Source organism: Peromyscus leucopus, chromosome 5 (assembly GCF_004664715.2).
Source record: "Peromyscus leucopus breed LL Stock chromosome 5, UCI_PerLeu_2.1, whole genome shotgun sequence".
Classification (NCBI taxonomy): Eukaryota; Metazoa; Chordata; class Mammalia; order Rodentia; family Cricetidae; genus Peromyscus; species Peromyscus leucopus.
Genome location: NC_051067.1, coordinates 71,810,111 through 71,954,289, shown reverse-complemented (window position 1 = coordinate 71,954,289; position 144,179 = coordinate 71,810,111). Strand labels below are relative to the sequence as shown.

The following is a 144,179-nucleotide window of genomic DNA, read 5'->3' as shown; positions in this document are numbered from 1 at the left end:
ACATGTTAAGAGGACATGGCTCTTTCCAGGGTACCCCGGCTTGACTGTTGATCTCCGGGGTCACGTCGTATCTCCCCCGCTGAACTTCACGACTTGGTCTTCTTTCATTGAGCAATGAAGCTATTCATTTGACTTCTGCTTTCTGAAGTTAACCTCAATTTCCTTCTTTTCTTTTTTTCCTTTTAGGTGGGTTGTAGGGCTATAGCCCAGGCAGACTTTGAGCTTGGATCCTCCTGCCTTAGCCTATAAAGTGCTCTAGTTTTTTTGTTTTGTTTTCTTTTTTCTTTATTCTTCAAAGAAGCCAGCACTCCAGAATAGATCTGCAAAGCTGAATCCCAACTCATTAGTGTCCATATTAGCCTCTGCCTATTTGCAACCTCACCAACCTTTCTGTTAATGTTTATAGCGCAGCTCCAGTCTCTCTCAGTGGTTCTTTGTCTCTAAAAGAACTTTCAAGGTGGTCTTTGAGACCGTCATGTGGCCCAGGAGAACTTCAGCACACAGGGAGGCTAGAATCCACTCTAGTAGCATTTTGTTTTCACCAGGTTAACTGAAATGTCTTTCAAAGAACACATCATTTGTAGCTTGGAGTGCCTTCAGCAACTTCACAAGCATCGTGCAAATCTCTGAGCATATTTATAGGAGTAGTGGGCCTTCCTGCTCCAGATGGCTCACCACGACAAGTTAATCCCACTTCGTGTTACTGGTAATTGAATTCTCCCCTGAGAAGGAAAGTGTATGAGATCCATGAACATTTGATGTATGGGTATTTCTAAACAGCCTGACTTGGAAAAGATTAAAACAGCCCTGTATTCCCAATCCCTGGACCACTTTACCAGCAGGACAAAGGTTTTAATCTGCTCCAGGTGGCTAAACTCAGAAAAGCTTCTATTCCTCGGCATCTTCAATTAATACTAAGTGCAATCAGAGTTGGCAGGGTTCAGGGGGTTCTGGCACATTCAAAGGACAGGCAGAGAATCTCCCTGCCAAGTCCTGGAACTGCACTTTTCATAATCAAAAGCTACTGTGATTAATGAGCTACAGGCAAGGGGGAATCCCCATGTCTTTAAAAATCAGAACCGTGGTGGAAAACCTAAGAGCAAATTATTCCATAGCCTTGGGTTTCTTGACCTCAAACGCTTTGTACATCTCTTTCTACGAGGGCCACTGCCACGTAGTCAGCTACGGTCTGATTGCTCTGTGTGGCTTGTGAGTGGAGCCCTAGGATTGCTGCTGACCTGCATCAGTGGGTGTGTTTGTTTTAGTGTTGCTTGGAGGCATTGGGAGCTGGCCACATTTCAAAGTAAGACATAGCTCTCCAACACTAGGCTCAGGAAATAATCAAGTAACTGACTTCTCCATCGCCGGCTTGATTGGCTTCTGCTCTGAAGCCAACAGGAAGAGGGGAGAGTGGACATTGGGACCCTCCTGCCACGTGGACACTGCCTTCAGCAAGTCACAAAACTGTCACTTACACCTCAGGGGGGTAAAATGAGAACTGAGAGGTTTTTTTGTTTTGTTTTGTTTTGATTTTTTCTGTCATCTATTGGTTATGGTCAGAATTCCACTGGAAAAGAAGAAAACTGAGATTGCAAACAGATGGACGAGAGTCTATCCTTTGAATTTAATGTCTCTTCGGAAATATTACCAACATGGGAGATTTTAAAAAATCACCTCTGAGAACCATAATAGACTTACATTTTTGATGTAGGTATGTATATCTTGGCTTTTGTGACTATCGGAAGGTCATTAGAGGACAAGAAAACAGGTTGTATTTGTTTTCAGTTATGTCAAAGAGGGTAAGTCCTGGATATTTTCTTTTTCTTTTCAATTTTACAAGTGATTAAAGTTGGTATTTAAATTAGGTTTCGTTTGTCATTGTAAAATGGCACATTGACTTCATTGTGCGTTGTTTTAAAGGCTGGAGAAATGGAGCCCATTTTATTTTATCACACACATAACATAAAAGTCTTTGTAATTACTTTATTTTATGAGACTCCCCATCAGCTGGGCATATTGTAAATATCACGTTCCGCAGTTTATAGACAGAGAAAAACAACCACATAGAGGCTGAGTTGTCTGTGTTCTTGTTACAACACCAGCAACAGAAGCACACTTGAGACGGTATTTCTAAAGACAGTCTCCATCTCCACACAAGGAGACTCTGAGCCCACCGACTATGTTCTTCAGGTAACAGCTCTAAAACTGATGCCCCAGAACTGGAGAAGGTATCCACACCAGCTCTCCAATCTGCCCCATGGGATGCCGCCATTCTCTTTGGAGGAACTGGTGACAAGAGTCTTGTTCTGTTGTCCAGAACATACTAACTTAGTGTGTTCCACAAGAGAATGGATAATTCCTAAAGACTGTGAGAAAACGCAAACGCAAAATCCAGGTGAACAGAATCAACCCTCCTCCTCCACCAGTGTCTAACCCGGCATAGCTCCCATTGCTCTCTTCCGTAGGATTCTTCCTAGGGTGTCTCCCAGGATTCCATTGGATCACAGACAAAACTCTGCTTTGAGGATGAGGTTACTTGTGTCTGCAGCAACCATGACAATTTCTCAGTCCTGCCGCCTGCCACCCTTCAGACTGCTTTCCCACACTCATTGAGGAATTTGCACCTGACTTTCAGTTGTGATTTTTTTTGGATGACCTCAGAGTTCAAGTAAAGGATCTGTAGCTCTGTCTGGTGTTTAAGCTCTCCCACTGCCCATCGGGAGACAAGGGCATCCATAGTCAGAAGCCATGCACAAGAGAGTATAAACAAGTGACAAACCCAGAGCTTCCCATCTCAAGCAAAGTAAAACTCCACCCACAGAATCGGAATCACTTCAGTGATTTGGGAAAAAATGCCTAGGCTTAAAGGTGTTTTATCTGTGGAGAGGCAGAACCTCCAGGCCTCTTGCTGAAACTGCTGGGCAAAAACGCCAAAAGTTTCCTCTTGAGTACAAGATGGTAGATGGAAATTATTAATAACCCATTCAGACTAATTTAATCTGTATGCATTATCATATATATGACTATTGAGTCTGTGTGGAGCTGTGACAATGTAATTTAGTGAATTTAACAGTATTTGTTAGGACTTTTCCTGCAGGAAGCCAATCCCCTCAGGAACCATGACACTTGGCTCAGGAGATTATTTTCTATTTCACTTCCGTTTGTCCTGTCTGGTTTTCGTTTCTCATTCTTTTATTTATTTTTTTTTTAATTTGGATTAAATTTTGGTGGCTCTAGTATTCCGTTTTCTCCCTCTATTGACTTTTTAAATTTTCATTTTTAACAGTCGCCTTCGTGATTACCACAACATCCATAACTGATCACAGCCTGTTACCCTCTCCCCACAGGAAGTCCTCAGCGAGGCCCTTCTGCTGGGCAGATTCCTGTCTTTGAGCTGCCGGTGCTGCACGCCTTACCTCAGCGTGGACGGCAACCCCAAAATGCAGTTTCATTTGTGCTCCCAGCTGTCAATTATCCTGCAAGGAGGCATGATCAACAACAACAAACACACGTACACGTGCTCAAGTCTTGATTCTACATATGTGAGAAAACATGTCATGTCTGGCTTATTGCACTTAACATGATGATCCCCATTCCCCTGATAACATTCCACTCTTCTTTACAGCTGAAGAAAACCCCATCGAATATATCACCATGCTTTGTTTATCTATTTATCTGCTGCTGGGCATCTAGGAGGGTTCCCCATCTTCTCTATTTTATCCTTCATTTTTGACGGGTATTTCTACCAGTTAGAGAATTCTAGGTCAACCTCCTTTTCCCCTTGCTCAGTCACACTTAAAACATATCCTTCCATTGATTTCTGGCTTGTACTGTATTTTATGAGAAATGAACAGTAATCATCACACTAATGTTTGGTTCTCAACATTTTAACCACGATGTGCCCTGACATGGCTGTTATTCTATTTATCTTGCTTGAAATTTGTTCTAACTTCTGAATCTATGGGTTGAAATGTTTTTACAAGTTTGAAATTTTCAGTCATTTTTTTCCCTGCCTATTCCCCCTTTTCTGTGACTTGAATTATATTTGTTCATTCACTTTTCTAAGGTGAGAGTGAAAGTATTTTCCATCTTTTAGTCCCACCTCAGCCTCTTGGATATTGAGCTCATCTTTGTAACTTCCTTATTAGGCTGACTCTGTACTTGCTTGCATGCAGATCAGAATTTTGACAACCACAGAAAGGTTTTTTTTATATCACAGTGGCTCTGCAGATAGTAACATTTAACTCATGAGGAGGCAAAGAGGGATTTACGTCTAGGAAGCATGCTACCATCTAGGTCATAAAGCCTCACTAAACACAGTTGGCATACAACACGCCTATCTTTCTTCCATCTCTGTGCTTTTGCTCCAGTACTTCATTCAAAAGTGTTCTCGGAAGCCTGCCTCTTTCCCAGACAAGACCAAGAAATTCCTACTCAAGCTCTCTGGCTTCCCCAAAGCTTTGGATGCCTTCTCTAAATCAGACTATCCTGTTCTCCAATGCATAGCAGGATGGTTACAGTCTATAAAAAGCAACTTTAGGAGTGATTAAAATGAAACTCGACTCTCAACCACACCTACACCCACCAAGACAGGCATCAGTCAATCCATCATTCCACAGGCATGTGCAATGACTACCTTGTAAGGACTCTGTAATAACATCCCAATCAAGAACCGATCAGACACAGTGACAGGACTTCCCCCCTCCTAGTCTGTACAAGCCAGAGAAGAAAACACTCCAACAGCCATCAGATTCAACCTCCTCATTTGAAATTTAGTCAAGTGAAGGTTATAAAGGCTAATACTGTCCCTATGTTCCCCTACAGCCTCAGTACACAAGAGTCATCCCCTCATCCCCCAGTACATGTTCATAAGGCTTCACCAAGCAAAAGAGAGACCCGCCTCAGACTGCAGACACGACTCATTGGGTAAAGACGCTAATTGTGCAAGCCTGAAGATCCAAGCTCAATCTCAGGAACTCACATAGACCCCAGAGAGAGCGACATGAATCTGCAATCCCAGCACTCCTATAGTAAAAGGGGCGGCAGACAGGAGCGTGAAAGCTCACAGGCCACCTAACAGGCAGTGCAGGGAGCAGCCGCAGAAACAAGAGAGACCCTGTGTCAGCAAGGGAAGAGGAGAGGCCGACTAGTGAAAGGTGTCTGTTGACTGTCTCCGCATGTGCTCTGTGGCATAACGTGTGTGTGTGTGTGTGTGTGTGTGTGTGTGTGTGCTATCACTGGCCATAATTGAAAGCATAACATTCTATTGTTATAAATAAGTCACACATACTAAATAAATAATAATTGGGGGGAAAATGACTCACTTCTAGTTTCCCGGCTTGATAAGAGATGGCCCTGTGTAAAAAGCATTGTGAGCCACAGAGCACTGTAGGAGGGCAGAAGAGAACTAGGGATGACTAAAAGGATCGTATCCATTTTGTCTCAATTATATCTATACATTCCATTTGTTAATGTGCAGTACATTGCTTTAAAAGCCTGTTTTAATTAACAATATTCCTTTTATGTTATAATGGATGCGTGCATTTTATTTAAAAGTATCCATTTCACTGTTGGTCTCAACAGCTGACTAAGCAGGGCATGACGGGCTGCCTTGATTACATTTTAGCTTCTTTTCCTTACCTAGATCCGCCTCGGCTTCTAGATGCCTGACTCATAAACTGAAAAGCTGAATCCCACACACCCTTTCTCTCCAGGCTGAGTTCATGTGGATCCTGCAATTAGCAACTCAGTGCCTCATCCACTTTCTTGCATTTGTAAATAAGTATTCATCACTCGGATACCAACACTTGTTACTTGATTCTTAATGAGTTATAATTTTATAGAACTTTACTCTGTCTGCTAGTGAGGCAGCTGAGCACGTACAGCGCTTGTCATACAAGCCTGATGACCCGAGTTCAATCCCTGGAGCTCAGGCTCAGGTAAGGGCAGAGAAATGGATTCCACAGGGTTCTCTGATCTCCCCTCATGTACCATAACACACATGGCCCTCCCACAACAGCACACACACACACACACACACACACACACACACACACACACACCACACCACACACACTCACATACACCATCGTCATATTCACAATTTTTAAAAAGAAAAAAATATGAATTAATGTGTCTCCCTTCTGTAAATCCAACACTGTAACTTCTAAGTCTTCAGTGGCTTGAGATAATAAATACTACATTTATTAATATTAAATTAGTTTTGAAAGATCATAAAGCAAGACCATGGCATGACTTCGGTCTTCATGATGGGTCTAACCAACTTAGGTAGTCAAAATGTAACTCCACATGAAGAAAATCTAAGTTGGGGAAATCAGATGGTTTTATACAAATAATGAGCATGAGGGAGGCATAGAAAGAGCTAGATACACTGTGAAGCTGGGGGAAGCATTCAAAGACGAAGCAGCAAAGCAAACTGAAGAGTGAAGGGGGGTTCAGCTCGAGAAGGCACTAAGTAAGACCAGGCATCCAACATTCCTGGAATTCTGTGCCCTCTCCTGACCCCTCTATATCCTAGATCTTATTTAAGCTCCTAAGCATGCAGCAGGGGTTGAAATTTATCTTCAGTTGAAAATAGACATTAGTGTCTGCAAATAGATTGGATTCTGGAGTGTCTCCCACAGGCCCATGTGCTGAAAGTTGCATCCTAGGTTTGGTGTTTTGGGAGGTGGCAGAACATTTTTTCTTTTTTTTTCATTTTTCTTTATTAAGAAATTTTCTACTTACTCTACATACCACCCCCAGATTCCACCTCCTCCCTCCTCCCATCCCCCAGCCCTCCCTCCCACGTCACCCCACATCCCCACAAACCCCAAATCAAGGTCTCACATGGGGAATCAGCAGAGCCCGGCACACTGAGCCTAGGCAGGTCCAAGCCCCTCCCCACTGCACCAAGGCTACACAAGGCGTCACACCACTGGCACCGGGCTCCCAAAAGCCTGCCCATGCACCAGGGTCAGATCCTGATCCCCCTGCCTGGATGCCCCCCAAACAGTTCTAGCCAAACAACCATCTTCCATATCCAGAGGGCCTAGTCCAGTCCCATGGGGGCTCCACAGCCACTAGTCTATACAGTTCATGGGCTTCCACTAGTGTGGCTGGTCATCTCTGCACGTCTTCCCATCATGATCTCCATGTCCCCCGCCTGCAAAATCCCTCCTCTTTCTCATCGACTGGATCCCGAGGGCTCATCCTGGTGCCTGGCCTTGGACCTCTGCGTCTGGGTGGCAGAACTTTTAAGAACTAGAACCTACTGAGAGGTCTCCTAGTCATTGGGGACAGGTCCTGAGACCCTGGCCTCTTCCTCTTTGGTTCTTTTGCAAGCTGAGCATGAAATGAATGGTTTTGCTATGCCTGATGCTTTTGTCATACCACATACCTAAACCCATAGGGCGAATAACACATAGACAGGGGACCCTTGAAACCGTGAGCCTAAATATCTTTTCTCTTTATGAGCTGGATATTTCAGGTTTCTAATGTAGTGACAGAAAATTAGTAAATATAGTGCCCTTCTTTCCGTGATGGAATTTGACAGTCAGAGAGCCAAATGACCTGTCTTGCATTCTACAGCTAGTTGTGGAAAGATTCAAAATTTTGTAGTCCAATAGGCTCCACATCCTATATCCTTTGCTTATAACATGATGCTTTTATTACTTCTTTGAGAATTTTATACAATATACTCTGATCATATTCACCCCGTTCCTCCACCCAACTGTTCCCAGATCCACCCTTCACTTCTCCAGCCTTCCCACTTTCATCTCTTTTTTTTTTCTTTTGTTTTATTTTTAATAACCAACCAAATCCAGCTTGTGCTGCTCACATACTCACGGGAACTGATGAACTCATGAACCCGCAGCAACTGTGGTTGCTTGCACAAGACCTGTGTAAGACCAAGCCAGTCGGCCATTCCAGTGCTGAGCACTTACTCTCACTTAGTAGACTGCTCAGTCAGTTTTCACTCAGAGTGGAGTTCCTTAAATCCAGTCCACTTCAGGTCTTCACCTCAGCCCTACCCTCTGACCTATATTATTCTGAGGTTACTGTTCAGTTGTGAATAATTTTTTTTGTCATCACTGTGATTATTATAGCTTCTAATTCTGAACTTTTTGTTTGGTTTGGTTTGGTTTTGGTTTTGGTTTTTCAAGACAGGGTTTCTCTGTGTAGCTTTGCGCCTTTCCGGGAACTCGCTTTGTAGACCAGGCTGGCCTCGAACTCACAGAGATCCGCCTGCCTCTGCCTCCCGAGTGCTGGGATTAAAGGCATGCACCACCACTGCCCAGCCTAATTCTGAACTTTTAGCTCTGGTTTGAAAGAGAAGTTTGAAAAAGGTCTTGGAAAAGTTAAGTTATGGAAGACAGTAGGGGGCTGGGCGGTGGTGGCGCACGCCTTTAATCCCAGCACTCGGGAGGCAGAGCCAGGAGGATCTCTGTGAGTTCGAGGCCAGCCTGGGCTACCAAGTGAGTTCCAGGAAAGGCGCAAAGCTACACAGAGAAACCCTGTCTCCAAAAACCAAAAAAAAAAAAAAAAAAAAGACAGACAGCAGGGAAAACCTCACGAAATCCCAGAGGTGTGGATATTAGTCAGGGTTCTTTGGAAGAACAGAACCCATGGACTGAATATGTATTAAAAGGGGATTTATTAGTGCTGGTCTTTCAGTCCACGTTGGGAGCTAAACTTCAAAATCAATGAAGGATGGCTGGAGCAGCATCAGGGTGGATGCAGTCAGAAGTAAGGAGCAAAGGCCGGTAGGCGAAAGCAGCATTAGCTTTTACCTCATGCCTCTTTATATCTAAGCTGCTATTGGAAGATGCTGCCTACTTTGGGGAAAACCTTCTTCCTTCGGTTAATCCTTTGGAAACACCAAATAGATAGATCCACCTGGACAAGTCCCTCGGTTGATCCCAGATCTAACCAAGCTGACAGCCAAGATTAGCCATCGCAGCATGGAAACTATTTTTATTGTCATTTAGATAAAACCGCATCATTAAAAATGTCCAGTTTATTGTACAAGTTCACATCTGGGTGGACGTGTGCTGGAAGCTGCTTCCGTGAATCAGAATTTCTTGCTGCCAAGTTCAGTGTAGTTTTGGCAGAATTCAACCATTGTACTTTAATCTAGTATGACAATAAAACAAGAAGCCACGCATGGTGGCTTACCACTTAATGCCAGCTGCTCAGGAAACTGAGAGGGGAGACTCATGAGTTCAAGGTCAGCCTGGGCTATATAGGAAGATTCAATCTAACTATCAGATGAAAAAGGCTGGGGTGTAAGTCAGCAGCACACCACGCATCTAGTGTCCATGGGACCTGGCCCCTCTCCTCAGCAACCCAACAAAACGAGAGAGAAAAAGATATGAAATGTGGTCATATCTAAGTTTCAATCCATTTTTTTGCAGGTTTGTCACATTAAATATTAACAAAGGATTTGGGTCCTTCAGATGGATATCTGAGGAGAATTATTTTCAAAAGCAGTCACACATACAAATGCCATAGACATTAGTGTTTGATCACTGTCTAAATGGCAGTATACTGATTAGTACTTTGATTCACTAAAATTGTGGCTAACGTTTAGTCTCCAGTATTTTTTCACAAGTTTTATTTGCTTGTGCATGCATATATGTGGATGCTTATATACATACCACGTTCATGTATGGAGCTCAAGGACCACTGGCAAGAGTTGGTTCTCTCCTCCCACCGTGTAGGTCATGGACTCAAACTTATTTGTCAGGCTTATGGGAATGCTTCTCTACCAGCTATCTCCCTGACCCTCAGCACTTTTTATATTCAGGAATAAGAAGTCTGCATCTGTAAGAATATGGATGTGGGTCAATGACATCAGCAGGGTTATTGACTCGTACTGGATAAGTACCAAGGGATTTTCAATATATTTTATTTTAATCGTTCAAGACAGAGTCTCTCTGTCTTTGCTGCACAGGCTGCTCCACCTGCCTCAGCCTTCCAAGTAGCTGGGATTACAGGCATGCACCACCATGCTGGGTATGCTATGCTGTATTCAATAGTTGACGCCAGTGCATTATGCCGCATTGACTGGAGTTTGTTAGGGCATCTCTTCAGGGAAAGGTCCCGTGGTTTCCTTCCTCACTAGACCTGTGTCATTGAGCAAACTAAATTAGTAAAACAATTCACCCCTACATAAGCCATTAATGAAGTGTCTCCATTATGCATGCATATTCATTAGCTTGCCCCTGAGGAATTCTCCATCAATCCTAACACACAAAGCCCTGACAAGTCAAGACAGATGAAGTTTCTCTTTGGTCCAGGAGGTGTTAGCTTCCTGTATTGTGCCACATGATGTCTGAGGAGCTTTCTTTTGTAAAGCTGAGAGGTACTGTGGCTTCCCAGACGACGGGAGACAAAGTCGCAGAGCTCACATGACGCCCAGTGGAAGTCTGGTAGGGCACACAGAACAGCGCTTCTTTCTCATCTTCCTGTCAACTTTCTGAGAGCTCCACTGAAAAGAAAATAAGTATCTAACCTTCCTTTTGGTCCATATTCTAGGTGAAGTTTGAGGCATGAAACATGTTCCAGAAAAATGAAACAATATTCAGGTTCACTTCCTGCAGACTTCCTCCTAATCAGGTGGAAGGTGTGTCAGAAAGGACTTTAGTTAACTCTGCCTCCCTTATCTACATGTTCATTGATTAACTCGGTTATACAAAATGACGGGTTTTGTTGTCATGTTTTTACACATGCATCTCACATATTTTGAACTTTATTTCCTCCTTTTCTCAAAGAAAATTATGATATAGAGTTTGGATGTGCCTGCAAAAAGGCATGTGTATGATGTCTTTGTTAGAAGTGTAACAAGACAGACTAAAATGTGGTGAGAGAACTGTCTAGAACAACTAATTTGAATTCTCTAGAGTTAGGGGTACTAAGCATGTGGAGGCCATCGCTTCTCTTTGGTCTAGAGCATTCTGAAGAAGGAGGGTCCAGTGCAATCCTATGATCAAGGGAGTCTTGAACAGTGAGCCAGTAAGTAACATGAGCAAGAAAGATATACCTCTGCCCCAACCAACTTTTGTGTGTTCTTCGGAGAGGAGGAAGGCATATCTTATTATTTCCATGGGCCCACATGAGGGAATGTGGATCTGAGAGGAAGGTAGGAGCTCTGAGGTTACCCACGGGCCATCAAGCAAATGAGATGTGCTGTTTGTTGTAAGAAACAGTCAGCAGTGTGGGGTTGTTGGTCTAGGAGTCATCTCTGCCGACAGACTGGCATAATGCTAAATGACATGCAGGAAAAGATACAGTGTACCAGGTCAAGTCTAAAATGTCAGACTAGGTCCCCAGTGCTAGAGCAAGCCAAGGCATGCAGGAGGGTCTCATGCTGATCTCTAAAGCAAAGGTCAGCTCCACCCATCCCAACAATAGGCAGTTAGATTTGTTCCCTTTCCATAGCTTTAACAAAATGCCTGAGGTTGGGTACCTCCTAAAGAGGAGTTCTATGTAATTCACAGTTTGGAAGGTTGAAAGTCCAAGCAGTATGGCATTGGCAAGGACCCCTTCCAATCCTCAAGTCATGGGGATGGCTTCACCGTGGGACAGTGTGTGAAAAGAGAAATCTTGAGAGAGAGAGAGAGAGAGAGAGAGAGAGAGAGAGAGAGAGAGAGAGAGAGAGAGAGGGAGAGAGGGAGGGAGAGAGGGAGGGAGGACAAAGAGAGAGAGAGAGAAAGGAGGGAGGGAGGGAGGGAGGGGCTATCTTAGATTTTCATAACAACCTCAGGAGACCTGATCAGGGCTCCATGGTAACTACTTAGTCCCTTCTGAGGACAATCTTCCCAAAGACCGAACCGCCTCTCACACCTTAAAGGACCCACTGCGGTTCAGTCTACAACCCTCAGAGGACAAAGTACATCCAAACCAGAGGACAGTATTACACAGCATGGGGCGGCTGCTTCTCTGTCCCTTCCCCACTCTCTCCTGGGCCCATGAGCTGGGGCAGTGATTGTGCTTCAACCTTCTAACCAAACCCAGCACACTAGGGTGAAACAAAGAACGAAAATCAAAACACCCTGTCCCACGTCCCACAAACCAAGTCCCTCCTGCAGGCTTCCTGTACATTGGGGAGAAGAGCTTGGCATTTTGTAAAAGACTGAAGGTGACCGGAAGTGGTGGCTTCTGACTGAGATATCACTAGGAGAGGAGGGATGCTCCTTAGCCTCACACTCCTGGAAGGTGCAGTTACAGGAAGAGTGATGTTTTTGGGTGTCCAGGAATTTCAACACACTAATGACAAGTGCATTATTTTTTAAAGATTGTCATCCGAGGAGGCCGACTTTCCTCCCCAAATTTGGAGTTTTAAGAAGCAAATTAGGATCGAGGATGCTGCACTGATTGTTTCCGGGTTCTCGGCAACAGAGCATTTAACTATAAAATAATTTGATACGAGTTTTTAACAGGCACCGGAAATTAATCTACAGCTGAATTTAACTATGTCCATCCTACCATTTAAAAGAAATAAGAAAGAAAGACAAACCAGTCACTAAGAGCCATGGGATGGCTCCTGGCTTTTCATTGCCATCCTTAACTATGACAATGGGGAAGAATCGCTGACCAAGCGTGGATTGAGAGTGAGCACTTTGCCGAGCAGGCTCAACCTACAAAACCCTCTGGCTGTAGGGCTGACAGCTGAGGGCATTTTCTTGAAAGAAAGGACACACAAAGGCTCACCTGAGCACATGCCCAGAATGACCCATTAGCTCATTTCTACCTCCAATCTGCAGATCTGGAGAGCTGGAGGGCAGTGAGAACCATTTTGATACAGACAGAGGCAGAATTTGCTCTATTCCAATTTTAGAATCTGGGCTAAAATGGGCAATTTAGAATAATAAAGCTATCATGTGCTTCTCGGTCTCTCTCCTGGCTTTTGAATTGTTGCATTTAGATCTTAACTCTTTGCTAGGGATGCTGTGCCTCGAATATCTTACAGATCTGCTGACTTTGAATATATTCAGTTTACCGAGCGAGAGGGAATAATAGCAGAATGTCCTTTCATGTGGCTGCACTGCCGTCAGTGTGGTAGCAGCTGCTGTGGGAAGGTGATCCATTTTGCCACTTAGTGTTTGCCTCATTTCTGCCGATAATCTCTCTAGAATATTAAGAAGGCTCAAATGGACATCCCATTGGCTAACAATGAAGAGACTAACAAGCACTCTCTACCTCACATTTTCCTTCGTGATAAGGCCGTGGACAGCTTTACAGGACTGAGCAGCCCTGGCAACATCTGGCGCACGGACACTGGGGAAGAAAGCGCCAGCCTGGCCTAAGTGGCAGATGTTTATGGATGCTAGGTCAACGGCCAGCAAAGCAGAGCCCTTGCCACCCAGGCACCTGCCACCAGTGCAGAATACTGGGTGTCACTCCACACCTACGAGATGGGTAACCTTGGGAACAGGACCCCGTTATCACCAGAATCCAGATAGTTCTCATGGCCAGTGAAACTCGGGAACTGCTTCTCCAGAGTAAGTGTCTAGACTATTAGTCATCATGTTAGGAAAGAGCTGAACAGACTTTAGCATGGTGTATTAGAGGATATCTAGATTAAGCTAGTGCAAGCTACAGTTACTGGATGGAACACTGAGGACCACTCTTGTTATTTTCAGACCGTGTACACACACACACACACACACACACACACACACACACACGCACACACACGCACACACACGCACGCACGGGCACACACGATATATGGATGGATGGATGGATACAATTAAATGTATGTATACATTTAATAGCTTGTATTCAAAGGAAAAGGAAAAACAATTCCACTGAAATTGAACAAAGGAAATAAATGAATGATTTACTGAAAAAAATCAAACGTCTAATACACACAAGAATTAACAGCTGCATGAAACCTGGAAAATGTTCATTAAACAACCTGTTTTCCTCTAATTGGATTAGGATAAATTAATATGCATAGTATGTGCTTTGTCTCAGATGTCATAGAGATTCTGCTGAGTTTGAATATATTCAGCTTACAGAGTAAGAGGGAAAATAGTTGAGTATTTTTTAATCTGGCTGCTATTCATTGACCTGGTAAAAAGTGGACCCCTTATAATGTTGGACTAACTCTGTTCTGAGGAACGAACTTATGGAATTTTACTTTTACTAATTAAAAGCATACCTACATCTATAAATCAAAATTGTCTCATATTTGTAATTTATATATACTTACATTTGTTACAGCAATTAAAATTATGTTTAATTATGCTTTTGTAGTAACATATTGGCAACAGGTTAAATGTGCATGGGTGGGTAAGCAAAGGGTTACTCATAACTTGTCAAGGTTCTGAGAAGTGATTGGTAAGCACTCAGCTCAAAATGGGATGCCTAGATGATTCCCCTCCAAGTCTCAGAGAACATCGTGGAAGGGGTGGGCACAAAGAATGTAAGGGCCTGAAGAAGGAACAGAATATCGTGGGATACTTCTGAGCATGATTGGCCATTACATTCCTGAGCTCACAGCAGCTGCAATTCTGTGTAGAAGACATGCACAAGATTGGGCCCATCAACATCCTGTCATGGAAGGAGGAAGCTTACAAGACCCCACACCTCCCTGACAGTCTACAGGCAGCTGACGGTTTCTAGGCAAAGGAGACATATTTCTTTAATGTCATAAGGCACCCATGTTCCTATAAATAACCCTTCATTCATGTTCCTGTAAACAACCATATTGAAACTCACTAGTAACCCCCCACACACCCCAAGATAACTAGTTGGGAAGGGGATCATTAGGAGCATGAGGAGGAAAAGAAGGGGTTATGGGAATGAATATTATCAATTTGAATTATACTCACATATAAAGACGCCACAATGAAGCCCATTTTTAAATACAGTTAATATATGCTAATAAAAACTTTAAAAAGAGAAATATTAAATAAAATATGTTACTTTTTGCACAGTTGAAAATGGTGGCAGATATATATGTCCTGATATGAAAAGCTCTCTAAAACATAGTAATAAATAATAGAAAAATTTACAGCAAATATATAAAAAAATTTTCTCATTTATGTAAGACAAAAATATATAATGTCTGCATACAAGTAGTACATAGTTTATTATGACACAATACAATTTTTTATACAATATGTGTTTGGCAAATACCTAGCAAAGTGATACATTTTAAAATTTTACAACTTTTATACTCTGTTGGCTTTTTGTTTTCTTTCAGTGCTGGGGATAAGTCACATGGCTCCAGGCTTTTTGAGACAGGGTGTGTGTGGTGCCTGGGTGGGAGGCCATGGCCTTGCACATGCTAGTCAGCGCTCTGCTACGGAAGTATATCCTTGGGAGGGTAACAGTTTTGTTGTTTGTTTGGTTTTTGCAGTGGCTTGTTTGGGGGACACACCTCATTGGCCATAGTGAATGATCTCAGCAATTACTTGATGAATTACGATTATATAACGGTGCCAATAAATTGGATGGTTGGTTGGTGGCCAATTTTCCAGAGAGATGCCCAGTTAGGGGCTCTCTCCACAGCTCATTGCTGCCTTGACAAAAGGGCACATCGGAGACGAACAAGTAGTCATCGAAAGCCACCTTGCCTCTTACCCACAAGCTTGGTGCTCCAGGTAGAAGCATCAGTGTTTCGGACGCTCAGCCTGGCTCTGCTTCTGTGACTTCTGTTACTGTCTCTGGGCCCCTCTTTTCCATACATGCCCATGTCTGTGTTTCACAATGGTCCCTGGAAAATTGTGCCAGGAGTCCTGAAGCTAAATGTGCAATTGAAAGGTAAATGTTGGCATCGGCAGCCTTAATTGATCTTTCTGGGCTTTAACTTCAAGGATTAGCTCTCTGTACCCAGAAAGGGTTCTCCCTGGTTTTACACTTTCTTCTATTAATGAGACATACAACTTCCAAGAGAAAATTTGGTACCCGGAGGCTGCAGCCCCTGATCACTTAACCTGGGCTCTACCCTGTGTCTGGAGCAGTCTCTGCTGACCTTTCCATGGTGGTTCAGTTCCCTTCTGGACAAACATGGGAAAGTGTCCTTTCCTGAGACATGCCACAATTCCCCCGGTCCCTCCGCTGTCACCGGAAAACCCAAGCTCCTCAGATCAAATCAATGTGAGCAAGTTAAGAATCAGTATGGATCAAATAAGACCAAGGCATACCTACTGCCTACATGAACCTATTGAAAGCAAAGTGGCCACATATTTATGACCTGCCATTCATCAGAAACCCTAAGCCCCTACTATTGTTACCTTAAAAGTGTCTAAGTGGAAATATTATTCCTGCCTAGCCCTGAACTTGAGCCTGAAGCCCAGTCATAACAAGCTGACAGTTATTAATGGGGATGTTCTACTAGCCCATGGATGTACTCACATCTGTTAAACCTGCTCTCGAAGGGTCGCATGAATTATTGATGCCAGGACATGCTGCTTTAACCCAGCACACATTTTTGTGACGTCACAATGTTTTCCAGAGTTCTAGGTCACGGCCACCTGACTTTCAAAGTCACAAGTTAAAGCCTGTGTTCATCCTGAGCAGACTGTACAGAAGAGGTTTCTGCCACAACAACCTGCCATTTAGAGAGAATGGAGCAGGCAGGGCATTGTAGTACGTAGTTGAGATTTCACTAATCAAAGGTAGCAGCAGGAGGATTGTGAGTTTGAGGCCAGCCTGGGCTATATAGTGAGACCTTGTCTAGGTAGATGGGGAAAGAAGAAGGGAGGGAGAGAGGAAGGGAGGGAGAGAGAGGAAAAGAGAGGAGAAGGGAAAGGAGGGGGAGGGGAAGGAGGAGGAAGAAGGGGAGGAGGGGGAAGAGTAATCAAAGGAGCCAGGATTTGCTTCTCTTCATTCCAGGACTGCCTGAGACAGCCCAGCAGTCTGGCCAGGTGTGGCTCTTTGAGGGTAAAGACGGTTGTGCTCAGAAGAGAGAAACCTGCTCCTGAGTGTTCTGACCCGCGCTCAAGTGTGAAGCGGCAGGTGTAAGGGGCCGGAGATGCCAAGCCTCACCTAAGGCAGGACCCATTTCTCTCCTGAGCTTTACCTCCCCGCCGCCCCCCACCGCCCACCGCGCCACAGACACCCTGTTATGCCACTACCCCTCCGCATCTGTTGCACCCTGTTTTTGCTGCCCTGGTTTTGTGTCGGGGGATCTTCCTGGGCCGGGTGAACATCGCCGTGAAGCTCAGTGGCTCTGTGCTTAACGACTTCATTTTTCACCGCCACCCTTCTAATAAAAGCTGTTTGAAGAAGGAGGGATTTGAAGGCTTCTGTGGTTGGGGGCAGGTTGTCATCTAAGTCGGGCTTCCTTTCTGGACAAAGCGCCCATTGTCTGCGGAAGCTGGCATGACAGAGGAACCACAAGAGGGCGCGCCAAGCCTCGGAATAAACAGCTCGTCTGTCCTAGCCGCTAAGGCGGTGGAACTGCCAGCGCATGTTGGGAGGACTCCTAATCCACCAGACACACGAATGTTCTAGAAGCCCTTCAGGGACGTTCTCATGGTCGGACAAAGAAGAGCTCTGCAGGTGCACAGAGGAGAGATGGAGGAGGAGTGTTGAGAGGAAGGGAAGCGATGGGCAGGGGAGGAGGCGGGTAAGACAAGAAGAGAGACCCTAGGCAGAGGAGAAAGGAGAGGCAGGGGTGGGTGGAAGGGGCGGGTGGAGGGAAGACAGGAAAAGGAATGTTGCTTTTTATAGGGCCGAGAGACAGGGAAGTCTGGTGTTTCTGTGGACCAGATGGTGTGGCAGGGGAAGGGACCAGGCTGCGGCTGCTCTGGGGGAAGCTGAATGTCTCCCGGGTCTATGGAGTCTCAAGCATGGCGTGAGCCCGGCTGAGTCTCTCCAGGACTTTCCCAGCCGGTTCCTCGTTGCTTTAAAGGCACACCTTGCCTTGACCATGTGCATCCTCCCGGCAAACAAGGACTTGTTTGGAAGTCAGGGTCTCCCCAAGCCTCTCCAGGCCATGGGGCAAGGGAAAGTGGTCATGGTAATATTAGCTTCCAGCTGCTTCAGAATCAGATTTTATTACTGATAATTTTAAACCTTGAGATAGTGGAAAAGGAAGTAAGTTGGCGGGGGTGGGGGGAGTAGGGGGTGGTTTTTTGTTGTTATTTTGTCTTTTTTTTTTTCCATTTAAAAATGTGTCCACCTAACAAGAGTGGGTAAGGTTTTGCAAACTCTTCCTGTATTTTGAGGTAACCTGAATCTGTGTTCCCAGGCCATGGTTACTCATATTTATCTTCACAATAAACTAGCTCCTCTCTTGGAGATACGGCTGTTTTCTACTTGACAGCACGTATGCAAGTGTGTGTGGGGTGGTGTGTGTGGGGTGGTGTGTGTGTGTGTGTGTGTGTGTGTGTGTGTGTGTGTGTGTGGCAGAGATCTACATAAAGTGTCTACAATTGCTCTCCACCTTATACTTCCAGTCAGGGTCTCTCACCTGGAGCATACAGACTGACTTGACCAGCTGGCCAAGAAGGTTCCAGAGACTCTCTTGTCTCCAAGCCTTCTGGCAGACACTCCTCCACACACGGCTTGTTAAGGGAGTTCTAGGGATGCAAACCGCAGCCCCTCTGCCTGTTACAGCATTTTCCTGCTGTGTCTCCAGCCCTGAAGAACGGCGCCTCTTCAGCTGTGATATGTCTATATTTGCTGTACCATAAAATTAACACAGGGAAGTTGAAATATTTTACATTATGAATGAAATTTTCCATTAAAATATTGTCGGACCTGGGGAGGTGACTCAGTCCATGAAGTGTCGGCCATGCAAGCTCAGAGATCTGAGTTCAGATCCCCCAGCATCTTCACAAACACCAAGTGCAGCCACGCATACCCCCAATCCCAGCCGAGGGCTTAGGAAGGCAGAGACTGGTGGACAACTACAGGGCATGGACCAGACAGCCTCGCCGAAGGACTTTAGAGTGAGAAATACCGTCTCAACAGCAGCAGACCACAGTGCTGGGGGGTTAAACCCAGGGCCTTTGAATTCTAGGTAAATGCTATAGACTGAGCCGCAGCTCAAGGATATTTACTAATTCAATCAAAACGGCAGTAATAAACCCATCCCATGTACATTTAAACAATGTCCTCATGAAGACCATTTATTTCCAAAAGAATAACAAAATTACTCAGAAAAAAGTCCAATTTTCTACTAAATACAAAGAGCTGTTATTTGCTGTAGAAAAATACAGAAAAGCACAAAAGAAAGACATTTCGAAACCCCACCACTTAATGGGAACCACTGTAAATAGACTTTGCAGAGGAAACCTAGGAATTCCAGATACTGTGTCTCCCAGACACTGAAACAGTACCCCTAAACTGCAGCAATGCGCAAGTGCCTGTGACAGACGGGGACAGGGTATGGATGGCCCTTGACTGACTTCAGGGAGCATAGAGCTCATTCTGTCTGCAAACACTTCACTTACCACAGCCAACACAGAATTGAATCTACACAGAACTGGGTCGCTTAGTCAGGAGCCAAGGCTAGGCTTTGTTATTCCACGCCACATGTGTGAAATTTGCTGCCGGAGCCGTGCCTCAGTTTCCTCTTGGTGTGTCTGCCTGTTTTATATCAGGAGAGAGCTGGACATTTCCCACTGAGCATTGGGTTCGGAGGAGAACGTAGGATGAGATTTTGGGGCGGAGGAACGAAGGCAAGGAAGCAGCTTCCTGCTTGCGATCCCTGGCCAAGCCTTTCACATTCTTTATCTCCCTGCTGGGGCAGCTGGGAGACCCCTGAACACTGGGAGTCCGCAGTTTTCTCAGAATGGTGTGGACTTGCCAGAGACCCTGTATTGATTATAAAGGGCAGGGGTCAACCAGCACTCCGCCCCTGGGTCCTCACTGCTTTTTCTAGAGTACATACAGGGTTCTAGAACAGCCTGCCTGCTCCAGGAAAGCAGTCAGTGAATTTATATGAAATTTATAGACACCTGGAGTTGGAAGAAATGCTAAAAGACACAGGGAAGGCATGGTCTGAAGTGAATGGCTGGGGCCATAGGGCTGCATAATAGTTCCTTCCTCGAACAGAAAATAAAGAAGAAGAAGAAGAAGAAGAAGAAGAAGAAGAAGAAGAAGAAGAAGAAGAAGAAGAAGAAGAAGAAGAAGAAGAAGAAGAAGCCAGATGCCCCTGTCTTCACAAGGCCGCATGTCTCTACTCACCAATGGTTACCCAGATGCCCTTTAAGAGAGAGATTGGACGACAGTACCAAAGCACCAAGCACTTACTGAAAGTGATTGGATCACCCCAAGAGAAGAAAAGACAAGGGAGAAGGTTCTTGTTTCTTTCTTTTTTGAAGAGCTGGCCTGCCCCTTGCTGGTAGCCTACATACCACGTGAAGGCCCTAGGTTTGATCCCAGCACCATAAAGATCAATACCATCGACTTTGCGACTTTGCATATCACACCGAGGGCACTGGAGACATTCCAGCCAGTTCAGGAGAAGGGCTTGTTCTTTCCTAGAAACTCGATTCTTCCAACACTGTTTTCTCTGTGTGGACTCAAGTGTAACAGTTGGCAAAGGGTGTGGGGTAGCCCATCTAGAGCTCTCGGTCTGTAAACACCTGCCCTTGGATCCTGGGGGAAGCGTCTCCCGTCCAGGCTGCTGGCTGCCTGGGAGTCTCTGCAGATTGATTCGGCTGCACAGGAATGGCTGTGAAGGAAGAGCCGAACGTCACTCTCCATACCCCACTCTGTCGAAGTGCTGGTTCTGTGGCCAGGGGAGCAGAAGCAGGCTCCCAGGATCCTCCGCCAGTTCTGGCCTGCTGTGCCCCTGTGTGCCTTATATCTGGTTTCTCCTTTGTTATTTTACATTTCAACAAAAGCCTTGCTCTCCCGGAGTTTATTTGGTCAGTGTCAGTAAGGAATGCAAAGTCATAATTTGTGGTGGGAGAGACGTGTTAACTAGGTCCAAACTGCTATCAAATATCCCAAACATAAACTTCTTCCTGCGAAGTTGAAAAGGGAGCCGAGGGTCTTGGAAAGTTTGCTCTCCACTTCCTGAGGCCTTCCGATGTCTTGGTTGCAGCTGCATATACTCCCAGAGTCCATTAACTGCCCCTGCCAAGGAGAGGGTTGGCCTGCAGAGAAGTCCAGCTTGGGCCAGGGAAAGCCCAGCTTCTTCAGGGACAGCACCCCTGCTGCCTGGCTCTGGTGTTTGGGGGAGCACTGCCAGGTCTCTGCCAAGGTTAGGAGAACCCCTGGGCAACCTAGACTCTTCAGAAAGACCCCAGCAGGGTTTTTGTTTGCTTGGTTTTTACAGTGCTGGGGTTTCCTGCACACTAGACAAGCCCTCCACAACTGACCTCTGACCCTAGCCCTTGTCCAGTAAAATGACTGTACAGCTCCCAAGTGTATCAGCGCTAATCCAGCATCCTTCACAAGCAGTTATTAAGCATCACCATGTTCCATGCTGATATCCACTTTTCTTTTGGAATTGGTTTCCTGGGGAGAGCGGGGGAACAGAATGGTATTGGCCACTCTCCAGAGAGCTTCTTAATTCACATGTTCCGTTCTTGGTGGAAAACTCTTTTCTTTATGAAAAAAAAAACCCTTTAAAAATATGTATTTATTTGTGTGAGAGGGGAAGTGAGTTTCCCATTCACATATGGACACCAAAGGACAACTCGCGTGGATGGGGTCTCTCCTTCCGCCTTTCCATGGGTCCCAGGGATCAAACCTGTCATCCACTTCAACAAGCATCTTTATCCGGTGAGCCATCTCACGAGCCTTCCTTTGTAAGTTTTAAACTAATGAGCAGTGTTTATTATAGGTTTTTAAAATTTTCTTAGTTATTTTTGAGAATTGCAAAGATGTATATAATGAAACATAATCATATTTACCTCCCATTTCCCCCCTTCATCCTACCCTATATTTATCTCACCATGACATTCTCCTAGCTTTTTTCCATGTCTTTTCCTAAGTGGACATGGCATCAAACTGCTCTCTAAATTCATACTCTCTACTAATAGATTAGCTCAGCTCTCAGACCCATCAGAGAAGTATCTTTGTGCAGTGGATGGTGGTTAACATACAAACAACTGGTCAAAGAGCAGAGAATAAATGTAAATGGAATGCTCGGCCCAAACTGGTACATCTGTATCACAGCCCCACACACAAAGCTCAAGGACCATCATGAAGAAGGGTGGAAAGAGAGTAATAGTCAGGGATTAGGGAGGATCTGAGCAAAATCACATCTTCAGGGCAGGACAAGAGTTCTGTACTCATGAACTTACAGCAGCTGTGGACCAGTCCAGCCCACATTTATAGCGTGGAGCAGGGAGGGGTTCACAAGCTTCACCCCTAACTGAGGAGCTGTGCAGTTGATAACTTCTGGGGGAGTCGGTATTCATGAAGTGTGGCTCCCGAAGGTCAACCATACTCCAGGGGATGGCCCCACATGTAGAGTACATGAACAGCACAAATTGGACTTGACCTCACTGGAGGGAGCACGTCCTGGAGGGTAGGTTTCGGGGGTTTACTGTCTCACCTCACTTCTGGTTCCCTTTCTTTGCTTTGTGTTTGCACCTGAAGATGCGATCTCCCAGCTCTCTGCTCCACTACTGCAGCCCCCTACTGCTGTGCCAAACAGTCCACCCTTACGGACCGTCCCTCTGAGACCATTAGCCCAAATAAACTCTTTCTTAAGTCGTCTTTGGTCACAGTTTTTTTTTTTTTTTTTAAATCACAACAACAGAAAAGTAGCTAATACAGGGCGGGTAGGGAGGTAGAGGTGCATCTAGGGGAATTATGGGAAGGAGTAGGGCACAAATATACTTATATATGTGTATATAAAAGTTGGGTGTAATGGCAAGCATCTTTAGTCCCAGTTCTCTCAAGGTAAGATGGGAGGCAGAGACAGAGGAATCTTCTGTAAGGTCTTGGGTTTAGAGTCTGTAGCATGGAAGAAACAAGAGAGATCCTACCTCAATCAGGTGGAAGGAAAGAACTGACTCCAGGTTGTCTTCCAACCTCCCTATGGGCTCTGTGGCATGTGCCTATCCCATTCATACACATATCATTGCAGCATGCAGGCAGACATGGTGCTGGAGAAAGCTGAAAGTGGAGAAGGAACTACATCTTAATCCCAAAGGCAACAGGAAGTGGTCTGAAACAATGGTTGTGGCTTGAGCATATATGAGACTTCAAAGCCTACCCCATATTGACAAACTTCCTCCACATCTACTGCAACAAAATCACACCTCTTAATAGTGCCACTCCCTATGAGTTTATGGGGGGCAATTACATTCAAACTGCAATAATTATTAAATTTATTTTATGCTGGTTCCTGGGAAAGTGACGTGGGGGAGCCATCACAGGCTCATTGATTAGAGACAACAAAACAAGAAGGCAGCTGCTCTGTTATTGAGAAGGGAAGCCATCTCACTTCATGCTTTCATGGATAGAAAGAGAGCTCCCCCCAGGAATGCTGGAACTGTGTTCTGAATGCACACTGTAGCAACTCATCAGAAACTTTTAGCAAGTAATTTGCTTCTTTGGGCCTCAGGTTTTCTCCTGGAAAATAAGATGAGTGAGCAGGGTGGGCTATAGGAATCCTTCAAACTCTACAACTCTGTTACTGGGCTGGAGCACAGCTTGTGGGACTGAGCTGGTACCAGGTTCTAGGGGACGTTCCCAGCACCACACAAGTATTTATTGAATGTAATTGAGGTGATAGACTTTGCTATTTATGTATTTGGGACATTTGTTTGAGGGCTCTGTATAGTTAACTGCTTTATATGCAATAAGAAAAGAAATACATCCTGAAAAAGTTTTGAGGGGAAAAAAAATCAATGGACAATTCATACAGGCCTTGAAATAAGCCTTAAGTAGATTATCTGCAGGAGGAAGAATAATCTGTTTTCTAGGACAGCATAATCCTTTTTAGGAGAATTTTTAGTGTGATTTATCAAACGATGAGTTTATTAATAGTTGTTTTGAAAATAAAGAATGGATAAGGAGAGGAGGTATCTGTCAAGGAGAGGCAATTCCCCTTTGGTTAATGAGACAGGATTTTCAGAGCACCAGTTTGAAGAGCCCTGGAAATTTACAGGAAAGCTTATTCAGAAAGCTGGGGTTACATAATGCAGGGTGAAATCACATCTGAGCCAAACACCTTAACTAGGCCCAACTGGGTACAAAAACAGCAGCCATTTCCTAAGAGTTAAGAAGCAAGATGTGTTCTAGAACATTCCTTCTGTTGCCCAAAGATCTGTTATTTTTCATAAGAAAAAATTAACCCCCTGATTTTGCTTATGTTCCACACACACTCAGGAATGCCCTCATCGCTGTCTGCACCACAGATCTCCACACACCATCCTCACCGTTACTACTTCAGCTTCATGCATGCTTGGGAGCCTCTGTTCTGATGCTCAATATTATCTCCAGAGAAGACCAAAGAACAAGTTTCCCTAGGCCCTATTCAACTATTCTGAAGTCAAGATTTGAAACTATGAAATTCAGGTATTTGTTATCACCTACAAAGGAACCCTGGAACTTCACCCCACAGTATGGCACCCCAGTAACCTGATGATTTTCAAAGAAAGACCCTTAGTGACCAAAGGACTCTAGAAGATGCTTTGCTCAGATCGTCCTTCATCACACCAGTTTCTTTTCCTGCTGCTGTGATAAAAACACTCTTAGAAAAGCAAGTTAAAGGAGAAAGGGTTTACTCTGGCTTGCAGTTCAAGGGTACCATCCATCATGGTGGGAAGTCACTGCTGCAGGAGCTTGAAGGAGCTGATCCCATCACATCCCCAATCAGGAAAGGAGGAGGGGTGAATGTGTCACTGCTGCTCAGTTCCTTTTCTCTGTTGCTATAGTTCAGCATCCAAGCCCTAGGAAATGGTACCACCCACAGTGGGTGGGTCTTCTCATTAACACAATCAAGATAATACTTCACGGGCATGCCCAGAGACCCATCTCACATGTGACTCTAGAGTCTGTCAAGTTGACCACTAGCACTAACCATCACACTCATCTGCCCAAAGACACACTGACCAAAGGGATTGCCTTTGGTCCCCTCTCTGAGTTTCATGAACTAAACTCGTAGCAGAAGCTAGAGCGTAGCTAGGTCACACACTTGGATAGCTCAAAGAAGCTCTGAGGCCAACATCCAGCCAAACAACAGTACTAAACTTATGCCACAAGAAGGAAGATGAAGGAATGTCACCGTAGTCCACAGACTTCACCACCAGTATTGTTTCTCTCCAAGCCCACCCACCTTTCCAAAGAGAACCATTTAAAACTAGTGGATGCAGTTCAGGGGTGAAGCAACTTGCCTAGCATGAGGCACTGGTTTTGATCCCCAGTACCTCAAAAAAAAACAGGGGTACAGTCCTTTCTAATATAGCTTGCTCAAAGGGTAATTGCTCCCATAGCAAACTAGTGGCTTTTGACTTGGTCCATTTCTTCCTCTAGAGACCACTTACTACCTTCAAAAACAGCCTACATTCTTTATTCCTCTCTTATTTGTGAAGAAAGATGTATGCATGACTGAATCTCGTGGAGTTTGGGGTACTACATTGCTTAGGATTTTCATTGCTGACACTAAATGTCTGAGAAAATCAATGCAAGGAAGGACATATGTATTTTAGCTTACTCTTTCAGCATGTTGCTGGATGGCTGTATTGCTTTGGATCTGATGGTGGGAGTGTGTGGCAGGAAGCAGAGAGACAGGATGGGGCAAGGAGGTCAAAGACACATTTCCCATTGACTTACTGTCTTAGTTAGAGTCTCTGATGCTGTGAAGAGACACCATGGCCACAGCAACTCTTATAAAGGAAAACATTTCATCGGAGCTGGCTTACATTTCAGAGGTTTATAGTCCCTTGTGGTCCTGATAAGAAACATGGTGGCACACAGGCAGATGAAGAACAGGAGAGGTAGCCGAGAGTTCTTCTACATCTGGATCTGCAGGCTGCAGGAAGAGAGAGAGACACTGGGTCTAGCTTGGGCTTCTGAAGCCCTATATCCCACCCCCAGTGACTCACTTCCTCCAACAAGGCTGCACCTACTCCAACAAGGCCACACCTCCTAATCCCTGCCAAGTAGCGCCACTCCCCAATGACCAAGCATTCAGATCTATGAGCCATGGGGTATATTCCTGTTCAAACCACCACACTTACTTTCTTCAGCCAGCCAATCTCTATTGCTTGCTAGTAATACCCTCCAGTTGTGAATGGGTCGTCCACTGATGAAGTCAGAGTGCCCGTGATGCAGCCATTTCTTAGATGAGCTCCTGAGCTTTCCGTGGACCGTTCAGGGTCATGCTGGAACAGGGTCTGTGGGTGCCTTTCCCCTGGCATCACTCCAGTGTTGGCATGCTCAAGCCTGCCACCCCTTCACCTCTACCCCTGAGGCCTGGGTGGGGCAGGTTTGGACATCACTGTCCTGAAGTACACTGAGCGTTCAGAACAGAAGAGAGGTGGGCTCAGATTCAGACTCCAAAACACTACCAGCTAGCCAATGGAGCAGGAAGGAACATTTTCACTATGAACGATCTCTCCTATTATTTTAAACTCTTTCAGATTCAAAACAGAAAAGGGACAAAAACATAGGAAATATGACATCCTTAAAGTAGGAGGGGTGTAGAAAATGTCCACACACTCACAGTACAGAAAAAGAAAATTTGGAAAACGAAAGAGCTTTAGTAATTAGTGTGTATGAGTGAACACAGGCTTTCCTATTTCCAAACTGTATTCACAGACTGACCTTGCTGAACAGATGTAGCAACGTTTGATTCAGGAAGGGAAGAATTTATTTTGGTTAGAGCTCTATTTGAAAGCAACATATTTTTAGCCATTAAATGAACCCATGGCGCTGTGATGAAGTGGTTCTCTGGTGCAGCCTAGGAATTTTGATGTTTTTGTTGATGGGGTGCAAATCACACTAGCTCAAATTATAGCACTGTCACCAGAGTTTTACAGTAAAAGTCCCAGCTACCACAGGCTAGGTAGACTCAGCCACCTGTGCCCAGCATGCCAATTAAAGAGACAAGAAATGGTGAAAAGCAGAGAGAGGACATTTATTCCACACTGGAAAAAGGGACAGATATGAAAGTTCAGTGACATCAACACCATCTTCAGGGAACTTACATGAAGTTTAGGTTTAAATAAAGAGACAGAGTTCTGTCTTGGTTACTTTCCTATTGCCAGGACAGAACACCATAACCAAGGCAACTTATGAAAGAAAACATTTAATTTGGGGTTCAGAGTCCTACAGGCTTAGAGCCCATGACCATCATGTTGGGGTCATGGAGCAGCAGGCAAGCAGGCATGTCAGTGGGGCAGTAACTGAGAGCTTACATCTGATCCACAAGTACAAGGTGGAGGGTTGGGGGTAGGAGCCTGCTAACTAAATGTAGTGTGGGCTTTTAAAACCTTAAAGCCCAGCCCCAGTGACACACTTCCTCCAGCCCCGAGGTCACACCTCCTAATACTTCCCAAACAGTTCCACCAACTGTCAACCAAGCTCAAATGTCTAAGCCAATGGAGGTCATTCTCATTCCAACCACCACACAGAGGTATGTCTAACTAAGCAGTCCTAGTCAAGGTGTGGTCTTGCCTAATGCTGATCCAATATTATCTCAGCTCTGGACCTGTAAGGTGCTTCATGTTATAAACTTGTCCATATACATAAGAGAAAAATAGTTTGAAAAGTTAGACCTTCTGTTCATCAAAGAGCCACCACTTGGAGTGAGGTCCAGGGCATGTGTGAATGTTTTTTTCTTAAAGGTGGTAGTCATTACAAAAATTGGAACACGGGATCACAAGCCTAGGAAGGGAAAGTACCACTGACCATCTCAGCTTAGAGATCACCAAGTTGGCAAAATGTTCTCCTAAGTTTGTATTCTAGAAGACTTATGCACTTGAGGAACGTAGATACACTCAGCACACAAAGATACCACAGCAACGAGCACACAGCTACTTAGAAGTCCTTCACATGGATACTAGCTCAGCTTCTATTTCTAAGACAGGAGATGACTCCCCTTAGGCAGTGAGAGCAAGGCGCATGGCAAGTCATGAGTTCATCACACGTGTGATCCCTCCCCATGAATGGATGAGTAGTTGAGCCAGGGAAGAGCACGTGGACTCCTTGCCAGCTCCGCCCATGAGCTGCTCAAAACATCAGGCTCCATCCAGACCCATAAAAACCCACCAGGCAAAGATCATAGTGCACAGGCATGAGCAGAGGCCAGAGGAAGATTCGAACTCAGGTCCACAAGTTTGTGCAGCCGATACTCTTGCACTGAACAAGCTCCCTGGCTGAGGCTTCTGCTTTTGAGGCAAAATTTAGAATCCTTATCTAGGTAAAGTAATGTGTTCACTGCGTTGGCAAGTATAAAAATTTAGACTTCTACAAAATTTGGGAACAATGTACATAAATAGACTTGTTTTCTGTTGGTCATGACAACAAAAAGCTTATTTGGAAGAGGTTAATAAATGCAGAACAGGTTTAAATAGGAGGCTTCTCTAAATGGCAAGTTTATATGAACTGTGTCAGTTATATAATAAATAGTAGAAATGTTAAAAGAACTTTATTAGCCATTTTGTGTTACAAGTCCAGAATCAATACATATTGTGTGAAAGAGAATATTTGTTGGTCACGTTGTATGTATTGAACATATGTGCCTTTAACTCTGCAAATGCTTCCCACAATGTTTAAATGAAGTTTAGACACAGGGCTCTGTGCATGTTTAGTCACAGATCAGAAAGGTTTGAATGTCAAAAATTAAAATAACAGTGTGCATAAAGTGCTTATCTAAGAGGTGATAACATAAGCAGGTACTTCAGTGAGCCCAGACTTGGTTAGACTCAGTTTCCCCAGTACTCCAAAGCCTAAAAAAAACAGCAGAAAATACAAATATTATCTTAATAAAACAAAATCTGCTTTGCTAAGTCAACTCCTTTTTGCAAATGTCACTGAGTAGTGGGACATTTTAAAGAAAGGATTGTTGCTTTGGATCAAGCACCAAAGCTTTCATCAAAACCAGGTTGCAAGTATCTGCTGAATTATCTCTTTGGTTTCAGCCTTGTAGGGGGATGAGGTAAGCTAGATAAGTACTCTGTGAGTGACCACCATGCCTGTGATGGTTTGACAGAATCCAGACTTACCAGGGAAAGGGTGGGCATGCCCGTGGAGGACTTTCTTGATTGGGTTAAGTGATGTGGGAAGACCCATCTTAACTGTGGGCAAGTGATTCCTTGGACAGAGGGTCCCTAACTGTATAAATGGAGAAAGTGAGCTGTAACACGTGTTCATCGTTCTCTGCTTTTTGAGGATGGATTCAATGTGACCAGGTGCTTCAAACTCTTCCCATTCTGTTGTACACGTCATGATGGGCAGTATTCTTAAACGATGGATTGGAGTAACACCCCCTTTTCCCTTGAAATGCTTTGTCAGAGTACGTAATCACCACAAGGGAAGAGAAAGTAGGACAATGCTTTTCAAGACTCTAGCAGGAGTCTGATCCAAAGAAGAAAAGAGACAGACGCAAAACAAAAGAAGGCCACCAGCCCTTCACCCTGCATTTAGTGAGCCAAAAAGAGGAGTCCACACTTTGTTCAGAGAAGATGCTTGCGTGAGAGAGTGCCACACCACACCCCTTCCTGTTCTCTCGGATGACATAGGGACATGAAAGATTTCAGGTTTGAGGTTCAAGGGGTACTCTCAGATATATTGGTTTCAAATAAGACATTTATCAGAAGAATTATCAAAGCCTCCGACAGCAGAATGGCAGAGTCTCTGAGGAGACTTTTCCATATTGCAGAATGGGGGTCACTTACAGGTTCTGAGAAATGTCGGAGGATCTACGCCACATCTATAGTACATGCTTGCAGTCAGGCTGTCTCTCAGTCTTCTGGGGGTGGGAAGGGCAAGAATGTAGAAATACAAATGCCTTTAGTTCATATCAGATTACTGTAGTTTCAGAAATGGTCAGAGTTCATCCAACATGGAAGAGCTTTATAAAATGGCACGGATCTGGCTAAAGGGACACGAGGAAGAATATGGCCAGGCCTTATGGAGTTACCCCCAGCTCACTGTCACGAAGCCATTCCTGTCACCTTTAATTCTTCTTTTCCACAGCTATCCATATTTTTATCACACCTATCATAAAGACATGGATTTCCCTCTTTTTCTTTATGTACGGTCCAGTGTCATGCAAAACTTAGTCTTAATAAATGCACGTGCCTTTTTCTTGATAATTTGTCGTTTATTATAAGGGCATCACACAGGAACTTAGCAATGGGAAGGAGAGGTATTTCTGTATTCACAAAACTCTGGGACCTGAGTGAATCGGCCTTCCTAAGCTGCAAATGACACAGAAACATGCCCCCTCCCCCCAAAAAATCTCCAAGAACCATTGCTTTTGATAAAGAAACCAGTCACAACAAACCCCGCAGCAAGTTATCTGGTTAATCTAACATGACTAATTTAGCACAAGTGGATTTGAAAAATGGCTTTAAAAATAGATTATACCCCAGTTGCTTGTACCGACACCATCTGCGTGTCCCATTCCCTTTCTCAGGCAGCAGAGAGCTCTAGGAGCTCTGGCCTCACATCCCTAACACCTCAGTGCACTGGAGTTTTCTGGGTAATTAGCATGCAAATGTGCATCTCAATGCAAGATCATACAGGAGCTTTCAACTCTCCTGCTGAGGAACTGATTCTGTGAGAAGGTACGCTTTTCTCATTTAGGCACGCCTGTACGACTGTGAACACAGGGAGTAAATTCTCTCTCACAGCAGCTGGTCAGGAAGGTGTGTGAGGTGAGACAGATCTAGCAGCGAGCGAAAATGTCTGGGACCTTGGCGGGTCTGCGGAGGCTGGCTGAAAGGCGGGGATGCCTCTGAGAATATTGACTTGGATTGAAAATTCTGCTTTGCCTGTACCTAAAACATGGTTTTAAAGAACTAAGAGTAGCTTCCGGGACCCAAACCCTCAGCTGTATTTGAGGAGTACTGGGAAGATACAGTAGGTCACGCAACCACAACTTCACTTGTGTGAGCAGAAGGAAACTGTCCACAGCCTACAAAGGCTGATTACCTGGTAGTGATTTCAGTGGTTATGAAGAGGTTAGAATGCTTGCAGATAGAGCCAGGTCGTCTATCATGGCCCCTTGAACAGGCATTTATGGCCCACCTCTTACAAGTGACGAAACATCCAAGTGACTGTTAGGTGAATCCTTTCGAATGTATGATTAGATCGTTAGCGTCTACCAAACTGTAAGGCTAAAGATGTCGTCAGGAGCTCCTGGGCAGAGGTCTCCCTGCTGGGTTCTAACCTGCCTGCCTGGTGTTCCCACCAGGGTATCCGGAGAAGGTCCCGACTATAACTTTCTTTGTTCTGTTACTATAAGAACTTCATGAAATTGTTGCCTCATTGAAACACGCAATTTGAAGTAACCTAAGTCTGTTTGACGGTTGTGGTGGTCACTTACATTTGGCTCCAGAACTATTGCTTATTCCTCTGGAGGTGAAAGCATATGTGTGTGTGTGTGTGTGTGTGTGTGTGTGTGTGTGTGTGTGTGTGTGGTTTTTTCTAAGCAAAATTCTTAATGTAAAGACAGGGCCTTTGATTCTCTTTTGCTGAAGTAATGACTTACTTGGGTGATGCCTGAGGCTAGATATGATAGGAAAGCAAGAAGTAGAGTGCATGGTGGCTGGAGGCTGATGCCACCACACAGTTGTATTACAGTAGGAAATCAGGGGACCACTCAACCCTTCCCTGATGGGTTGGGACAAGCATGGGTGACCAAATGATCACTGACCATTCTTGTTTCATAGCAGTGGCATCTGCATGTCATTAGACACACAGAATTAGCAGTTCTCATTGTGTACATGGCTCCATGGCACGTAAACAGACACACACAAACCTATCCCAGGAAAACCCTGGCCCACTCCTGGAGTCCCCGCCCTAACTCATCCATAATCCCACCTCCCATAGGGTTCGCCAGGAATAGAAAATGAATCTTCAGCCATCACCAACCTTTAAGATTAAGGAATCAAAGTCTCAGAGAGGGAGACTAAGGCAAGACAGAAAGACAGAGAAAATTAAGGGAATACACAAAGGCAAAAGAGCCCACCCTGGTCTCTGGGTAAAATTTCTTGCTAGCTGAAAGTCAAGAATTTAGCCTAATCAACATTTGCTGAGAAGGTTGTCTACATAAAGACAAAATTCCCTTTCTATAGAGATAGTTCATGCAAGAATGTTAAAATAGCAATGAGTCATGCATAAACCTAAGCATATACAACCTTCTTCCTTTCCCATAGGTAAACCTGAAATCTTCTGGAATCTTGTAAACAACACAAACCATTAACAATGTGGATATCTTAGCTCCCTAGCGCACCCTTTTGACCTGTGGTTTACCTTCTCAGTTGTAATCCCATACAGCATCCGTTAGGACCCACCCTACGGTTTTCTCATTTACCTACAGAAAAATTCCCGAACAACCCTTTGACATGTAACTTGAGAAGCCACCAACTTCTTGTTTGTGGTTATTGCTAAGGCACTTAGGTGGTACTCTCTCGAGAAGTTGTACTCCCCTTTCCCTAAGTGCTTTTTTTTCCTGATAACCCCATCTGGATACTCACATTCAAAGCACTTAATAAACCCCAATTCTGCTGGGCGATGGTGGCGCATGCCTTTAATCCCAGCACTTGGGAGGCAGAGCCAGACAGATAGATCTCTGTGAGTTCAAAGCCAGCCTGGTCTACAGAGTGAGATCCAGGACAGGCACCAAAACTACACAGAGAACTCTTGTCTCGAAAAACCAAAACAAACAAACAAAACCAATTCTGCTTAACATTGACTTATCTTGAAATTCTTTTCTCTGGCACAGCCAAGAGTTCCAGCTTCTCCGGAGAAGAGGTCCCAGAGAAGAACCCTTCAGGCTGCACCTCTAGCTCCCACCCAGTGTCACTGACGTGTCTGTTGAGACTAGTTGTTCAACGTCCTTTCCATGTCCCTCTCTTGAGACCCTTGTACTCACTCTTAAGTATGTGTCTGTTTACCCTGTGTAATAAAACCTCCTCCCAGTTCCTTCTTGATCCTCATCTCTGAATTCTTTCCTTGCTCATGACAAGATTCTAGAATACTGGACAGAAGCCTCACACTGCCCTCTACCTCTGTGGTTTCCCCCATCATATTGTGCTTGTGACAGTGCCATTTGAAAGGATGGCTGGTTCTTATTTCCCTGGATGGGAGTTGCTTGGGGTACCAAAGGATGCATCATCTTTCAGACCCTGCTTCCCTGGATTTCTTCCCTCAAAGCCTATAAGGGAACCTGGTGCTGACAGCCCCTAGTCACCTCTGGCCTGGGCTCTTGGTGATCATTATTGGTTGCTTCTTTATCTTTGTCTACAGTCTCTCTACAACGACACAGAGTCACTTTTAGGATCTTGAAGCGTCCATTGACTTGAAGCTTGCCATCCTACAGGAGGTCTGGAGACAGAGGGGTACTGTCCACCAGCCGCTGAGCATCCTTATTTGGGCAGGAACTCCCTGTTGGCCCCCCAACTCTACCAGGGGATCCTGATCTTTGGTAGGGGCTAGCTACATTGGCTTTCGCATCATGGAAGTGGGGTGTCTGCTCCCCAGGAAGGAAACTCATTCTCTACAGGGTGTGCAGAAAGCCTTCTCTGCTCCTCACAGCCCACATCTCCTCAGAACTTCCCTGGACTGTATACTTGCCTCTGGCAGTGATTTATGAAACCATTTGGTGCTGGGCAATTGCTCATTAATATACTATGAATCACCGGTTTGTCATCGGTTATGGCTGCCATCCCACAAAACCACGACATTAAAGAAAGGACTGGCTGCCTTCAGCCCAGGAGGAGAGTGATCCAAAGCAAAATGCTCTAAGGGCTTTTCTTGCCACTTTCTTTAAAGAAAGGATGATGGTGAAAATGTGCCAGGGAAAGTTAGCTGCACACCCTGACTCCAGGACACGAGGAGCCATATGTCCTCAGCCCTTCTGTCAACAGACCCTTCCTAATCAGGTGCCTGTGCCCTAAACTCTGGAGGGAAATGTGCATATTAAATAGGCCATTAATTTTTTTAAATGACCAAATTAAGAAAACTGGAAAGAAATTCATCAGAAAAAGAAAGAAAGGAAGGAAGGGAGGAAGAAGGAAAGAAAGAGAGAGAAGGAAAGAAAGAGGGGAAGAAAGAGAGAGAGAGAGAGAGAGAGAGAGAGAGAGAGAGAGAGAGAGAGAGAGAGAGAGAGACTGCTGGATATGATGGAACACATTCATATACCCATAATCCCTGAGAAGTTGAAGCAGGAGGATTGTCATGAGTTTAAGGGCAAGTTAGGTTGTATGCTGAAATCTTATCTCAAAAAACAAAACAAAAAAGACAGAAAAAAGAGACACACAGCGACAGAGACACACATAAACAAACAAACACACAAAAGTAATTTAAAAAACCCACTAATCATCACAGATCACAGATGGTCCCTTCTGAGTGAGACTCTCAGGTCTGTTTGTAGCACTTTTTGTCTTTTCTGGGTTTTGGGGGGGGGGGTGGTTGAGGAAGGGGTGGCTGGGATCAAGCCTAGAGCCCTGTACACAAACTTACTCAGTTTATGCTAAACTGAACTCACAGCTCTTTTAATCCCCTCTTGATTTTTTTTTTTATTATTGTTACTTTATTTGACAAGGCAAAATAATGGCTACAGGAAGCAAACCGCCTCATTCTTTAAACGGTTAACTTTTCCCTGCCATCCTGCTTCCCGATGGGAGCAGACCAGGCATCCACACCCAGCTCTCTACTAGTCTAAGGGACTAAGCTCCTTATCTCTCCATTTCTGTCTCTCTCTCTCTCTCTCTCTCTCTCTCTCTCTCTCTCTCTCTCTCTCTCTCTCCTCTCTCTCTCTCATCTATATTAATAAAATGAGGCTTAACCAAAAAAAAAAAAATCATTTTCTGGATAGCTAAATGAATGACGTCCTATGGCTAGGCGATCACGTCCGCAGACGATGGCTATCAGTAAGCCAGCAGATGAGTGGCTGGATAATGCCGATATAAATGCATTTGCCTGGGCTCTTTGAAGTTCTTTTGCCAGTAAAGACTGGAATCGAGAGGAAAGATAGACATCGGCTCCCAGTCTTCAGAGAAAGGGTATATAAATAAACTAATTGGTCTGTCGCTCGATCTGTGTGCAGGGTACACGAGCGTGGAGAGAGAGGATCCTGCTCGCTTCAGCTGTTTGCCGCGTGATTAGTGTGATTCTTGGTGCTTGATTCCACTCGGGCGCCAGCTGTTCTTGTGAAAAACAAACGGAGGCTTTCTCAAGATAATCATAGTCTGGCTGTCTGCAGGGCATGGCGGGGGCTCTACTTCTGGACTGTGTCATGCTGTGGATCTCAAGTTGCCCCAAAGACCCGTGTGGGAGGCTTGGTCTCCAGCCTGCGGTCCACTGGTGGAACCTTTGGCCTCAAGGCTAGTGGAAGGCCCGTCACTGGTGTTGTGTATGGGGTTCCTTTGAAGTGGACATTGGGAATTGGAGCACATCCCTTCTCTCTGCTTCCGGGACACTCTGAGCTGGGCAGTTTTGCTCCGTCACAGGCCAACATCAATAGAACCAACTAACTACAGATCAAGATTTCCAATCTTGCAGTTAATTGAACATTTATTGTACTTTGAGCTAAAAACTCATCATCATCATCATCATCATCATCCAAGTATTGGCACTTGAGCCTCTGAGCATTTATTCAAACAAAGAAAATCCAGGATTTTGTTTGTTTGTTTTTGTTTTTCGAGACAGAGTTTCTCTGTGTAGTTTTGGTGCCTGTCCTGGATCTCGCTCTGTAGACCAGGCTGGCCTCAAACTCACAGAGATCCGCCTGCCTCTGCCTCGCGAGTGCTGGGATTAAAGATGTGTGCTAACACTGCCTGGCTCGAAAATCCAGTATTTTTAATATTAAAAGAATTCTAAATGGTAAACACAAATGCATTTCCTCCTTGAGAGTTGATCTTGGGTGTTTGTGTCATAGCAACAGAGGGTTGAATAACACATGCTAGAAAAGCAGTGGATGAGACCAGGCACATGGCTCTGAGGTGAGACCTGGACACTGGCCCCTGTTGTACATCTACCTTAGTGCAGCTTACTGGGGATCAGGAAACTTGTTCCTTGATTAACCAGCAGAGAGTCCTATGCACCGTTGGTTAACATAAGCCCAGGTTACCTCAAGCTCCAATACAGTACTTCAAAAGGTAGATGTGCAGGGTGAGCCATTCAAATCAAGACATGCTCTGTCTGTCCAGGAACTAAATTAAACATGTGACAAGTTGAAATAATCCTTCCTTCCTCCCTCTTCCTCCTTCTCCCTCCCTTCTTTTCATCATTAAGGTGGAAACTCAAGCCGTTGGGTGCCATTTGTTGTTGGAGGGCTTCTCTCCAGGTTCCACCAAGCCCCACAGTCCCACAATCCACGTATAAAATAATCACTCAGACGCTTATATTACTTACAAACTGTATGGCTGTGGCAGGCTTCTTGCTAACTGTTCTTTTATCTTAAATTAACCCATTTTTATAAATCTATACCTTGCCACGTGGCTGGTGGCTTACTGTCATCTTTACATGCTGCTTGTCCTGGCCGTGGCTGCAGTGTCTCTCCCCCCTTCTTCTTGTTTCCCCAATTCTCCTCTCTCCTTGTCCCGCCTATATTTCCTGTCTGGTCACTGGCCATCAGTGTTTTATTTATATAGAGCGATATCCACAGCACCTCACTCCTGTCCTTTCTTCTTTAGCTAGAGGTTGAACTCAAGGCCTTGAACATGCTAAGTATACACTATTCCACTGTGCTACACACCTAACTTCAATCTTTCTTTCTCTCTCTCCCTCCTCTATTCCCCTGTCTTTCTTCTTTCTTTTTTGACAAGGCCTATCATGTGCCCCAGGCTGGCCTTGAACTTGTAGTCCTCTAGCCTCAGCCTCCTAACACCGGGAGTGTAAGTGAGCACAGCCATGCCTCGCTTCCAAAATCTTAAAGTAGCCACAGGTCAGATGTGGGAAGGCCTGGTGTTGATGGTGTAGGAATGAGCAGGTGCAGAGTGGAGAATAATACACACAGTTCCCCAAACACCAGGACTCTGCATCTTCACACTGATGCTCCCCAACACAAGTCTGAAAGTGACTCTGCCCTCAGCATGCCTTCCACACTGAACAGCCCAAGGAAACAGCGCCCAGTGGAGATGGAACTGCTTTTCTTTACCACCCAAGTACTTCCAATGGCATCCAAGGAAAATGAAACTAATTAAAAAAATCCCCTTACAATTCTTAAGGTCCAGCTGTGGAAGGCATACAGTCAACAGAGATCATCCATGTTTCCCTGTGCTGGTGATTGACAAGCAGGCTACTGTGTGAATTTTCCTTGGGGGGGGGGGGATGTAGATAACCCCAAAGAGAATATCAAGGACACACCAAAGAAGTCATTCCACTCAAGTCTAGCTTGGTGAACCGATGAGTTTGTGGGTGAGGCAACCACACCACAGAAGAGTCCCCTCCATCAACCCTTAGCTACTTATCCTCAGGGAGGGGTGAGGTCCCGTGAACCACCTGGTGTGGCTGCTTCTGAGCTGTGTCCTGTGCCACCTTGGGATCTGCTTGCATACTGCCTGGTCAACACTTCTTGCCCTCCTGGAGGGAATGTTAATAGGCCTATTCTGTGGTGCTCTCATGTTGGTTAATCACTACTGCTGTGGTTTCACCAGGGCGACGCAATGTCATGCACAGAGGACAGAGTCCCGCTACAAAGATATATACAGACTGGAAACACTTCCCATCTCATCGATGGAGACCAAAGCATAGTACCCGACAGTCACCAAATGCTTACTGCTGTTAACCAAGAAAATCAAAATGGGGGCCACAGTGTAAATCACACAGAGGCCAACTGCCCATCCATAGCCAGTTACCAAAGCCTGAAGTCATACCAACATCCTGAAATCATAAACCCTAACCATAAACACAGCACAAGCACCAATGTTCTCAGTACCCCTGTTAGAGAGAACTGATTGATACAGTGGGCTATTCGTTTGAAGCACAGCCAGAAAGACTCAACTCAGGAGCTTTGGGATGAGTTGTTGCTGCTTAGGAAGGGGGTGCAGCAGGGAACGAGTCCGGCAACACCAGATCCAGATGCAGCAGGGCAGGATGTAGCAGAAGGTTGAGGGCAGCTGATGGAAAGTTGGTAGGAGGAAGCCCATAAGACAGGGAGTTTGGCCTGTGGACTGGACAGAATTCTTGCTGACAGCAGGCCAAGATGATCAGACATTATTCCAACGATGCTGGAGGATAGAGATCCTGATCACTTGCTGAGGATGGTCGGATACTGAGGATGGTGGGGGTTCTTGTCAAAGTGACTTAGCAGGTGCTTGGTTTGAATGTGAAATGTCCCCTGGAGTCTTGTGCTGTTTTAGAAGGCCATGGAGTGTTTGGGACTTCAGGAAGCGAGTGACTGTGGGGTGGGCCTTGAAGATTCACAGCTTGGCCCTGCTTCCTGACTGTTTTTTGTTTCCTGACTGGTTGAAATATGACCAGCAACCTTACACCCCAGCCACCATACCTCTTTCCTCAGCTCACAGCCCTGACACCATAAAACTTTTAAAACTCTGAATCAGACTCTTCTTCCTTGAGTTACCATCAAGCATTTTGTCAAAGCAATGAAAACAAGTATGTAATACTACAGGATCCTTTGCTAAAATGGGGTTTTTACAAGAAAGAACACAGAAGACCCTGGGAGAAGGGTTCAAAAGGCTGACTAAACTTGGGCCAAGCAGACACTCTTGGCTGGCACAATTTAAAGAAGTTAAACTAATCAGCGACCAGGTGAATCAGCTTGTGACAGCTGTTTGCTTTGTAATAAAAAGGAGGGGAGACAGCCAATCGCGAGAAAGATAAAAATCCTTCCTCTTCTATAAGCCAGTGTGCCAGCTGTGAAACTTAGATGGTGGCCTCTCCATTTGGAACTCAGGCTTGCACAGGCTAAGTCACAGCCTGCCACTGAGCTGCACCTCTAAACCTTGAGCTGTTCTTTTTTAGGAATGACAGTCTTCACTCATGTGTTTATTTTTGTTTTGTTTTGTTTCAAATGCACTGGTGTTTTGCCACAGGTGTCGGATCTCCTGGAACTGGAATTATGGACAGTTTGAGCTGCCATGTGGGTGCTGGGAATTGAACCTGGGTCCTCTGGAAGAACAGTCAGTGCTCTTAACCACTGAGCCATCTCTCTCCAGCCCCTATTATTTATTTTTTAAATACTTTTCTCTTTTTATTGAAAATATATTTTTTTCCTCACATACTATATCCTGATTATGGTTTCCCCTCCCTCCCTCTACTCCTCACAATTTCCCCCATACCTCCCCTCCTATCCAGATCCATTCCCTTTCTGTCTATCATTAGAAAACAAACAGGCTTCTAAGGGATAATAATAAAATAAAATAGAGTAAGATATAACAAAAACTAACACGTTAGAAATATATATAAATATTTCTTCTCCTCCTCCTTCTCCCTTCTAACCCTACAGGCCCTTTGTGTATACATTATGGCTTCTTGCTTAGTACTAGAAATATTTAGCATATATATATATGTATATATATATATATATATATATATATATATATATATATATATATACTAAAAATAAAGAATAGGGTAAGGTTTAAAAAGAGGAGAAGCCATGACATGATATTAGAAGACAAAAACTCGTTAAAGACGCCATTAAGTTCATTCTTTGTTGGTCATCTACTGCCAGGCGTACAGCCTACTGGGAGAGTAGTTTGTTTCCCCAGTGAGATACGCTTGGAGGAAACTAAATTTATCAATTGGAGATAGCTTCTAGGTGAGGGATGGGGCACGTGCCCACTTTTCCTTTCAACTCTAGGACCTCACCTGGTGCGGACTCATGCAGGCCCTGTGTGTGTTGCCTCAGTCTCCCTGAGTATGATGTGTTGATCTTACTGATTTACAGGGCCTTGTTTTCCTGGTGTCCTCCAGCCTCTCTGGCTCTTTCTATTTCCTCTTTATCTGGGTTTCCGGAGCCCTGAAGGGAGAGATTTGATGGACACCTCCTGTTTAGGGCTGAGTGTTCCAAGATCTCTCACTCTTCACATGTCTGGCTGTGGCTGTCTGCATTTGTTCCCATCTGCTTGCTACAGGAGGAAGCTTCTCTGATGATGGCTGAGCAAGGCATTGATTTGCTTCCCTGGCCAGAGTCTGTTTATTATTTAGTGTGTGTGTGTGTGTGTGCATGTGTGTGTGTGTGTGTGTGTGTGTGTGTGTGTGTGTGTGTGTGCATTTGAGTACATCTATGTGCACCACAAGCATGTAGGTGCCCAACGAGGCCAGAGGTGGCATCATAACTCAGAAACTTGAGTTAAAGGTGCTTGTGAGCTGCCTCATGGGGATGCTGGGAGCCAAACCTGGATCTTTGAAAAGCAAGTGCTCTGAATCACTGATCCATCTCTCTAGCTCCCAATAAACTCTTTTAAAATTCTAAGTCGATCTGGTTTTATTTGGGGTTCTGTATTTAGCCACAAACATAGACTTTCATTTATTCCCAAGAATGTCCTATAGAGTGACTTCTATTAATACATCCCCACTGTTACAGTTTGATCAGGAAATGTCCTTACTGCCTCAGTCATTGAACACTTGACCTCCAGTGAATCTTAGAGATTATAGCCCAGCCATGTTTCCTTTTTCTCCACCCCGCTCCTGCCTCCAAAGACTCTGCCCCCCACATCTTCCCCACCATCACAGACTGTATCCTCTCAAGTCAGGACCCCAAAGAAACCTTACTTCTCTTAAGTTACTTCTTGTACACTGATGAGAAAAATAAAACACCGCTACTTTAAAGATGAAGAAACCAAAGCATCCATGCATAAAAACATACACATTTAATGGATGCTGGCTAGCACACATTCATGTAATCATGCATCATCCAGTTCTGCTGTGTAGATGAGAAATTCCCCGAAATTTGTCCATGCCAGAACTGATGGCTGCAGACAGTTCTCTGGGGGAGATCCATCATTTCTGCACATCCTGCCCAGTGCTCTTAGCTGCGTACTTTAATTTCCAATGTCGTTAGTAATTAGTCTTGGAAGATGACGACAGGGCCACCTTTGCTGTCGGTTAGGAACCCTTTTGACTTTTAGCACAAGCTGCTGCCTTCTAGACCTCCACCAGGGCTCCATGTTGGCCCCACAGCAATAAGGGAGCAAAGAGAATTGGGACAAGATGGGGGACTTAATTTTTAGTCACCCCGACCGGAACATCAGAGGGAAAAGAGAGAGGAGGCTTTTGAAGAGGGGGCTGTCTTTGGGCTCATTTCTGCAGGTGCCATCCAGGATTGTTTGGCCCTGGGTTTGGGCGGGACATCATGGCGGGAGAGGCTGTCAATCCCTGGTGGACAGCAGGGGAAGGAGGAGAGAAAGGGACCAAGAACAAGAAAGCTCAGAGACCCATCCTCAGCAGCCTACTTCCTCCCCTGAGGCCCACATCCTAATGTTTCCACAACCCCTCCAAACAGTGGCGGTGGCTGGGGACACAGGCTCCAGGACTAGGGCCTGTGCGACATTTCTCGCCGAAGCCTACCTCAGTGGTTCGTTTTTGCCCCTGTGGAGTCCTCTGTCTCAGACTCAGGTATGCTGGGTCTGTGGCCAGCAGCTGTGGACTGTGGCAACTCACTTGAGAGTTCTACAAGCATGCCCCTCAGCCCCTGGCAGGACCAGCAGATACAGCAGTCCCCAATGTCCTCACTCTTTGTGACAGGTAAGGGGTTTCCAGGCACCTCCACTGAGTGGGTCTGTCTTACAGCCCAGAGATGCTAAGAGTAAAAAGGTGGCAGGAAGGATGTCCCTGATGCTTAGCTACAATGCCCAAGGACTGGGTTAAGAAAGCCTGTTCCACACCCAGAGGCTCAAATGTTTGCTCAAGTTACACTGGTCCATGTGTATTCCATCAGTTAGGTTTCACTATGGTTAATTTTGTCTGGCAAAATCTGAAATCCCAGCTTACTATCTGGCCCCATCCAGCACACTCACACACACACACACACACACACACACACACACACACACACACACACACACCATGCTCATGTGGGTGTTTTGCACATCCAGGCTCCACTTGATGTCATTTCTATGCTTCGTTGTGTCTTGTCCCCCAGTTGCATGATGACAGCGAACAGGTTCAAAACGTTACCTCTAGAGCCAAATGAGGTCCAAGTCCAAAGCTTTGCCTGTTACTAATGGAGCAATCCTGGGTCAGCTACTTAACATCTCTGTGTCAGTTTTATCTTGAGCTGGAGGTTTAACCTGCATAGGATAATAGCCTCTGGCACGTTAGTGCACAATATTCGAGTTTTGCTAGTTATTTGTAATTGTGTCATAATGACTGTATTTGTTATTTTTCAGAAGCCAAAGCATAAACTAAATAATTGTTCCAATCTCACACAGCTCAGGGAAGGGAGGAACAGAATGAACCGTCAGTTGTGGCTCTAGGGCCATGCTACGGCGTTACCTCTCAACAGGAAAGGCTCCCTCGATTAATGAACAAAGTCAGTAGAACAGAGCATGCTTGCTTCCTTGGTGGTGCTTTTACTGTTAAAAGTGTGACTCGAGTTGTCTCTGTGTACTGTGTCTTTCAGTGTCTCTCTGTACTGTGTGGGGAGCTTCAGTGGGATCTACTTTATTAAGGGAGTCACACCTGACACTTTGGTGGTTGTTCTCAAAAGTGAAATTCACAAGATGACAAACCCCTTATGGCCTGGCTTTGAAAAGTGAAAGCTTAAGAAAAGATTTTGCAGGTGATCCAAGCAACACTCAGGAGATGCTGCTTTTTTTGTTTGTGGTTTTTTGAGACAAGGTTTCTCTGTGTGACAGTTCTGACTGTCCTGGAACTCACTTCCCTCCCTCCCTCCTTCCTTCCTTCCTTCCTTCCTTCCTTCCTTCCTTCCTTCCTTCCTTCCTTCTTTCCTTCCTTCTTCCCTTTTTCTTTTCTTCCTTCCTTCTTTGCCCCTCCATCTCCTCCTCTTCCTTCATTTATTTTAAGAGGTATGCATTTTTATTTTATGTGTATGAGTGTTTTGCCTGCATGTATATATGGTGTGCATGCATGCAGTGCCCTCAGAGACCAGAAGAGTGTGTCAGAGTCCCTACAACTGAAGTTACAAAGGGTTGTGAGCTGCCATATAGGTATTGGGAATTGAACTTGATCCTCTGCAAGAGCAGAAAGGGCTCTTGATCACCAAGCCATCTCCCCAGCCCCAGCCCCAGCCCATTTTCTACTCGTTTTGAGGCAAGGTCGCCCTCCGTGGTGCCAGCTGGCCTTGAACCCTGGCAAGTTTCCTGTGTAATATCAGTCCACTCATCAGAAATACCTGATGCCAGGTAATGTTTGTGTGGGATGATGGAAGATTCTTGCTGCTTGTGGTTTTGGTGGCTGGAAAGTCTAAGAGAGGGCCACCAGATGTGCCACAGCACACTGGACGGCTCCACAAGGCAAGGGCATGAGTGTGAGGGGCAGTGGGGGACACAGTGCTCGTTTCCAGCAACCAGGTCTCCATGAAGCCTAGCCTCCTGGGAGCCCCAACCCACTGCGTTAGTATCAATCCCTTCCTGACTTCACAACCCAATCAGCTGCCTCTAGACCCCGCACCTCAAAGTTAATGCCTGCTTCTTAGTGCCAGAGAACTGGAGGGCAGGCCTCCATCCAGCACATGAACAGCTGGGAGTCAAGCTATATCCAGTAGGCATCTGTCGGCCTGGGGCCTCGCATGGTTGTACAGGAAACCTCTGTCTACTGATTCGTCTTTGACATGCACTCTCATTAAAGAATTTTAACTTAGGTCATTGAGATTAGGGGATTACTTGTTGCTGTGGTAGAAACATGCACTTGTTTTTGTCTGTTTTCCAAATGGGCTTTTTTTTTCTTAGTGATTTATAGAAGACTTTTGCTTATTAAGGATATTAACATTTTTGTCTGTTACACATGCCACATTGTTTTCCCGTCTGCAATTTTATTCACAGTGTATTTTCTTTACAAGTTGTGTGTAGCATGTAGAATTTATATATGTTCCTTGGGGGCGCCACGTGTCACACACAGCAGAGGTCCTTCATGCTAAGACTACAATACCATTTATTGAATAGGTTACCACATGCCTGCTGGACAAACTAACTACTTTTGCAATAATATATCTGAGCTACTACCTAGACGTTTCATCTGGAGTCTTAAATCTTCTGTTTTTTTGTTTTTGTTTTTTTATGTTTCTGCCATACTAGTTGGCTTCTGATCGCTTTCCAATGCATGTTCTAATATGTGATGGGAAGTGGGAAGCCAATCCCTCTGTATTACTCCATTTTAAAGTAGTGTGGACATTCATGCATTCTTCTAGATGAAGTTTGCCACCGAGTTCAGATAGGGTACACTGGGATTCTAATGGAGATAACGCTGCTCATGTGATGATGTGGGAAGTGCTGATGACATTTTGCCGAGTCTCCTAGCAAAGAGTGCCTTCTGTCCTGCCGTGTAGTCATGGAAATTTTATTTCTCTCCCGTGCTGCCTTTGAAGTTCATTTACGGGCACTCCATAACTTTTGTTGCTATTGCAAATTTTTTCATGTAATTGCCTGGTTATTGAGCTATGTGGTTCTTGAACTTCAAAGGCCTGCCCAAGAATAGAGTTTAAACTCTGTTCGATAATTACTTAGAACCTAAGAGGACATTAAATGGAATTGTCTCAAAGATGCAAGAAACAAACCAACGAAGAGTTCTGATCAGCACCACATTAAGAGCACACGTCCACCTGGGCCTGTCAAAATGGCTCCGCTTGAAACTGTTAGCTCACTCACATAGCTACAGTGGCCAGTAGACGTCTGGCCACTAGCCTATGAAATTATTTCTAGAATGTAAGGCACTGGTGTCTTCCTGTTACGTTGCTTATCTCAGGGAAGCTTTAGAAGGAGAAATCCCCATCTCTGTTCCTTCTGAGAAGGTCCTCTGTGCTGGTAGCTGGTGGACCCTGGTCTAGTCACTTAACAGACAGCGTTGTCTCTTCAGTGGCTGCCTGGAGTGGAGTCACATTCACCCTCACCATCTTCATGGACGCATTTGCATGCTGAGCTCATTCCTGGCCTCGCACTCTCTCCTGTGTTTCTGTTCTTCATTCATTTTTCATCTTGTTACACTTTATAAATCTCCGTAATCCATCTCAAGTGTTTGCTGGATCAAAACAGGCTTAAAAAATGCTGAGATGGGTTCATGCCCTATAATCCATACTCTAATTCATTAAATTGTATGATAAATATAATTTACCATGCCACTGGAAAAAAATAAAGAAGCTTATTCTGGGATAAAGAATTATATGCTTTAAAATTACGGATTTGTGCCTCTGTGTGAGTGTGTGTACTCAGGTACACAGTGTGATATGTGTGCACAAGTGTGTAGGTGCATATATGCCCGTGCGTGTCCATTCAGAGGCCAAAGCAGGACACTTGGTGTCATCCTTTGTCACTCACAGCCTAAGTGCTTTGAGACAGGGTCTCTCACTGCACCCGAGGCTGGCTGTGTTGGGTTGGCTGCCCGGCCAGTGAGTTCTAAGCATGTCTCCAGCTCCCTGCTTCTTACCTGAACACTACAGATTCAAACTTAGCTCCTCATGCTTGCAAAGCAAGGGCACTTACTTAGCCATGCCCTCGTCCCCACGAACTGGTTTTTGAAAAACATTCTTAATCATAGTTTCTAAAATCAATCCCATTTTAAAATACATAAGGAAAATTTTTATACAGATAAACTTCAGACTTAAAAGATTTATCAGAAATAGATACTTCGTGAGAGTCATTGTATTAATAATTCTCATCTGCATTACCATTTGAAATGGGTATTTATGTCCTCCCCTTTTGTGCTCACTTCTAAACATGCAATTCTCATCTAAGATTTACTCCATATAAGTGTTTTCCCTCAGATCTTGTAATTTTTAAGTTATATTAATGCAAAACAATGTTGGGTGACCCAGTATTAAGTAAAACGTGCTAGTTTGCTTGTGTGTTTGTGTGTGGGGGTGTATATGCATGCATGAGTGTGGAGGCCAGACTTTAATCTTATGCATCATGCTCAGTAGTAGTGTGTGGTGATACTTTATTTGTGCTCTAACAAATAAAGCTTGCCTGGAGATCTGAGGACAGAGCCAGCCACTATATTAAACATAAAGGTCAGGCAGTGGTGGCAAAGGCCTTTAATCCTAGCACTAGTTAACCATAGAGGACTGGAGGTCTGTAGACAGGAAGTAATAGAGCTGGGTGGAAAGAGGAAATGATACAGCTGGGCGGAGAGAGGAAGTAAGACAGCAGGGCACAAGAAGGTATATCGGCATGAGTATACAGGAAGTAGCTCTCTTGGGCTGAGGATTTCCTAGTGGTAAGAACCTGTGGCTGGATTGTTCTGCTTCTCTGAACTTTCAGCTTTCAACCCAATACCTGGCTCTGGGTTGGTTTTTTTTTTTTTTTTTTTTTTTTTTTTATTAATAAGACCATTTAGCAATTTGTGTTACAGTAGTGTGGTGGCTTTTTTAGGTGCTTGCCAGGGGTTTGAACTCAGGTCTTCGCATTTGTGTGACAAGCAGCTTCATCACTGAGGAGGCATTGTCTCACTCAGTGTTCTACTGCTGTGAGAGACGCCACGACCGCAGCAACTCTCGTAAAGGAAAGCATTTAATTGGGGCTGGCTTACAGTGTCAGAGGTTCAGTCCATTATCAGCGTGGCAGGAGCATGGCGGCATGCAGGCAGACATGATGCTGGAGCTGAGAGTGCTACCTCTGGATCCGTAGGCAGTAGGGGGAGACAGACAGTGGGCCTGGCTTGGGTTTCTGAAACCCCACAGCCCACCCTTAGTGACACACTTCCTCCAACAAGGCCACACCTCCTAATCTCTGTCAAGTAGCATTACTCTGCAAGGCCCAAGCATTCAACTATATGAGCCGGGAGGAGGGAGGCGGGGGTATTCTTATTCAAACCATCACAGCCATTGCCCTAGTCTCTAAACAGTGTTCCTAATGATAAGTTAAAAAAAATAAACAAATACCCTGTCTTCTTGGTCTGTTGGGGGCACGATCAACCGGTGGCCACTTGACTCTTCCCAGGCCTGAGCCAGCAGAGGACACAGATGGCTCCTGGCATCATCATACCAAGTGCCACCTGAGGTTTCTAGGCCTGGGCATGTGAGAGAAGAAAAGCCATCAGGGACTCAACCAAGCACCACCTATGTCCCAACCAAGAGCCCTGGTGCAGGGCGGTTGGACACCAACCAAATACAGGATGTGGGCTGGGGAGAGAGGTGGATCTGAAGAGGTGAGGGTGGTGAGTAACAGGCTGATGCGAATGGCTGCTTGCCACCGCCTGAGCCCACGGTGATCTGGGCCTGGGCTATTGCCAAGGGACAGGTCTTGGTCCAAGGCCCTGAAACAGCCAAATGTGGCCTTTGTTGATATCTGTGGCTCTTGTTGCCACTGAGGGCCTTGCAGAGCCCTGTAGTCTGGGCTGCCACCTGAAAACATGTCATCCAAGGGCCATGCTGCAGTGAGGCCGTGCCAATCTGAGTGGCCCGTGCTGGCCCCAGCTGCTGCAGAGTGTTTGGGTCCATGGTCCTACCACAACTGGGGTGTATGTTGAGGTTCCTGGCCCATGTTGCCACCAACGACCACACAGATGCCTGGGGTCTAGACAGGAACCTGTGGCCATAAGAGTGTCCAAGGGCCATGCCGATCTGAATGGACTGTGCTGCCACCTGGGGCTATGGAGTCATCTGAGCCAGGGCTGCTGCTAAGGGTCATGTCTGGGTCCATGGCCCTACAGCAGCCAGGGTCTGAGGTGATGTCTGTGGTTCCTGTTACCACTGAGGGCAGTGTGGATGACCAGGTTCCCAGTCAGCCACCTGATCCCATGTTGGTGCCCGTGGGCCATGCTGCCACTGGGGCCATACTCATCTGGGTGGCCAGTGCTGTCACCAGGGCCATGGTGACAGCCACACCCAAAATGCTGCTGAGAGCCATGTCTGAGTTCATGATCCTGCAGATGGAGTCTGTAATGGTGTGTCCCTGACCAGTGCTATCACAGGAGTCACTGGAACCATGATATACTAAACCAGCCTTGCCCTTCACTGGCCAGGCTCTGCCCTCACTGGATACTGCAGCAGGAGAGCTGGCCCTTCCCCTCAGGGGAGAGCTGCACTGCCCTCCCCCACACATACACACTGGGGAAAGATGGCCCCACCCCTCACCACAGGCGTGCACCTTACCTGGGTATCACACTAGAGCTGACCCTGTGATCAGGGATGCAGATGAGCAGACCCTGAGGGTGTGAGAGCAGGACAGCTGACCCACCCACCCACCCACCCCTGTCTGCCATATGGTGGAATGAGTGAGAGAAAGATGCCCTCCCCCTTCCCATCCCTTGCTACCACCAGCAGGCGAGAGAGAGAGAGAGAGAGAGAGAGAGAGAGAGAGAGAGAGAGAGAGAGAGAGAGAGAGCTGGCCCCCAGGTCATGAGAGTGAGAGAACCAGCCCTGCCCCTCTCCAGCTGCAGCACACAGGAGAGCAGGCCCTGCACCCCTCCTGGTCAGCACTCTAGAGCCGACCCTGTTGTTGGGGACACTGGTGAGTCAGTCCTGAGGGCCTGAGAGCAGGAAAGATGACCCTGTCTCCCCTCCCCATAATGCCCTCTACAGCAAAAGAGAGAGAGAGGAGAGAGAGAGAGAGAGAGAGAGAGAGAGAGAGAGAGAGAGAGAGAGAGACCTGCACTTCGCCTGGACAAAGCAGAGGAGCTGGCCCTGGTGGTGTGAGTGTGGGTGACCCAGATCTGAGGTTCCTAGAGCAGGAAAACTGGTCCCACTCCTTGTTGCAGGCTGCACTGGGTAAGCTAACCAAGGCAGTGCTGGAGAGCTCGCCTGGATGGTGGTGATAAGGAAGCGCTGATGGTCTGACCAGCTCAGCTACCACTCAAGCCTAGAACCAGGGCAATGCGTTGGTCCACCCCAACATCCACCTCATCTGTGAATTGTTGGAGCACATGAAGGGAATGAACCTGCAGGTCCAGAACAGCAGCATCTCTATGACACAGGACAGCAGGATGTCCAGGAGGAGCCCCAGTGAGAGCTTATGATTGGTGGCAAGGCAGAAGCCAGAGGCCTCCAGCCACACCGATGATTCATGGCAATGAACACTTGCAAGTGTGAAGGCAATACAGACTCCATCTTAGGGTAGGGCCACCATCTCAGACCACCTGCTGTACTCAGTTCCCGAAGGACCTCAGGAATGTGCCATGACAACTTGAACAGATACAGGGCAGTATGTTCCTGTGGATATTCTGTCTGTGGTTTATGGCCATTGAAGCTATCTAGATAATCCTGCGGAGCAGTCCAGATAATCCTGTTCAGTGGGTTGTGGTTTCCCGCCAAAAGTACAATCCAATAGTTTCAGATATGGCCTTGCGCTGAAAGTCTAGACCAATAGTTGCAAAAAAATCACCTTGCCCTATATCCCTTCTACCCAATTCCAAACGTGTAATTCTCAGCTTGTGGTTTTTCCCTATAAAATCTCTCTACACCTGGGCTCGTGGCCACCCACAACATTTCCTTCCATCTGCCCTGTGGTGGCCCAGGTTGAACCTGACAATAAAAGGACCCTTATGTGCTTGCATCGGAAACAGGTTCCTTGGTGGTCTCTGGGGGTTTTTCGAAATGGGTACAATACAAGTAAAGATGAATGAACTAAAGGCTAAACTGTGTAGTTCAACAGCCACACTACAGTTTTCAAGACAAGATTTTTTTTTCCTTTTTGTGTTTTTTTTTTCTTTTGCTTGGTTTTTGATTTTCCTTTTAAATTTGCTTTTGTTTTGGAGGGGAGATTTCAGGGGCAGAAGGCAAATTTGAGGGGACAGGGAGAGGGGTGGGATTGGAATGCATGATGTGAAATCCACAAAGAATCAATAGAAGTCAAATAATAAAAAGCAAACAAACATGAACAATGAAGTTAGAAATTATTAGGCTGGAACCTCCAGCTCACTCCTGCATGGACTGAGAAGCACACACACACACACACACACACACACACACACACACACACACACACACACACACACACACACACACCGCCGCCGCCCTCTCCAAACCCTGACCTCTCAGAAAATCTCCAACAAAGAAAAGGAGCCCAAAGCCCAGTTCTGCATTCTTGGAGGCTACAGCAGCTTCAGTTTTTGACCATACTCGGACACAAACCCAGCTTGTGGAGGACACATCATCACCCCCTAGCCTACAGGGTATGTATGCTTCCTGCTTTAGTTCCGCCACGTGACTTCTTCAGCCCCATCTGTGGAGTTGCTTTGCTCAAATATACCTGCTCTTTTGCTTTTCCAGTTCGGCTTGATCTGGCTTACCGTTTCAGGAGAAACCTATTGTCTAGTTACTGAAAACCTCTTAGGTAGCACTTTGAAATACTAGTCTCAAATCTTAAAGACAGACACGGTGACTGAGTTTATTTAAACCAAGTATCATCTGACTCATCTGGATACCAAGAGGGACGGTGACAAGCCCACTCCGTCACAGGAAGCCGCTGTGCGATGCCTTCATTGACGATTCCTAAACTCGGAGGGCTGAACGGTTTCACCCACGATAACCTTGTGTGAGGATGGGGGAGCATGGGAGGGAGGCCCTGACCGATGCCTGAACTCCACAGCCTGGAATCCAAAACACCACCTCACAGTCGCGCCCACAGCTTATTTCGACACACAAACCATTTCCAATTCCTTTATTTGAAGTGATCAAATCAGCGAGTGCCCTTCTTAGAAAGCACGTGGAGACAGTTTCCGGTTGGAGCGCTTCTGCGCTCCTTTGGTGACTAGAGAAAGCGGTAGAGGTCTGCCTCTTTGCTGCGGAGCTTCAGCAGGGCCCCCGGGTGGAACATGAGGTCCACGATGAACTCTTCGGGTGGGGGCAGGCTCCCAGTGGCGCCCTTCCGACCCTCGTTCAGCAGCTTCACTTCGTTCCATGCTCGGCTGTACTCACCGCGCACCAGGCAGCAGCCCACACCGATTTTATCAGCCAGTGCCTGAGGGAGGAACAAGACACCTGGGGCTCAGGGCCGTAGGCAAGCAGGTGGCAAGAGATCCTTAGTGGGAGACGGAACTTTGGAGAGAGTTGAACACAGGCATGCAAAGAAAATGTTGGACTGGAAGGTGGAAAATGGAGACCAGTGCAGTAGGAGCCGAGCGTTGGCTGTCCCTGATAGCATGCCATCTGTAGACTCAGTGTGTGTCAGTGTCCTGGGAAAGGACACTCTTCAGGCAGTTAATGGAGTGGACGGATAGATGGGGTGGTTGGAGGGAAGCTATCCCAGGGATCCAGCCCGTGGACCCACCAGTCTGTCCACATCCGAGGCTGCTCTTTGACTCTAATAGGCGGAGAGACTGAAGGAAGTCCCATTTCCAGCCAGTCTGCCGTGAGATGTGGAAGGCACCACGGGGCAGGAGATCCCCCAACTGCAACCAGCTCTCTGGCTTTCTGCAACCACCTCACTGCAGGAATCTCTCTGAAGCACTCTGATTCCCCTGGATTTGGAGGGTTTTCCCCCATTTTAAGTATCTTTAAAATAATTTAAAAAAACTTTTCAGCTGTACTATAATGAAAAGAAGAGCTTGGTTAGGCTGCCTTGGTTTGCATTTCAGTTTAACCCAGATTCTTACCAACTAGTGACTCTAAGCGAAGGGATTGGCAAACCCAGGCTTCCATGTATTCCTTTGTGAGCTGGGGAGAATCATGGTAGCTTCACGGTTGTGTGATGAATTAGTGGGTGCCAAATCCCAAGAGTAAGTACTCAGCAAAGGCTAAATAGCACCAGGGGAACAGAATTGTTTTCATAGTGGGTATGTTAATATTTTAACTAAATATGCAATGACTGCACCAGACTGCATAGTTCGGAAAAGACCCAAATGATGAAACTTGGTGGTCATTTCCAGGGCTCTTAGGTTCTGATGTTGATATTGTTTGTCCTGTAGCTGGAGATGGCCTAGAAAACAGTGACCACAGAACTAACGGCATCAAAATCTATCACCCTTGTAGTCCCAAGGAGACCCCCAACTACAACTAGCTCTCTGGCTTTCTGTAACCACCTCACTGCAGGAATCTCTCTGGGGTACCCTGATTCCCCCTGATTTGGAGGTTTCTTTTTTTTTCCTTTTAAAATATATTTAAAATAATTTAAAACTTTTCAGCTGTACTATAATGAATGAATAGACTCCCTTGTATCACCCAGTGGGATGCAAAGACCATGTATGTGTGTGATGTTTTCCAAGGTAACATTTAGTGGTTTGTCTCTTATTTCCTGTCAAAGCACCTTAAGTCACTACAATAGATTACCATCCCCCATTTTACAGAGTGAAGCTGAGGTCAAGTGTTTCGGAATATTTGTTTACACTGATGTGTCACTGTGATCTGTTTAATGAAGAGCTGAATGGCCAATAGTTAGGTAGGAGAGACAGGTGGGATTTTTGGAGAGAGAGGGAGATGAAGAGGAGGAGGAATCTAGGCACACGGATTAAGAGATGCCAACGAGACGCAGAGGGAATTGGACATACAGAATGAAAGAATGCCATGTGGCAAAATGTAGATTAATAGAAGCAGGTTAATTTAAGTTATAAGAGATAGTGGGACAAGCCTAAGCATAAGACAAACTTTCATACTTAATAATACGTCTCCATGTTGTTATTTGTGGGCTGTCAGTCAGGATGAAAAAGTACCATTGCAGTCCAGTACTTTCCCAAGGTCACTGCAGGTAGTGACCTAAAGGAAGAATCAAGTGTCTGCCTCCTATGTGCAGTGACCTTGTGAGCTGGTGAGTGAGTGAACACAACCTTGTGAGCTGGTGAGTGAGTGAATACAACCTTGTGAGCTGGTGAATTGAGTGAACACAACCTTGTGAGCTGGTGAGTGAGTGAACTCAACCTTGTGAGCTGGTGAGTGAGTGAACACAACCTTGTTAGCTAATGAGTGAGTGAGCACAACCTTGTGAAAAGGTGAGTGAGTGAACACAACCTTGTGAAAAAGTGAGTGAGTGAACACAACCTTGTGAAAAGGTGAGTGAGTGAACACAACCTTGTGAGTTGGTGAACTGAGTGCACACATCCTTGTGAGCTGGTGAGTGAGTGCACACATCCTTGTGAGCTGGTGAGTGAGTGCACAAGCTTGTGTCTGAACATCTGTCTTCCCTGTAATGAGGAGCACACAAAGGTCTCCAGCTCTCAGAAAGAAGGGGAGCAGAGGGGGCTTAGCTGCTGGAGAGATCAGGAGAATGTCCGTGACGAGCTGGAACAGGACGGACGGACACCTGCTCCTAAATGCAGACACCCATGTCATGCTCTGCAGCCTGCATGTCAGAGTAGACAGGCCTGGCAACCGGTCCAGGCTGGCCGGCAAGGCAGAGACAGACAGGAGAGGAGGGAAATGAGCGAGTCGTTGGTCAGTGTATCCAGAAGGCCCAAGGGCAGAGCGAGCAAGGCCAATCAAGGGCCATCAGTCTGGGAGAAAACGGGATGAAGAACACGTGTGGAGGGGGTAAAAGATTCCTGAATACCATGCTCAGGATGTCAGGGGTGGAAAGTTGAGGAATTAATTGCATGACCCAGGTAACATATGAAGGCAATGAATTCAGGTTGGCATAAGGAGTTAGAGGCCAAATATTTGAGTGCCCCCCAAATCTGTATGCTGAAGCCCTAAGTTCTAATGTTTTTGGAGGTGAATCTTTGGGGAGGTGACTAGGCTTAGAGGCTCATAGGGTCAGACCTCCCTCCCCAGGAATTACTGCCCTTACAAAAACAGGAATTGCTGGGTGTGATGGCGAACGCTTTCAATCCCAGCACTCAGGAGGCAGAGGCAGGCAGATCTCTGTGAGTTCGAAGCCACCCTGGTCTACAGAATGAGTTCTAAGATAGACAGGGCTATGAAGAGAGACTCTGTCTCAAACAAACAGGCAAACAGGAAGAGATACGATCTCCTGCCTTGTGGTGTTTTGTTATAGCAACTAAGCTAACACAGTGCCCATAAGGTTCTCACATGGAGCTAATTGGAAAGTGATCTGATAGAAAGATCTGGAATTGAGAGATCTAAGGTATGGATGCAGGAATCTGTGACTATTAGCCATTTGGGCACTATTTAGGGGCAAGTGAAGATCCTACCCTTGGAAATTCATGAAGAAAAAACAGAAGAGACTTGGATGATGTGTTGGACAGTTTCATTCTACAATCATCTGAGAAGAGGGAGCCCCCATTGAGAAAATACTTCCATAAGACTAGGCTGTAGGCAAGTCTGGAGAGCATTTTCTTAATTAGTGATTGATGGGGGAGGGTCCAGCCCACTGTGGGTGGGGCCACCCCTGGGCTGGTGGTCCTGGGTTCTATAAGAAAGCAAGTTGAGCAAGCCATGAGGAACAAGCCAGTAAGCAGCACTTCTCCATGACCTCTGCATCAGCTTCTGCCTCCAGGTTCTTGCCCTGTTTGAGTTCCTGTCCTGACTTCCTTCAGTCATGGACCACAATCAAATAATAAGTCAAATAAACCCTTTCCTCCCCAATTTTCTTTGGTCATAGTGTTTCATCACAGCAATAGTAACCCTAACTAAGACAATGGCTAACAGTATTTGTCTACTTGTGACACACCTTGGGTACATCTCTGAGGGCATTTCCAGACAGGTTAATTGAGGAGGGAAGACTTATTGTGAGGTGCCATGTGGAAACCTGTGAAGATAAACCCCAAGCTACAGTGGTGTCTCAGTTGGGTTTTATTGCTGTGAAGAGACACCATGACCACAACAACTCTTCTAAGGACACAACTAACTGGGTCTGGCTTACAGCTAAGAGGTTGAGTTCATTATTATCACAGCAGGAAGGATGGTGGCATTCAGACAGACACGGTGCTGGAGAGGTAGCTAAGAGTTCTACATCCGGATCCTCAGGCAGCAGGAAGAGATTGAGACATTGGGCCTGGCTTGAGCATCTGAGACCTCAAAGCCTGCCCCCAGTGGCGCACTTCCTCTAACAAAGCCACACCTACTCCAACAAGACCACACCTCCTAATAGAGCCACTCCCCTTGGGCCTATGGAGGACATTTTCATTCAAACCAACACAAGTAGAGGCCCCAAGATGTTGGAGATGCTAAGGCCATGGGCCATCGGCCAAGGAAAGATGCAGCTATAGAATACAGCTTGTCCAAGAGAGTGGTCAGTCATGTGCTGCAAGAGACAGAGCTGGAGGGGCGGGGCTTCAGAAGCCCAGCTGGTTCTATTACAAGCCCTGGATGCTGAACATGGTGGTGTAGGAATTGCTGTGTTCCCTGTTGAGGTTTTTGGTTTTGATTTTCAAGACAAATTTCTCTGTATAGTCCTACCTGTTAGTCTGTAGACCAGACTGGCCTTGAATTCAGAGATTTGCCTGCCTCTGCCTCCCAAGTGCTAAGAGCCACAATACCCAGCTCTCTGTTGAGTTTTGGTCATACTTTGACCCAGTCTTTTCTTACTATGTTCCTGTTCCTCCCTCTTGGAATGGCAATGATTATTCTGTGACGTTATATGGTAGAATTATGTAATTTGAAAATGTTTTTTACGGGCATTGTAGTTAAGAGATTGCTTTGACTCTTAGGAAAGACTTTGGACTTTTGAACAATAATAGGACTGCTAAGATTTGGGGGACTCTTAATATAACTAAGTACAGTTTGCGTCATGAGATGCCCATGAGTCTTTCAGAATGAGATATGGAATATTTTCACTTAAAATGTTGAGTTTGGTTGTTAAACTGATAATGAAGTCATTGTTGACTTCATTGGCTTTAGAATCACCTAGTAGACATGCCTCAGGGTATTTTGTAATGAAATTTCGAAGAGTTTTAACTGAAGAAGGACAAGGGCTTGGGGTCCCAGACAGCATAAAGGGGAGAAAAAGAACAAACAGAGCTTCACTTCAGCATTTTTCTCTCTCCCTGACCCTGGGTGCAGTGTTACCAGCTGCTGCTGCCATACCTCCCATGCCCCGATGGACTGAACTCTCAAACCCTTCTTCCCTTAAATTGCTTCCTGCCAGGTAGTTGGTCACAGAAAGGAGAAAAGTAACTAATAGAGAACTCTGTATTTGGGAGATGGACGGAACTTAATCATTTGGTCTCTATGTTCTGGGAGCGTTTTCTCAGTTCCTACCCAGCGGATCAAGACCACACTCTCTTAAGCCTCACACTTCCCTAGTGTTCAGTCTCAGTGAAGGGGGCTGTCTTCTTTGCTTGCCCTTCCCAGGACATGGGGTCAGTCTGCTCTTCCCAGGCATTCTCCCCTACCACGCTCAGGCAACTACCAAATCCTTTTGGTTGTTATATCCAAAGTCTTCTCAGCTTCATTCTCTTCCACACAGAGTAACGTGTCCATAGTATGAGTCACTTGTACTCACTGTCCAGACATCTTTTAATAGGTCATCCTGTCTCTAGTTTGTGTCTGTTCTAATTCATCTCCCCCTCTACAGCCTGAATGGTCTTTCAAAATCACATTCTTCCTCCCTGACAATTTTTAGTGGTTACTCACATTTTAGGATGAAGGGCAGACTTATCTGATGCTTTACATCAGGCCTTCAACTTTATACCCACTCTCTTTCTCTCTTCCTCTTGCTATCTAGATGATATCCTCTGCATTCCCTAAAAGGACCACTGATTCACGTGCCAGTGTTATTCTATGTGTAAATGTTCATATCATTTAGAAAGTTGTTTTTTTAACTTAATGAAAATTTGATATTATTTATCCATGTGTATGTACATATATAAAAATCACAAATATTTAAAACTAAATAAGTATAAATGCAAAGATTAATATTGTCCAGTTAAATGTTAGCAACTGACTCAGTCTGATGAGATAAAGACAAAACTTTTTAATCTAATGGAAAATGAGACAAAAACACTTTAAATACCTTGAAAAGCAAAGCTCGATGATAAAAGATTCCTTTCTTGATATATCCAATTGGAACGACATTGGATTTCAGTTGAAATTTCAGCTCACTTATGTGAAGTTCCCAGCTGAAATCAGATAGCTTCTCTTTTGGAATCCTACCGCCCATTTTATCTGCCACATACCTGTGCCCATTACATTGAGATAAAAAAACAGTTTTAGTCACTTAGTTTAGATGGTTTATGTATGATTATGTATACAATTAGACATGTAAAAACTATGTTTCCTCTGTTTTTTTGTTTACTTTAAAAAATGTACTTTTGGGGAAAATCATCATCTGAGACAATCACAAATACATTTATAAACTAAAATCGTGCTGATTTAATCCAGTGCAAAAAAGAAAATGAAGGCTAAGATCCCAAAGGGTATAACACAAGCCAAATGATTACCACACTAATTATAAATGTAACTTTAAAGCTTTATCTTATTCTTGAACAGTGCTAAGTGTTTTAGTCTGAATGTGAAGGCATTTAATATCTGGTGGGCTTTCTTCTTCCAAGGCATTTCAGCTCAAAAGCAAGAGGAACCTAGTCAAGTTTTCCACTAGACTTATGGACATTTTCAAGTGGGGTCATGGGGGGGGGCAATACCTATTCTCTCGTGATAAGATCTCAGCATGTGGCCCAGGCTGGCCTTGCCCTGAGGCTTCTCCTGCCTCTGCCTCCTGAAGACTGGGCTTATAAGCAGTATAAATTTCATAATTTTTTTCATTTAAAATTTATCTTTTCAATGACGAAAGATATGGTATTATATAATACTGATATCAAAGGAGAGAGGAAGAAGAGAAAGAAGAAAAACATATGGGGGTAGCAGATGGATTGGAGATGAAAAAATGTATGGAGGGGTAAGAGAGGGTGGGAGGTGAGGAAATGTATGGAGGGTAGCAGATGGGTGGGAGATGAAGAAATTGGGGTACTTTGTTTTTGAGGTTCCCCCCCAAATAGTAGGATCTCGTAGGATAATGTCAATAAACACATCTCCAAAAATTCTCTGTAACTAAGAACACATTCAGGGGGAAAACGGAAAAATTGAAAATTTAAAGGAAAGATTGGCCTTTGGCTGTACTATGAGGAATGCTGTCTAACAAAACTCAAAACACAGCAAAACAAACCAGAGCAACAAAACCAAAACAAAGGAAAACCCCAAAGCTAAACAAAACCTAAGTAAGCAATGAGTCAGGGAGGTGGAGCGGAGCTGTCAATCCACCCGTCACGTGACAGCCTGTCACGTGGTGGAACAGCCCTCTGCCACGACTTGTCATCACCCATTCATGTTTGAAAATAAGGTGATTCAAGGCCGGGCGGTGGTGGTGCACACCTTTAATCCCAGCACTCGGGAGGCAGAGGCAGGCGGATCTCTGTGTGTTCGAGGCCAGCCTGGTCTCCAAAGCGAGTTCCAGGAAAGGTGCAAAGCTACACAGAGAAACCCTGTCTCGAAAAACCAAAAAAAAAAATTAAAAAAAATAATAATAATAAAAAAGAAAGAAAAAGAAAATAAGGTGATTCAGAAACGAGAAGGAGAGTCTCAGCTAGGAACACGGTGCTGGGAGGCATCGGACCAATGTTCACAGGACTCGAATCAGAGCTCTGCGAGACTCATCACGTCTCAAGGACACGGAAATCCTTCGATAGCCACACGCCCTCATTCTCCCCCGGCTGTGGCTGACGGAAGTCGGTGATCTGGCAGCTGTGAGGTTTACAGTTGTCACTTCCAAGTTTGAGGACTGCTACTTGACTCCCACCTGGAGTGGACAGAGCTCCCACAGAGACTGCAGCTGTTGCTGGAGCCAGAAGGCGCCCTGCTGGGTTGTGTCAATCATGGAAGCCCACCCCCCATTTCTAGTCTTTCCTGCTCCCTCACAGTCCTGCCCCTGGCCTTGGCCTCTTTAGCACGAAGGAGGAGGACAACTTCCCTTTCCGAGGCTTACACAGAGTTCTCTAGTCTGCCCTGCAGCAAGCTCTCAGAATGCACACAGCCCACTCCAGAGAAATAGCAAGCAAACTGGCAGACACCCATCAGAAAAGCAGATGCTTATTTGGGCTTTGAAAAGAGCAATGAGCGAGTTTATAGAGAATCCACAATAGGATGCTTTTAAAGGATGAATACCCCCTACACCTAAGGAATGATTTAATTTTTAACGCAAATTCACTCACAACTTCTCTATGATCGTATCAAAGATGCTTTTTAACAGCTTAGCTAGAAGAAAACACAGGCCGTTTGTCTCTAAGCAACTTCAGCTCTCATTCCTCACAGAAATGCAGCTTCACAGACATGAAGAGCACCTTTAATTCATTGTGCCTCTGCTGTGGAGTCAGAGCTCAGGCGCCGTCGACCACTGCGGTTTATTTTGCTGGTTTTATTCTAAATTAACTTTTAAAAAAGGAAAACCACTGAAGCTTTTTTAAACTGACTCAGAAATAAGTATACACAGAGAGAGAGGAAGGGAGAGGGAGATGGGGAGGGAGCGACTCACTTGGCCAGGGCCTCAATCTGGTCCTTAATATTGACGATGGGCAGTATGGACTTGGTCACCTCGAACACATACACGCAGAACTCGGGGTCAAGAGGTGGGTACCATTCTTTGTCTGGGCTGCTTTCTGTCATTTTGGGCATTGCCATGACCTCTTCTTCCTCTTTCACTTTTTCTTCTTCTTTCTTCCCCTTCCCTTTCCTTTGGGAGTAAACAATAATAAAATCTCACATCCAGTTAACTAAATGACCAAATACTAACTATGCTCTGAATTAATCTGAAAAGCATAGAGGGGTAAGGAGAGGGAAATGAATTAGAACAAAATACAACGACACATATCTAAGAAAATGCCATGGCAAAGCTCATTATTTTGTATGCTATATTAAAAGTTAATTAAAAATTAAAAAAACTGGGGACAACTCAAATGCCCTTCAATAAGAGATGGGTATATAGTTGTAAACCTTTACAATGAAATACTGATCAAGAATGGAAGAGAATAAACTACCAGTGTACAAAATAATTCGGAACCATCTCAAAAGCATTATGCTGGGTGGAAAGCATCAGTATCAGATGTAACATCCCAATGATCCCATAAAAGTCATCCTTGACTGGTCCTGGCAGTACACACCTTTATTGCCAGAACTCAGGATGCAGAGAGAGGCAGATCGCTGTGGGTTCAAGGCCAGACTGGTCTACATAAGTGAGTTCCAGGCCAACCAGAGCTACATCGTGAGACCTTGAAAAGACAAAGACCACAGAAAAACACCACCACCAAGTCTAATCAACCACAAAGACTGAACTGCGGTATCAGGGACTCGATGGAGAAGGCCAGGGTTAAGATTCTGGATGTTTGAACTATCTTTTAGTCTGACTGTGGTGACGGTTATGAAAGTTCCCTCTCTCAAATTCCATAGGGTTTTTTGCCTTTAAGCAAAAGGCAATTTTGTAGCATGTTAATTAAAAGCTTTAATTTTGCTGGGCACAGTACTCCGCTTACATCTGCATGAGAGTTATTATTCGCTTTTACACCAATTATTCCTAGCATGGTAGATGGAAAAACTTGCTCTTCATGCACTTTCAGTGACTAACACTAGGCACCGTGTGGTGATATTTTATGTACCCTAATAAACTTGCCTGAGGATCAGAGGACAGAGCCAGCCACTAGATTAGACATAGAGGTCTGGCAGTGGTGGCACACACCTTTAATCCTATCACTCCGGAGGTAGAGATCCGTCTGGATCTCTGTAAGTTCAAGTTCACACTGGGCTACATGAGACTGATCCAGTGTAGGAGAGAAACAGAGCCAGCATGGTGGCACACACCTTTAATCCCAGCACTTGAGATCTCATGCCTTTCCTGGGAAGGACACACGCCTTTAATCCCAGGAAGTAATATGGCAGGGCAGAGAAAAGTATATAAGGTGTGAAGAAACAGGAACTCACTCTCTTTAGACTGAGGATTTCATAGAGGTAAGAACTAGTGGCTGGCTGTTCTGCTTCTCTGATCTTTCAGCTTTCACCCTGATATCTGGCTCTGGGTTTGTTGTTAAAAGACCGTCTAAGATTTGAACAACAGCACTGCCTGGTGTATCCCTTGAATCCATTTCCAGTTCAGCACCCTTCCTCCAAACAGCTGGTCCTAATCCTTTGGCCCCACCCAATAGGTGATCATTGCTTTGTCAGTATCTCCAGCTACTAGATGGTGTCTTTTCTGTCATTTGTACCCCAGGGGATGACACTAACTGAGAGGGACTGAGAGGAACTGACAGGCACGAGTGACCCTCTGTCCTAGCTAGTGGTTTTTGTTTCTCTGATAGACATCATGACCAAAAGCAACCTTTGGTTGGGAAGGAAAGGGTTTATTTCAGGTTACATCTCTCAGGTCATACTCCATCACAGAGGGAAGAAGTCAGGACAGGAACTTGAGGCAGGAACTGAAGCATAAACTATGGAGGAATGCTGCTTCCTGGCTTGTTCCTCATGGCTTTCTCATAGAACCCAGAACCACCAGTCCAGGGATGGCACAGTCCACAGTGGGCTGGGTCCTTCAACATCAACCACTGATAAGAACACAGACTTGCTTACAGGCCCATCTGCTTGGAGCATTTTCTCAGCTGAGGTTGGTTCCCTCTTCCCAGGTGATTCAAAGCCAACAGAAAACCAACTAGTGCATCCTCTAAGAGGAAGGGGAAGATCTCCCTAGATGGTCACCACAGCCCCTTTGCAAGGAATTCACAGAAACTTAAGTGTACAAGAGTCTCAGGCAAGGCTCAGGCTTCCCACTTTGAAGATGGTCCAGACTCCAATAGTTCCTCTTCACATTTTTTAGCTTTAGTAATTTCCCCCTTAATAAGTGCCCAAGGGAAAGTTCAGTAAAGGACATTCTTTTTGTTTGTTTGGTTGGTTTTGTTTGTTTGTTTGTTTTTGTTTTTTTTCCTGAGACAGGGGTTCTCTGTGTAACAGTCCTGGCTGTGCTGGAACTCACTCTGTAGACCAGGCTGGCCTTGAACTCATAGAGATCCACCTGCCTACTCCCGACTCTCAAGGCAGACAAGTCTCCGAGGAACCCACACTCAAGTGGGGGCAGATCAAGAGGTCTGTCCAAATATGCTTGGATGAGGGTGGGTGGGGTTTCTCAAAAAGAATGGAAAGACCAAGTCCCAAGGGTCCAGGAAGGTCAGAGTGGGAGCAGTGGGGGCTGTCTACTATCCCTCAGTTCAACTGCTGCCCAGCTGTGGACCCTGTAGTGACAAGCCTCAAAACCAGCTATAGCTTTAAAGGGGTCGGGGTTTCTGAGTGCTTCTTTTGCTAACCCTCTCCTTCTGCATGACCTGAGTTCTACTCTTCAATTTTTTTTAGCAGAATTGTGTCACTTGGTCATTAGTGATATGTAAACAGGTGTATGACTTTTAAGGTAAAGAAACTGTTGCTTTAGCTAAACATGCCACATCCTCGTATGCACGGGTACAGATCTTTTATCATGTGTTCAGGAGGCTGGACTCTCAACAATATTAAGATTAAGCTGCAGATCTTACTGAAACATTCATTACCTAATTGGCAAGGAACTTAGTTTGTTCCAGATTCAAACAAGCTGGGAATGTGGGGCTAACCTGTGGCAGGAATAGCATCCAAGTTAAGTAATTCTCAAGTGCTGGGTTTACATTTCCAACTAGGGATGGGAGTTATTTATCTTTACCTGTTACGAACCACACAATGTAAAAGGAACTAATCAACTAAAGGTCACATCAATTTTCCTTCTGAATATTTTGAGAAAAAAATCAAAAACTCCTTCAGTTCAAACCATTTTCTCCCCCACCCCGACTTTTCCTTAGACAGGTAGCCCAGGCTGGCCTCCAACTCTCTGTGAAGCCGAGGATGAGTTCGAACTTCTGATGCCCCTGCTTTCAGCTCCTGAGTGCTGAGATTGTAGGGGTGAACCACCATGCTGTGTTTATGTCCTACTGGGTCTTAAACCTAGGTATTCATTTGTACTAGTCAAGTGTCTCACCCATGGAGCCATCTCCCCGACCCAAATAGGAATTTTGAGTACATAACCCAAAGAAGCACAAAGAACACTGTGTTCGTTCCAACCAGAAGGGCTGTCTCTTTCTCTTTGAACTGCTTCTGTCCTGAAAGGTAAGGGACACAGCCAGGAAAAGATGGAGAGAGTGTGATCAGGAAAGGACATAGGTACATGGCCTGCTGGAAGAAGATAGCCCCTCCCATCCCGATGGAGCAGAATGGGGGGCATCAGGAGCTGCCTCCACTGTCCTTTTAAAATGGAAACCACCATAGTACTTGATAATGGTTACCAAGATAGCCCAACTTCTCTAAAGGTAGGAGAAATTCTAGGTACACTTGTCAAAGACAGCACAGAACAAAAACAGACAATTTTACATCCCAGGGTTTTGACCCCATTCAACGCATAGGTCTCAAAGTCAAACTTCTTTTGTAGTGCTGGGGCCCAAACCTGAGTTAGGACACTTGCTAGGCAAATTCTCTGTCACCAAGCTACTCAAGACCTGAGGGGCGGCTATTAAATAGAACTTTTAGGTGCCAGATTGTGGCTCACCCTTGCCTACCATGGAGACTCCAGGGTTCCATGCCCAGCACAGGATAAACAAAAGCTCTATCTCCCTTTCTGGCCTTTATTGCATAATTACAAGTAGCCATGATTGTAACGGAAAGAATAAAACAGTGTATTTCTTACCTTGAACCTTTTTCTTTGGTGGTACCTCTGCTAAGGACAGTGTTTCGTCCTGACGTCGGCTCTGATTTTTCTTCTGTGGGAGACCCAAATCCAGCACTAAAACGAAGACTATTTTTCTTTTTGTCATTTGAAAGGAACACATCTTATTCTAGTCATGCTAACAGTGGCAACAGGTTACATTTACAAGATAATTTTATTATTAGAAGGTCCTTCCTCTCCCATTATTATTGGATTCAGTCACCATTATAACACTCAGGGACTATTCCATCCACAGTTCAGGGAAACTCAACCTCAATTACAGGTCCTCCACCCCTAATTTTCCCCCAGAGATCTTTACCACAGCAATTTACAAAACAATTATGCAGCTGTATCACCATAAGAAAAAGAATTGAGTTGCCAAAAATCTAAAACTCTAACAACAAAATCCTCAATCTTTCATCTCTAGGAGGGTTAGTTGAATGTTGATAAAATATGGCCTTACGTGGATTTCTCTTTGCTTGCCCTTCTTAATGAAGATGAAGAAGAAATGCTTCGTCCATAGCCAACATCTGATGATTTATCCTCCATAGATGGAGGTGGAGAACTGAAAGGTTATACATTTGGAGTTAGATACAAACTAAAATTTGTCAGAACTAACTTTGTCCTATAAAACAGATTCCTTGGGAAAGTCATATTTGCAGAAGATCCTCAATGGCACCATACCAGTTTTAAAAGCATAAAAGAGAGTTTTAAAAGCATAAAAGCATAAAATTAAAAATTTTAATAAAAATAAAAATTTTTATTAAGACAAAAATATAGTCAAAACTTTTCACAAGCCAGAACAGAAAATACTTGTATATGTATATATGTATATATATATAACATACATATATATATGTAACACATATATGTGCTTTATATATATGTAACACATATATATGCATTACATATATATATATTGTGTTGGTAGTATATAGATATACAGATTCACAGGATCTTTTTTTTTTTAATATTAAACTGGGGCTGGGGCTGTAGCTTAGCTGGCAGAGAGCTTACCCAGCATGCACAAAGTCTTGGGTTTGATCCTCTTCACCACATAAATCACCCCTCATGATACATGCCTATAAACCACTCAGGGATGGAGGCAGTTCAAGGCTATCCTCAGCTACAAGAGGAGTTTGAAGCCAACTTGTGCTATAAGCAATCCAATTTAAAAAGCAAAAAAATTGTAAGCCAGGTGTGGTGATGCACACCTTTCATCCCAGCATTTTAGAGGCAGAGACAGGTGGATATCTGTGACTTCAAGGACAGCCTAGACTACAGAGTGAGACCCTGTAATTTCCTTTCTATGATGCTTTAATTTTTAGCTCTACCATCTATTTATTTTAAAGAAAAATGATGGGTGGTGATTACATGCCACTACACATTTCTGGAAACTTGTCAATATTGTCTACATTTTACATTCTTTGGTTATTTTTCCTAATCTACTGGAAATGGTTAAACATGGAAGCAGTGGAAAATACGGGTTGTTCCATGTTGGGCTGAGTTTATGGACCAGCCCTTATTTTCAGTTTTAGATACATCTGGGAAGATACCATACTGCTAACTTTTACATTCTTGTATATTTATAAACAGAAACTGCATGCTTCCTTACCTAAAAGCACCCCTACCCCCAAAGACTCACATGTCAGATTTACTGTTGACTAATAAAATAGCACGTTGATCATTCAGCTCCTGTAAGCAGAGTTCCTTTAATGGCAAAAGTTTGGTGCCAGGATTTATCTGTAAGATAATGTAAGATATCTGTAAGATAAGCACAAAAGAGGGTTTTCTGCATGTGTTATGATTTAAACATGAGTGCTGATAGAAAGGGTTCTTGACAGTTTGAGGAGTCTGATTCATTCATGTACACACATACTGCAGATAGATAACTGAAAGACAGACAAGATGATAGATAGATAGATAGATAGATAGATAGATAGATAGATAGATAGATAGATAGAGGCAGGTAGATGATAGATGATAATCTCTATACATAATCAGAGCCAGGAGCCAGAAACTTTCAGACACTCTCTCCTTTCACCCACATTCTTTGCTGTCTTACCCTCAGCTACTCCATACTATAGCTGTTATCACAGTCCCTGGAAGTATTTGTGCCCAGAATTTATCTACACGCTTCAGGGAGGACTTTACCTGTAAAAGTACCCATAAACTGAAACTGATTCCTCAAAAATTGTGGGCCTATTTAAAGGGAAGCTGGAGCTGGAAAGATGGCCCAGGAGGTAAGAGCACTTGTTTCTCTTGAAGAGGACCCAGGTTTGCTTCCTAGGACCTGCACGGCATTTTACAATTGTCTGTAACTCCAGTCTCAGGAGATCTAATGCTCTCTTCTGCCCTTCTCAGGCACCAGGCATGCAACACACATGGTTCACATATATGTGTGCAGGCAAAACACTCATGGACACGCTAACACAGAAGAAATGGGGGGAAATTTCATGGGGTCATACCTCTAGACAAAGAACCACAGGCAACCAATGACTGCTAGGAGAGAGGGGGCTAAGCTCTCCTAGGGATGAGCCGCCTTGTTGGTTATCCAGTGCAGAGTGATCAGCCCTGAAACCATATACCCACAAACAACAAAAATGGACTCAGCAAATTCTCTCTCTCTCTCTCCCCGTCCGTCTATCCATCCATCTGCCCGTCTGTCCATTCATCCATCCACGTATACACATACATATATATGTATGTAACAATAATAATCAAAGAAAAAGAGGCTATCAGCTTGAGAGTGGGAGGGCACAGAAGGGGTTCGAGGGTAATTTTCTCAGCCTGAGAGAAGAGGGCAGACTAGATAAACTTCTAAATCTTTTTGATCAAGTTATAGATTCCATTCCATTCTAAGATAGTTTTCATAATCTTTTCAAAACAATCTGTTTTAGTCTTCTAAAACTAAAAGAAATTCTATCACTCTACAAGAGATCCTGCCCCATTTCCCATTTCAGATTGAGGTCTTGATCTCATAGAGGTCTTCAAGAATCATAAGATCTGGGTTCCTCTACCCATCTGGAGTAATCTCTATTGTTCCATTTTGTTAGCTCTGTTCCTATGCTGTCCCCCACCCTGCTATTCCTTAGACATGCCAGGCACATTTGTCCCTATTCCTCCATTGCCCAGAAAGTTCTCTCCCACATAGCTACCAGGCTAAGTTTCCTACTCTCTCCAAGTTTTTATCCAGATACCACACTCAGGGATGCCTCACCACCATTTGAAAATGGCAACTCTCTGCTTTATGACCTCATTGTTTTGTAGATGCCCTCATCCTGCCTCTGTTCTGCTCCCCCTCACCCACCACCCACCTCATTTGCTGTCCTCCCTTTGATCCCATGGGAGCGGAGGTCTTTTATCTTTTTTGTTCTGTTGACGCAGTCAAAGCCAGCAACGTCAGAAGTGTAGTACTTTCAGAGTGAATGAATCAGAATGTTCTTTATATAGAAGAGTTTCATTGAATGTTTCAAAGACTCCGGTCCCCCTCTCTGTCAGCACTGCCCCGTGTGTCCATGTTCTGTGTTAGGTTTCCTGCTCCTGTTTTCGTCCTTCTGAAGCATCTTTGTACTGATGTTATAGTAGTTCTTTCAAAATTACTCACTGTTGAATAAAATGAGCTTTTGTGGAGCAGTTTCTCAGTGGTTTGTGTATGTCGTGGGTGTCCCTGGACTTGAACTAACAAGCTGACTTAAACTACTAGTAAAACAGAACCTAGTTAAAACTATGAGAACACAGAATCTTAGAGCCAGAAGAAGTCCAGGCTAAAGGGATGATTTTCGCTTTTCTATCTATAAAAATATAAACTATGTTTGGAGTTTATAAAATAGCAATGCAAGGGTATCATGATTAAAGGGAAAATCATAGTAAAGCACAAGTAAATGCTGTCACTTACCCGGCCGTAATCATAGAATCCATCACTAATTATGTTGCTTGATGACAAATAGCCAGTCTGGCTATATTTCAGGGAAAGATTGTTGTTGAGCAATTTGTTATAGGCTGCCTCACTGAATTTATTTTTCCGACTCACTGATAGATTAATTTCTTCAAGGATATCTAGAGCCCTGTCAACAAAATTAAAACAAACAAGCAAAACAAAAACAACCTGTTTGTTTTCTCCAAGCCAACCGCCATTGAGTTCCCATTTCTATCTTTACACTCCTGAGTGAAGAATTGAGATGGAAAGGTTAGTGCCTCCCCTGCCTTTTTAAACGAAGTAAAACTGACAGTATTATGAAGACAAATCAGTGCTTTCTGTGAACACAAATGCCACGCAATAACTCATATTCAAACAGTTGGTAGGACATGGCCTGGATAAATGTCTACGTTAAAAGCTTGATTGTCTACCTGTGGCACCGTTGGGAGGTGAGGAGAGCATTGAGGCGGGGTCTAGCGGGAGGCAGTTAGGTCATTGGTGTGTGTCCTTGAAAAGGTTATTGGCAGCCCCCACTTCCTGTCTTTGCTTCCTAGCTCTCTGAGGTGAGCAGCCCTGCTTGCCTCCGTGCCCCGACTATGAGCTCCTACTGAGATGTGCTGCCTCTCCACAGGTCCAGATGTGTGCAAGGAGACCAAGGAACCGTGAGCAAAAACATCTGGAACTCTAAGTCAAAATAAATCTTTCCTCCTCATAAGCTCCCTTCTCGGGTGTTGTCACAGCAACAGAAAACAGGTGAATGGGTATTTCTTAAGGAAAAATTCTTTTTTTTTTTTTTAATTTGGTCATTTCTTTAACTTTTTAGGTTGTCCTACAGAGTAATGGGTTCTCTTATGACTTTTTCATACATATGTGCCATTGCACTTTAATTTGCACACTCACCGGCCTTCCTTATCCTCCTTGCCCCTCTATTGCTGGCTCTCTTCCACCCTCTAGTGAGTCCCTACTGTCTGTAATAGAATATGTCATATGTCACATGTATTCTATTACCCTCTCTTTCCCCCTCCATCACTCCTTTAAGGTTTCTTCCTTCCCTCTCAGGGTCTCCTTTAAACACACACACATGTAAGTATACACATACATACATAGTTTCAATATAGGTTCTACAGAGGAGAAAAACATGCATGTCATTCTAAGTCTAGATCTGAACGCCACACAGAAATCTCCAGTTCTTCCCACTTTTCTTCAGATGTCATGACTGCAGATTTCTTAATGGTTGGATAAGATCTCACTGTATGTGTCACCACATTGTCTTTATCTGTTTGTTAATGGAAGTTTAGGCTGGTCTATTTCTCAACCATTTTGGAGGAACATTTGGATGGTCTCTGTAGTGTGTTTACTTACAGTCCTTTAGATGGAGTTTACATGCCTTCTAGCTAAGTATAAGGGCTCATCATTCCTTATGTCCTCAGCAGCATTTCCTGTTCTTTGTTTTCTTGATGTCAACCTTTCTGACTGGCTAAAACTGAATATCAAAATAATTTTAATTTGCTTTTCCCTGATGGCTAAGGATGTTGAACAGTTTTTCAGATATCTATTAGTCAATTTGTATTTCTTCTTTTGAGGATTATCTATTCCATTCATTAGCCCATCTATTGACTGGATGATTCTTCTGATGTATAATCTTTGCAGCTTTTAATATGGTCTAGTTATTAATCCCTTATGATTTTTTTGTAGTTATTAAAGATATTGTTCTCTTATGAAGGCTATCTGCTTATTCTGGGGACCACATTCTGCTGTACACAAATGAGAAATTCCATTTCGTTTATGAATTCTTGGGATTATTTCCTGTGCCCTTGGAATCCCTTTCAGAAAGTCCTTGCCTGGGCCTATGCTTAGAAGTAGTTTAGTTTTGTTTTCTTCTATCAGTTTCAAGGTTTCAGGTGTTACATTAAGGTCTTCTACCTACTTTAAATCGTTCTTTCTACAGTACAAGAGATGTGAATCTATTTACTCTTCCACATGTGGAGAGCCATTTCCTTGTGCCATTTGTCAGACATGCTATATTTTCTCCATTGTGTATTTTGGGCATCTTTGTCAAAAATCATAGGGCTGTGACTATGGAGGTTAATATCTGGAACCTTTATTGCCTCCCATTGGTCTACATATCTGTTTTGGTGCCATATAGGTTTTGTTACTATGGCTCTGTAGTATAATTTAAGATCAACTACTGCTATACCTCCAGCAATGCTCTTTGTGATTAGTGCTGCTTTGGCTCTTCTGAGTTTTTTATGCTTTCACATGAATTTCAGGATTTTTTTTTAGTTCTGTGAAGAATGACATTGGAGTTTTGATGGATGCTGTGCTCAATATGCAGATTTTTTTGAAGTACAGATGGTTTCACATTATTGATTATGCCAATCTAAGAGCACAGGTTGTCTTCCCATCTTCTAGTGTCTTCTTCAACTTCATTCTTCAATGTCTGAAAGTTTCCCTTTTAGAGGACTTTTACTTCACTGGCTATGTTCATTCCTAGATATAGTTTCTATATAATTGTAAAAGGGATTCATTTCACTCCTCTTTCTTTCTTAGCAAGTTTAATGTTGGCACATAGAAAATCTACTGATTTCTGGATGTTGATTTTAGATCCTGCTAGCTGCTGCAAGTATTTGTCAGTTCTAAGAGTTTTTCTGTGAAGCATTTAACATCTTTTAAATAAAAGATTAAGTTGTCTGCAAACAGGGACAATTTGACTTTTCCTGTTTGGATCTTGTTCCTTTCTTTCTCTTTTTGTACTAGCTAAGACTCTGTGCCCTGTGAATCTCAACAGTCACTGTAGCTGCCTGTGTCTTATCCTGGTTTCAGAGAGAATGATTTTAGTTTTTTTCTCCACCTAGCGATGTTGGGTATAGTTTTGTTGTACATTCCCTTAATTCTGTTGAGGTATTGTTTTAGAATATTATTGTGACTAGGCAAGGATGTGTGACATTTGTTTATGCTACAGAACATTACTGTAACTGTGGAAAGGTATGTTACTTTTCTTTGTGCTGCATTTGTTTAACGATGTAAGGATGCGTGTTTAATGACATAGAGATGCGTTGTGTGTGTTCACCTTGCCTGCCAAGGGTGCCTGATTGGTCTAATAAAGAACTGAACAGCCAGTAGCTAGGCTAGTAGCTAGGCATGATTCAGGAACTGGTTGGTGGCCAAAAAGAAAAAGCCTAGTGCAAGTTATAGTCCTTTTTTTTTATTTTCTAATCTCTTCAGGGCTTTTACTGTGAAGGGATGTTGAACCTTTCCAGATGCCTTTTCTCCAGAGATTGAAATGGTCATGTGACTTCTGTTCTTTAGTCCACTTATTTGCTCTTTGTCTTAGGGTTTCTAGTGTCATGAAGAGACACCATGACCACAAGAACTCTTATAAAGGAAAATATTTAACTGGGGCTGGCTCACAGTTCAGGGGTTTAATCCATTGTCATCATGGCAGGAAGCATAGCAGTAGGCAGGCAGACATGGTGCTGGAGAGGTAGCACCATGAGCATTCTATCTCTGTGCTTATAGGTAGCAGGAAGTGAGTGCCACACTGGGCCTGACTTGAGCATCCGAGACCTCAAAGCCCATCCCAGTGACACACTTCCTCTAATAAAGCCTACCCCATCAAAGCCACACCTTCTAATAGCGCCACTCCCTGTGGGCCTATGGGGTCATTTTCATTCAAACTCCCCACATTCCATTACACTATAACCCTGCCCAGCATCTAATCTCCTTTGTATGCTCTTGAGATCAGGCTAGAAGAATGTTTGTGCCTGTGTTTATCAAGGCGATTGGTCTGTTGTTTTCTTTTATGGTTGCATCCTTGTCCAGTTTTGAATTAGGGTAATGTTGGCTTCCTAGAGTGAATTTGGTAGTGTTCTTAGCATTTGTGCTAGTCGTTCTCTAAAGAATCCATACAGAATACAGCGGTGAGTCAGTCTGGTCCTGCCTTTTCCTTTCCTTGTTCATTTAATGCAGAAAGAGTATGAGACCCTAGATTTTGTCAACAAAATTGTGTAATAAGAACAAATGTTTGGGAATGTGTGGAGACCTTCAAACCTCTTTTGCTATTATGTTAAAGAGAGCTAAGCTCATCTGCAGCTTGTGGGAAGAAATGGGAGAAGGACGCTAATTAAATACGGATTATCAGGCCAAAGGGTTTGGCGTTGCAGGGAGGGAGATTAAATAGTAGTGGACCATCCGGTTTACTTCAGCCTCGAGTCCAGGCGATAAACAGGATTGTGTTTGGCAAAGATGAAAGAGAACCATTTATGAGGATGAAGTGGAAAAGGAAACGTTGGAAATGAATGCGGAACATTCAAGGGGGGCATCGTCAGGTGGACAGGAAATTGAAGGATGTCCTGCCCCAAGTGGCCCCTCCTGAGTGCTAGCCGAAATGACAGTGCAGCCTCTACTTGATGCTTCTTGGGTCTGCAGGGTCTTTCATGTTCTGTCTTTCGTGTTCTGCATCTGAGCTAGGTGAAAGGAACACCTACTCACCCAAGCCTGCATAACTCGACAGCCGTCAGCTCATCACTGGCACAGACCATCACCGCCCAGCTGGCATGCCTTCGGACCTCATCGTTCTTGGAGTTTAGGAGCTCAACCAGGGGCTCCAGACCACCGCACATCCTCAACTACAATCAGAAACCAAAATTTACACATTAAGAGTATAGAAACGGGCTTGGTGGTCCACACCTGCAATCTCAGCACTCAGAGGCTGGGGCAGGAGGCTCCTGAGTTCAAGGCTAGCCTGTATCACAGAGCAAGACCCTATCCGCGAATCCCAGGGCTGTCCTGTCAATATGGTTCATGGTTAGAACACTGCCTGCCATGACTTCCATCCTCAGCAGGGCATGGGGAACAGAAAAATCAACATTCATACTTTAGAAAAATCTCATGATTTGACTACGAAAAGGTTTCAACTGTGCAAAGACAATTTTAGAATGTGTCAATTTAGAGTTCTTACATTCACGGGGAAGTCTGCCAGTCTTTACAAGAATCTACTTTTCCATTCTAAATAAGTCATCTGCCGAGAATTTCCCTGGGATGGTGGGGGGAGCCCATCCTCTCTTTGCAGTTTGAGGGCTACACTGTGCTTATCCACCCTGCACCTGAGCACCGAAGGTTCATTTGGGCCTGACAGACACAAACGTGTCCCCTTACCCCTCCCTGCAAATGCCTTTGTACATGTGATAAAGATGCTGGGACTGGAGATGACACTGAGCTCTCAAACAGTCTCAGTGTCCTTGCAAAGATTCCAACAGGAGGAAGACAGGAGTGCTGGAAGCAGGAAGGATACAGTGGGATACACTGCTGCTGAGACCATCTCTGAAGGTGGAAAGAGGGACCATAAGCCAAAGAATGCAGGTGTCTCTAGGACAGTGGTTCTCGGCCTTCCTGATGCTGGGACCCTTTAATACACTTCCTCTTGTTGTGTAGACCCTCAACCATAAAATTATTTTCGATGCTCCTTCAGAACTGTAATCCTGCTACTGTTATGAATCATAATGTAAGAATCTGATATGTGGGTTACCTGATATGTGACCCCTGCAAAAGGGTCGTTCAACCTCCCGAACGGTCATGAGCCACAGGTTGAGAACCACTGCTCTAGAAGCAGGAATGGCAACGGAACTGAGTAACCCCTCCCCCTCCAAACACAACAACAACAACAACAAAAACAAAAACACCTTCAGAGAGAGCACATCACTGGAGACTTCTTGATTTTAGCTCCTAAGACATATTTTGGGGGATCTGGTCTCTGTTTCTGTAAAGTCATAGATTTTTCTTGTGTTAAGCTGTGAAACACTGGTAATTCAATCTGGTGGCACTAGGAAAGTAACACATGCACACACAAATGCACACACACACACACACACACACACACACACACACATACACACACACAGAGTGGCCAGAGCTCACTGTTTCTCTAAGCAGGCAAATACTGCCTACAGCACACCACAGCCTAGGTCAGAAGCATAACCAAAGCTGTGCTGGAACAGTTCTGTAGAAAAGGAATTTTGTGTTTTGTTATTTTTATCATATAAAAGTTGTTTCTTTGGGGAATAGAGAAGGAAAAGAGAGTAAGAAAGGAGCTGGATGGAGCTATGTTACTTATGCCACTAGATAATTTCTAGGTATGAAATTCCAACTGGGAAAATAAAGATCTGAAAGTGTGCTTTGTTATGGGATATTATTTTAAGATGTGTTACATTTGTTTATGCTCTGGAACATTTGTTTAATGATGCAAAGATGTGTTGCATTCTTTAATGTTGCAGTTGTTTAACTCTGTGAAGCTGTTGTAGCTTTGCCTGTCTAACACCTGATTGGTCTAATAAAGAGCTGAATGGCCAATAGCTATGCAGGAGAGGGATAGGCAGGGCTGGCAGGCAGAGAAAATAAATAGAAGGAGAAATTTGGGAGAAAATGATCAGAGAGCAAAAGAAGAAGAAGGAGAGAAGACATCAAGGACCAGCCACCCAGCTATACAGCAAGCCACAGAGTAAGAAGTAAAGAAAGGTATATAGAATAGAGAAAGATAAAAACACAGAGGCAAAAGGTAGGCAGGATAATTTAAGAAAAGCTGGCTAGAAACAAGCAAAGCTAAGGCCAGATATTCAAAAGTAAGAATAAGACTCCGTGTATTTATTTGGGAACTGGGTGCCAGGCCCCCAAAGAGTAAAAGGTAAAAACAACGACAAAAACAAACAAAAAATTAACAGCACTTGTCTTGTGTCTGAGATTGTAATACTACACTTTCTAAGTCCAGAAAATGGAAATAACATTTCAGAAAATAATGTCAAAGGCAGTATTTAAAGTCAAGAGCCCATGTGAGCAATGATCCAATTTCAAGCATCCTCAAGTCCAACACAGGGGCTGTAGCACATCCATGCCTCATCATACAGGACTCACTGGTTCATTTGAAGCATGGCATACTTAGGAAGCCAATTTTCTGACCATATTTATTTCTGGGTATAAAACAAGATAGAAATCTAATGCTATGTGTTCTTTTGGCAGAGAGCTAACTTATTAATTCTTTCATCCACTCATTTTCTCATTTATTTAACAGCTATTCATTAAATAGGCGTTACAAAAGTCAGGCGTGGAGGCCCACATCTGTAACCCCAGCTCTTGGAAAATAGAGGGGGAAGGATGGTGAGCCCCAGGCCAGAGGCTAACCCTGGATATGCAGTGAGAACCTGCAGATAAACAATACATAAATGAACATTATGTATCATGGACATTGTAATGTAACATGGACACTGGGCAGGAAATTCCATTCCTTTCCCCAAAGCTTGAAGGAGTTTATAATTGTTCCTTCAAGAACCCCAAAATGCGGAGTAGGAAAACAAGGAAAGATATGGGCGGGAGGGGGGGGATGGGGACAGCCAAGCTGGCCAGCTAGGAGAAAGGCAGGTGGAGGAGGTGGTAGAGCTGGCTTTGAATGAGAAGAGAAATTTACCAGGTCAATAAAAGAGGAAACCACCTTTCCATGAAGAGAAACAGAGAAGGTAAAAGAAGAGTGTACATTCACATGGACTTAGGGAGAGCGGGTATTTCTGCATTGTGGGTTCTAGGAAATGCGTTTGCTTGGACTGTTGGGCAACAGGTGCAGGTCATACAGGGTTTTTGTATATAAAACCCACCAGCTTCCCCTCTTAGCCACTGGGACCTTGCAATGTGAGGTGTAAGGAGGGTCACAGGCTAAAGGATCAGTATGGAGAGGGAAGACATGAAAATCTACTGCAGTGTTCCAGGCTAGACCCCTCTGCAAGCACAGGATAGCATGGCCACAGGGCTGTCACTTCGCTACCAACATTCAGCACAGTGCCTGGCACAGAGTAGTAGGTAAATAAATACCCCGTGGCTAGCTGGACGCCCTAGTAGATGGGTAGGAAGGAACCGTGCCAACAGGAATGAGGACAGGTAGAGAAGATTGGGTAGCTCTCTGAGCAGATGGAATGACTCCAAGCCGTGTACCCGTCCAACCTCACCTGGTTGCGGGCCTCCACATCGCAGGCAGTGGCAGCCACGGTGAGCGCCGCGGTGCTCTGCACCACCGTGTTGGTGGAGTGCAGCGGACTCAGCAGCGCGTTCATCACTTCGTGGCTCTGGATGACGGTGCGCAGAGGCTCCTGTATGGCCATGTTGGTCAGCACCGTGGCAGCATTGGCGATGGCTCCGTCCCGCTTGCTCGACAGGATGTTGATCAGCGGGTCGATGGCATCGGCTTCTGCGGCAGCACTGTGCAGAGCAGGGAGAAAGAAATGCTGTTCTCTCAGTTCAAGGCAGTGTCAGAGGAGTCTGTAACCGAGTTCACTCAAATAAGCACGGACAAGGATTTTAGAAACAGAATGATTTGTCATGTAATGAACCCAGAATGGGATGCCAGTGATCTAAGTGCAATCTGGGGGGAATTGAGTGAAATCAAGTAACCCTTGGGTTACAGAAAATACGTGATCAAAACCTCTTGAGCTCTTAAGTCCTGGGTGGTGTTTGGTTAATTTCCCCAGTGAGGATGAGTGTTAATTGCCAACTGGACACAACCAGGAGTCACCTGGGAAGGGTCTCAGTGAGAGTCTCAGTCTCAACCTGATTTGGTTGCATGTCTTTGGAGCATGTCTTTGGGGGGTTATTTTGATTCTGGTAATTGAGAAGGAAAAATTTGATCACTATGGGTGGCACCATTCCCTGGGCACGGAATTCTACACTAGATGAGTGGGGAAGGCCACCCGGGCACTAGCACTCATGTCTAAATGCATAGCTGTCTGCCCTTGACGGTGGGTATGGCATGTCTGGCTGCTTTAGGTTCTTGCTGCCTTGGCTTTTATACAGTTGATGAACTACAACCTCTAATGCTTGACAGAGGAGTCATGTGTTTTGGCTAAGGCATGCGTGTGATGGATAAAGATTTAAAACATTTGATGGGAGGGGCGGCACTGTGTTAAGTGCCTGAAAGATGATCCTGTGTAATAAGATAACGAGCACACGCTGGCCCTAAAGGACCCACAAAGGCCAGACCTGCCAGGGCTGTCATCTCAGCTATGGGGACAGCAAGGAGTTCAAGGCCTGTCTAGACTATGAAGTGAGTTCCAATTTAGCCTCGGCTACTTGGTGAGACAGTCTCAAAAGAAACAAAAGCAAAACAGACAAAGAGGTCAGCTTTGTAGTAGAGCACTTACCTAGCACTTATGTGACTCTAGGTTCAATCCCCAGTAACACAAAAACACATTAATAATAATAACTGCTATTTACCTAAGTCATGTTAATAGAAGTCATCAGGACAATAAAAATTATTAAGGCTCCAATAACACAAACATCTCAAATTTGGACATCTTGAACTTATATTGGATATATTCTTTTTCATTTAGGATAGTATCATAAAAACAAATGAAAAAAAAAAGTAAATCTGTCTGGTTAAGCCATCAGTGTCCCAGTACATTTAATTTGGTAACATCATCTAAATCTGCTTATTATGAGGGATGATGACCTGTGTCCTCAAAGTTATGACAATTGTCCTGTCCAGCACAGAGCAGATGACAAATGAAATCTAGGTAAGGAGACCAGTGGTCCTCAGGGAGAGTAGGCTATGATGACCATACAAAGGAGCTCAGAAGGAAGAGAACAAAGCCCGGGCTTAGTGATGGGCTGGCAGGTTTGACCCACAGGCCCTCCTGCCTGCATCCTTGGCTTATTAGGCCAGTCCTTCCGACGTATTTGCTTCCTTCCAGGTGAAGGTGATACCCAGTTTCACTTCCATGCTTTTTCCTGCTCTTAGGAAACACTTAACCCTTCCTATGACACTCTTCCTTTCTTCAGGAAGATATAACCAAAATTGACTTGTATAAACATGTTGGAAGGCCCTCATCTGAGTATAGCAGCTAGGGGTCTGTTGTTGGGATTTGGGGCGGGGGGGGGGGCTCTTTGGGTGTCCCACCACCAGCTCCCACATAAATCACACATGGAGGCTTATTCTTAATTATGAATGTCCGGCCTTAGCCTGGTTTAGTTTCTAGCCAGTGTTTCTTAAATTATATCATCTACCTTTTGCCTCTGGCTTTTCCCATTCTCTAACTTCTGTTAAATCTCACTCTTACTCCATGGCTTGCTGTGTAGCTGGGTGACTGGGTGGCTGGGTGGCTGGGTGGCTGGGTAGCTGGGTGGCTGGGTGGCTGTCCCCTGGAATCTTCCTCCTCTTGCTCCCTCTTCTCTTTATCTCTTCCCAGATTTCTCCTTCTATTTATCCTCTCTGCCTGCCAGCCCCACCTATTTCTCCCTCCTGCCTCACTACTCAGCTCTTTATTAGACTACCAGGTGTTTTAGACAGGCACAGTAACAGCTTTACAGAGTTAAACAAATGCAACATAAACAAAAGTAACACACCTTAAAATAATATTCTACTACAGGGGTCAGTGTTTAGTTCCTTTCCTTGGGATAAAATACTCTTGCGTGGTCATTTGGTTTTATAAATAAGGAAGATTTTACACTTGACCTTAGTTGAAGAACTGAAAAACAACGAATAAGAAAGATTTAGAGCTTACGGTTTTATCAGAAACTTCTCGTATTTTTGCTTATGTAGGTTTACAGCTCAAATACTGAATTTTAAAAAACTTTCTGTTGCATCTATATTGTGTGTGTGTGTGTGTGTGTGTGCGCACAAGCGCTCATGTACACATGCCAGAAATAGAACCCAGGGCTTTACACATGCTTTCCCACAGAAATATCTGCCAACTCCTGGAAGTTCAAGTTCAATGTATTTTTCTAGTTGACACACACTGGAATCTTTTCAAAACTCCTCTTCTTTTGAGTAATTTTTCTTGACACTCAACATAACCCAGCTTCTCAAGTCAAATGCTTCAAATCTGTAACCACTCCAAGCATGCCTTGCCCAAGATACATGATTCCTTTGTTAAGTGGTAGGTATTTTCATGCTTGGAAAATTGAAAGAGCACACCTCACTTTATTTTTTCAGTTTCTCACAAAAACAAGAAACTAGGAAATGGAGCTGGAGACATAGCACAGCACTTAATCAGGAACACTTTCTACCCTTGAAAGGACATGATTCACTGGCTCAGACCACCTGTAACTCCAGGTCCAGGAGACTGACTGTCCCCTCTAGTCTCCAAGAGCCAGGCATTCAAGTGGTACAGATAGACATGCAGGCAAAGCATCATGCACAAAAATAAAATGAAATAAAAGTAATAAAAAAAACTCAGCTTATATTTAAAAGAGAAAAAGGAGGAGGAGGAGGAGAAGGAAATTAAGAAGTAGTGGATGAGACAAGGGCTTTCCATAAGGAATGCCTGAGCTCCCAGGCCTTGTGCTCAGTGTTGGCATTCTAAGGTAAAGACGTGCCTCGCCTTGGTCTGGGGCTGGCTGGCTGCCTTCTGCTCCTTTCATTGCTCTTTAGAAGACAATAAAAGAAGTACATAAAAACCTAGCTGCTTAAAAAGCCCAAGTTTCTGGTGCACAGGGGAAGATAACTTCTACTGTGCTGAGCAGACCAGCCTCCCAGAGATAAACCAAGCTTTCAGCCCGAGGAAGAAAGGCACACATCGGGCCTCCACCCTCTGCCTCCAGTTTATGTTCTGTGTAACTCCAAGAAACAATTACTCAAATGAACTTGCAGCAGCAAACCAAACCCTTTTTGCCCAAAACTAAGCTAATTACAGTGATAGAAATATAATGCCAAATTTCTAGATGAGAAATTTGCATTCATCATGCTTCTTTGAAACCCATGATATTGTTTTGCTTTTTGCTGTTTTTAATGTGGACATCCAGAAACCAAAGGCTGTCATATTTTAAAAACATATTTCAGTTTTCTTAACAGCACAGCATTATCCAAGCAAGTGAGACAGAAGTCAAACTGCTGTATTATGAAATCCAGAATTATAGGGCCATATGTCACCACAATAGTTAGAAAATATTTTCTGATATTTACCATCCTTCATTGCCATCCAGTTGGAGTTTACTCAAATGAGTTTAAGTATAAATTTAAAAAAACAAGCTAACAACAAATATGGAGATGACTAAAAACATCAGTGTGTGTGTGTGTGTGTGTGTGTGTGTGTGTGTGTGTGTGTGTGAAGAACAGAGGTGCGGTTCAGCATGACGGTGTAGCCAGCCTCACGAGGTCCTGCCTATACCTCCCTCTCCCACTATTTCTCATCTTGATCTCTTTTTCCTTCCTCCTCCAACTAAATCCAACCCGATCCTCACATGGATTAGCACCGGTACAGAAGGTCCACACACACAAATGGTCTTTGACTTACAGTGTGGGTTCGGATTTTTCAAAAGTGACCGGCATTCAGTAGAAAACATACTACAGGTTTTCAATGTGGACATTTTACCAGATTGGCAATATATCAATATGTGCCATAATCCATTCCTTCTCCTTCCCTGCCCTCTTTCCTTCCTGCTTCCACCTGCCCTCGCCCTGGAACCCAACAGTGTGCTGTATCATGAGGCTATGATGTCAGGTAGGTTAGGTGCATTAACTGCATTTGGACTTAATTTCAGTTTTCAATAGATTTGTGGGAGTATGAGCCCATCATGAAGTAAGGATCATCAATCAGTAGGTCCTAATATGTCTCGTGCTCTTTCAGCCCTTTCTCTATCTTACTGCTAATGCAATATTTTTACATTCTAATCATATCGCTTCCTCCAAACTTTCACAGTTTCCCACTGTCTGGATAAAGCCCAGATCACCCACACAGCTTCCAAAGTCCTGCATGCCTTGATCTGCCTCCCCCGCCCCCGCCTCCTCCCCCCCTCCCCGCCCCCATAACCCACTCTCTCTCCTCTCCCATCGCTCTCCCTGTGTCTCGCTACACAAGCTCTTCCTACTTCCGGCTCCTTCTCTTCTGGATAATCCCTTTGTAGTTTGGTACAAATGGCTTTTCCTCAAGAAAGGGTTTCTAGATCCACAAACTCAGTTCTTTTTTAAAACCTGAACTCAAACCTTTATTAAACACACCCATTTCTTTTTGTTGTTCAGAAAACAAGGTTTTGGCACAAACACAATCAAACCTAACAAAATATATTTATTTCACATTTGTCATGGAAATCAGCAGTTTTCCACTGGAGTTCCCCAAACCTACAATCAAATAAACAAACCAACAAACAAAATCAAAACAAAACAAAACAAAAAACAGCAAATCCCCTTCCCCCAAAAATGGATACCAAATTCCACTAAGCAAAAAATTCAGTTACACTCATAGCATCAACTGATGGCTTACAATGCTATTTCACTTGTATGTGTTTACACTGATGTTCCCTTTGCCCTGAATACCCTTGCCATCCCCCCTGTATTTCCTCCTGAAGAACTACATCTCATTCAATAGCTGTTTAGCTGCTCTGTGCTCTGTGCTGTCTTGGTACGACCCCCTTGTCAATCACCCCCTCCTCTGCGGTGCCTACTGCCCACTACAGGCTTCTTGGAGCCAATGTTTGCCCCTTATTTGATTTGTATCTCCAGTAGTTGGGGGACCAAAATATTTTTAATGCTTTGGATTAACTTAGGGTAGTGAAGAAAAGTTTCGGGTGGGTTGAGAAGGGACGATGAGGGAGAGCCGACGCACTGGGATGTCTAGGCTGACCTAGATTGAGTTCAGTCCGCCCTGTCCTCACCACAATGCATTGAGACAGCTTTAGATGAGGTTAAGACATGGAATTTTACACTTTAAACAAAGGATATCTTAGGAACCTGCTCGTTTCTTATACCGGGGAGTCGCTGTCTTTGCAAACAATGATTCTGAGTGTCACAAAGCTACACCATTTGGTCCTGGAATTGGATCTTTCTGCTGGTTTGAGAGTCCTGTTCAAGAGATCTGTGATGGCTGGCTACATGAATCAAGGGTGACCTTGGGCGTTCTGGAAATCTGTTTAACAGAGCCCGCATACAGGGTAATATGCGGAATGCGGCGGAACAGATGGTAATGTTGGCAATGAGGATCTTGTTTGTTAACAGTGATTACAACCATTCCCACCAGCATGACTTTTCATATGTCTCTGAGTTTTGTCGCACCGAGGATGACATATTGGCACAGCCAGGCTTCCGTGGTGGAGAGCGGCACACTCGGCACCTGCAGCCATGCCAGCTGACAGCGGACCTGCACAGGGGAAGTGCTGCACCCAGGCACCAAACCGAGAAGCAGGCGGTGGGACAGCTCCTGGTTACCACAGCCAGAGCGAGAAAGCAGAGAGCAGGAGTCCTGAAGTGCTCTTCCTGTACCTGCCAGATGTTAGTGGTCCGGAAAGTGGGGCGTTGGTCTAAAGAGACGGCTCAGCTGGTAAAGGCGAGACTCGACACCAAAAAGACAAAAAGTGTGGTTCGCTGCCCATCCCAGGGTTGAAAACAGGGATCACCTGGCCACAGCCCTCAGCTTCAGAACGCTGGCACACACACACACACACACACACACACACTCACACACACACACACACCGAACTGCAACTGTACACCAGGGCTGACAAGACCAGCCGAGAAGAGTTCTTCTTTTAAACAGTGTTTAAAGAACCTTTGGCTGTAAAGGGGGGGGGGGGAATCACAACTGCAGGCATATGCTTAAAATGAAAGGTTTTAGAGCAGAAGATGATTATTAGAAAGTAAACATTAGCCAAAGACACAGGAAAAAATAAAGATGCAATAAAGTACTCAGAGATGTGTGTGGAAGCCAACTGTTTGTATCATAAGGATCTGCCTTAAGTGTTATTCCGAGGCCTCCAGAATGTTCTTTTCGTACAACTTCTCTGGCATTGTGGTTTCTATGCCATCTATGAAGAACTATGTTCACATGTTCTTCACATGGTTCTATGCAGTCTATGCAGTCATAGGCTCAAGCGTGCTAGCCCAGCACTTCCGCAGACAGTCCAAATTGTTTTTGTTACGGATTTGGAGGCAGTCAATCAAAGTCCAAGGGAATCAAATGTAATTTTCTTACACAGAGTGACGAGGGGGTCTTTATTGACCTATCTATTCGATCACAATTCTTCACTCCCCTCATGTCCACCAACCCCTGTTTTGAAAGCCAGGCTGCTCTGCCCGTAATTAACTACCTGCCATGGGAAGAGAACAACTCTCTTCATTATACATGGTTGCCTGGTCTCCTAATAAAATAGAAATGATGGTGTTTGGCTGCTCAGAATACAGTTACCAGAGGTTTCTGTTTCTCCTGGAAATCGGTCTGTAATATTTGTAAATGACATGGAATAGCATCCTACAGTAATTAAAGATACCATTTTATTTTCTTCATAAGGACACTGAACGCTCTGGTGTGACTGAAAAAAAAAAAAAAAGACAGAAGTAAATCCCCAGCACTGAGCTACGTCCCTCTTCCTCTATTAGTTCCATACAGGGCCCTGGGGCCCCTCCTAAGACCCCAGGATGGCACTTGTCCTTATGACGCTGTGACACTTTGCTTTGTTTGCACTTCTGTCACTTTTGAAATTAATCTTTTAAGGTGACTGATGTGCTGCTGATGCTCCCTTGTCACCTGGTGCTTGGGAGGCTAACATGGGAGGACTGGGATAGCCTGGGCTACTAAACTGTCTCAAAACTGAAATCTAATAGTTGTGTGTCGACGTCTCCCGGACTCAAGCTCGGGGACCACAGGTCCCCAAGGCCTTTTCTCTAGCCTCACTGCATCTTGACAGCGGGAGCAGCATCCTACCCAGAAAGCATTGGGAGAAGGCCCTGATGTGATTAGAAAAGGATCCGAAGCTCAAAGATGCATTTTTTAGATAAATGACGGGAGGCCTGTCAGGCCCCTATTGGAAGTCATTTCTGGAGAGAAGAACCGGGATCACTGCCAAACCAGTGGCTCAGAGGTCCAAACCAGTGGGCAGTCTACAGTCTGGCTATTGTTTCCTAGCTGAGAAAGAGACAATTCAGAAAGGGTTCACGAAGGGGTTAACAACACGCACAGCGCTAAAATCCTGACCGTGTGACTTTTAATCCATTTTCTCTTCACATTTATCATGAAGGGATTTGTCTTACCTGTTTGCTTGCTTAAAGCCTGGTTTACCCTAGCCCAGGTAAGCTTCCACCTCACTACATAGTCAAAGATGACCTCACACTCCTGATACCCCTGTCTCCACCTCCTCGGTGTTGGGATTACCTCATGTCCAGATTATCACTGTTTCCAGCATTACAATATTTTCAGGAGACAATATTTTCTGTGACTGCCTTCCCTCTCCAAGAAGAGCAAAGGTAGAGTCTGCTTGCTTCACTTTGTCGTTGTTCAAGGACTGAGGGAAGGCAGAGAAGACGGGAGGGAGGGAAGCAGAGATGAGAGAGAGAGGAGTCTGAGGAGAAAGATGAGGGGGGAAGCAAAGAGAAAGGACTAGAGATACTGACTAAGTTCTGCATAGAGAACAAGAGCCTCCCACACTTGCCGAGCAACAGACACTGGGAGCCAAGCTGCAAGGGTGGGGAGAAGAGCCCGGCTCCCCAGGGAGGAGGGACAGGCTGCCTCTCAGTGTGAGTGTCCTGCCTACCTCTGGTAACCTGGAAGTACCATGCCTCTACTTGGTCAGGAACAAACGCGCATGACGAGGACAAGGACAGCCCTTCTCACATAAGACTGCTGTTGGATCCAAAGATACACTCCACTGGGGTACTTAGCTAAATAGCTGCCAGCCGCCATCAGCAGCAGAATCTAATATCTATTAGCCACTAGCAGGAGGATTTTTGTGGCTCACGGGGAAAGAAGACCATATTTCACCGTGTGCATGTGAGGATGAAACCTTCCTTTTTCAGACAACTTTCCAGCCAGCCAGCCAAAATAAACCTGCAGGACGAGAACTGAGGCTTGTTCACCATCGGACCTGAGGCCTCTCCACGGAGGTACAATTAATCAGCAGTAAGGGCTTATTCTCAAGTGAAGAAAAACCGCGGCGAATGATTAATATGAAAAGTCAAGGGTGAATACAAACTAACGTATAGGTTTAAATAGGCTTCAAATTAAAAGAGAAATAATCTAAGGATATCCAATCTGTTTGATAATTTCCTGTGGAAATCAGTAATGCCAGAAACCAGAGAGTACTAGCAACTTTAAAATGTTATGCAAATATCAGCCCTGCTCTGTAGGTAATAAAAGCAGCACGGATAATTTTCTAATTGAACATTTTATGAGATTCACTGAGCCTCACAAAACTGGTAGCTAATCAAATTCAAACTGTTTGTCAGGGTCTGGCAAGCATCCGCCGACGGAGTAGGCACAGGGAATCAAGCGCTTTTATTGAAAACTCAGCTTCTCATTCTGGGGGCTTTTCAACCCCAGTATGGTTTTTCCCCAGCCAATATAAGCCAAGTAATAGCAAGATTCGACCATGTGGACAGGAATAGAGAAGCTAAGGGTGGACACGAGAAACAGCCACTCAGGAAATTGAACAGATGGAATAATTCCTACGTGTATCGTGAAGGTTCTTTCTGTTTTACCACTTAAATACAAAGGACTTTTATTACTTTAGTGTGTGTGTGTGTGTGTGTGTGTGTGTGTGTGTACCATGGCATGGGTGTGCAGGTCAGAGGGCAACCCTTGGGAGTCATGTCTCTCCTTCTAGGTAGGACCTGGGCATCGAACTCAGGACATCCGGCTGAGTGACAAGTGCCTTTACCTACTGTCCAATCTCAGGGGGCTCTAGAGGACTTCTAAAGTACCAAGCTCTTTGAAATATCATCGCTAGTTTAAAAAAAAAAAAAAAAAAAAAAAAGGATCATTCTTCAGCCCTCCTAAACCAGTTCAATCTATGTCGCCGGTCACTTATATCGGGAGACCGCCAAGGTTCTAGAATTTCACAACAAATTTACACAAGAGTTTTTAAATAATCTTTTCTATTGCAATGGGATTCATTAGCGTCTATTTCTCAAACGTGCTGATGACACAGCGCGGCAGATATTCAGCCACAGCTAGGGAACGGAAAAAAAAGGGGGGGGGGTGTCAAAACATTGTGAAATGACCGCACCTCGGAAAGGGACAAAGACAGACACAAACATCTGCTAGCCGTGTATTTAGCAGTAAAATACTATCGCAGTGAAATGCTTTCCAGATCACAATCTTTTAATAATGTTCCAAAAATATTATTTTAGGCTCACCAGAGTGTTTCAAATTAAATTAGTGTGTGTTTCATTAAAACACAGAGCGAGCCCTTCATTTTTGCCCCTCCCCCAAGCCCCTCCGGAGCCGCCACTAGGGGGCAGTGGGAAGACGCGGTTCCTGCCGCTGTGGGTGAAGGGAAATCGCTCTGAAAACCTGTTTCTTAAGGAAACCCCCGCGCGACAAAGACAATAACTGCGCGGGCGGCTTGGGCTTTAGGTCCGACGCACACATCACACCTACGCGCTGGGTCTGCGTCTTTCACGGGTCGTTTCGATGGCCAGTGCTTCTTCAAGCGCTCTGAGTCCCGAGACCACTTATCCTAAGTGAATCTGAGTGTGGCGGGTCTAGCGCTAATTCTCAAAGGACGATCGCACACAACCTACAACCATCTCAGAAGGGTGTGCAGCCTCCCTCCCTGCAAGAGATGCCGAGGGAGAAGGGAGGGCGTGGCGTGTGGCCACTTTCAACAGATGTGTTTTCTTGTATCCTTGTCTTCAAACTAACCGGTCATCACTCACTCTGCTACAGCCATCATTCTACAATAAAATATTGGCGACTCTAAGGATAATCAGTCCCACCTCTACAAGTTAAAAGACATACAAAGGAATAGTAAGATAAACACAGCATATTGTATTACCATCCCCACCCCCAGCTTTATTTAATTGGGTGGTGATTTGTTTAACTTTAAACACACACACACACACACACACACACACACACACACACACACACTTTCTGCACGGGCCAGAGATGATTCCCACTTCAGCGCAGACCATCTCTGCCTAGGTGACAGGACTATCCTAGCATGGTCACTAAGTGAGTCCTGGCTTGTCCTGAGACGTGCTATATGAGGTACTGGCTTTTGCAATGGTCTATTAAATTCTATTCTGGGGATGCATTTATTTGTTTTCTCCACATATGATATGGTTTTCTTAGACATGACTACTCAACACATAATTTTCATGGATATTAAAGTGGTATTACCTGCCTTCCTAGAGCTTTATGTAATGAGCAAGAATTTTTTTCTTTGTTTCTATATTTATTAGTCAAGAGAAATTTTACTACCGATAATACAAAATGACCAATCATTCATATTGGCATGGATATTCAGCTGAAGCTATTAGAAAGTTAACAAAGCACTCAAGCACACGAGTAACGTGGGGCCCTCTTGGGTCTGCCTCTTACTCATCAGCCCTTGTGGTCTTGGCCAGAGGTCACATCAAAGTGGAGCAGCCCCTAGAGATGAGCTTGTCTCTGCCGTTGGGAAGGCTTGAGGTGGCCCAACAATTAACTCGTTTATTATTTTTTTTAAGTGACCAGTCTATATGCTATACTTCAGAACTGTCTTGGGTTGCTGCTCTTGTGGGCAGTGGAGAAGCTATACAAAAGGCTGAAAATTGTACAGGGGAGTGGGGAGGAGGGGGTCCTTAAAACTATCTTCCAGGAGGAAACGTGGGATGGCTGTGCAGAATCTAGGTCAGTATGGATGGACACACCGTTATCTGTGAAGATCGAGCCTTAGTATCAGATTTCATTTTCTTTTAGGTATTAAAATTGTTGTAGTTATTGCTTGCTATTTGCTAAAAGTGTGTCTTTTTTTAAAAAATGGTATCATTTTAAAATACCCAGCCAACATGTATACTTCCTTTCAAATCTTGCCGTGGTTTATCAAATGGGTAAATTCAGTTACCAGTGCAAAGGGAAATGAAGGTTGCTGACTCCTTTCCATTCTGGGGGCAGCTTTGAAAGCTCTACTTCTGATCAGATCCAACAGATGGCAGTGAGGTTATAAATTGTTTAAACTAGTCTCATTACACATAGGACCAGCCACTCAGAAGGCTGTCAACCACGAATCATTCTCTCTGCACTTGCATAAATTATTTAAAAATTTGAAATGATTAATTGGGTAGAAAAGTACAGAGTAAATAAAACATGAAACTCAACTGAAGATATTTCCTACATCCAAAAATTAATAGCTTCTCATTTCCAAAAATCATTACACGCAGAGGACTGCCGAGTAGAGTAGCCCCATACCAAGAAAGGACAGCTGTGCCCAGTCAGCCCAGGGGCTGCTATTCCCACACCTTCTCCTGGCTGGCTGCTGCTTCTCCGTTTCCACCCACTCTTCCACCCCGGCTAGTTTTCACCTCTCTCGTTCTATTTCCACACTTAAGACAATGCCTTTCTCCTTTCTCTTCTAACAGGGGACTCTGGCAGCTCGCCTTTCACTAAGTACCTCAGATAAGTACTTCGGTTCCTGTTCGTTGCTTCTTACTCATTAACCTTTGTTCTGCAGAAAATACGGGGCCCGAGTGAGAACAGAAGGCTTTTAGAGGGAAGTCACTATTGACTTGAGGGTGGCTTCTGTGATCCAAACATGCTTTCCCTGAACATGACAATGTTAAGTGTGCAGGTAGCTTCAGTTTTCTGGGTGGTAAAGAGCTCTTTTAAGCAGGTAACAACTTTAAATGAAGCACGCATATCCACAGCAAAGCTAACATTCACAAATGAGTGAATGGTTGGTAATAACACTTAAGTAAAACAAGGGAAATGTAGGTAGCATAATTAGTTTCTACACAATTTTATTACCTCAAATACACAAACAACTTACATTTACATAGGCAAACTATGCCCATTTTACTGTTTATTAAAATAACCATTATGTCTCTTTACTTGATCCCAACGAGTTATTAACCAGAACTCAATATAGGAAGAGATAAATATCTTTACTAAAATACTAATGAATTTTGTCAAATTGAAGTTTAAAAAGGGGGGGCAGGCAGACCTGTCTTCCAATGCCCATCATATCATTTTTATCTATGACTATGTTTTTAAACATTGGCTTAACTGTCAAACTTTTAAAAATCACCCATATACAACAGAAACTTATTAAACAAGCTTTATAACACACAAATCGATAGAATATCTATAGTGAGAGACTAGAAAAACATGTGCTTGCTTTCCTTCTAGTTAAGTAATTAAAGTATACTTCTGATGCTACTATCACTGTTTGCAAGTTTAAAATAAACTGTGTAATTGTGCTAGTGAGAAATCCAGCCATGAGTCCAGTTCAAGTTGGATCTAGCAAGTTAGTAACAACTGCTGGAGTGAAGCCACAGGAAATACCTCTTCTCAGTTTGTGTCTTCATATAATGTTATATTCTCATCCTTCCCCGTGTGTGTGTGTGTGTGTGTGTGTGTGTGTGTGTGTGTGTGTGTGTGTAAGATCTAAACCCATACTCTCTTTTGGCAATGCAATCCCAGGTATAGGCCGCCCAGAAGGAAAAGGGGGGGGTAGCTTAATTTGATTTAGATTTACTATTGGTCAATAGTCTAGTAATATTTTCCTTTCAGTACAATACCCACTTTCTCTAGAAAGCTATTCCTGGGAGCCAGATCGGCTAAAGACTAGGGAATGCAGTCAGGAGAGTAACTATTCTGAGTTTTAAAGGGACCATGACTTTTCCCTTTTAATATGCTAATAGTTGTGTCTAAAAAAACATGATTTTAAAAAGTAGTTATGATTTCTTTATCTTTGAAAACAAATCACATGAAACACTACAAAACAAGCAAATGTCTTGAAATTTTTATATAAAACAAAGATTACTTCTAGTTTCAAACTCCCATTTATTAGTAGTGTTCCACTTAATCTTTTACAAAAAGGAAGACCAAAAAGAAGTTCAACTATAGTCTTAAACTATTCTTTATTTTTTCTTTTTAGGTGCTTTTTAACTATACACCCACCCACATCCCAATATCAAAGCCCGTGCCTGACTCGTCTTGGTGGTGTACATTTCTAAGATAACATCTTGTATTTTGTTTCCACGGCTTCTGGTTATAGAAACCCCAGGCTCTTCTGTTAAAGAACTGGGGGCTGGCTGCTGCTGGCTGCCTCTTCCGATGTTCTCCAACAATCCTCTGGCGCCATTTCTCCCGGCTCACTGTCTTCGCCCTCATTAAAAGCCACTGCTGCTCCACGTTTGGACATTTCCTTAGGCTTCCTTGACCCAGGTCTGACGGAGATAGCTGATGTCTTCTTCAGAACTGCCACGGCAAATACACACTCGGAGATCTTGGAAGGATTTTCTGGAGATAGGCAGATCGCTCCTCAACCCCCACTGGAACTCGCCCTCCCTTGGCGAAAGAAATATTTTTCAGCGGGTTTTCTCTTCTTCAGGTCCTCCGGCATTTCCGGTTTACTGAGGCTCCCAGGCTTCTCCTATCCAGTTTTCCCAGCCGCCATTTCCCCATCACACAGAACTTCCCATTTTTCACTTTGGGTTCATTTCATTTCCTTTTTTTTTTTTTAAATCTCTTGCCTCCTCTCCCACCCCCACTCTATCTATCTGTGGGACAGTGATGTTCTAGATGCTCAGAATGTGTCAATGAATAAAGAGAGAAAGGCTGCTCCCTCCAAGGACTATAAATAGCAGGCAAGCCCACAGATGAGCCACACGAGATGGGAGGCAGCAAGCAAGCGAAGGAGAGCGGGCAGTGTCCAGCAGTGTTTCAACACTAGCGATGGTAAACTGCTTTCCCAAGGCGATTTGAACAGGGACTGACTTGACCTTCTAGAAAAACATTCTAGGCAAGAGGAGTGTCAGTTCAAAATGCTCCAGGCAAAATACTTCTGGAACTGGAAAGAACTTCTAGAACATATTTCATGGCTTATTTTACTCTTTGTAAAAGAGTTGCTTTCTTCAACAATGATAATTTGTAAGTGTGTTAATGCAGTAAGCTACAGTCTCATTTACGAGAACTTGGCAGGTGGGCTAGAAAGGGCCTCTGAGAAATTGGAGCATGTACTTGAGAAACACACCCTTGAGAAAGTCCTTTATGGCTTTCATATAAAACTGGATAAGGCTAGTTACCTGGCACCCAGGCTTCTGACTCACAGAATGGCAGGGATTTCAAGGGAATTTTGGCAGGGAGGAAGTCAGCTAGACAGGTCCATGCAGAGACTGGAGATGAACAAACGCAATCTTCCAACAAAGGGCCCAGGGAATCCTTGGAATCCCCAGGAAGCCATTCCCCCAGAATCCACACTCAGTGAGGGCTGGGGGGGGGCCCACACCCCGCCCCCTAAGGGTCCTTGGAAACAGCCCTGCTGAGAACTTCACAGTCACAGATTCAACCTGGCTCCCACCTTCCCCACCCCTCTCCCCCTCCCCCCTCCACCCACCATGGCCTCAGTAGCAGGGTAAACAGTCAGAAGGTGAGAACGGGAACAGTTTAGAATCAAACTCAAGCAGTTTCATTCAAACCATTTGAAGTGTTATTCTGTGAAGAAATAAAGTTTGGAAGGCCCAGAAAGCTTGAGTGTCCATGAAGCCACATTCACAGAGACCACCTAACAGACAGCACCCCTGTGCTGACTAAAACACCTTGACCCTGAAAGCCTTCCACAAAGGGGCCTGGATGGGCTTGGTACTTGCTGATGCTGCTGAGAGAGCCTCCCATCTACACATCATTGTTACAGGTGAATGTATTTTCATGTGAGGAACAAGACACTTGGTAGCCTGAGATCAGATATATTAGATGAGAAATTAATTTATAGATAGGTTATAAAAATTCCATTTTTAGATCATAAAAATTTGAATTAGAAATTCATTTTAGGTACATGAAGATGTTGACTGTAGGAGACCAGACACCCCCAAGGCACACCCACAGTATTTATGGCCACTACGGCGCATCGTTACAAAGTAACGATGTAAGTAGGTTAGAAATGAGTAGGTGTTCCAGCACCTGGATTGAGCGCTGGCTGGCGTTGCCTCCCTCCCTCACTGTGAGCCACAGAAAGCCATTAGAGAAACTCAAACTCAGCCGCCCCAGCAGCGGCGGCTCATGCTGGGAGTCTTGGTGAAATAGCTTGCTTCCAAAAAGGGGATTCTGTGGACCCCAGGAAAGCCAGGTTTATGCTAACTGATGTTTAAATACAGTCAGAGGAGAAAACATTTTCCATTAAAAATAACCAATCGCATTTACTTCTGTTGGATTTGACTTTATAATCGTTGAGTTATTAGCATTCTAGAAGGATCTCCAAGTTGGCCTGGCTGGCTTCCCTGTTTTTGGTTGACTGTAAGATCTTTTCTGACTCCAGTTTTCAGCATCTGCTACAAATATACCAAGACTGCCTCATTCTAAAAAATATTTACTTCAGGGTTGGAGAGTTGGCTCAGCAGTTAAGAGCACTTGTTACTCTTGCAGAGGATGGTGGTGTGATTCCCAGCACCCACACCTTGGCTCACAACCAGCAACAACTCCAGTCTCAGGGGATCCAAGACCCTCTTTTGACCTTTGAGGGTACCGGTCATGAATGTGGCTATGCACACATATATGCAGGCAAAACACTCATACATCTATAATGATAAATATATCAACTAAAAAAAAATTTGCTTTCAAAAATACTTTTAGCTAAAAAAAAAAAAAAAAAAAAAAAAAAACTATACAGATATACAGATCTCTCTCAAAGAACACTAGTAAACCCCTTACCAAATACAATCGAGAAAAGGTCGACGGTGGAGGGCACTCCTGATAGGTGAGGAAACTCTGGCCTCAGATTAAATTACACAGATGAAGTGGGATGTAGTAAACAAGTCCCTGAGAGGACTAACTGCCTCCTAACTCCTTCGGGTTTACACCGAGCTGTGAAATCACAGAAGCCAGACTCATACATATCAAGGCATGCATATATACTCTGGAGGCCTGTTAAAAGTATTTTAGATGATACTTAAATCCAAGTGGACGACAGAGAGATTTTAATGGTGCTGATAAAACTTCCTGAAATGGTAGGGCTGCTGTCTTCAGATTATTGCTTCCTGTGGCAGAGGCATCCTGAAGGCCAGCACGTGGGCCGAGAGAGACAGCCCTGGCTTGGGAAGTGAGTTCCACTGCCTCTGATGGAGGAGCACCCTTGGTTTGGATGCCTCTGCTGCCAGGCTTTCGGGGCATAGATTTTAGTCACTCCACTAACAGCTAAGGAAATGCTTGCACTTGAGTAGAGAAAGAGGAAGAACAGTAAGGAAAAGACTACGTGAGGGAAGAGGAGGATATTCTTCAGTTAGACAGGGCAATTTGAGCCAGAACATCACATACATGAAAGGATAAGAAACCGCTGTTAGTTGTGTACTAAGTAAGATGCATGGAGGGGAAAGGGTTAATTTTATTTATGAAAGCTGAGCCCAGGAGATTCCTGTCTTGCAAGGCTGTGTTACCTTCTGTGGCGAAAGGAGCATGGCCTTTGGAGTCTGACAGACATGGGTTCAAGTCTCCAGCTCAGCTATTGACACATGGGTGAACCCTGGAAAGTCAGCTGAGATTTCAGAGTCTTGGTCTCATTAGAGATGGACTATGTAGATAACTAATTTAAAAAATAATTACAAAACACATTCCACAGTTTTCCTAGTTGGGAGGAATCTCCACACACCCCCACCCCACCCTCACCCCTTCGTATCCAATGCCTTTAGTTCACTTTTTATCCACTCTCATTTTCTCTAATGTCTTTAAACTCTTTCAAATTTAGCTATTGCTTTTAATAATGTCAAAAATATTTCTAGCATTGCTTGCTTTCATTTGCATAAGAACTGAAAGGTAGAAGAGTTTCCAGGAGAGGCTGGGGAGATGGTTGCCTTGGTAAAGCCACGAACATGGGGTCCTGAGTGTGGATCCCAGCCTCTATGAAAAGTGCCAGGCATGGTTGCACACGCCTGTGATCCCAGTGCTGGGGGAAAAAAAAGGCAAGGAAGATCCCTGGAGTTCACTGGCTTTCTTATCTTGCTGGATTGGTAAGCTTCAGATTCAGTGGGAGACTGTCTCCAAAAAAAAAAAAAAAATACAGGTAATTTGGGCTTGAGAGATGGTCAGTGGTTAAGAACAGTGGCTGTTCTTCCAAAGGATCCAGGCTTGATTTCCAGCACCTAAATGGCTGCTCACAAGTGTCTGTAACTCCAGTTCTAGGGGATCCAGTTCCCTCTTCTGTCCTCTGTGGGCACTGGGTACACACATGGTCCACAGATACACAAGCAGACAAAATACTGATATGCATAAAATAGTAAAAATTGAATAAAACCAAGTGGAAAGTGATCGAGAATGATACCTGGACTCTATATGCATCTGTACATATGGGCATGTAAACAAACACACACACACACACACACACACACACACACACACACACACACACCACAGAGGAGCAGTACACACACAAAGACTTAACTGGCCAACTGGGTATATAATGGTTCAGAGTTTCTCACCAAAATTCAGTATTGGGAAATAGGCCAATCAGATAACTACTTTCATAAGAGACCCTGGAGAATAACAAAAGTCAGATTACCTAAAAAATAAGAATCAACTTAAGCCAAAATGTCACCGTCAGGATGCACTGGACCCAGTGACGTCTCTGCACTTACTTGGCATTTGCGGTGCTGTTGGTGGTCAGGTTTGCCAGGGCCAGGGCGGCTGCCTCCCTCACCTCCTCATTGTCACTTTTGAGCAACTGAACTATCTGGGGGATCCCTACAGAGAAGCGAGTGCAAACCGTGAGTTCAAACCCTCCGCCACAGCCCAGAGCAGCACAGTGACTTCAAAAATGGCAGACTCCAGTTTGCTCACCTTGGGTGTTGAAGAAATCTTTGCTGCTGGAGTTCTCGCTCATGGCTGAAATAGCTTGGGAAGCAGCAATCTTGGTTCCGTCGTTGTCGGATCCCAGGAGGGTCACCAGGCATTTTTCAACCTCTTGTTCGTGGAAAACTTTTCTATTTTCAGCTTTCATAAACCAAAAGGAAAAGCAAGTCAGAACTTTTCTGGTAAAAACTGTATTGCTATTTACCACTTGATAGAAATGTAGGCCATTTGCTAACTTTAATGTTCAAGCCTGGGCTAAACAGAATGTGTACCTAGTTAACCTTCAGAACACAGCCAGGACACAAAGGGACGATGTGTGCCACATTCATTCGGTATGCATCCATCTGCTGTGTGTCAGTACTGTTGTAGGGAGCATTGTGTGGTAAGATGTTCACATCCAGAATTCGTAAGCACTTAACACGCGTCATGAGCTGACTCAGCTTTCAGTGTTCACACAGGCTCCCTCCGCCGCTCACCCCCGCCCCCTACTAATCACAGAAGCCCAAGTACCTGATATTATTTTAAATATACAATATACTATTAAGACTGCCTACAGTGTGCAGACCAGAGAACTGGATACTCAAGACTCCAAGAGAAGAGTAGAGGGAGGAGGAAGGAGAAATGAGTAGTAATGTATGGTACTGCCTCTCCTCTCTGTCTATCAAAACCTTCAAGTATTCCCCCCCAAAATAATTGTACATGCTCAAATAGCAAAGGGTACAGAAATCACATAGACATAATACAAAACAATGTTAGAATAATTTTGCTTTTGAAAACACTTATGATTCTATGTCCACATCATAACCACCCCCTTATAGAATATTAAATTTCAGCAGGGCGGCGGCGGTGGAGCACGCCTTTAATCCCAGCACTCGGGAGGCAGAGCCAGGTGGATCTCTGTGAGTTTGAGGCCAGCCTGGGCTACCAAGTGAGTTCCAGGAAAGGCACAAAGCTACACAGAGAAACCCTGTCTTGAAAAAGAAAAAAAAAATTCAAACCAATTGTGTGTGAGTGTGTGTGTGTTTGATATATTGTGCCCCTCAATAAACTTATTTGGGGGGTCAGAGAACAGAACGGTCACTATATTAAACATAGGGTTAGGCAGTGGTAGCACACGCCTTTAATCCTAGCATTCTGTAGGCAGAGATCCATCCAGATCTCTATGAGTTCAAGGCCACACTGAAACAGAGCCAGGCATGGTGACACACCTTTAATCCCAGAACTTGAGATCTCATGACTTGCTTGGGAAAGACACACACACACACACACACACACACACACACACACACACACACACGCCTTTAATCCCAGGAAATGATGGTAGGAAGAAGAAAGGTATATAAGGTGTAAGGACCAGGAACTAGAGCCTGTTAAATGTTTAGGCTTTTGAACAGGTCAGCTGAGATTCATTCAGATAAGGATTCAGAGGCTTCCAATTTGAGGAAACAGGATCAGCTGAGAAGTTATCAAGGCGAGGTTAGCTGTGGCTTGTTCTGCTTCTCTGATCTTCCAGAATTTACCCCAATATCTGCCTCCAGGTTTGTTTTTATTAATAAGGCCTTTTAAGATTCATATTACATGTGTGTGTCGTGCCGGAGGCTGAACCTTAAGACCCTGGACCCACTAAGCAAGTTATCTGCCATGGAGGCTTCCCCAACCTGAAATCCAAAGTGATTTTTGTTTGTCTCTGTCCTTTAAACTTTTTTTTTTTCTCTTGTCCTAGGTTTTTTTTTTTTTTAATACATAAAATCTCATAGCATACTGAAGGAAGAATCTTGCCAATCTAAATTAGAACCTCAAACCAGAAGATTAAATTTAGAATACTAAGGTTATTTCTGTGTTCTGCTCATTCTAAAATGTACAGAATTTCATGTTCTATTTCATTCTACATTTTACTACCATAAAAGTCTGAAAAACATGTTAAAAACTGGGGTCGACGGCTCCAGAGGTTGCCGAGGGAAGAAACAGCTGAGAAATAATTCCTTGCGAAGTTACATTTGGTTTCTTTAAAATACTTGGCTGTAGGTTTGATTCTCCATCGTCTTTGCAAAGCCGGAGAAACGCACTCTTGACAAAGTCGGTTCTCACGGCCAGTGGACAAGGCTGTATGGCTCTGAGGTCTGAGAACATTACCGTAAGGAAGGATCTGCTACCCCAGACACTGATAATACTTTAGATTACAATCTGCACGACATGGAAATAATTAATTACTTAGACGTGTTTTAATTTTTTTTCCCAGAAATATTTTCAGAAACAAACACTAATGGGGTCTCCGTTGGAAAGTCCAGATCGGCTTTCTCCTGCTCTCTAACCATGATCTCCCATGCTCTCTCTCCATTGCAGCAGTATCCGGTCATGTCCGCAAAGACTTCCTGGCCTTGGCTCAGCCATCCCCAGAGGAGATCCCAAGCAGCGGGCCTTAGGCAGGTAACCAATCAGGAGCCGCATCCTGGGAGCCCATCAATCCTGTCTTTCTTCCACCAACAGGCTTCCGGCTGGTCAGAACGGCGGTATCTCATTAAAAAGCTTCAGTTAATAACATTGAAAGTATGTGGCTTCTATGATATTTTTAAATGCATGAAGTCATTATTAGTTTAAAAAAATACAGACGATTTTTCCAGAGACTGACCACATTAAAAAAAAAAAATGGCTTAGTTGTATCATTAAGCTTTCCCTGATGGCTCTGAATCAAATCATAAACAGAACACTCAGCATGGATTCTATCAGGAAAATCTGACAAGATACAGTAGTAATTAATGTGAAAAGATCAACTTTTGAGCACATAATTGTTGCACTCAGAAATTCAGTATATATGTAAAAACTGGAAAGATTAAAAAAATAATTTAAGTAAATACTTTGGGCAATTAGATTTTTACAAAATAATTTAAATAAACACTGCGGGCAATTAGCTTCTCAACCCTGCTGGGAATATTCTCAAAATCCAGCTGTGCTCACCAAACCTCAAAAGTGCTGACTGCAGTGTGGCTATAGTAGATTTAAAAGATGAATTAACATATTAACCAAGTACTTTCACCAAATCTCTATGCCAAGAAGTATTTGTGCTTTAATTATGCAGATAATAAAGACTCTAGACCGTTACATTACTAATAGAGTAATGCCCTTTGAAAATAACACTCAGTGTGCTGACATAAAGCAGGGTAAGTGAGGCTGGGAGCCAAAACCAAACTCGCCCGTAATGCTTGTCCTTGCCCAGTCTCAGGAGGGGCCATCGCCCTACCTTTGCTGCTCCTGAGATATGAGCAGCAGCCCATAAAAAACGTCGGCAATTAACACCTTCCCACCCTCCGACTGCAGCCAGGTCAAAGGCATGCTGACCCTGCTTCCCACAGTGGGAAACGCCAGTCAAAACTTTAAAAATGAGTGTTACTTGTTTACATGTCTCAACTTTTTCTCAAACAATGAAAACACACACACTTATCTAAAAAAATATTGTAATGAAAGAAGATAAAGCACAGCCACATTTTAAATTAATATTCATAGTAGCTTTGTTCTTACTAACAGAATAAGGACAAATATCTGTCCAAACTTACTAATGGCACTTTCTAGCTAGGGAAAAATGTAAACTTCTACCAAATTATTTACTTTCAACGCAGAAATACTAGGAGATAACTTTGTTAATCTTTGTTATGTTTGAGGGTTCACCAGTGTAACAGAAATAATAATGCATGTCTAATGAATCTGACAGATGGAAGTCAGGACTGTCCACAAATTAATATGAAAAACAGACAAGAAATATTGGTAGGGTGTGGGAAGAGAGTGGTCTATTGTTAGGCACACAGGGAGAGGTGACTTGGGGTTGTGGACAAGTAGACAGAATTAATACCCCAACAAGAAGGAAATAACCCAGCAAGAGAGGAAGGCACCACCCAATCCTCTAGCAGAGGCCCAGGAAGGTTGACCCTGGCCCACCACTTGCTTAGATCGAACAGTTCTGTCAACAAACAAGCAGAGATTGTAACAGCCCATGCTTTGCAACAGAAAGTGTGAATGTTTATAAAATGATCTCTTTCTCTAGACTTTGAGAACGAAGAGTGAAGGTTTCAGGTCAGATATCTCCTAGTCTGAGAAAGTCAAACCACCTAGGTGCCTATTAGATTTGAAGAATCACTTGACAAAGGTTTCCAGTGTCCCTGTTGTCATTAAAGGCAGAGTTGATTCAGGGAGAACATGCCAGAAAGGATAAAGGAAAGTTACCAGCCAAATCAAATAAGTAGAACTGTCAATATATAACTTTAGAGCTGGCAGAATAGCTCAGCTATCGAGCGCCAGCCTAGCATGTTGAAGAGACTGGTTTGGTCCCCAGAACTGAGAGAGAAAGAGAGAGAGAGAGAGATAGAGAGAGAGAGAGAGAGAGAGAGAGAGAGAGAGAGAGAGAGAGAGAGAGAGAGACTCATTTTTTTAAAGACAAACAGTCTTAAGAGTTGAGACCAGAAAGGCAGATGCTGACGGAGTTGCAATGTACAAGAGTACTCCACTGAGTGACGTTAGAGTAGACGGAAATCCCACCCATTCAGAAATGAACATTCTGCTGGGCGGTGGAGGTTGATTCTCATTCCAATGCTTGCCTAGTATCCCATTATAGCAAGATCAGATTGTTTGAGTTTATGCATAGGTTTTAAAATTTATCCTAATAGAGATCTATAGAGGTCTTGTGCAGGAAACTGGAAATATGTTTAAAGCAGAATGGGCTCTACCCACTTAAATCACCCAAAAGCACATTTGTCAAAAGTCTCAGAGTTAGGATGATGGTCCGCAGGGTAAAGTGGTTGCCACACAAGCCTAAGGACCTGAGTTCAGATTCCCCAGAGCACAGAGAAAGATCAGATGCCGTGACACAGGTCTCTGTAGTCCCCACTTGGAGGCTATAATCTGGGAGACAGAGACAGCTTCAGACAGTCCATGATATCTTTGAGATTACGTGCAGGATAGTGTCCATATTTAAATGTTGGCAAGCTTACTCTGATCAGATTCTCAAAGAAACTCAAGACTCCCCTAAAGCCTGAGTTTGGGCATAGTGCTTGCATGTGCTTGGAAGCCACAAGGCTTGGAAGCCATGCATGGAAGCCATAAGAAGCATCAGGCAGAGATTCAGCAGGCATGTCGGAATTAGAGACGGATTTAAGACTTGCAAGCAGAGAAGGACGCGGTGCAGACATTAGTCATAAGTGAGAGTTCTCTGGGAGATTTTAGAAGGAACGAGACAGGAGACCGGAAGACAAGCTCAGTATTGAAATGAATGAAATGCAAAGGGTTTTGGATTGACAACTGGGAGGAGAGCTAAGCGAGAGGCGTTCTAGAAATGGCAAGGAAGACGAGTGTAAGAAGGGGGTGACCATCAACAGTGGGTGCCCCACAGAGTTAGAGCTTTAAGAACAAGGAAAATGTTTGTTTAAAGGATAGTTAGTATTTTATGCCATGTTCATGTCAAATTCTACAAGGCTGCTTTGCGATCAGTGGGTTTAGCAATGGCGAGAAGCTGAGGAGGTGGAGTTATTTTAAAATTAGCTTGTCTGTCAGAGAGGTTGACTAAGAAAAAAGAGAGAAGACGATCACGGGGCGAGAGCAGAAAAACTTCTATAAATTGCTCCCGATCAAAATCATGCACCTCCGCCTGGCTAGCACAGGCACCGGAAGAATACAGAACAGGGATGGTGTGGTGCTGCCTTACAAGAACACCCCTGCCACCATCCAAACCTGGACCAAAGGCTTCCCCTGACATCTCAGCTGATGGGGAAGACAGCCAAAGGCGCTGTGAGAGCCTCCTCTGCCAGCTACACCCAGGCCAAGGCAGGGCAGCCTGCGGTCCACAGGGACATTGCAGCTCTACCATGGCATAACAGAAACGGAAGAGAAAGGACAGAGGTGCTTTAAAGGCAGTAATTACTTCTCGGGGAACAAAGGTTATGCAAAGCAAAGACAAGAACACAAAATTCAATAGAATATTTACTGCATTAGGGGAAACACCAGCACGGAGAGTGTGGGAAGGGAAACAAAGACCTGTTTTGAGTAACTTCCAATTTATTACTTTCTCCTAATTAAAGAAATATTTGTATTTGATGTGGATAAGTGTCCTGACTGCACATAAATCTATGCATGTGTGCATTCCTGGTGCCTTTGGAGGCCAGAAGACACTGGATCTCTGGGACTGGAGTTACAGACTGTTGTGAGCCACTGATGTGTGTTCTGGGAACTGATCCCGGGCCCTCTGCAAGGGCAGCAAGTGCTCTTAACTGCTGAGCCACCTCTCTAGCCCAAGACCTTTTAAATTTAACGAAAAGAAGCTTTTGCCCAAATTAAGATGAAACAAATACATAAAATAAGAAAAGTTAAGCAGGGCTCAGACTGGGATTCTACAAAAAACAAGACTCAAGGAGAATTAAGGAGAAATGTTATCCAATATTTCTGGACCCAGGTGAATTTTCAAACACATTCCAAGACAGCAAGCACATCCACAGGTAAGGACTCAAAAACACACAACTAGGTTGCAGAGACCGCTTGGAGGGGTCAATCCCCAGGTCCCACATGGGGGGACTCTAACAAGCTGTCCTTCAAACTCACACACATTCACACGCTCCCCAATAAACATACTGCCATAAATAAAAAAATAGCACTCTTGGTTATCTAAAAAATTAATTTTTTAACTGAAAAATATACCCTGATTAATTTGAGAAACAAATGAAAAACAAAATACAAAAAGAAGCCAGTATTAGCAGGGCAAACTGATTGTGTATGCCGAGATAGACTGTATTTGCCTGGAAATCTAGACTAGAAACATAGATACAATGTAATGTCACAGTAAAGAGGTTCTTTAAAAAGAGAGACTCATAGCTATTTGGTGAAGGGACTCATACATAACCATTCCTTTACACACACACACACACACACACACACACACACACACACACACACGCACGCACGCACACACACACACACACATATACACACACACACAGAGACTTGCCTGTAGTTATATCACTATAACTCTAAAAATTTAAAGATCTATTTTTTAAAAGCATAGAAGATAAAGTATGGAAAACAAAGAAGTCAGAAATGAGTCCGAATACAGAAGTTCATAAAGAACTCTAACTCTGCAACTTTACATCGCTCTCAGTGGCTTTCAATGGCGGTAACTTCCCTGCTGTGGGCTGCTCGAGGTTCCTGTGCGTTCCCTTTACCCGCCTGCACCTTATCTAAACTGTCTCAAGGTTAAGGAGTGTTTTGTTCTGTTGTTTCCACAAACCACTTTTGATACTATATAATGATCCTGATGCCAACTTGGAACTTAAAGCAGAAGTGCACAATTGAGAACTTTTTAATGATTGTGATTAGAAGTGAATGTAAATCAAAGTCATTTAACATTATGCTAGGAAAGCAACAGACACAATACAGCAAGAAGCTTCTAACATACACTTCCTCTGTGATGGGCCATCTAGAATATCTAGAAGGTGACAATATAAACACCCGATCTGACATCCTCCAGGAAATGAACTGCTGTCTACTCAAGGATACCCATCCACTCCCCACTCCCAGTGGCCATACTTGTCTTCTGGACTGGTGCCTTGCATGCAGCAGGCATCCAGCAAGGGCTGGTTCACTCACAAGCAGAGTCTAGAGTTGACTAGACCACGTGTATACATTGACAACATTCTAGAAAATGCCACCCTAATCTCAAAGCAAAACTTGAATTTTAAAAACTGCAAATCGAAACTTTTTAAAAAAAAAAAACCTACAAATAAAAACAAATATTACAGTTGAAAATGAAAGATTTTTGAACTCCTGTGCTGACTCAGAAAGAGGTTCCGGGATCACTGAAGGTCAGGCTCCCCAGGTCTGACCCATGAGCCCATGTGGTTAAGACTGACTGAAACATTTGCTTCCTAAGACTGAAATTAAAAATCACCCTAAGCCAGACCTATCTTTATATTATAGAAAGTGTCAGTGCCTCTTTTTAAAAATGAACTTCATGATATTCACGTACACACTTCAAAGGGGGGGACATCTTACAATCATGAGAAAGTCCTGAAGATGTAAGAATGCTTACAGGATGGCCTGGGGACAGGATGCAGGCGGAAGAGTCTGGAAGGAGGACTGCTGAGTAAGAAAGTCCTGGTTAAAGGAAAGATACAGTGACAGAGGCAGAGGCAAAGTCAATACAGATTTAGTCATTAGATCCTAAAATTAAGACTGAGGAGACACGACTTGAAGCTGAAGCGTAGTTATTTTAGAACTAACATAAGGAAGTAGAATCAGAAGACATTAAGTGCCACAAAGAGCTCCAAGACTAGATGCCTGAATTATTTTGTGTTACAAAGGAAAAAAAAAATGGATTCCAACAAATGATGCTGGGAAATTGGCTATATGCCTACAGAAGTGAGAAGTTAGATACTTCCTTAAATTACATGCAAAAAATAGCTCAAAGTAGGCCAGGAACCAAATGATAAGAGCTGAAGACATGAAACCCTTAGAGTGGAGAGGGCCTGCATGACAATGGATTGGATAAAACACACTTGGACATGATGCTGCAAATAGATGAACTGAGCTATATCAAAACGAAAAACATACATGCATCAAAAACCACAATCATCAGAGTAAAAAGGCAACCACACAATGGGAAAGAATGTTGGCTGATCACAGGTAAGGGGTTGGTGCCCACGACACATGAAGAATCCCTACAGCAAAGCGAAGGTGGCCCTGAGAACCCAGAGTCCTGGGAGTCGGAGGAAAAGGACCACAAGTTTACGGCCTGATTGGTCTACAGGGTGAGTTCAAGTTCAGTCTGGGCACCTTGTGAGACCCTTGTCTAAAAATAAAAAGTAAGAAATGGGTCTCAGAAGACAGTTCAGTCACAAGGACCTGAGTTTGATCCCCCAGAATCCAGGTTAAAAATAAACTAAGCAGTGTTGACTCATGCTTATTATCCCAGCCCTGGGAAAATGGAGGCATGTGGATCCCCTGAGCAAGCCAGTCCGTCAGCCTAGGCTACTTGGTAGGTTCCAGGCCAGTGAGAGACCTTGCCTAGCAACAAGAATAGCAAAAGAAAAAGGTGGACAGTGCCTGAGGGAACACCCAAGGCTGTTTCCTGACCTTCACATACATGCATTCATACCTGTACACACACACAAATGACTACGACGTTTCTCTGAAAATTATACACATGTGATTAATAAGAGGGTGAAGAAGTTAGTTAACATTGCTCATTATTAGGGAAATATAAATAAAAACAACTATGAGATGCCTTTGTGTGCCTAGTAGGACAGTTACCATAAAAAAAAAAAAAGCTATCAAGTTTTGGCCAGCACATGGAGAAACTGGAACCCTGGGCATTGTTCATGGGAATGAAAAAAAAAAGTGCAGCTGTTAGAGAAAACAACATAGAAGCCCCTCAAAAGATTAGAAAATAGAATTAGCATGTGCGTTAGCAAGCCTTCCTGGTACATACCACAAGAAGTGAAAGCAGAGAGTCAAAGAAATATTTGTTTATGCACGTTCATAGCAGCTGTGTTCACAATGGCTCACAGGGAAAAAGCAGCTCAACTGTCCATCCGTGCTTGAATGGGAAATCAAAACATGGCATAAACAAAGAAGTGTTATTCAGCCTTAAAAACAAGGAAATCTTGACATACGCTATTATAGGAATGGGCATTATGAGGACAGCATGCCAAGTGCCACACAGCCACAGAGGGACAAATTCTGTACCATCCTAAGAGCATGAAGTGATTCACTACAGCAGTCAGATCTGTAAGGACAAAGTCGAAGGGTGGTTGGCAGAGGGAAGTGAATAGATAGCCATGTGAATCATTCAGGGTGATGTTCTGCATGTGGAAAGGGCCCAGGAAGAGGAATGTTTTTAATGCCGCTGAACTGCGCACCTAACAGTGGGCACTTGTAGCTGAAGTTTTCCTGATCCTGCCTGGCCCATGGTCAGGACGAATCTCTCCTACTCGTGTCCCCCAAGTAAACACAGACAGCCTTATATTATTTATAAACTGTATGGCCATGGCAGGCTTCTTGCTATCTGTTCTTACATCTTAAATTAACCCATTTCTATTCATCTATGAGTTGCCACATGACTTGTGGCTTACTGGTATCTTACATCATGCTTCTCCTTGTGGCGGTTGGCAGTGTCTCTCTGCCTCAGCCTTCCACTTCACAGAATTCTCTTCTTTGTCCCGCCTATACTTCCTGCCTGGCTACTGGCCAATCAGCGTTTTATTTATCAATCAATCATAGCAACATATATTCACAGCATACAGGACATCTCACAGCAGGCACTCATTTTTTTTTTTCTTCAACCCTGCACCTCTTCTGAGTTCCCATTTCAGGAGTTGCATCATATTATTCTCAGTTGTCCAAGTCAGATACCTGGTCTCACTCACCCACCTCAGCCATGCAATTATTCCGTAAATGCATACAGAGCCTCTCTGTGGGGCAAGAATGGGGCTGGTGGTTCTACTGGCATAGTGCCTTGAGTCTGTGCTTACCACATCTGTGTCATGGCACCATGTATCTGTATGCATGTATGTATGTATGTGTGTACGTATGTACGCATGTATGTATGTATGTATGTATGTATGTATCTATCTATCTATCTATCTATCTATCTATCTATCTATCTATCTGTCTGTCATTCTACCTTCTCTGTAATCACTTCAAATCATGTTAAAATCAGACACAAGATTTGTGTGAGTATATTTGTGGTATACGAATATGTGTGCACATACAAGGAATGCACATGCCTATACCTATATGTTTAGAAGCCAGAGGTCAACAGTGGATATCTTCCTCTATTGTTCTCCAAGTTATTTTTGAGACCAGGCCTCTCATTGAACTTGGAGCTCACCAATTTGGCTAGACTGTCTGGCTGGCAAGTTCCAGGACCCTACTGCCCCACCTTCCAGTGTTGGGATTGCAGGTGTAATCTATGTGGGTGTTGGGACCCAAACTCAGGTCCTCAAGCTTGCACAACAACCATGTTAATCCATTGATCCCTCCTAAGACTTTTGATGATTTGTTTTTATACACATACATTTGTCAGGAGGGTGGTATATGCTTTTTAATATATATTTTATTTTTAACTGGCATACAATAATTATATAGTAATTATACAGAGTCCCATGAGGTGTTTCAGTACATGTATACAATGAGTAATAAACTAGTCAGGGTGTCTGGAATCTCAGACACCTATCATTTCTTGAGTAAGGGACACTAAAAATGTTCTCTATAGACTGTTTTGAAATGACTATTGTCATGCAGTTTAACCCCCTGTGCTGCAGGACATCAGAAGAGCTGTCTCCATTAACCCTTCCCTCTCCACCCCAGACTTATTGTAGACTCTGGTAACACTGTTCTGGTCTCTTGTACTGTGGAATCAATTTTGCAGCTTCTACATGTGAGAAAGCATGTTATTTGTATTTCTGTCAGGGTACTTTCTGTGTGTGTGTGTGTGTGTGTGTGTGTGTGTGTGTGTGTGTGTGTGTGCGTGTTGCTGGGCTTCATGCATGCTAAGCCAGCATCTTACCTCTCAGCTAGACCTCTAAGTCCTCCCAGGTAATCATCTTACCTCACCCAGATCACTATAGTAACCTCCTCCTGGTCCTCTGTGTTGGGTGATACATCCTTCCAATCTCTTCTCAACCTCACAGTGAGAGTGCTCAAGTGCAATGTTCCCTTCTCACTTTGTCTCTTCAGTGGCTCTTCCTTCATGTGAGGTATCTTGATTTACAACAATTTCTCGTTGCTTCTCTAGCCTTGACCAGCATTCTCAATGTTCTGCTGCATTCCATTCATTAGGCATTCTGCAAATTTTCAGCTCTGGAACTTTCTACACTCTTCCAGCCTTCACACACTTTTCCTTTCAGTGAACATCCCACCCAGATCTTCTTTGCCCAGGAAGCTTTCACTATCAATTCCACATCTGAACGTGTAAAGCTCTTATTGGAACCCAAGACTTCTCTACCCTGAGTCTTCGTGCAGTTGTCTTCCACAGTGATCCTGTGTTTGCACCAGCATGATTGGCACATCTTTGTGAGTGCCTGCTTGCTTGCCTGTCTCAGTTTGTGTAAAGAAAACTACGAATGGAGAGATGAATGGACAGGTTTCAGGTGCTGCTCTGCCCTCATGGCTACGCAGGTGGGTCGCCACAGTGGTAGTATCAGGTCGAATACTGAGCCTAGTACTCCGGGCATACTGCCTGTTGCCCCGCCCATGCTCTGTCACGTGATTGATCACTGTCAGGTCCAAAAGAAACTCAGGACAAGTATCTATCCCTGATGTCTACTGACATACCAAATCACATGCTGGCCTTCAGGCTCTCTCAACACCACAAATACCTGTCACAGACAGTCCATGCCGCTACCCTGACTCTTCCCAGCTCTTCTCACCCTGCCCCCTATCTCTCCTAAGCTTCTCCAACACATGGGCTTCCCTTCCCCCAGCTTTTTGTTGCTATACAACCTTGCCGTTTTGGCCATGCACTCTCTCTTTTGTCTTCCTCTCTCACACTCCCCTTCTCTCTCTCCTCTCCCGGCCGGCCCAGTCCACTCCGCTGGCTATGGTCAGTGTGCTACTTTCTTTCACTGCTTCCAGATGCCTCTGGCTGTACTCTCCCTCGTATCTACAATAAGAACCTCCCCCTCAACCAGATCTTCAAGCAGCCATGCCCTCACTTTATATGACCTCCACGAAACTCACCACACAAGTTGGGGCCACCACACATCTAGAAAGACCCGGTCACACCAGACCTCACAGAAGATGTGCAAAGCACGTTGGGTGTGACAGTGTTTGTGTGACCATCACACCACTCTGTGGGCCTCACCTCACCAAGAATCCTGGAAGGGAATGAAAACAAAACTGGCCCAGTGTGACAACATCTAAGCTCCTCTGGGGAGAACCGGGATAAACCAACATTTACCTGTTTGGTCTCCGGCAGTCCATGTATCTAGAAATGAGCTCAGGCTAGACTACACAGGATTCCTGGCAGTTAGATAAAAGCCAGCCTCCCCCAGGAACTTGTGAAACAGGTTTTCCTTCCCCAAAAGGAGTCATTTCCCCCACCTCTGGCAGAAGGGACATACGGCTCCACTAAAGTACTGGTGGTCACAAATCGAAGCCCATGCTGGTCTCCCGGCTCCTACAGTCTCTACTCACAAGTACTTGTTAGACACTTCAAAGCCGCCAGGATAGCACCCTGACCCTTCTCACTTACACCCTGGCCCCCCCTGCAGCTAAGCTCACTCTTCCTTCTATTCTCTCTTGCTATCGTACACTTTCCACTATTCTCTCTCGCAGATAACTCTGGCCATGTCCAGTTCGCTTTCTTTTCCCTCTGTTCTGCGCTCTTCCAGACACCTCTGATGTTCTCCCCGATTCCCAGTAACAACCTTCCCGTAACAGAGAGGTCATTCCAGAAGTTTCTTTACTGAATCCCCTCACATGTTTCCAATATTTTTTTTAAAAAATCTTAATTTTACAGCCTATCTTTAGACTTTGTGTCGACACTGCAACTCATGAAGGCCCACTGTGCCGACTGTCTACCACACAGTGAGCTTGTGTTTGCTGCATTGAAGTTGAGACTTTAGGAAATCCAGTATGGGCTGAAAAATGTTCTCCGCTGTGTATCCACAGACATATATACAGATGTGAGTATGTATGTTTAGAATGTAAATCACAGAAACAGTCAAAGCTGCCATCATTTCTAAGAGTAGTGATGCAGAAGGACTAAAATAAGTTCCCATCTTTTATTTACAAAATTCCCCTTATATACATAAATTAAGGCTGTCATTGCATCTTCAGTGCTTGGGATGTGATTAATCACTCCTATTGCATAGACTTATGATAACACAGCTTGTCGCAGAAATGAAAACTGTATTATGTACATAGCACCAGCATATTGTTTTCTGCGGCTGTGTGACATGGCACTGTTGGCTTCTGGCTGAGACTCGACAGTCCTTGGATGTCACTTGGAGAGTGGATCTCTCAAAACAACACGTTCCGAATCACAGACACCATGTGTATTCTGTGTTATTCCAATTTCAGGAGAAATAAAGGCTTAAAGCTTAAATGAACTCATAATGAACTGCTTTTTAAAAATAGATGATGATTAAGTGGTATTAAGTTTGTAAATCCCCCGGACAAAGCAATCTGTAATTTAACTTGTTGACTGTGAGATGTTTGGGTTCTAACTATTATATATCGTGCTCTTCTCGGAGGGGTATTAAGGGCAGGCAGATGCTCTAGCATTTGTAAGTATTCATCAGAATTAAGAATGCAAGAGGAAACTGTGTGTTGAGATTATGTTAAGAGGACACATACGATCATAAGCCGCTTTAGCAATGGCTTTGGCTGCGTTCTTCTGGATGTCAGGAATGGTTGAGTTCTCTGCGAATGAGAGTAGTTTTTTGAGACCCCCTGTCTGCTGCAGCAGCACCATTGAGTCCATATCCTCCAGGCAGTTGGCTATCACTGCAAGCGCTTCTACGTGAAGGTCATTCAATTCCTAACGATAAAAACAAACACAACTTGAAAGTTGCCCTCTTGGTTGCTTTACAAGTTGCTACAACAAAATACTTGACCAAGGCAACTTAGGGAAGAAAGGCTTTATTCCAGCTTATGGTTCCAAGGGGGATACAATGCATCACCACCAGGAACATGAGGCTGGCCACTTACATTACATGGGCAGTCAGGGATAACAGCGAGAACAGGAAGTGGAACAAGGCTACAAACCCTCAAAGCCCGCCCTCAGTGATGTACTTCCTCTTGCAAGGTTCCACTCCTAAAGGTGGAACTTTTATGACCTTCCCAAACAGCATGACCATCTGGAGAACAAGTGTTTAAACACATGAGCCTATGGGGCACATTTCACAGTCAAACCACCACAATTGTGTTAAAGAAAATTTCTCTTCAGATTTTATCAAGAGAAAAAGTGGGACTCATCAGAACATAGTGTGATTAATTCTGTGTTGACAGAAGCCCAAGGAACCCAAAGTTCTTATCAACAACTCACCTCCCACTACTTGCCTCATCTTTTCCCATTTCTCTTACTTCAAAATGGTTTATGGATAAAATAATAAAGGAAATGTCCATTAATTACACTGAACTGAAATTGCTCGTATTATCTTCCACCAAACACACATCTAAAATCCCCAAAGGAAAAAAGCATAGATTTTGTTTGGCAGTACTGGGTATGGAACCAGCTTTGTCCATGCTGGGCACACTCTCTAACATTGAGTTATAACCTCCAAATCAATAAGCAAAGAAGAGATTTTCTATGTAAGGGCAAGTTGGGTTGCCAATCAAAGGAAAAGTATGTTTAGAAAATATGAGATCTTTTAGTGTATCTCTTGGTATTACCACACTGTGATTAAAGCCACCGGGAAAAGCAATGTGGTAGTCTGTTCAAAACTTATCCTGAATAACCAAGTGTGGTTGTGGTGGTATTGTGTTCCTCAAAATATTGTGTACTCTAATAAATTTATCTGGGGTCAGAGAACAGACAGCCACTAAATACAAAGGCTAGAAAATGGTGGCACTCACACCTTTAATCCTAGCATTCCAGAGATAGAAATCCCTCTGGATCTCTGTGAGTTCAAGGCCACATTGGAAATAGCCAAGCATGGTGACACACACCTTTAATCCCAGAAAGCCAGCCTTTAATCCCAGGGAGTGGTGATAGAAAGCAGGAAGATATATAAGGCGTGAGGACCAGAAACTAGAGGCAATTGGCTAGTTAAGCATGTGGCTGGTTAAGCTTCAGGCTTTCGAGCAGCACAGTTCAGCTGAGATTCATTCTGGATGAGGACTCAGAGGCTTCCAGTCTGAGGAAACAGGACCAGCTGAGGAATTGGCAAGGTGAGATAGCTGTGGCTTGTTCTGTCTCTGATCTATCAGCATTGACCCCAATAACTGGCCTCGGGTTTGATTTTATTAATAAGAACTTTTAAGATTCATGCTACATGTGGTAGTGCACAACGTAGTCACAGCAACTAGAAGGCAGAAGCAGGGTGACTGGTGCTAGTTCCAGGCCAGCTGGGGCTACACAATGAGCTGTTGTCCCACACGCACATGCACACGCACACGCACACGCACACGCACACTCACACTCACGCACGTGCGCACACACGCACACCCCGGAACCAAACAGGCAGGCAAACAAACTTACAATGACCTGATCCATTCTAGTGTTCAGTAATTAAGGTGAGTCATCTTACAAGTTAAGAGCTCTGCTCAAATGAGGCTTTTGTTGAGGGCCAAAGAACCTAGACCAGTGAAGGAGGTAGTGATGGGTGTCAGTCATGACCGTGGCACTAGTTAGAGCTATGAAAGCTGTAATTGCCCCAGTGTTTCTTCTTCATTTCAGTAGCAATGCTTGACTGACCATGGTCTGTTCGCATTTGTGTATTCTAAATACATGACTTCGTTTCTCACTCTCTTGTCTTCTTATCATACAATCTGAAATGGTCAACTGTAATGAAGGATTTGGTTTTCATTACTTTTACAACATAAGATTTAAGTTTCTGAAAGTTAAGAAGAATAAATGTCACTCATGGACTTTGTGCTCATTCTAGGGTAAGTGTGGTGAATTTTCTGCTGGACACAGGATGGTTGTTTTGTATTAGATCGATGTATGACTTTGTCCTTTTTTTTTTTTTTTTTTTGAAGAGTACAATTTAATTTTAACTTTAAAAATTACGAAGACAGAGCCCAGTGCAACAGCATATTCATTAACACAGCATAGACTCTAATGAGACAGATACATGTGGATTTCTGAATTAGAGGCTAGCCTGGTCTACATAGAGAGTTCCAGACTAGTCAGGATTATAAGTGAGACTGTCTAAAAAAAAAAAAAAAAACAAAACAAAACAAAACAGAAGACAGAAGTGAGGAACAAGGGGTGGGACCAAGTCAAACGAGCAGCTCAGACAAATAGGTAGACTACTCTACGTAAGTCTTCCTTAACACTGCTGTGCATTTTTTTTCCATGAAGAAATTTTGCACCAATTTTGAGAATTGAATTCTTTGTCATTTGTGCATTAAGAATATGTGGCAGGGGTCTAAGGAAACAGCTCAGTCAGTGAAGTGCTTGCCAGGCAAGCCTGTGGACCGGAGCACCGAATGCTTGTGATCCCCGCACCGGCGGTGCTGAGGCAGGAGGGTCCCTGGGGCTTGCTAGCCTGCCAGTCTAGCTGAATTGCCAGCTCCAGGGTCAGTGAGACATGCTATCTCAGAAAATAAGGCGGAGAGCAGTTGAAGAAGAGAGCTGACGCTAACCTCTGACCTCCACACACGTGTGCCTTCAGACATCACATACACACATGCAAAGACACACAAAACAGGTAAGCATGCATACACATAGAAAATATTGTAACTTGAATTATATATATTTTGTTTCTCCAAGGCTCATTCCTAGTACAGAGAAACATAGTTTTACTGAATTGACTTTTACCCTGTGACCTTGAGAAATCTACTTAACAGTTATTCTTCATCTAACTTAAGAAATCTACTTAACAAGTAGACTTTCCTGTTCTCTTTGGGTTTTCTGTCTTTCGAGTCTGTTAGTTTTTTGTAGCCTTTTTCTGTCTTGGCCTCATTACCCTAGTAAGGAGTTTGGGTGCATGGGAACATAAATGAATGATCCTCTGGGCTTTGTGCCTCAGCCTAGGTGGGGATGGGAGAGGAACTTTTATATTTTATTTTATATATTTTAGTATAATTTAAAAACTTCCAAATAAAATATACATATTAACTCTGAAAAATACTTCCCATATATTTGCACTTTCTGTGACTACAGACAAGTTATTTAACCTGTCAGCCTCATTTTTCTCATCTATAAAATGAGATGGAAGATGCAATAATTATTTATGATATGTAATAGTTGATATATACAATTATATAGCTATATATGTGATAACTATGATGTTATACAGAGTATATACACATATACAGATAAGATTTATATGTAATATATAGATACATTATGTATTATATAGTATCATATATAATGTTGTTTTATGGATTATCATACTTTGAAAGAAATAAGAAGGTAATAAAATCACATATGCAAAATTCCTGTACCACACCTATGACGGAATAGATCTTTCCATGCCATTACTTTTTTATTCCAAGAAGACAGGAGACAGAACTGTGACACTATCAGACAAAGCTACATTCATCCTGTGATTAATCAATTTCTACCTGTTGTTCACTGGGAAAAGTAACTTCTCTGGTTTACATATTCCATACATTTGAAATAATAGGATGAAATGACAGGACAAAATAATAGTACTGTTAGGAGTTCTATATAGTTCTAACAGTACTATACAGCCTACGGTACTGTTAGAGTTATGTAGTTCTAACAGTACTATACAGCCTACGGTACTGTTAGAGTTCTACATAGTTCTAACAGTACTATACAGCCTATGGTACTGTTAGAGTTCTACATAGTTCTAACAGAACTATACAGCCTACGGTACTGTTAGAGTTATGCAGTTCTAACAATACTATACAGCCTACGGTACTGTTAGAGTTCTGCATAGTTCTAACAGAACTATACAGCCTACGTACGGTACTGTTAGAGTTATGTAGTTCTAACAGTACTATACATCCTATAGTCATGTTAGAGTTCTACACCACAAATGTAAAATCCTGACACAGAACTATTGCACAGGGTGTCATGGAATCAGAGGTAGATGGATGTGGTAGGGAACAGGCTTGTAGTACTGAGACAGCTTTTAACATTGTACATTATTTTCTCAGTTATGTATCAAGATCTGAGGTCCATATATTTTTAGGAGAAAAATTGAATAATGGTTAGTCTGAAACTTAATAAATTATTACTCAACGAGACTTTAACCTCCTAGATTGGCCCTCTCTCCTTATTTTTGAAGAGGCATTAAGTAGAGTTTATTTGATAATGCATTGAAATGGAGGCCATGAATCTGAAATATACATATAGGCACTTGGCTCTGGAATTAATCCTGGAGATTCTTTCAGCATGAATCTGAGCCATGTCTATACAGCTAAATGGTCTTCAGCAAAGTGCTAGATCGGCATTGTGACTGGAAGATGTGGGTACACACTGACTCTTCAAGTGGGAGACAGCTTCCTTGTGAACCTTGTGGGAAGTGAGCAACTTCACCTCCAATGTTTCTCATTGTATTATGAGATAAATTGTCCTTCTTGCCTCATCCCACAGACAATCATGATGGATGGAGAGATTAAAAGGTTAATTCTAGGTGTTTCAGAAAAATCTTAAACTTTCAAAGCCATAAGGCTTATTTTCTATTAGTTCTTAATGTCCTCTACAACTAATCTGCTCCAAGCAGCCTAATAAAGTTTTCACAACCGTTAATGAATCACTCCTGTAAACTCTGCCTACTACAATTAAAAACATTCAGACTTTAGGACAACATCTCAGAGAGTTGCGTGGATGGGAATACTGCCGATACCTTGGTTTCTAGGATCTTGGAGAGCTGGTCCAGTCCTTGGTTGTCTTTCAGCATTGTCCGAGACTCCTTATCGCACGTGATAACACCCAAGGTTTTGAGAGCCAGCTGCTGGATAATTGGGTACTCCGACTTCAGGAGCTCTAACATTGGAGGGATTGGGTTTAGTTCGTGAAGTGAAGTCCGACACTGAAAATCCTGCCGTGAAATGCGAATGAGCACATTAATAATTTCTACAACAAAATGCAGTCTCAAGGGTGGAGAGTGTCTACTTTCTGGCAGAGAACATTATTATGGTATAATTTCTCCATTTTTAACTCCAGATTCCAAAATAACTTATAGACCAAAAAAAAAAAAAAAAAAAAAAAACCTCTTAAAGGACAGTAAAAAATTTTTTTTTTCTTTTTTTTTCCGAGACAGGGTTTCTCTGCGTAGCTTTGCGCCTTTCCTGGAGCTCACTTGGTAGCCCAGGCTGGCCTCGAACTCACAGAGATCCGCCTGGCTCTGCCTCCCGAGTGCTGGGATTAAAGGCGTGTGCCACCACTGCCCGGCAAAAAAATTTTATTGATGCTATCTATCACTTGCAGGATTTATGTTGCTGTAAACTTCTATAAAAATTATTACATTAAAATGTATACATAATACAACTCTTTTCACATGAATATACTGTTTCAAATAGTATTTTATGAAATAATGGCACGGATTCTCTATCTTTGAGGGGTTGTTTGTGAAACAACCTATAGCTGCACGCATCCACTGCTGTAGATAACCCTGTGTGTGCAAATTTACAGCAAAGTTTTTTCAAATACATGACCTTTAAGTGAAACCCTTAAGATCGCATAGAGTTGGTGTAGTCACATTCCTGCATGTGACGAACCAGATCTGGTAGTAGTAGCAGGGCGAGGAGTGTTGTATTGAATAGCGGAGAAAACTCTCAAAATTTATTACTAAATCATGATTTAAAAAAACCAAACTTGCCAGGCGGTGGTGGCACATGCCTGTAATTCCAGCACTTGGGAGGCAGAGGCAGATGATCTCTGTGAGTTTGAGGCCAGCCTAGTCTACAGAACTAGTCCAGGACAGGCTCCAAAGCTTACAGAGAAACCCTGTCTCGAAAACCGCCCCCCCCCCAAAAAAAACAACCCTCAAATGTGATTAAAATAGCACTGAAGGTGAAAAGGGGGGCTGGGGAAGTAACTCAATCAATCGAGTGTTTGCCACTTAGCCTGGGAAGATGAGTCTGGACCACCAGAACCCACATAAAGAAACCAGAGTGGCAGTGTGCCCATATTCCAACTCCAGGGAGACAAAGCAGGTGGATTCCCAGAACTCAGTGGCCAGCCAGCCTACTTTAATCATTGAGCTCCAGTTAGTGAGAGACCCTGCCTCAAAAAAATAAGGAAGAGGGTAATTGAAGAAAACTAGACGTTGATCTCTGGCCTCCACACTCACATGCACAGATGTGCACACACCAACATAAATGTGTATGTACAACAGACACACACATACACACACACACACACACACACACACACACACACACACACACGGAAAACTCCCACATTCAGCTTAGCCTTCCTTCCTTCATCTTTTACTTAACCTCTAAATGTTCAGCTTCTTCTAGGAATAAAAGTTACAGGTGGCCTTTAAAATCATGTCCGCAGGGACTCAGAATGTGACCACCTTTGGAAAGAGAGTCACTGCTGATGTAATTAGGCAAGACAGGGTCAACCTGGAGTATAGTCCTTAATGGTGTCCTTCTAAGGTAAAATTGATGTCCTCATGAGGATGGAGATGACAAAGGCAGAGACTAGACTGTTGGCTGCTAGCAAAAGCTGGGCAACTGAGGAATGGTTCTGCCCAGTCTCTGGAGGATGTCATATTAACACGGTAACTCTGAACCACCCAGCTTGTGGTATTTAGCTACAGCAGCCCTAATATCTTCTTAGTCTCCAATGCTTCTGTTATGAAGAACTGTAAAGGTTACACATCTTATTTTCACTTGAAATAAAAAGTAGAAAAATGCACCCACATGGAGTCCTGAGATTAAAACCACAAACCCACATATGGAAAGTTTTAAGTCGCTGAGTGAGTTGGATGGAGATTATTAATTGACAACTATGAATAATACAACATCATCCTGAGACAAGCTTGTGAGAGGTTTTCTAGATTAAGAGGTTCTCTAGCTTTTGAGATTATCTTGATTCTATTCGCTGATGTGGAAAGACCCATCTTGTCTGTGGGACCATTCCCTGGGCAGCAGATCCTGGACTATATGAAGTGGAGGATGTTAACTGAGCATGGGAATCCATTGCTTTGTGCTTCTGGACTGTGGATGTCACATGACCAGCTGCTGCAAGCTCCCGCCATCTTGACTTCCCTGCCAGGAAGGACTACACACTCTTGAATTACGAACGAGAACCAACTCTTTCTCCTTTAAACTGCTTTTTGTAAGGGTGTTTAATCCCAGCAACAGGAAAATAAACTGAGATGGTCGGGGAAAGCCCATTGGATCAGGGACAGCGGAAAGAGGCTGGGCTTCCTCCAGAGGATGTCTGTTTCAGGAGCATGAGGTGGTCACGTTGCAAGGACCACCTGAGGCCAAGAAGATTTTCTGAGTCTCTCTCCATCCCAGTGCCTAGATACTGTCTCTAGATTAGCCCTCTACCCTACCCCTCCTGCCTGTCTTAGGATTTCGGCTGACCTAAAGCTTATCATGCATGTTTGGTGGTTGTTAAGAAACCTGAGCAGGAAAAGCAGCAGAGACGGCTGGTAAGTCTTTCCAAACTGAACTGTTGTGGGTGAAAGCAGGGCACAGGGGCATCACAGTGAGGAGGAGAGTGGGAGTTATTTTCTATTATACGGAGAAGCAGCCTGACGAGATAGCATTTTGCTGTCATGAATAATGAATTGCACTGAGCAGACTCAGATGACAGGTTTTTTACTGATCAACAGTCCAAAGCTTTGGTCATTGACCAACTGGTCCTCCAAGCCCATCAGGACTGTCCCAGTGGCTTGTTTTTATGAATGAGGATTTCTGAAAAGAAGCTGTTTGCAAAGGCTGATGCTATCCCAGTAATGATATGCACAGGTTGGAACATTGCTGGTCTAGAGCCTAGTTACCTTATCTTGTGCTAGTTTTAGCCTACATGTCTGTGTATCATATGCACATAGTGCCCACAGAGACCAGAAGAGGGTATCAGATCCCCCCTGAACTGAAGTTAAAGATGGTTATAAGCAACCATGTGGGTGCTGGAAACGGATCCTGGGTCCACCAGAAGAGCAGCAAGTGTTCTTAACCTCTGAGCCATCTCTTCAGCCCAACCCCCACAATTGGTTTTTGTCCAAAGATTTTTTTAATGGTATTGAGGCTAAAACACAGAGCCTCCTGCATGTTAAGCAAGCACTTTAGCTCTGAGTTGTATCCTCTGCCACCAAAACACTGTTTAGAAGCAAACTTTACCTGTACCAAGTTGTAGATGCATTCAATCGAATTCTTCTTCACATCCGGGTCTGGGCTACTCAGCAGTCTGATGAGCGGCTCCAGTCCACCATGCTCAAATATCTGTACTTTCCCTGAGTACTCAATGGACATGTTTGCGAGGCAAAGACTTGCAAACTCATGGATTATCACTTCTTCTGTAGATCACAAACAAACAAGACAATGTGTTAGCTGTTTGCCTAAGCTCTACTTTGCAATAGGCTCTGAAGAGGGGTGTGATAATGACACACACTTGTGATCCTAGCTACTTGGCAGGCTGGGGCAGGAGGGTCTGGAGTTCCAGGGTTGTGGGATATATTGCAGTGTTGGTATACTCTCTGAACATATGCAAAGCCCTGGACTCAATTTTAGTACTACACACACACACACACACACACACACACACACACACACACACATACACACACACCCCACAAACACACAGAGGCTTTGGAATCCAAAGCTCCACAAATCTTGCTCATACCACACTTCCTGAAAAGAGAAAATTGAGCCATGGCTTGTAAGATTATAATGGCAACTCATAGTGGATGGCTCATAAGTTCTTTACAATATGTAGTTTAATAAATTGTAAAAAGAACTCAGTTCCATTTAGGAAATAAATGTAAGATGCAAAGTTACCTTCTGGAGCAAGCTGAGCAATAACAGAATTCATGACCTCTAACTCCCTCAACAACTTTTTAACATCACCTACAAAGGAAGAAACAAAATATGGATGTTTGTTAAAATAACAACGGTGATGTCTGGTAAGCATTTGCTCAGGAGTTAGGTGCTTGTATGATTTCGTGGGTAAGGATATTGAGACCTAAGCAGCAACAAGGAAGCAGCTGGATGAATGCCCAGGTCCGTTGACTCTGCGCGGACACCATCTAGCCTCTGCCTTTTGGTCAACACTACAAAGGATAACAGCCGCAGTGGCAGACCCAGAACACGTCAGAAAAGCTGACTTACAGTGTCCTGTACATGTTTATTATATTAAATTTTTGTTTTGAAATTCTTATACATGAGTGCTGTATTACATCATGTCCACCTTTCTCCCCCCTCCAGTTCCTTCCAGATCCCTACTCCTTCCAAATCCATGATCTTTTCTTCTTTCATTATTGTTGAAAGGGCTCTAATAGGCCCGAGCATGGCAAACATGGCTCTGGCAGGGCTTGCCCTTCCCCCATGCCCTCTGCCTTGCTGAAAACCATCAGAATACATTCCGAAAGCTAGCCACCAAGCTCTACTCCCTTATGTGGCCTCTTCTTCCTCCTGAGGCTGACTGCCAAGGTCCAGCTATCAAAGTATTGAAGTCCAGCAATCAAAAACCCCTTTTTGGTTCACCTAATTAACATGCCCAATCAAATGGCCTTCCCCCTCCCTTGTTCCCTTCCCTCTTGTCCTCTGTCTCCTGTCTTTGTCTCTTATTACCTGCCCTTTGTCCTTCTGGGCAAAGAAATCACCTTTGTGCTGAGAACTTGGTCTTGGGGTGTCTTGTGCCAATGCTGACACTTTCAATTTTTATTACCTCTTCTCTTTCTCTCTCTCTCTGTCTCTGTCTCTCTATCTCTGTCTCTCTGTCTCTGCCTCTCTCTCTGTCTGTCTCTGTCTCTCTGTCTCTGTCTCTCTCTCTCTGTGTCTGTCTCTGTCTCTCTGTCTCTGTCTCTGTGTGTGTGTGTGTACAATTTACTGTTACTCACATGTACATGTGTTTTAATCTGACTACGTGGGATTGTATAACCTAACCAGCTTGTCTGTGGAGAAAACAGATTCACCCCTCTCAGCATCATCTCATTCATCTAAGGGTGGAACCCCGTGACATTTCCTCCATCCACACTGGCACACCGACTCTTGTTGTCATTATGCAATATGTTTAGGAAACCTTATTGTCGAGATTTCGTCCGTGCCACCTCCCTGTCATGTCTAGAAGACCCTATTTTGAGTAGGTGTCTTGGTTTTCTGACTCATACTATCTTTCTGACCTCTTTTCCTTAGTTTCCCCAGAGCCTTAGCTTACATTGTAGATGCATCTGATCTATGGTCACTTATTCTCTCTATTTGGAAATTATTTTTAAGTTTGATTTTCATAAACTTGTGTAGAATGCAAACAATTATCCTAACATATTTTGACTGATATATCCTCATTGCTTACACTCCATTTAATTATTGGAGATGTCAAAAGTTCTTAGAGAGAAATGCACTGGGTTTTGAAGTTCACTTGTCTGTGCGTTCTGTTAAGCTAAGGCTAGCCAAGTACGTCCCTACTTCCTGCTGACTTAACTCCAGGTTTTTGTTTGTTTGCTTGCTTGCTTGTTTTTTGTTTTGTTTTGTTTTGTTTTGAGGAAAAAGGATACCTATTTCTTTAGTTTTGGAACATCTGGTTCATTTCCTTCACCTGTAAGGAAGATTAACCCCACTAGAACTAGAGGGAAGGTCACTGAAGAGAACTGTCTAGGATGAATTTGTCCTTATTACTTGCTGAATAGGTTTGGCATTCACTGAACACCCTTTCCTGAGGAATTCAGAGCTGTGGCTTTTCTTCAATGTGCTGATTTCTCTGTTTCTTTTGCAAGTGGCTGAAGGTGGAGCAAATAGACAGTAGCTTTTGTAGGTTCCAGGACCTGTAATGTCCCATGTGCTGTGTCGTGGGAAGCAGAGGTAGTCCTGAATGAATGTGTGTTGTTGAGGACCCCAATGTCTCAGGACCCCAGGGGAACTGACAAAGCCACTCCTGGGTCAGGCTCAGGGGATTGACAAAGCCTTTTCTAGGTCAGGCCCAGGGAAACAGCAAAGCCTTCCTCCGGCCCATGTGTGAATGTTGACAGAGTTTACAGAAAATGTTGGCTACAGTTTCCTAGAGACTGTTCCCTACAAAGCCCTTCTTCTGACACTGGCTAAGCCCTCTTCTCTGTGCTGTACATAATAAACTCACTGAGGTTCTGGGTTCTTTGGGTAGAACTTGCTGCCCTCCATCATAGTGAGTACAATGCCTCTGAGCCCAGTCTTTCCGTATGTCTGTCTGTCTGTCATTTCTTCCTTCCTGTATCAACTCAGTCAGGTGTCCAGCCCAAGCTGTGCTGGACACAGTAGGGGATGACATTTATGGTCCAACACCAGGTTTTAAAAAACATTTTCTCCACTAATTGACAGGTAACAGCCTTGGCATAATACTTAGATCCTTGCAAGGTTCTGGGAACCAAACTCCATGCACCCTGTCTCAGCAAGTGCTGTTCTCCTGATGCCAGTCGGCATGGTTGAGAATCATTTTTGTGACAACAGTAGCAAAATTCCTTATTTTTAGATGCTTGAAAAAAAAAACCCTACTATTTCTGGAATTTTAGATTTCCAAGCACTTCCCCCATATATATAAGACATCCCCACACTTCAAAATTTCTTGATGGGTCCCTGACCTTAAGGCAGACCATGGTGGTGCCTGGGGGCTCTCAATTGCTTCCTTTCTATGTGATTGGCAGTCACATGGAAAGCCCCTAGCTGTACGTCCCTTGTGGCCTCAGGTGGACATCTCACCTTGCTTTGCCAAAACAAGCTAAAAGTGTCTATCAGAGAGCCCCATTGCCATGAAATTTAGATCAAATGACCAGAGATGCACAAGAACCATCCCGGCGGTCCATGCAGTCTGCTGAGCCATCCTCTCTGCTTGATGGGTAATTCTAGTTCACTGCAGCTCTGTGAACCGGTGACCCAGCTGACAGACTTATTCTGCTTTTGCCACTAGATGGTTCAAATAATCTAATTCTTATTATTGATGTTAAATCAGAAAAAAAAAATACCAGACAAGCTGTTCTTTAAAGCACTGTAAACACAATATTAGTCTCGGCTCCTTCTTTTTCAACAGTGAAGTTCCTCAGTTAGGGCAACTGGACAGAAATTCTGACCTGTGCTGGGGCCAGGTGAACAGCATCTGGCTGAGCAGGGTGCCACCCATAATTTCTGGTCAAGGCAGATCTGCCAGTGACTTTAATGCCTGTTCTAACTTTATCAGATCTGTTTTGATTGCATTTACTTTTTAGACAGAACCTCACTATGCAGTCCCAGCAGAGCTAAAATTCATTATGGTGGCCAGGCCAAACTCACTGCAATTTCTCTGCCTCAGCCTCCCCATACTGACATTACAGGTGGGTACCACTATATCAAGCTTGATTACTGTCCCTAACACCGTATCTTGGTTTTACCATCTAATTTGTTCTTGACCTTCTACCAGTTTATAAAACCATCTTTCTCTGGTAGCTTTGGGTTTCTGGTGAACTCTCTGTAGCTGACTACATCCACTGCATCTGTAGCTGACTGCAACCACTGCATCTGTGGCTGACCACATCCACTGCATCTGTGACTGACCACATCCACTGCATCTGTAGCTGACTGCAACCACTGCATCTGTGGCTGACCACAACCACTGCATCTGTGGCTGACTACAACCATACCACCACTGCATCTGTGGCTGACTACCACCACTGCATCTGTGGCTGACTCCAACCACTGCATTTGTGGCTGACCACCACCACTGCATCTGTGACTGACTACAACCACTGCAACTGTGGCTGACCACAACCACTGCATCTGTGGCTGACACCACCACTGCATCTGTGGCTGACCACCACCACTGCATCTGTGGCTGACCACATCCACTGCATCTGTGGCTGACCACCACCACTGCATCTGTGGCTGACCACATCCACTGCATCTGTGGCTGACCACAACCACTGCTTCTGTGGCTGACCACCACCACTGCAGCTGTTGTGTGCTCTGGATGAATTAAACACAAACTGACAAAAGAAAGAAAACAGTGGCACTTGGGTTTTGGCCAAAATAGAAGGTCCAGTAAGGTAATTTCAGTGTCTTTTTTAATCACTCCAGCTTGGCATAGACACATAGCTCAGTAACTTCCAGAAGAGGGAAGAAGGAGGGATAGGAGAGGAAGGAGAGGAAGAAAATGGGGAGAGGAGGATATGAAAGAGAAGGGGAGGAGTAAGCAGAAGGAAAGGAGGAGGAAGAGAAAGTGGAAAAGGAGGAAGAGGAGAGGAAGGGAAAGGGGGAGGGGGAAGACAAACAGAAAAGGAGGAAGTAGAGGAGGAGGTTGTGAAAGGAGAGCTCTCTCTCACATGAAGTTCTAGCGCCAGCATCCAGTTGACACATCAATTTATCTGCCATGAGCACAGTTGTTCACTGAGTATGAAACCACAGGAAGGCACATGTTTCTAAAAGGCATCCGTTGTTGTTGTTATTGTTGTTGTTAGACACGTCAACAATGCTGCAGCTGAGCAGTGTGGAGGTGCATTCATCTACAGATTAGCCTGGAGCCATGACTCTCCTTAGGATCCAATGGCTACTTGCTCAACTTTCATCCAAGTTTTCTAGGACATGTGTGACAAGTGGACCTATAGCTGTGAACATGTTGATTCTTCCAAGAAAAGGAGACCTTGCCAAGCAGCTGGGGATGCCACCACGTGTTAGCCACATCATCAAATACAAATCTATCAATTCAAATCATTTTTTCATCTAATGGAATCAAAAGAAAGTCTTTCACTATACCACAGTTGTTCATCACACCAGACATGTATTCACGACCTGTCATCATTCTTCAGACAAGAGAGCCAGGCACTTACTGGGACCCTGAGGGCAGCGGTTCTGTCCCTACTGGATGAGCAGATGTGGTGTGTCCTCCTAGTACTGACCAAAAGCAGCTGATAGGGTGGGTTTTGGTCCTGGGAGCTCCCATAGAACCCCTCACTTAACACCCACATGTGGAAATACTTCCTTAAATTTTTAAAACATTTAATCATGTATGTCTGTGAGTGGATATGTGTGCGGGTATGTGTATGTGGGTGCAGATGCAAGAGGGCGCCAGAGGACATGGATTCCCCCTTAATCTGGAGCTATAGGCAATTATGAACCATCTAGTATGGGTGCTGGGAACCAAACTCCTGCCCTCTGCAAGAGCAGGATGCACTCTTTAGTGTTGACTCCATCTCTCCAGTCCCTAATTCTTAGTAATTAAGGTCACAAAATCCCCCTAGAAACCCATAAAATGCAATTTATATATATCCTGAACTGAGGGTTTTCAATGACAATTTGCAGTTTCTCAAGAAATAAATACCTTATGTATTAAATGATAGATGAATGAATGAAGAAGTAAGAGAAATAATAGAAATTAAGAAAAAAACAAACAGGAAAAAAGTCATTGAAAATGTTAATATCTGTGCATATCACATGTTGTCTAGAAAAACTGACAACTGGAGACAGAAAGGTAAGAACCATGATGTACCCTGTAGAGGCCATGGTAAGGGACAGAATGATGACCTTAGCCATATACTGTAACTGGGAGACTTGGGTTTATTTCTACTACCTTTGTTCCATGGTTGAATTCATTCTCTATTAAGAGTACTGTTGAATCTTTTTGTAGTTACAAAGATATTGGCTCAAAATACTTTTTGAAACTTTTGTAAGTTACAAAATTTGTGACCCTAAAACACAGAGAAGTGACTTATGTCTGGGCAAAGACATGTTGTGCACAAGTAGAGACTACTGTTGTTGGCACAGCTCTGTCAAACTTCTGTTTTGAAAAACAGAAGAGCATGTTTTAGCTAATACTATAGTACCACACTCCTAAATAAAAGAAAATATTTGAACCAAATCATACATCTGATTCAAGAGCATTCAACTTAATCAGTTTGAATTCAATATATACAACTAAAGTTTTTATACAAGCAATAGTTAGCAGTTTTAAAAAGTGAATTTATCCAAATCTTCTGTGGGCTTCATATACTAGAGAATTTGTGTGAAATATAACTGACATGTGTGCAGGAAAATTACACTATACTAACTCGAGGTGAGGGGAGAGAATCATCTTGAGAGATAATTTCTTTCCTAACCTGTTAGACTAGAATACCATCACTAACTTTGAGGTGAGATTTTTATACTTATGTCCACATCTGTTAAAAATCTATTAAAATAGGAAATCTGGGCTGCATAAATGGTTCAGTGCTCAAGAGCCCTTACTGCTCTTCCAGAGAACCTGAGTTTGGTTCCCAGCACCCACACTGGACAGCTCACAACTACCTGTAATTTCCGTTCTAGGAGATCCAACGCCCTCTTCTGGCCTCTATGGGCATTTGTACTCACATGCAGATACACACACATTAAACACGTCTTTTAAAACTATGAAATCATTTGTTACACTGTACTGCCTTTTTTTTTTTTTTTTTTTTTTTGCTGATGTTAAAGTTGGCTTAAATAAAATTTAGGCTAATCTCTTAAAGTTAACTTTGAAAGAAGGAGAACTTGTTCATTTCAAAACATTGTTACTCACTGTTGGAAGCCAGGATGCCAAAGATCATCGTAGCATTTCTTCTTACAATTTTGTCTTCATGGGTAAGCAGTTTGGTCAAGGGCTCCACAGCTCCAAGTTCAAGGAGAGTTGCTTTATTCTCCTCACCTGACACCACAGGTAAAACAAGACCATGCATGAATGCCTTCTGTCTCCTTGGAGCTCCACCTAGTGTTAGCCCAGAACAAACCTGGAGTTCCAGCGCCCTGGACATTCACTTCTCTCTCTATCACATAGGATAGAATCCCTTGACTAATCCTTCCAAGTTAAACAAATCTTGGACCCTTCACATGGAACTCAGTTGTTGTATCTAATTTGCTAATGTTTTCTTTACAAATTCCTCATCCATGTTTAAGAGACATACTGAGCTGAAGATTGCCTCGTTTTCTTTTTGGCCAGCTCACAGTTTCTGTTCGCTTTTTGTTATTGTTTTCTGTTCCATTAATTTCTTTTCAGATACCCATTATATTTATTACTGACTTTGAGTTTAATTTCTCCTTTACCATTGCTCTTTCTTAAAGAAGAAATGCAACTATTGGTTTGAAACTTCTAAAAATTGATCTTTGGGCAAATGAGTGTGTATTTAGCATGTGAGGGCACGCACATGGGCTCAAGTCAAAGAACAGATGGATGGCTTCTACCTGAGGGATGGCTTCCACCTGAGGGATGGCTTCTACCTGAGGGATCCAAACTCAGGGCAGAGCTTTTACCCACTGAGCCCCCTCCCTGACACTAACATGGTACAATAAATTTTTATCTAAACACCCATTTAACAGCAATCTATACATTTTTATAGATTACTTCAATTCTCACTTTTATCGCCCGTTTTCTTTCACTCATGAGTTACATAGGAGTGTGCTGCTTACTTTCTGAGTATTTAATGATTACCCAGAATATCTGGTATTATTGATTTCTGATGTGATTTCTCTGTGGTATGGAGATACATTTTTTGAGTAGCTTAGAGTCCCTTAAAGCTTGCTTCGTCCTGTTTTATGCCCCACAATGCAGTGTACTGAGGTAAGTATTCTGTAAGATACTCTTGAGAAATAATGTTCACTCCACAGTTCTTAAGCTCTGTCAATACTAGGTTAAATTCATCAGTATAGATAGTCAAATCTTCTGTATTCTTAGACTTGCAGTCTATTTATTCTTTCATTTAGGAGAAAAGGGTCTTGAATCCTCTCTCTGGGGAGTGTCTGTGGATGCTTACCCCTCCTCACAGTACCAGCTTTATTTGTTTGGAAGGTCCTATTTTAGGTCCATGGCTAGGGAAGATTTTCTTTAGCCCTTCGATTACTTGACCTCTTTATTATAATGAAATGACCTCTGGCTCCTTTTACTGTTTACTTTTCTTGTATTATTATAACCACTCCAGGTTTATTTTGATTAGTCTTTTCATGAGATATCTCTTTTCATCTTTTATTTGAGCCTTTACATTCTAAGTGTCTTTCTTGAAGGCAGCATGTAATTTGCTTTTGATTTTTAATTCAATAAAACAATCTCTCCCTGTTGTTAAGTTTTATTTTAATGGAATTTTATTCAGCTGTAAAGGAAGATGAAACTATAAAATTAACATGAAAATGGACAGAACCAGGAAACCTTAAGTGAAGTAAGCCAGGCTCAGATGCCCTCTCTCTCCTTCATGGACTGTAGCTTCTAACTGTTAAAGGAGTACATCCAAGGGGGAGGAACTATGGGTAAAGACAAGTGCTGTGGGATGTTCTGTATGGCAAATGTGTTGCTCTGATTGGTTAGTAAATAAAACACTGATTGGCCAGTAGTCAGGCAGGAGGAAGTATAGGTGGGACAAGGAGGAGAATAATTCTGGGAAGTGGAAGGCTGAGTGAGAGACACTGCCAGCCGCCACCATGACAAGCCACATGTGAAGATGCCGGTAAGCCATAAGCCATAAGCAAGGTATAGATTTATAGAAATGGGTTAATTTAAGATATAAGAACACTTAGCAAGAAGCCTGCTGCGGCCATACAGTTTGTAAGCAATATAAGTCTCTGTGTTTAATTGGTTGGGTCTGAGCGGCTGTGGGACTGGCGGGTGAGAGAGATTTGTCCTGACTGTGGACCAGGCAGGAAAACTCTAGCTACAGACAAGGAAACCAGGAAAGGGCCATTGAGACTGCACAAATGGAGGTCTAAGGGAGGGGGATGGGAGGCAACAGAACAAAGTGGAAATGGGGACTACTGGGGGTGAAAGGCTACTGTATGGAAGAGAGCATGGAGATGGGGTGGTGGCAGCCTTGACATTAACTCTTCTTATCACTACTGTTTGTACACAGGGATATTTATTTTATACTTTGGGTTATGATCCAATGCAAGTTTATCTTACTGCTCAAATGGTGGCTCTTTTTGCTTCTGTGGCATTTATTCTTCTTGGTTGATTAAATAAATGAGTGAGTGACCAAGCGAGTGAATAAGAGATGGGAAAGACAAGGGTATTTACTATGTACCCAGGCTCGCTTTCCGCCTACAACCCTCCTGCCTCTACCTCCCAAATCCCGAGATGACAAGCATGTGCCACCATGCCCGACTCCTGGTCTAGATGACTGTTCTGTGCTGTGACTGACCCTTGGAACCCAAGGAAAGCACACTGCCTTCAAGTGGGCACTGATGTCATTCACACGGGAAGTAACCTACAGACAAGTGAAGAAATGCCTGGTATGTAGTAAATAGGAATGAGATAGGAAGATAAACTGAAAAGATCCAAACCTTTCAAAGCAAATTTATAAATGGCTTCGCAAGCTTTGGCTAAAATCTCCTCCTCTGGAGAGTTGAGCATCAGCACCACGGTGGCTGCTTTTTTGCTTTCAATTGTGAGTGGGTCGAACTGAAAAGCAAAACGAAGAGTAATTTGGTTCATTCGTAATTCCTAAATGTCACATAAAAAGGAACAGTGGCTTAAAACTGAAAGAGGCCACAATCCTGCAAAAGGATGTGGTCATGGCACCGTAGGCGAACTGGAATGTTCCTATTTCAGAAAGAAATCCCTGGAGCTAAAGAGATAGCTCAGTGGTTAAGAGTACTGGCTGCTCTTCCAGAGGACCCAGGTTCAGTTCCCAGCACCCACATGGTGGCTCACAACCTCTGCAATTCCAGTTTCCAGGGGTCTGATGTTTTCTTCTGGCCTCTGTGGGCACCGCATGTATGTGGTGTACAGACACACGTACAAGTGGAACACCTATACACACAGAATAAAATGAAAGAAAAAGTCTTAAAGACCACCGCAGCCCTCTGATTCCCAGAGGGCCGTGGGAAGGGGAGAGACAGTTACAGATGCGGATTCTCAGCTTGACTCAGACAAGTTGCTGAAGCTTCTAGAAGGCTTCTTCCTTCTTCTGTGTTCTAGGGATAAAAGCACATATCTGGAGTAATCAAGGGAGGGCTAGGGAGGTTATGACGAAGCACTTAGCCCATTGTCTGGCACATCACACACATGCTCACTGAAATAAATATGTATTATTGTTATCCTGGGCCCTCATACAAGAATCCTTGAGTACATCTGGTGCCCTGTCTCAACAGTCAATGTGGCCATTCCATCTACCGGACTCTCAATGGAAGAGCAGGAATAACATACGTGAGACAAGAACAAGGATGAAGAATGGGGCAAATGTATATAAAAGGACACAACCTTGAGTAAGTTCCGGAAAAGGGAAATGGGAGCATAGCACAGAGGAAATCTGTAGGACCCTGAGGTTTGTGTCATGCTGAGTCTGGGCAATTCTCATGTAGCAAAACCAAGCAAGACCAAACTCATAACACTGGTGCTTTCTGCGGACAGGGAGCAATAAATTATGACACTGTTTTCCTCCATCTCCAGAGGCAAATGGAGGGAGGAGTTCTGTGTATGGTACAGGCAGATGGATTTCCAAGTGTTACTTGGTTCTTTGGGATGACTCTTCCTATCTGAACATCGCAGTATGTTTGGGAATATGAGGTGACGTCATTGTGTGAAACTGGGAAACTAAAAAGGAAAGAGAGATGGATGATGGAGGTAACTTAAAAGGCTGTATCTGGAATGGGGAAAAAATCATACAGAGAAGAAAAGCCTGTTGGATTTTTGAAAAATTATCACATTCTTAGTTCTCTCTCTCTCTCTCTCTCTCTCTCTCTCTCTCTCTCTCTCTCTCTCTCTCTCTCTGTGTGTGTGTGTGTGTGTGTGTGTGTGTGTTCAAACACATGGAAGGTCAAAGAACAACTCAGAGGAGTAGGCTCTCTCCTTCTATCATGTGGATCCTGGGGATTGAACTCAGGTCATCAGACTTGGTGGCATACACCTTTATCTGCAAATGCCTTCTGCCAGATTGTAGGACAGTATTGTCTCAACATTGCTAAAGGGTTTCTGTGTCTGAACACCCATGTAAAAAAGATGAGTGCAGTAGTAACTGTCTGTAATCCCAGTACTGGGGAGGCAGACACAGGGGGACTTTCTAGCCAAATCAATGCACTCCGGGTTCATTGACAGACCTATCTCAAAAACCAAGGGTGAAAAATGGTTGGATAAAATATCTGATGTTGACCTCTAGCCTCCAAATACATGAACAAACATGCAAATGCATCTGAACACACACACACACACACACACACACACACACACACACACACACACACTCTTCTGGCTTGATAGCAAATGTGTAGTTAACTTCACATGAAAGCGCCATGTTTCCTCAAAGTAGTTCTACCATTTTGCACCATCAATGTCCCTGTATCCAGCACAGTGTGTCTGCTTCATTGGGCCTTCTTTGTCTCTGCAATGCTTTCTAGCTTATGGATATTGACTTTTGGTAAAACTATTGTATTTACATATTTCATCTTTGTGCTATGGAATAACCCCTTTTCTTAAATTTCCTTAAAATTTGTGTTAAGAACATATTCTTCTTAAAAATGAAAAAAATATCACTATGAAATGTCCACCTTTTTATTTGATAAAAGTGTTTGTTCTGCAATCGTATTTTGTTCGACATGCAGGCACTTTCCTGTGATTAGTGTTTGCATGGTATGCATGTCTTTGTTCTCACTCTCAACCCATGTATCCATGTGTCCATGTATCCTTAAAGGTTTCTTTTTTTCCCTCCTGCTGAGCTCTCCTTAAAGGTTACTTGAGTGTTGTCTTTTCATCAAATTTGACAATCTCTCATCTTAAAAATATTTCAACATTTATATATAGTATTATTACTGATATGGTTGACTTTTATTAACTATCATGTTATCTGTCTCCACTTTCTCTAATCTGTTCTTTTTCCTGTCTTCTTTTTTTGGTAACTGAATATATTTTTAGCTTTCTATTTTATTTCCTCTAATGGCTTATTGATTGTTTTCCTGGTATGATTCACATTTTCCTTTTTTCCATCCTTAATTATTTTTATTGGCTACTTAATATTGTGAAAACTGTGTAGTTGAGTGTAAAGATCTTTTTCCTTGGTAATGGGGATGAAAGGAACTCAAAGGATGTTGGATTTTGCTATGGCGAGCACTTATCCTACACCTGGGTCAACGCTGTCTACTTCAAGCTCATTTTTAAACCTTGTTGTGCAAATCCAGGAAAGCCTTTACCATACGGCAAGGCTAGCCACGCTATAAAGGCCTGACACTTCTGGAGACTCTACCTAACAATGCTCTAGAAATTCAGTAAGACTCTCTTATCAAAAATCCCCAGATTCATGAGAGCTCTAAAAATCATTCATTTCATAGCTTTTTAGTAGTTCATGCATGTTATTTCTCATGTCTAGTTCCACCTAGACAGCTTAGAACTTCTTATCTCCAGGGGACCGTTAACTAGATTTCTCTGCTGTTGGCCCTTCCTGGTTGGTTCTCTGTGCTATAGACTCCAGGCAAAACTTTCCAAACAAATCTCTCTTATTTTGAAACAAAAACCAATTTTTCTTTAGATACTACTCACCCTGTGCCCTTCCTTCCCTTTCACGGTCAAAAACGTAACGAAGTGTGACTTTTCTCCATTTTCTGCTGGCTGCACATATCCAAGCTGAGCTTAACTTTCATCAGACTCCAAAGGGACCACTCTAAGGCTACCACCAGTGAGCACCACGTCACCATTTCTAGATCATTTCATTTCTTTCCTTAATAACAGTTGAAGCTATGGACCTCCTCATCTTGTTGGGCCCCCTGAGTTCAGTTTGTGGAGTTAAGGTGACTCATCAGGGTCTGTCTTTTGATATCAGGAGACCTAAACCATCAGCTGGCTCCAAAAGGTGCATTCTGTTACTGAAATTACAGGCAGAAGTGTCCAGAGTTTCTGTCCCACCTTCCCAAGGCTCCCTGACTGTCTGTCATAGCTCTAGACATCCTAGACATCAAGCGTTTTCCAACATTCCAGCTGCCTGGTCTCCCCACCAGCCCATATTGGGACAGACTTAACCCCCATTTCAGATCTTTAATTTTCTAATATAACTCTTTCTCTTTTCTTCTCTCTCTTCCTCCTCCCTCTCTCTTCCTTCCTCCCTCCCTCTCTCTGTATGTGTGGTATGTCCTTGTTGGTGTAGTACATCTGGAGATGTGTGGTGTGTCCTTGTTGGTGTAGTACATCTGGAGATGTGTGGTGTGTCCTTGTTGGTGTGAGTGCATCTGGAGATGTGTGGTGTGTACATGTTAATGTGAGTGTATCTGGAGATGTGTGGTGTGTACATGTTAATGTGAGTGTATCTGGAGATGTGTGGTGTGTACATGTTAATGTGAGTGTATCTGGAGATGTGTGGTGTGCACATGTTAGTGTGAGTACATCTGGAGATGTGTGGTGTGTACATGTTAATGTGAGTGTATCTGGAGATGTGTGGTGTGTACATGTTAATGTGAGTGTATCTGGAGATGTGTAGTTTGTACATGTTGGTGTGAGTGCATCTGGAGATGTGTGGTGTGTACATGTTAATGTGAGTGTATCTGGAGATGTGTGGTGTGTACATGTTAATGTGAGTGTATCTGGAGATGTGTAGTTTGTACATGTTGGTGTGAGTGCATCTGGAGATGTGTGGTGTGCACATGTTAGTGTGAGTGTATCTGGAGATGTGTGGTGTGTACATGTTAATGTGAGTGTATCTGGAGATGTGTAGTTTGTACATGTTGGTGTGAGTGCATCTGGAGATGTGTGGTGTGTACATGTTAATGTGAGTGTATCTGGAGATGTGTGGTGTGTACATGTTAATGTGAGTGTATCTGGAGATGTGTAGTTTGTACATGTTGGTGTGAGTGCATCTGGAGATGTGTGGTGTGCACATGTTAGTGTGAGTACATCTGGAGATGTGTGGTGTGCACATGTTAGTGTTGAGTGCATCTGGAGATGTGTGGTGTGTCCTTGTTAGTGTTGAGTGCATCTGGAGATGTGTGGTGTGCACATGTTAGTGTTGAGTGCATCTGGAGATGTGTGGTGTGCACATGTTAGTGTGAGTACATCTGGAGATGTGTGGTGTGCACATGTTAGTGTTGAGTGCATCTGGAGATGTGTGGTGTGTCCTTGTTAGTGTTGAGTGCATCTGGAGATGTGTGGTGTGCACATGTTGGTGTGAGTACATCTGGAGATGTGTGGTGTGCACATGTTAGTGTGAGTGCATCTGGAGATGTGTGGTGTGCACATGTTGGTGTGAGTGCATCTGGAGATGTGTGGTGTGCACATGTTAATGTGAGTGCATCTGGAGATGTGTGCTGTGTACATGTTAGTGTGAGTGCATCTGGAGATGTGTGGTGTGCACATGTTAATGTGAGTGAATCTGGAGATGTGTGGTGTGCACATGTTAGTGTGAGTGCACCTGGAGATGTGTGCTGTGTACATGTTAATGTGAGTGCATCTGGAGATGTGTGGTGTGTACATGTCACTGTGAGTGCATCTGGAGACCAGGGTATGGCATATGTGTCTTTTATCAATCAGTCTTCACCTTTTTGTTCCTTTTCAGGGAAACAGGGTCTCTTACTTTGTGCTGGACTGACTAGCCACTGAGTTTCAGGATCTACCTGTCCCCTTCCTCTCGTGTCCCCCACCCAGTACTGGAGTTACAGATGAGAGTCACCATGTGTAATTCCTTTGCGGGTTCTGAGGATCTGAACTCAGGTCCTTGTGTTGTGTGCCATCACCAATGAGCCGTCTCCCAAGCTTTCTTCCTTCCTTCCTTCCTTCCTTCCTTCCTTCCTTCCTTCCTTCCTTTCTTTCTTTTCTTTTTCTTTTCTTTTGTTTTGACATTAGCTTCCACTTTGTTGCCCAGATTGGCCTTGAACTCCCAAACTCAAGCAACCCGTCTGCCTCAGCCTCCAGAGTAGCCAAGACTACAGTCATACCACAGAGCACTAAACTTCAATTAATAGTCAAATATTTTAAAGCTTGTTTTATGAGCACATGACTAACTTTTCGGTGATTGCAGGCGAGCATGCTATGATAACTACAATCTTCAAAGAGGTAGAGTACATAAAATTCCATTGAAGCATGAGTGATAAATAAGCACCGTTTAATCTCTCCTGGAGGTTTCGTCAACACTCCGATGTGTTACTGTGCCTTCCAGCCATCATTAGGAACAAGGCAATATAGATTATGGGAAGCATAAAGGAAGATGGAGGCCGTAAGAGCGGCACGCTAAAGAGCAGTTCTGCGCTAGAAATGCCAGTGCTTGGCAGAGAGCGGCGGCACTTGGCGTGGTATTTGTTTCTCCTGCAGGGCCCACAGCATTGTAGTAATTTTTTATTTAAAAAGGTGCTGAGAAGGAAATGACGGCTGTAACAGAATGCCACTCGACTAAATAAATAATCCTGAGCTGTAATCACATAGGCCATCTGCTTCCCCACGAGGTAGTCAGTCACCAGCAAGCTTGTTGTGAAATTACAATGTCACACTCTGTATAAAGTGAACGGTGAGCCAAAATTACCACAGAAAGAATGAAAGCAGGAAGAAACACCTGGCTGAGCTCTGCTTTTTAAGGCCAGTCTGCCGAGAGGCCAGAGGAGTACAGAGGTGGTCTCACAGCACCTTTACGGAAAAGCACCCATGAGAAACCATAGTCTCCCAGCTCAGTTAAGAAAATGCAGCCATGAGAAACCGCTGTCCGACAGAACTTCTGAGACAGAGATGTTCCTCATTTTGCCCTTCCGATGTGGTGGTCACAGGCCACACTTGTTTGCTTTCGTCCTTTCTTTTTGAGACAGGGTCTCACTGTCTAGTCCAGGTTGGCCTTAAAGTACTGATCCTCCTCCCTCAGTCTCTGGAGTCCTGATGTGGCAAGCACACACCACTACACCTGGCTCCCATGTGGTTCCGGGGCACTTGGAGTGGAGGCTAGTGCTCGCTCGACGCTACTCTAAGCACCTGATGCTGTCTAATGCTCATTATTGGGAGTGGGTATGCCTCTGAGGTGGGTATCATCACATCCTCCCTGTACCATATAGAGGTTTGAAAATGTACCCAATGCACAACTGGGTGCAAGAGGGTGGTAGAGTAGCTTTCATCATAATTCTATTATAAAGTATCATATATCTTGGTGGTCATCAGTGTGTGTGTGTGTGTGTGTGTGTGTGTGTGAGAGAGAGAGAGAGAGAGAGAGAGAGAGAGAGAGAGAGAGAGAGAGACAGAGAGACAGAGAGACAGACAGAGAGACAGAGACAGACAGAGAGACAGAGAGAGAGGCAGGGACAGGGACAGGGACAGAGCAGAGTCCTGAGGATTCCTATAATAACAAATATTACTTGCTGCACTACATGCCAATCACTGAGAACATCATATAATTTATTTTGGATTAATAATATAGCAATCCAAATGAGTTAGAAAGTGCAATTCCCATTTCAAAGATAAAGAAAACTGAAATAGTTTGGCCAAATTTGGCAACTTGGTCAAAGTGATTAATACAGTTCATAAGGAGCCATGCTGAGACAAAGCTTCCAGCCTTGACTATAATGCTCCAACTTGGAGGGCAACTTTCTTGCAGTACTTTCCAATTTTTGCAAGCTTGGGAATTCCTCATTGCTATTTGTATTCTGTCTGGTAACACACACATCAAACACATGTTTTGATAAAAGACTCCAAAGTCAGTATCATCAAAGGTGGTTTTCCACTGTAACATAGTCTTTCAGTAACTGATTAAAGTGAGCAGATAAACCATGCATTTAGGAGTGAAAAGCACTTTCTATAACGGGCCATGTTGATGCTTAACATGTAGAAGAGAAGCAGCTAATAATCCCAGACTACTTACTAACTGGAAAAAAATGGGACATCTCATGTCCAAGACCATCAGCAGACGCCATACACAAGTAAGTATGTAAGCACTGTAGCATAACTTCTCCTTATTTTTTTAAATTCCCTTGGATAATTCATGTTGATGAGAGACTAGTGAATATAAAGTTGAAGTATTTAAAAGAACACAATGAAACTATTTATCCATTAACTAGACTGCGAACATGCTATCTACACACTAGAAAAGCTAGTAATCGCTGTTTAATTGTGCTAATTATATAATGACAATGTTGTAAATGTTTGTTTATGTTCTGTTAGGTTTCTCTGACTAATATTATCATTAGTCAGACTTTGGACTTCTGCCACCATGCATTCATGTATACCGTGGGACATGCCAAACTGTCGGAACAATTTATTTTTAAAACTGGTGGTTAAACTCTTGCTGGTATTTGCACCAGAAACTTACCACATCCTTAGGGGGAGGTTCGACTTCCTTCTTTATCTTTTTACCCATCCTAGAAAAGAAAAATGCAAAAACTGTGATCTGCACTAATAAATTTGTCCATCCTCCGTCTCTCAGTCATCCATGCCCTTGGGAGAAGGGCATTTCTTTGTCACATTTTTACCAATTAAAGCATGTAGTTCATGAAGGAATTCCTGCAAGGACCCAAACTGTTTCATGTGTCCCTGTTGGAAGCACTGATTTTCAAAGAACTTATTGATAAGATTGTTGAGTACTGGCGTTTTGTTCAGTTTAGAAAGGTGAGTGCATTGGTGACCTAACTTCTGACTAAATGAGCAATAGCACAGCACATTTCCACACCACCTATGTTGGGCTTGAGATGAAGTTTTTGAGACCCACATGACATGCCACAAAATAGGCATGTGTGTCCTTTTTTTGTATGCAACTATGTCATGTACCTGTAGGTATCTAGCACATGATATGAATTCAGTATTATGAAAATCATTAGTTCTATTTTTCCTGTGAGTAATGCTTTGGTGAAAGGAAGATCAAGTTACCAACATCTTGAGAGAAGTCTCCGGATGTAGAAAAATCCCTGGAGAGGGCTTTCAGTATCAGGATTAGTTCAAATTGCTTGTCAGGAGTCAAAAGCTGCTCCTGGTCTTAGAGACACTGGGCAGAATGCATTGAATATATTAAAAGGCTGCAAAATCACAGTAACTCAGAGGCTTTGAAAGACACCCATTCCATGTGACTAACATGAATTGTAAGGGCTGTGAAGAACCTGGCAGGCTTGTCCTATCCTGGGGTACCTTATGCCTTATCAAGTATACTAAAATGCTAAAAAAAAAAACCAAAAAACAAACAAACAAACACATTCTCCATTTAATACAATTTTGTATAAATATATTTTAGATTTATTTATATTATGTGTGGGGGTATTTTTGCTTTCATGTATGTGCACTATGTGCATGCCAGTTCCCCAGGAAGCCAGAAAAGGGTGTTGAATCCCCTGAAACTGGAGTTACAGACTTGTAAGCCACAATGTGGGTGATGAGACCCAAGCATGGTCCTCTAGAAGAACAACAAATGCTCTTAAACACTGAGCCATCTTTCCAGCCTCCAAATTTCCATCAGGATTTGCTTTTTGAACTACTCAGCAACTAGTGTGGATATCTGAAAATTCTTACAAAGTGGGAAATCTGTCTTTAAATGTATGGAGATGTAAGATAAACAAAACACTAAAATATTAGTTTTCAATTTTCTTTCCTTATATAGAGCTAGCATTTTTCTCAAATCTCAGATATTCATGTATGCTTGAAAAGTGCATATGCCTTTGACATTGAGCCCATTTCATCCAGAACATAGAAACCATTCTGAAACACGGAGAAGCTATCATTAGGGTAAGTTCATAGGTCAAGATAAGTTCATAAGCAATTCTATGGCACAGCAGCAAGTGCTATATATGGAATTATAACAATTCCTACTGAAGAACATTCAGGAAACAATTAAGTTACACACACACACACACACACACACACACACACACACACACACACAAGTTGTTTACAGTTATCTCAGTTGACCTCATGCTAATGTCTCCTATTCCAGGGTGGTGGTTTGAACAATACAATAATGAACAGTGAAGAGGATAAAGACACAGTGCACTGCAGTCATGGAAAGGGTCCTGGGCAACACCATGAGGCCAGAGGTGACTGATTTTCATCACTATATTGGGGTAGATCTGGGGGGTGGCAGGAGTAAAGCACAGATATAGGAGCAGTTAGCCACACACACTAATTTTTTTCTCATAAAGACTAGGTAATTCACTGTAGAGAATTTGGAAGACAAAGAATAGCACAATGAACAAAAGAAAATTCACCCAAAGACAAGCTCAGGTAGATTTGTGTTATTTTGATATAGTTCCTTTGTGTGTGTGTGTGTGTGTGTGTGTGTGTGTGTGTGTGTGTGTGTGTTCTACAGTGATTTTTACCATCTTTCCTGAATTCTACTGCCTATTGTCAATTTCCTTTCCTAGGACCATTCTCCTAAGAAATCCTTAAAGGGCAAGTTCAAAACATTTCCATCTCCATTTATCTTCCTGGCATCTTCAGTGGATCAGCATATCATTTAAATAATGCTTTCAAATCCATTACTCATCTAGCCTCCCATTTCCAATTTTCTGGAATTATGGACAAGGCTGCAATGAATGTCTTTGGACATAAAAAAAAATCCACCCACCTCTCAGTTTCTTTAGGAATATAAATACAGCTGGAAGATAACGGGATGAATAGGCACTAAGTTTATTAAACTGATTATGACAATGGATTTGGCTTAAAATCGTGCCTTTCATAGCCGCATTATCACCCCATTTGTCATTTGTATTCCCCCACCTCTTGCCGTCCCCTCAGTCTCTGAGCTTCAGATATTCCCATAGGCAGAAACTAGCTTTGAGCAGACTTAAAGCAGCAGAGGAAGGCTGTAGCAGGTAGGATCCTGCTTCAAGAGACACTTACAGTCAAGTGACAGGATCTCAGACCCTCACTTCCCTCTTGGAGCCTCAGGTTCGCCCCGTTAAGGGCAGGGTACCGCTGGTAACTGCGGGTGCTGACTGGGACAGCTCTTCAGGTGTCCCCTCCCTTTGTCCCAGCGGTTCCCACCTGTGCACCGAATGCCCCAATTGGCTCAGTCCTGGGTCTCTCCACCCTTTAGGGCAAGTGAACAGCAGAGCCTGGAGCCTGCCTTTACCTGCATGGAGTCCCTAGGAGCAGCGACTCCCTACACCTAACATACTGCACTGGCCTCTGAGGGTCAGTGTTGTTCCTAGTTGCTAGGCGACACCGGGCTGCGCCTGCGTGCTCTGCCTGGAATTGGCTCTTAGCTCCAAGGCACCCATTGTCCAGCACCCGGCGATCAGTCCTGCAGGAACCATAATCGTACCGGGCAAGACTAACAAGGCTCAAAATCTCCTCCTCTCCCTCCCTTCCTCATCTTCAGTTATCCTTTCTAATGGCCCAAATAAAGAAGATCCTGTTCGCTCTCTCGTCCTCTGCCCCCCAGACACATTCAGCAAAGAAGCCATCGATTAATTGGAGCCTTCCCTTCCTTACAGGTTCCTTCCAATGTTTACAGCCACCACAGACCGGGCCATCGCGTTTGGCCCTGCAGATAATGACTCTGGTTTTCCCTCCCAGCTTTTTCTCTTCCACTCAGATGTACTGGCCCTCCAGAAATCATTGTTCCGGACTTCCCTCCACTGTTCGAATAATCTGCAGCTTTCTTCGAAAACACAAGAAAAACCCCGAAGCCCGGCTGCCCGGTCTATGCCATTCCGCTGCCTTGTGTCCAGCCTCTCTGTTCCTTTCCCCAACTTCCTCCTCTAGCTTCTCCAGACTTCCTCCCCTAGCTTCTTTACACTCTATCTCATTTCCTTTCCCAGCAATGCTTTGCTAAGCCCCTTTCGTCTGCTAGACTGTACGCAACTCTCAGAGACTTTTTCGTTTCTGCCTAACTCAGCCTGACCCCATGCAATCCCCGGAAAGGAGCCTTCCATTGCTCTTAGGAGACAATCTCTCCACCCCTTATACATTGTAGACTCCATCTCCCACCGGTCCTCCTTGCTCAGCCCTAACAATGCTGGATGCTTCTTAAAGTTACTGATTTATTTCTGTACTCTCTTCTTACCATTTTAGTCACCTAACAACCAGATTGTTACGTTTTTTTTTTTTTAAAGATTTATTTATTTATTATGTATACAGTGTTGTGTCTGCATGTGTGCCCGCATGCCAGAAGAGGGCACCAGATCTCATTACAGATGGTTGTGAGCCACCATGTGGTTGCTGGGAGTTGAACTCAGGACCTCTGGAAGAGCAGCCAGTGCTCTTAACCTCTGAGCCACCTCTCCAGCCCCAGATGGTTACGTTTTTAACAACTATTTGTGTCAAATATTTATGGTCCAATAGCTCATGTGATTTCTATATGTTCTTTGGACCTTGACTAATTTCTTACCCAATATAATTCATTAACTTCCTTTCTTCCAGCCCCCCATATGTATATAAATATAATAATCTCTCCTGTGCCTCACAAGAAAATAAAAACAAAATCAAGATTTCCTCCAGGGTCTAGCAAAATGACTCAACAGTTAAAGGCACTTGCTATGTACGCATGGAGACCTGAGTTTGATCCCTGGAATGCACATAAATGTAGGAGAGAACCAACCCCATAAAGTTTTCATCTGACCTCCATATACATGCTGTGATACATGCCTTGCCATCCCCCCCCCCGCGCCCAACACACACAGAGGGGGAGAAGGAAGGAAAGAGAGAGAGAATAAGTAATAAAAAATTTAGAAACTTCATTCATCTTCATCACCCAGCTTCCCATTATTATTATAGAAAAATACCTGAAGCAATAAACATAAAAAGGTAGACTTATTTGGACTCATGATTCTGGAGATGCCATCCTTTGGCTAGGGCAGTACATCATAGAGATGCTCACCTCACAAGCTAGGAACCAAAAGTCGGGCAGAAGAGGGTTGCAGATATTTGATCACACTGTGAACCCTGAGATTGTGTTACTTACTGAAAAAAACCTGCTTCTAGTTGTGGGGTGGCTCAGTCCTAGCACACACCTTTAATCCAAGAGCTTTCTGCTTAAATATTGTGAACAGGATTAAATAAAATCAACCATAGGTTAAGAGGTAGGGCAAGCAACCAGTTGACAGGAAAAAAAAAAAAAACATAGAGCGTAAGAGGAACTCAGGAGGGTAGAGAGATGCACAGGAAGTAGAAGGGAGGGATATCCAGTTGGAGGAGTTTTTGCTTGAGATGTAGGAGAAAACTCTCTTTCCAGGGCACTAGGCAGAAGAGGAAAAAGCTGGGTGCTTTCTCTGCCTCTCTGAGCTAGCAGGTTTTCACCCCAGCATCTGGCTCCTGAGTCTTTATTGATAAAATCAAACAATAGAGACTTAGTTAAAAAAAAAAATAAGGTCCCACCAGCACCCAAATCTAAAAGGTCCATGGGATCTTCCAATAATGTGCCATCCTGGGGACCAAGTCTTTAACCCATAGGCCTTTGGGGAACACTTATAAAAACCATAGCAACCTGTGTCTCTTGCCACTCAATTATCTCCCTGCTCATGTTTATGGCTCCCCAGGAAAATAGCCTGCACTAAATAACTCCACATTTTTAACTTTCCGTTCAAGTCTGTCTTTTCCACAGTACAAACACTGCCTAGATTCATAGGATGTGAATTATCTTTGTGTTTTCTGATATTGCTGTGCACATGACACTCTTAGCAGCCCCTTCAGGAAACTTAGGACTTTCTGTGCTGTCCCTTGATCCCTCTAGTTTTAAAGCATTATTTAAGGTCTTTTCTATACCCCATACATGTTGCTATTTTTCAGTAATATGTTCCTGACTCTCTCCCACAGTGTATGCTTTCAATGGGATGATCTTCAATTGCTGTTAAATTCAAGTCACAGCTTCAATTTCCACAGCTCCCCAACCAGATTTGATAATGAACTCTAGGCTCAAAAGTCCTTTACAGGCACCTTAAATAACACAATTCACCTAAATTCATAGTTTTTCTGGTACAAAATGTGTTCTTCCATTTGTCTAAGGCAATGACCTAGGGTCGCAACCCCTTTGGGGGTTGAACGTCCCTTTCACCGGGGGTGGCATATCAGATATCCTGCATATCAGACATTTACATTTTGATTCCTAACAGTAGTGAAATTACAGTTATGAAGTAGCAATGAATATAACTTTGTGGTTGGGGGTCACTACAACATAAGGAACTGTACTAAAGGGTCGCAGCATTAGGAAGGTTGAGAACCACTGGTCCAGGAGCACTAGTGTCCTCCTAGCTGCTCATACATAAAGCCTGACACTCATTCTCCTTTGTGCTCAGATATCAGATTCTAAGTTTCTCGGATTTACCTTTTCACTCTCACAGTCCACGCTGTGGATGTACAACCATCTTTTTCCCGGCCTCATCTACAAACCTTCCAATATGTCTCTAGTCCTGGAGCCGCATCCTGGCTTCAGTGCTCTATTCCAGGATGCTCCAAGTCAACCCTGGAAGATGTTGACTAATTAATTAATTTTTCTTTCTCTTTGGTGTCTCCCTCTCCCTCCACCACAGGATGACATGCAACATGATTGGCAATCAAAATTCTCAAATACACAGTGAGATTTTCTGCCCTTTGCTCCCTTAATTGGCCTGAACATCATTTTTCATATCTATCATCATAATTTCCTCCAGAAAGTCATCAGCTCCTCCAGGCACCAGAAAACATTTCTTATCTTACACCATTGCTCTACGTTATGCGTGTGCTAGTTTCATTATTTTCAAATGACATTATAAGCACATTATATGTGTGTGTGTGTGTGTGTGTGTGTGTGTGTGTGTGTGAGAGAGAGAGAGAGAGAGAGAGAGAGAGAGAGAGAGAGAGAGAGAGAGAGAGAACTCCATTTCTAAATGATCTTCAAAATGGACATTTGGTGAATATTTATCCTGAGCCAGAGAGTTATGAGTAACCGGGTTATGCGAGTCATTAAGTCTCACTCTAATCTTATGAAGTATGAGTAAAATAATAGTATAAGGCCATTTTCTAATAAATGGCAAAGATAGACTTGAATTGAAGTTGGCTTGACTTCTGTTGCCGGGTCCTGAACTAATACATCATACACATAGGTCTTCAAAATATGGTATTATAACAAGTCATCAAGAGATTTTTTATGAAATCATTTAAACTATTGTTTTGATCTTTTCACAGACTTCCTCTTGGCTCAGTTTGCCTTTTTTCATTTTCTGGTCATGTTTATTTAAAAACATGCAGTTGGTGAGCTTTGACAGGGGTTTAGAGTTGTGTGAGCTAATGCCACCATGAACACACAACATTTCTGTCATCCCGTGAGTCCTTCGCGCTTCTTCGAAGTCAAACCTCTCTCTCTCTCCACCCCACTGTCCTGGAAGCACTGCCTTTTTTCTCCCCCTGTAATTTTGCTCTCTCTGGAATGTCTTGTAAATGAAGCCATACAGCACACGGCCTTTTCTGTCTCGGCCCTTTTCATTGAGCACCATGTTGTGGACCATAGTCCCTGGTGTCTCTTCACTGTTGACTAGTGCTGTTACACTGCATGGACGGCTGCGGAATGTTGACCCAGGCATGTTCTAATCTGGGGCTGGTGTTAATCCACCTTCTCTGAGCTATTATCTGAGGGTTTGGGGAGAACATGCTTCCTCCCCTTGGGAAAATATCAGGAGTAGAATTTTATTTCTAGGTCTTAAGGCAAGGCTGTGTTTAGTGTCCTGAGAACCTGCTAAATTGCTTCCCCAACACCTACACGGTATCTGCAAATAGGTGAGAACTCCAGTTGGGCGGTGTGCTCTACAGAACTTGATATTGTCAGTCATTCCAGTGGGTGAAAAGTGGTGTCTTTTCTGGGTTTTTGTTTAATTTTACTTCTTTATTTTGTAAGGAGAGGAAATGTGTGCCATGGTGTTCCTGTGGAGGTCAAAGGGCAACATGTGGGAGTCAGTTCTCTCCTCTACAGTGTGGGTTCTAGGGATTGAACTCAGGCTTGTTCAGCAAGCTCTTTTACCTGCTAAGCCATTTTGCTGGCCCTCTTCTTCCAGGTTTTTAATGCATATATCTCTCACACAGTGTTTATCTTCTTCAGCGAAGTGTCTGTTTGGATATGTAAGAATTCTTTTGTATTTCAGTCATCTGTCAGAAATGTAATTTAGAAATATTTCTCACCAATATATGATCTATCTTTTTCATTTCCTTTTTATATTTTTATTTTTTTTTTATGTGTATAGGCATTTTGCCTGCTTGTATGCCTGTTCCTGAAGAGACCAGAAGAGGGTGTCAGATCTTGGCGTTAACAGCCAGCTAAAAGCTTTCATGTAAGTGCTGGGAATTGAACCTGGACCCTCTGGAAGAGCAATTAGTGCTTTAACCACTGAACCATCTCTCCAGCCCCCTATCTTTCATTTAAAAATGTATCTTTCAAAGGCCAGAAGCTTTCAAGTTAGATGGCGACCTACTCATTCATTATAGGTTAGTTCCAATGCTGATGTGTTTGTTTGCTTGTTTTGCTTTTTATCTAAGTAGTTCTTGCCTACCCTGACATAAAAATATATATATTTCTTTTTTTTAAGTTATTGGATTCCCTAGAACTGGAGTTACAAATATTTGAGATTTGAGTCACCATGTGGATGCTGGAAACTGAACCCAAGTCTTCTTCAAGATGAGCACGATGCTCTTAAACACAGAGCCATCTCTCCAACCCCACCCCACCCCGCCCCCGTATGTTTTGGTTTGTTGTTGCTTTGGTTTTCGTTTCATTTGCCTTTGTTTAGAAGGCTCACTGTTTTGATCTTATGTTTAGCTTCATGTCCTGTTAACTTTTGTAGATGTTGGGAATAGTTTAAGCAGCACAATCAGTGTATGAATGTCCAAATATTATCAGGATTACTTCAAGGAAATTTTATGTTTTATGTATTCAGTTACTTTGGCACCTTTCTCCAAAATAAATCCATCCTTTGTAAGCAGGTCTGTTTCTGGGCTTTATTCTGCTTTTGATCAATATTTCTATCCATTTACTAATAACTACAGTGTCTTCATTATTTTAGCTTTCCAGTTAAGTCTGAGAAGCCCTTTCAAGTGGTTTTGGCCACCCTACGTCTTTTTACATTTCCTACACATTTTAAAAATATCTTGTCAATTTCTATAAGAAACCTGCTGGGATATTGATTAAGATTGCATGAAGTCCATAGATAAATTCAGAAAGACCTGGTAACTTAATAATACTGAGTTCTCCAATTCACAAACACAATGTCTCTCTCCATTTGAGCCTTTTAAGACTTCCCTCTGCATCTACAGGTCTCATGCTTGTATTTAAAGCT

General features: G+C 43.7%; 1 protein-coding gene and 1 long non-coding RNA gene across 5 annotated transcripts; one reads left to right on the top strand and one right to left on the bottom strand.

The window, feature by feature from the left end:
• The first annotated feature begins 16,446 nt into the window (after positions 1 to 16,446).
• On the top strand, positions 16,447 to 17,259 carry LOC119087955. The gene is made up of 2 exons (XR_005091505.1): positions 16,447 to 16,605; positions 16,852 to 17,259. It is a non-coding gene; the product is annotated as an uncharacterized LOC119087955 (long non-coding RNA).
• Positions 17,260 to 50,774: 33,515 nt separating this feature from the next.
• On the bottom strand, positions 50,775 to 138,229 carry Armc3 (armadillo repeat containing 3). 4 transcript variants are annotated; one of them, XM_037205997.1, is made up of 19 exons: positions 138,011 to 138,229; positions 135,266 to 135,314; positions 127,353 to 127,470; positions 124,612 to 124,737; positions 117,924 to 117,992; positions 117,267 to 117,442; positions 113,807 to 114,001; positions 108,675 to 108,858; positions 94,332 to 94,484; positions 94,130 to 94,235; positions 75,615 to 75,864; positions 72,118 to 72,254; positions 67,606 to 67,774; positions 65,353 to 65,450; positions 64,171 to 64,272; positions 63,690 to 63,797; positions 59,484 to 59,681; positions 56,973 to 57,135; positions 50,775 to 51,089 (listed from the first exon to the last, which is right to left on the bottom strand). In XM_037205997.1, exons 2-19 carry the CDS (start codon positions 135,311 to 135,313, stop codon positions 50,880 to 50,882), a joined length of 2,610 nt encoding a protein of 869 aa, XP_037061892.1. In that variant the 5' UTR covers position 135,314; positions 138,011 to 138,229; the 3' UTR covers positions 50,775 to 50,879. The 4 variants fall into 4 exon arrangements, with proteins under 4 accessions (XP_037061892.1, XP_037061893.1, XP_037061891.1 ...); XM_037205998.1 differs by having other exon boundaries at positions 63,690 to 63,785; XM_037205996.1 differs by having other exon boundaries at positions 137,779 to 138,166.
• Positions 138,230 to 144,179: the final 5,950 nt, after the last annotated feature.

What these genes read in the sequence shown, in the direction of transcription:
- Armc3 (XM_037205997.1), bottom strand. Translation starts at nt 135,313, where the DNA reads ATGGGTAAAAAGATAAAGAAGGAAGTCGAACCTCCCCCTAAGGATGTG. An exon ending in TGGCATCCTGGCTTCCAACA is followed by an intron (nt 117,993 to 124,611) that starts GTGAGTAACAAT and finishes CTTCCTTTGTAG; the next exon opens with GTGATGTTAAAAAGTTGTTG. An exon ending in ACCAAAGAAAAAGGTTCAAG is followed by an intron (nt 59,682 to 63,689) that starts GTAAGAAATACA and finishes TTACTCCCAAAG; the next exon opens with GAAAGGGAAGGGGAAGAAAG.